General features: G+C 37.8%; 1 protein-coding gene across 4 annotated transcripts; it reads right to left on the reverse strand.

The window, feature by feature from the left end:
- Positions 1-5,876: 5,876 nt before the first annotated feature.
- CEP350 (centrosomal protein 350) lies at positions 5,877-120,767 on the reverse strand. Of its 4 annotated transcripts, none has more exons than XM_039337144.1 (39): positions 120,654-120,767; positions 104,777-104,862; positions 103,161-103,204; positions 102,263-102,374; positions 78,425-78,548; positions 76,896-77,488; positions 76,150-76,263; positions 75,768-75,881; positions 74,547-74,693; positions 72,790-73,436; positions 71,906-72,027; positions 67,642-68,630; positions 67,081-67,234; positions 64,452-64,606; positions 62,502-62,691; positions 60,610-60,815; positions 60,330-60,493; positions 59,447-59,557; positions 58,774-58,914; positions 58,408-58,541; positions 57,623-57,742; positions 55,552-55,706; positions 53,348-53,541; positions 51,903-52,087; positions 51,235-51,322; positions 40,882-41,025; positions 39,745-39,896; positions 37,728-37,850; positions 33,641-33,840; positions 26,970-27,181; positions 24,334-24,478; positions 23,946-24,106; positions 23,496-23,632; positions 22,088-22,170; positions 19,169-21,159; positions 17,788-18,189; positions 17,250-17,396; positions 16,146-16,268; positions 5,877-10,406 (listed from the first exon to the last, which is right to left on the reverse strand). In XM_039337144.1, exons 2-39 carry the CDS (start codon positions 104,847-104,849, stop codon positions 10,245-10,247), a joined length of 9,258 nt encoding a protein of 3,085 aa, XP_039193078.1. In that variant the 5' UTR covers positions 104,850-104,862; positions 120,654-120,767; the 3' UTR covers positions 5,877-10,244. The 4 variants fall into 4 exon arrangements, with proteins under 4 accessions (XP_039193078.1, XP_039193077.1, XP_039193079.1 ...); XM_039337143.1 differs by lacking the exon at positions 120,654-120,767 and adding an exon at positions 113,997-114,206; XM_039337145.1 differs by lacking the exons at positions 57,623-57,742; positions 120,654-120,767 and adding an exon at positions 113,997-114,206.
- Positions 120,768-144,179: the final 23,412 nt, after the last annotated feature.

Consider the following 144,179-nt stretch of genomic DNA (forward strand, 5'->3'; position numbering starts at 1 on the left):
AAGGCTTTTTTGGTCCTGGATCTGAGGAATTCAAAATATCTCTTTTGTTGCCTGTAGAGATAAGGGATAGAAACTGAAAACAAGTATCTATGACTTCATGATACTTTCTCTTGCTAGAATACTATGCTGGGGTGAAGGCAAAAGTATATAAAAAATGGGCATCTGCGCCAGAGTGGGGAGGGGGCTGTGAGGGAGGAAAGGGAGAAGCATGCATTGCAACATTGTGGCATAAACTCTGTTCCTTTGGTATGTGTATCTTGACATGACATGAGTGTACAATAGAGGCAGAGCTTGTCATTCTGATTAACCCTCTGGTTTGAAAGGGCATTTCTGTTCTTCCACAAAAATAAATTCATCTGATTTACTATTAATAACCATTGTTCTCTGGGTAGTGTTTATATAAAAATCCTTCAGCAGCAGCCAGGTAGCTTCCTTGGAAACTTCAGAAATATAGTATGAAGTAGCACATCAAGTGGTTGTCTTTTAATATCTGATTTTCAGGATACTTCTTATCGTAGTTTCATTTAACTTTCACCATAACTAATCAGCTAATTCTACCACATTTGTACCTCTATAACTGCCTGATTTGGCCCAGCAACCAAACAGGATAGATACAGACTTCAATAGTTAGTACTGCAGAAAAAATAATTGCAACCAGCCTGCCTTCCACTGAGGACCTGTATACGGCACGTGCAAGAAAGAGAACTGTGAAAATATCTACATACCCCTCACATCCTGGACATAAATCTATTTCAACTTGTCCCTTCGGGACACCACTATAGAGCATTGCACACCAAAACATCTAGATACAGAAATAGTTTCTTTCCCCGTGCCATCACTATGCTGAACACTTAACTCCCACAGCACGGATATTTACCCATGTAGTAGGGCTATATTGCTATTATCCATGTCATCTTCTCATCTTTCTCATCTTCTCATCTTTCTCACCTCTCATCTTTCCTACTACCTTCTCCTATTGGTATATTATAATTTATCAATTGATGTTTGTATCTTATGATTTATGATCTATGACTTATCACTTTGTTGCACGTATGTACACTGAGAGCTTATGCACCGGAGACAAATTCCTTGTGTGTCCAATCGCACTTGGCCAATAAAGAATTCTATTCTACCTAAAAAAAAAAAACAATTTTAAAGCTACTTGGAGGTCAACCTCTCATTAGAAAGAAGTACATAAAGAAGCTTTCATTTGTTTGATTTGTAGAAAAGGGAAAGATTCAACGCATCCTGAGGCCCATCTCTTTAGTGAATATAGATTATACATTTTTAACAGTAATTCTTACTAAGATACTAGGTGGCTTTTTAACTGAAATGACACATCCTGAACAGATGGCCTTTATTTCAAAGAATTATAGAAGATATAATATTAGATTTCTTTTGTATCTCTTTGAAATATATTTGTTGTTGATAAGGTAAATCCGAAAAATAAAAAAGTGGCTATGATTTTTCTTGATGCTGAAAAAAGCCTTTGGTAATTTGGAATCACCTTTTTATTTTGTAGTTTTGGGAAAAAAATGGATTGTGACCGTAATTTTTGTCCATGGGTACAGAGCATTTATAAAGAAAAAAGACAACATTTTTGTTAATAGTCTTATTACATAGCAATGTGCAGAATCCAAGGGGACAAGACAAGGGAGTTCCCTTTCTTGTTTTGTTTTTACTGCCACTGGAACCACTGGAAATTCAGCTACACCAAAATAACAGAATTTGGTGCAGAAATAACTGCACAAGAACATAAAATGAATTTATTTGCTGATGATACTGTAATTATAATTGGTCAGCCTAAAGAGAATTTAACATGGCGGATGGAGCATGCATAGCAACATGGTTCAATGTCAGGTTATTGGAATAATGAAGAAAAAAATTTAGATTTTTTTTTAATAGAAAAAAATAAAGATTTATTTAAAAATATTTATCTGCTATCTTGGAAAAACAACAAATGTTCTACCAAGGTTTAATTTCTTTTCACATGATTTCAGTCTTTATTGAGAATAAGTTACTAAATAACTGGCATAGACAAATAATATATTCTAACAAAAGGACAAGAATTAAACTCAGGAACCTGAGTTAAGAGAACAAGGTTGCCTATAGCCTCTGAAGTTCAGACTGTATTATCTTACGAATGAAGGCAAATATACTTGTCCCAGGATAATGTTGCAGGATCCAATCTGGGTCAGACAGCGGGACCAGAGGTTTTGCCTTCCGAGCTTTCAGACTTGCCCTGGAACCCTCCTTCAGGGAACTCTCTAGCAGAGTGTGTGCTGTACTGTGTGTGATATTTATAGTGCGTGTTGTATGTGGCTTTTTAGATGTTGGGGTCTATGGATGGTTGGCATTTAAGACAAAAATGCATTACAGGGACAATTTGGTCAGAGACTTTGCTTTTATCTTTGATCTATTAAAAATAAAGTCTAAACAGATTGCCTTTCCACTGAATAAATGTCTTAATATTGTTATCTTCATAAAAACCAACTTTGAATAACAAAGTGGTAGCGGGGAAAACCTGGCCTTAATGTTTTATTTTATTTATCTCAGATGTCCATAATAATAATTTGTTGAATTTACAGTATATACATCCCAACTCTCAGAATCTCTTAATAGATCACTTAGTATTAAGTGGTCTTTTGTGAATTGTTTATTTTTATCTTATAATAATAATAATAATAATAATAATAATAATAATAATAATAATAATAATAGTAAAGTTGGAAGGGACCTTGGAAGTCATCGAGTGCTCCGGCAGGAAACCCTACACCATTTCGGACAAATGGCTGTCCAGTCTCAAGAACTTCCAGTGTTGGAGCATTCACCACTTCTGGAGGCAGGTTGTTCCATTGGTTAATTGTTCTAACTGTCAGGAAGTTTTTCCTTAGTTCTAGGTTGCTTCTCTCCTTGATCAGTTTCCATCCGTTGCTTCTTGTCACCTTGAAGATATTTAAGCCCTTCCACTTCTTTTGGCGCCAATCTGGGCTATAGGGAGGGTGATCAAAAACACCCCAACAGAACTGCTTCAAAAATTCTTGGGTGCATCTAGTGGTGTGCAGGCGAACATTATCATGAACCAACACCACACCGGGAGTCAGCATGCCCTGATGCTTGTTATGGACGGCGTGTCTGAGTTTTTGTAACATTTCACAGTAGATTTCTGAATTGATGGTTGAACTACGCTCCATGAACCTCACTAGCAGTACTACTTTGGCATCTTCACATTTGACAGGATTTTCTATGGCACCGCTTCCAGTGTGGTGTTGATTTACGATAATGCTCACCCGCACACCGCTAGGCACACCCAAGAACTTTTGAAGCAGTTCTGTTGGGATGTTTTTGATCACTTCCCCCTCCTTAGCCCAGATTTGGCACTGAGCTAAGGAATTTCAAACTTCGTAAGACGTTATGACAAGTGCCTCAATTTGAATGGCGATTATGTCAAAAAGTAATGTTATAGTTGTATATCTAAGGGTAAGCTTTTGCATAACTTATGCTTAAGGATGGTAATTTTTGATTTTATGTATTGGAGTTAAAGTGTTTAAAATTTTGCTTTTTGGATGTATGTATAATTGTTTGACGTTTATTTAAGTTGTATGTTTTTTGTTGTTTTTAATCCTGTATTCAGCTCTGGGAAGTAGGGGGGAGGGGGTTGGGGGGGAGTATTTTATTGTAAAATTTTATAAACTTTCAATAAAAAAAAGTAATGTTATAGTTTTCTAATGCATATAATAAAAGTTCTGTATCTGCAAGTGTCATTGATAACCAAATGGAGGTTTATTTCCGAATTGCTCTCGTACATTTATTAATATTTTCCTTGGTTTCCATCAGTATTAGAGTGATTCATGGGATCTGCATTCAACTCAGTCCTAAGTTCTTCTTTCTAACTAATATCTGGATATGTACCCAACATAGTATTTCTTAACACTTATTTTCTATTGTAAATGAGAAAACACCTTTCTGACTAAGGGACTATTTTAATATATTCTTAGAGACACATAGTTGTTTGAAGGAGTTCACTTTTGGTGATAGCCTTCCCCTCTTACCTAATCACATAAACAGTACCGTAGTATGCTATATTCAGCGTTATGGGATAAGAATATGAATATGGATAAAAAGAGTAGAAGATATGATAGTTATGAGTGCATAGAAATCATATTTCAGTACATAAAGTAGTAATGGGGGGAAAAAGCTGGAGGTGAAAAATATTTTATTTCGCTACTGTGAAACTAATCCAAATCTGGCAGTCCTGCATGCTCAGAGATTGGACCACTGTTTTATAAACTGTGGATTTGCTTAACTCCTTTTTTTTCTTTTTATTTCTTCATAATTCTAGAATTAAAGGCCATCCAAGCAGCCTAACTGGGAGAGTTTTCAGACCCAAGAAGAGAAAATAACTTCATATACTGTAATAAGAAGGTACTGGCTGCTACAAGATATGGCCATTTAATATATTGTGGAAATAAGAAACTTATCAATAAAGGAAAATATCTGTAGCTGAGGGTTGAAATGAGGAGTCCTTGATGTTCTCTAAGCCTGGTGGTTTTCTTGCAGACATTTCATTACCCAAATTAGATAACATTACCTAGTTTGGGTAATGAAATGTCTGCAAGAAAACAACCCAGCTCAGAGAGCACTAAGGACCCCTCAATAACAAACTTCTAAGGTATGAGGGAAAATGCAAGTTTGCCCCATCCTAGTAACATTTTCTTCAAACACGGTCTAATAATAATAATAATAATAATAATAATAATAATAATAATAATAATAATAATAATAATAAAGTTGGAAGGGACCTTGGAGGTCATCGAGTCCAACCCCCTGCTCAGGCAGGAACCCTACACCGTTTCAGACAAATGGCTGTCCAGTCTCTTCTTAAAAACTTCCAGTGTTGGAGCATTCACCGCTTCTGGAGGCAGATTGTTCCACTGGTTAATTGTTCTGTCAGGAAGTTTCTCCTTAGTTCTAGGTTGCTTCTCTCCTTGATTAGTTTCCATCCGTTGCTTCTTGTCTTGTCTTCTGAGTCTGTTCCTTCAGCTATGTGCTGGCTTAATTGTATCAGATACTGTACTAGGAATGTGTATGAAGACTCGCATCCTTTGCCCCCATGGACTTCCCCATATGACTGCTCTAAGTAGGCTAACCTCTCATCTGGGCAGGTGAATGCAGTCTCTAACTGGCCTGAATAACATGAAGATAAAATTTAAAATCAAATAAGAAATATTTATATTTTTTAAAAAATTAACAATACTCTTCTACCCTTCAGCCCTTCTTCCATGATTCCTCTACTTGCTGCTTTGACTGGAACCAAGTAATCTCTTATTGAAATACTCTGAACAAAATTTGTACTGTGTGATTTTGTGACTGTATCACAATGTACTACAAACAACGATACATCCCATTACCTTTTCTCATTTTATATACTGTCTGCTGCTTCTTACAGTAAACAAGTTTGTTTTAGTAAGAGTTTTGTCTGTATCTATTAATTTAAGCCATGATTAGTAAAGAAAACTCAGAATATTGACTCAGAACATTGATTATGAAGACCAATGTGGCCTTTTACCTTAGAGCTATTCTCTCTGTTTCTTTTCTAGGCTTAAAGAACCTTAAGTGGCAACTGAGAAGAAATAATCCTTGCTAATATTAGTAAACATACTTTCTACATACAGGAGAATCCATTATTAAAGGAAGAATCAAATATCTTCATGTTGGAATGTCCAGAGGCCTTTCTTTGATCTTGGAAACATGATACTAGATTAATTAGACATTAGTTTGATCAAGAAAACAATCTGTGTAATTAAAGCACACTTGTCACTGGTGAATATTTTTTGAAAGGAATCGGGACCTAGATTTACCCAGAACAAACAGCATATGAACAAATGTATTTTATTTTAAAGACCGATAAACTATTTGTATAATTTATAAACCATTTACAGACTTTATTCTCTTAAAGTACATCTCAAAATAACAAAGGTATTTACACTGGTGTACACAAGAGACTATTCTGGTTTATTTTACATTTCAAAATTACATGAACCTTAACACCCTGTATTCTACCAAGCCGTACTACACAAAGTGTGTACATTGGCTGAAATTGGCCTGGAAACCTATGAATAAGTTACTTACATAAACACATAGGCAGGAACAGTATTTGCACAGCACAGTATGCAAGGAAGAATACTTTCTCCAAGACAACTCTGAAAATGTAACCAAAGGCTCTCTCAAAACTTTTATTTACTCCAACGTGTTATAATGTATAGTTTTTCACTCTATCCATGAGATTTTAAATTAGTTGAGTTTTCCGTTTATATTGACAATGTACAATTTACAAAGAATTACTTTACAACCGTCAAAACTATTTTTGCTGCTGGAACGTAAGTCAGTCAATTCTGATTAACAAACTTGCTTGAAAAAAAAGGCTTTACTGTGCAGTGACTTCAAAGGTCTCTGAATGCTGTGCTATGGTATTTCTTTAGTGAATACACACTTTTATTCAAGTATTGCAAAAATGCTAAGGCCACGTTTTTTTTTGAAGATCATCCATTTATCCTCCTCCTCCCCCTTGCCAAACAGGCCATAAAACCTTGTTGTTAAATTTTCTGAAATACTGGAGCACTGAAAAGGCGGCAGGTTACAATCCATGGAACCACTTTCCTATTCAAGCCTCCCTTTGAAGTAATTGGTGATTATACAACAGCACATAGTCTTCTTGATGATGGTTTCACATTTAAATTGAGCTTTAATATGACATCTTGAGGATTTTATCTTAAATCTATAGGTCAGGAACAGATTGTTGCTCTTTATATTTGCCTACATTTTGAGGTATGCAATTTTCCTCAAAAATCATTCAATACAGAATAAAACAGCACTCGCCATCCATATTTTCTAGCTGTGCTATATATATATACTATTGTCAGCGTTTTTCTCCAAAGTGAATTCTGATGTCTGGGCATAATATAATTTAATATATTCAGGATATACTCTCCAAGACAATTAGTGATTCTTTGTCATAATTAACTCCTCTATGTTGCTTAAGTCAATTCTGAACTCTGATGGAAAAAGAACAAGCTTCTAAAGGATTCACTGGGCACTGTGATAAATTTCACTTTACACTAAATTACATTTAGTATACATAATGATCATGCCTGTATTCGCATGGGAATAAAAAAAATGGGAAATGATACTCGGGTATATGAATACATGAATCTGCGGGTGACAACAGCATGTATTACATATTTATACACACATAGGTTTTCTAAAAGTGAGCTGGAGGTATTATAGCAAATCCTAAAAAATATTTTCAGGTGTGTTTTCCAGAGTAGCTACATGGCCCTCCAATCTCACTTGCAGGAATAATTAAGCACTGTAGAAAACTATATTGTAATAGTAAATAGGTTGTTTCTGCAAGATGGTACAAAGGTTGAATCTGGTAGACATAATCACTGAAATCAACAGGTATTTGAGTGCAAGTCTCCAGCCCTTTTTTATAAGAGAACCTCAGTATAACCTCTCCCTAGCAGGGGAAAAAAAAACAAAGAAACATCAATATTTGTGGTCATCTGGAGGCAGCAGAAAGGGGGTTTGGGGAAGAACGCATCCTTAATATGTCAGTGCAATGAGCAAAAGAGGGTTGCCCAGAACATCTATTTAAGGCAAGTAGTTATTCACTCTTTCCCCGTTACTCAGTTTCTCATTTTGCAGACACCCTCTTCACCCAGTCTATTCAACTGCAAGATGTGATTAGGTAATTGCACTTGAGCCAAAAGGGAATTTCCTTCTCAAGAATCCCAGTGTTGACAGCCCTTAAAGGCCTACACTATACCAGCCAGATACCATACTAGAAATTGTACAACTTTGGTAACATGCAGTTTAGCTGTTAGATCGATTTAGCTGAAATTTAGTTGGATGTATGATATCGGTAATGATCAGTCAGAAGTATCTTTAAAGATAAAATGAATTCCCAGAATTTGCCACATACAATTGTGGGACAGAAGAAAAATGCCATACCAGGCCTGAATGGATTGCTCTTTCTGGTATACATGGAGCTGATGAGGCAATATTGAAGACCATTCCTTAACAGCCAAAGTTGTTGCTAGACTGTTCCTGGATTCATGCTCAAGTAGTTGTTGCTTTGAAAAAAAAATGCTATAATAGCCACAGTTCTCTGAGTTTAAATCTGTACCATATGTTGGCCCTGGTTCTCTAGATTTGGTTGCAGTGAAACTTTTCCACCACAATGGATCACAGCAATAACTCTGAGATAAGCAATATATCACCTTTAATCACCTTGGGCATGTCAATATTCTGTTTGATCAATATAGCTACCAATTTGGCTGGTGACTTCCCCAATCCTCTTTACTTGGATATTCCCTAGATTCTCATAATTTAGTTATATGTGTAGGGAAAAAGACATGGATGATCCCAAAATGGCAAAACCTAAAACTGTTAGAAAATGGCCTCATTTGTTCCAAAACAGAGAAAAAAACTCAGCAACTTTGCTTAGATATTAAATATGCATTAAAAACATTCTGAGGTTCAGTATGAAAAGTACTTAACTCATAGCAGCTTGCTCCACCAGATTTGTTTAAAGTTGGCATTTACGTACTAGTAAAGTCTATGTGCTAGTTATTCTGTCTTTTGTTCCTTTAGCCCATTTAGGTATAATTAATCACCCAAGTTTACAAATGTGATTCTGCCAATCTACCTATGAGCATTTCTGATTGTATGCCAATAACTATTTTTTGTATATTTTCTGGTTAAAAGGAGCTATCTTGGTTGTGTGTTACTGTGCAAACAGCAAAAAAATAAAAAAAAGTTTCAAAAGACAGTACTGGCAGACATATACTAACTGGAAGACCAAGAAACTAAAGATGAAAGGAAAAAGGGCATAAATAGGTGCATAAAAGTCTTTGGAATGCCTCCTCCTATGCTTTGGAATGCTGTTTCTGCTGGGATAGATTAATAGATTTTGAATCCACTCTGATTCAATGTTTCCTCAAGTAATCCAGATTTCAAATTAAGGCATCAGTAGTCAAGCCTAGATTATTTTGTGTTCCCTGGAGAAAACTGTGGGGGTGGGGGAGGAGGAATGGAGGCAATATGAGCCACACTGTGTTTGACAGTGGCCTATTCTAACAGTCATGTAAATCTTGGCAAAAGGGCTTTTGACATCCTATTTCCCTTTCCAAGTACATTAGTTTGATGTAACATGTGCCTCTTCACAATCCGTTTCTACCCCATAATAGAAAAAAAACCCATGCATTTGGATCTTTGTAGATTCTCGTCTCTGATGCATTTCTTGCACATAGTATGATACCTCATTTTTATGAGACAGATGCATTCCCAATGTACAGATGTTCTGACGTTTTAAATCCCGTAACAGTGCATTCATAGAGCACTCAATAATTATTTTTTATGAGTTATAAAATAAGTTATAAGAAATGTCACAAGCATAAAAAAATCAGGTCCAGAGTCAAGCACTGAGTATCACTCTCTTTGGTACATACACTCCTAACCCTAGCTAGTTCAAGTAATGGTTTCACCAGTACATTATAGTAAGGTGGTAAGCAAGGGAGGAATAAAAGGGATCAATGGCCCACATTACGTAAGCATTTTTTCCTATCTCTCACATATTAAAATCCTGAGAGAATCCTGAGTACCATTTACTTAGGAGCAGCTGGTGGTTTACTGAGGAAAAACAAATATAGTGGAAAAGTAGAAAAAGTATCCTAGATTAATCATTTAAGAAATGGAAATAAAAACTTAGCTGAAAAAAGGGAGCATGACTCCTCAGATCTGCATGCATTAATCCAATGACAGATCCATAATGAGACAAAAAGATTAAAATTACATAAGAGCGAGGAATAGATACTTGATTGGACTGACATATACACTGTTAAGTCGGAAAACGGAGTTATAAATTACATATAAAACAAAGTAGAGCAGTTATTAAAATGAAGAATGTTTACTAGTAACTTGAGTTTCCATCGTTGGGTATTTGGTGCTCCATCCCAACCATTTAAAAACTGCCAATATTGAAAGAACAAGTGCCAAGTATTATTGTACATACTGAATTGGCAAAAGCGTGTTGGGGAAGGGGGAGCCTTTTTGGAACAAATCCAGTGTAGGAGATCCAAAGGCAGCACAGGAAGAGGAGACGTTGTGTCACTTCTTAGCCAATCTCAAGATCATACTGCACTCCGGGAAAATCATTTTGAAAAAAAATATATGGTTTGATGTTAGACAAGCAACAATTTCTGTTTTTCAGTGATCTGATTGAGGAGATCAATAGTCTCTCTAATTAAGGCCTCAAAAATGCCATCTGCTAGTTGCATTTTCACATACAACTCATCTTCATCATAGTTCACCCATTGAGCCTCTTCTTCATGCAATTCTTGAACCTTAGAATTAGAAAGGGGAGAGAGAAAAGTCACCACTATTAATATACTACTCTGTAAACATATATAATAAAAATATTATTGTAAATCTATACAACCATCATTATATAAAAGCTACAGGGATCCTTTAGTTTTTCAATGACTCATAGGAAAGAAAAGAAAATGAATAATAATTCCTAGATATAATACTGTTAAAACAAAAATATAAAAATAGGACTTTATCACTATTTATGAGGTCACTAAGAGTCAACATTAACTTGCTGGCAATCAATCAATCAATCAACCAACCAACCAATCAATCCATCACCATCCCTTATTAATGACTCTAGCCACTCCAGTAAGCCAGGCTTTGGTGTGATTCGTATTCCACTGAAATGTTACTTCTGAAGTGTTAGTATCTTTAAGCCTATGCATGTTTTGCAACAGTGTCAGCGTTATTAAATAGTTCCATATCCAATTAAGGTTATGGAGTAAAAATTTCCCTATGCTCAAGATATCTCTAAAAGTAGCCAATTTGCTATAAAATATTCTTGAAAAAAGTTTTATCTAGCTTTAGATGGTTTTATATATCTATCACTCAATTCACTTATGGGTAAGTAATGTTATTCAGAGTGCAGAAAAGGAATAAAAAACAGTAAGCTAAAGGAATTAAAAACATGAGATACAAAAAAGGAAAGCTATTAAAGCTCATTTATATCAACACCATTCACTATCTCTCCAAACCTTCCTTGTTTCTACTATGTCTGTATACTGCCTTTTATTCTTTAAACTTTTTGCCTCTGTTTTTCAGGAACTCATCAACTCCAGGCAACTGTTAGTTTCTCACTCCTCTCCTCTCAGCTCATTAATTTTTCCTTCAAATATTTATTTTGCAATCTGATTTTCATTCTCAATATACTGATCACTCATTTTTGTTTTCAGTCTACACTTCCCGGACAGCTATATATTTTTAACCTTATATTTTGCTTTTATCATGCATATTTAAATACCCAATTCCTAAGAAATTAAATATACTTTTGCCTTTTTTATTTAGTCAACTCTTATTTTCACTTTAGAAAATGATTAGAAGCACTTTTCCACTGACATTTATTCTTCACAATAGACCAAATACTACTCATTACTTTTCTACCAGCAGTTGCACATCTTGAACTTTCTCCATCAATTTTCCCATCTGTAATAAACATTTTCCGAACAAACATGCCTTCATCTCTTTGCACTATTTTTTTTGCCATTTATGTATAATTTGCAATCATTCACTCAAATCATATTCCGTGTTTCATCTGCTAAAAATCATTTGGGTTCTCAACCAACAACAAGGCATCATTTTTTCCCCAGAAGTATACAGATACTTAGGTTATCAAACAACATGTCTCTTACATCACAAGCATATTTCTGTATCTATAAATACATTAAACAATCAAACAGTCTTGTCTTATTCCTTGCTCAGTGTTGAATTTATTTTCCCACATTTTACCGCTATCATATTCTGCTTTTACCACATCCAGCAACAACCTTTTAATTGGACATAGGTATAAAACATAATTCAAATCTTTTCACATTGTTGCATTTTTCTTTAAATCAGCACACATACAATAAAGCTTTTTCATATTAATTTTTTTTATGTGCTAAAACCTGGTTGGCATATCTACTGCCTGACATAAAACCAGGATAATTTAAATAATTAAACATTAAAGAGACTATGGAATCAGTTTGGCAAACATGACAAGCCTCTCCACAACTGTTGCATGACAATTCTTTTAAAAATATATTTTTGTCCTGCTTTTTATATAAGTACCTCAAGGCAGCAAACATACCTAATCCTCTTGCTCCCTATTTTCCCCATAGCAACAATCCTGTGAGGTGGGCTGGGCTAAGACAGAGAGAGAGAGAGAGAGCAACTGGTCCATGCCTAAGGCAGTCCTAGAACTCACAATCTCCTGCTTCCTAGGCTAGTGCCTTTAGCCCTTCATGGCACAAGTTCTTGGAGCAGTAGTTTTGAAGGCATGGAAGCTGGCTGGGTGACTTACGACCAATTACTCTCTCATTTTTAATCCTTCGGACAAGAACTGATGATGGACACTTTGGGGCTTGCTAACTACCAAGGGGACTGTCAATGCTTCCATCAAACATCATCTGCAACCAGTATGTTTCCAATCTTTCTTTCCCGTAAGAGAGAAACAAAAGAAAAGGCTTTTTTTTTTCTTGATTGTTTCAATCAAAGCAACTTGTCTTCATCAAATCAGAAGAAATGAGAAAGCAGCAGTATGTTTTGTCTGATCTAGCCAAACCGCCATGTTCTATAAAGCCTCATTCCTTTACATACATTAAATTTTAAAGAAATCCAGTGTACAGATACTATTAAATGTCTTTCATTCTTGACTCTGACACAAGGGACTTCATTATTATGTTACATGATGAGATTGTATTCTTTTGTATTTTTTTTTACCTTGATTTATGGATAGGAAATTGCAGTGAGTTTGGTTCTGATTGAAGTAGTCTATATACCCTTGTAAATAATAATAATACAAATCTACATATATATATATATATATATATATATATATATATATATATATATATATATATATATATATATAATATTCTGATAAAAGATCTAAATTTGAAAATGCCTAATTTTAGTTGACATTTACCCATAGTTTATATCAGGGATGACAAACTCAGTTTCACTGAGGGCCGCATCAGCATCGTGGTTGTCATTGGGGGGCCAGGTGGGTGTGGCTGGTATGGGCGTGGCCTACTAGGTGGGCATGGCCAGCTCCATGTCACTCATGTAAGGGGCACCTGTGCGGGCCTGGGCAGGACTGGGACGCATCTGAGATGGGGAAGGGTGGGTGGGACAGGGGGCGAGCACCAGGGAATTGTCCACTGGAGGAGCCTCATTGAACCTCAGGCTGTGCACGGGGCCCCTGGACAGTGGTATGGATTGCCCAGAGCCCTGGGTAGAGGAGGTCAAGCGCCCAGCCCGGCCCTTGAGCTCCCACGGCACCAGGATCCCACAGTCCTGCCTAGCCTAGCCGCACTTCCCCGAGGGGGCACCCAGCTGCACTTACCTCCTCCTCAATGCTGCTGCTGCTGCTGTGCTCACTCTCCTTGGCCAGGTTGCTCATGATGGGTGCAGGAGGACAAAGTGCGTGGGTCAGAAGGAGGCCCACTTCATCTCCATGCGAGGAAACCTGGCTTTGTAACCAAAGCATCCTCAGCAATAGGATGGGAGACCATGAGGGGAAGCCAAAGGGGCAACAGGGCTGCTGGTGGCCAAGTGCTAAAACAGGACTTCCCTCAGACTCTCTCTCCTTCCCTCTTATTCTAATCTCTTTCCTTCCTTCCTTCCTTCCTTCCTTCCTTCCTTCCTTCCTTCCTTCCTTCCTTCCTTCCTTCCTTCCTTCCTTTCTTTCCTCCCTCCCTCCTTTTCATTCCTATCTCCTTCCTTCCTTCCCTTCCTTTTTCCTGTTTCCCTCCCCTCCTTCTCTCTGTACCCAGTAAGGGACAAGGGGAGGGGGGAGGTTGGCAGCACTTCTCTCAAAGAATAAGAGTTGGAAGAGACCTTTGAGGTCTTTAGTCCAAGCTCCTGTTCAAGCAGGGGACACATACCATTCCAGACAATGGAATATCCAATCTCTACTAAAAGCCTCCAGTGATGGAGCATCTACAACTTCTGAAGGCAAGCCTTTTCACTGGTTAGTTGTTTTCACAAGTCCTTAGTTCTAGGCTGGTTTTCTTCTTGATTAGTTTCCATCTATTATTTGCCTTCTGATGCTTTGGAAAATAGGTTGACCCCTTCTTCTCTGTGGCAGCCCATCAAATATTGGAACACTGTTATCATGTCACCACCCCTAGTCCTTTTCACTAAGCTAGACATACCCAATTCCCACAAACATTTGTCATATGTTTTAGCCTCCAGCCCCCTAATGGATGTTTACCATCCATTTGGACCAGATGGTCCGCCTGGTTTGGTTAATAGAACAGTGGCCACAAGCAGAGCCTTCTCAGAGACAGCACCCCCATTATAGAACTTTCTCCCAAGGAAAATATGAACAGTGCAACCCTCACCCATTTAGAGGCAACTCCAAACACACTGTTCAACCAGGCATATGTAAAACAACAACGCATTTTATGGTCAAACAGCACTAAGTAAATTACTACTACTATTTTTCTTTCTTAAAATACACATTTTTAATATTGTTTTAAGCAGTGCTGTCTTTGAGAGTTTTCTTGTAAACCACCCTGGATTTCTCAGAAACTTTTAATTTTAAATTAGTTGTTGATTTAATAAATTAGGCAGAAGAAACAAATGTTTAAATACATCTAAATCCCACAGACCCACTGCCTCCTAGGCGCATCCTGCAGAGAAAATAAGGCATTGCATTTCTAGCCAACATAGCCACAGGATGATGGGAACTGTGGTTCATGACACCCAAAATATATTAGTTTGGATAAGGCTGGATTAAATTATAAAAGAGCAGATGAAGGGAAGTATTTTTGTCTCCAACAAAATAATTGGGCGGGGGGGGGGAGTTGACTCGGCCTTTTAATTTCAACTCACACCAATTCCAAAGAGTTTTATTATTGCCTGGATTTTAGGGAGGGGAGGAGGCAAGAATAGACCACAAAGCTAATCTGCAAGTTTGCTTTCTCGCCTGCTTGTACACCACCTTCCCATGTACGTGTGTATGTGTAGGAGAGATAGAGATCCCCTTTTTGTAAGTCTGCTTACTCTGCAACTCCCTGCTGTCTGTCTGTCTGTCTCTGTCTGTCTCTCTCTCTCTCTCTCACACACACACACACACACAGAGGTTAATAAAAAAGAGAAGGAGGGGGGAGAAAGGTGGAAGCTCTCCTTTTTTGTAAAACCTTGGCTTCCTCCTTCTCTTCCCCTCCTGGCTCTCTCTCTCTCTCTCTCTGTCTGTCTCTCTCTCTCTCTCTCTCTCTCTCTCTCACACACACACACATACTTCCTGTTTTCTCCTCCTTGTCCTTTTCCTCAGCTGTACCTGAATGGAGTGGGAGGAAGTTAAAAAAAAAGAGAGAAGGGGTGGAAAAATGGGGGAAGCTCTCCGTTTTTGTAACACCTTGGCTTCTTCCTCCTCCTCCTCTTCCACTCCTGGTTCTCTCTCTCTCTCCCCCCCCCCTCTCCCTCACATACACATATACACACACACACACACAGAAACCCTTCCTGCTTTCTCTTCCTTCTCACCCTTTCTGGCCTGGCAAAGAAAGCAGAGCCACATGAGGAGAAGCCCAGCAAAGTGAAGCATGGCCAGGCGTGACGGGGTTAAGCTGAAGGGGAGGGGCGGGCTAAGGCAAATGAGCTGCTGCTGCACACCACCAGCCCCTGAGCGCTTGCTTTGTTCCAAGGCGCTCAGCTGGGTTGCAGTAGGCCAGGGCTGGGGCAGTGGGGGCTGGTCCCTTGCCATTTCTGGGACAGCGGGGGGGGGGACCAAATCTAGGCCCTCCCCGGCCGCATCTGGCCCGCGGGCCTTGTGTTTGACATGTCTGGTTTATATGGATGAGCACACATAAGGAAAAATATGGTTTGCCGTGGAATGGAGTTCTCCCCATATCTACAATCCTTCTGCTTAGGAGGGCTGAAAGCAAATCTGGGAGAGAAGAACAAGCTAATAGCAAGCAACATTAGATCTAACCCATTTTTTCAAACCATGCAGGTTGCTAGGTATTTATGCCTGACTACAATGCATAATTGAAAAAATAATTACTAACCAATATGTGATCCACTCTATCCTTTTTTTTCCGTCCGAATTTCATCATTTTCTGCCAGTCTGTTTTATTATTTGATTCCTTTCTCAAATTTAAGAGCTTTAGAACTTCAGTTGTTATAAACACCTTGGATAAAGGAGAAATAAAAGAATAATGAATGCTAACTGAATACATTCTCTCTAGTTGCAACATCATCTCTACAAGCAGCTTTCAGGGAGATGATTTCTAGTGAGGACATAAACATGGCATATATGCAACTGAAAACATATTGTATTGCTAGGCAACTACAACTACAGTAAAGCAACCTGGTAGCTAACTCTAGAAATATCCATGAAATTCATTATGCATTATGACACTGATTCAACTCTTGTACATTCCAAAATATGGATAAATGCAGCATCAGGCACTTTTTGGAACTATCCCCACCCCCAGACCCATTAATCCAGGGATAGCTATCATTACTTGCTGTATTGGAAGAATTTTAATTCATTATATACTGGTTACCATTCATTGTATTTTTTTTTTAAAAATTACATGTTAGATGTAGGCCATCTTGGATGGATCTGTAACTGGAACAGTGTTAAATATTAGTGACAATTAAAGCCTTTATTAGTTTTAAGAAATAGAAGCATCATCCATATCCTATTTCAAACTAATACTTAAGTGAAATCAGCAGTAAGAAGAAACTGTAGTAGAAAAATGAGAGATAGTATCATACGTACACTCATCTTGGAATATGACTGATGGTGTAAGAAAATTAGTTTTCAAATAAAAATGCATAATAAAACTCCACCAGACTTCACATTCTACCTTACGTTCTAGATCAGTAGTTGTCAGTGTGGTCTAGGGACTCCTGGGAGTGCCCAAGAACCTTTCAGAAGGTCCATGAAGACAAATAAAGCTTTTAAAATTTCTCAATCTTAAACCTTAATACAGTAAATGTCAATAAATATAACCCATGTAAACCAAAGCTCTTTGGGGTCCTCAATAATTTTTAAGAATTTAAAGACGTCCTGAGACCACAACATCTGAGAATTGCTATCTAGGTGAACTGTACTCTATTTCTATAAATATATTTAAAGTTCAAGCAATTAATCTTATTCCTACTTTTATTTCTTCAAGATCACTTGGATCTTTTACTCGTCGAAAGTATCCAGAAATTATTCTGCTGGGTTTCATCCATAACGGCTGATTCAAATTTGGATCTTCTGCAAAGATTTCTTCAAAAATCTCTCTTGTTAAATCAAACACAGCCTTGATAAAAATAAAAGAAACATTGTATTACCATTATATATTCTTATAATACTATATCATTTTTCAAAGAACCAAACAAAAATATTTATGAAAATATTTATGCTGAATACTAGCTATGCAGCAAGTGGAATGTAATTTTGTTTCACTATTGCATTCTTTGGGCCAATAGTTTTTAACCCTTTTGAAAAATGCTTCCATACCCCCTTTTCTCTTTCACACTTCACTGTATCTGTCTTCCACAAGCACACCATACCTTGTTTTATACTGCATTCTATCACTAATCATGCCAGAGTCCAAAATAGCATTCCTTCTTTTTTTTTTTTAAAAAAAAGATTGGGTACATTTCCTTTATTTTCATACATTTCACAATAATCTGAGATAACTGCCATACCTGTTTGTAGGTTTCTTTACTAATGGTTTCAATGTCATCATTTTGGGGGGATTCATTCATGTCTCTGGGGTTGCTGAGGGCCTGAATATCACGCCCCAACTCTTTGCATTTCCATAGCTTCTCAGCTGCTGCATGCACCAACTCCTCCACCTCTTCTGCAACATATGGCACAGCCAAAGGTTCTTCATATGGCTTTGGGGACACTTTTGGCAGTTTTATTTTAGGTAACATTGCTGATTCTTCAGCTTGGTTTTGAGGGAGCATGTGTGAACTCAAGCCAAAATCCTCATCAAACCAATCTTGGTCATCTCCTAACACATTCAGAAACTCACGGCTAAGTTCCAGTTCTGCCAGCCTCTTGGCAAGTTCTTCCTGTCCACTCGCACCAAATACAGGACTTTCCTAAACAACAAGAAAGTAATTATTACCTAGAATCTTAAACATTCCCTGCCGTATGTTCCTGATTTTGATATGTATTATCCATGAACGCTTTAATATTTAATGACATATAATCATATTTTCGGTTGTTAGACTCTTTTTTGTTAGAGTGCAAGAAAGTGAGATATAGAGAAAGTCTAATGGCTTTTACTAGGAGACCTCCTGAAGTATGCCCTTGGTAGGCGACCATATAGACCAAGTCACATGTGGAAGCCCCAGTTAGATAAATGGAAATGGTACAACAGCAGTTAACTCATGAATTGCATCCCTAACAGAGAAACAACAATATTCAAGAATACAATTCTATACCCAGAAAACTAAAACATAGAACATAGAAAAGTATATTGACTAGAATTACAATGACCCACATTAAATTCATTATTATCCTACTTTGGAATGGTCATTATCTTCATTGTATTCTTGTGAGGATATAACTAGATGGAAATATAGGAATGGGAGCTCAGTTGTTAGGATCCCAAATTGAAAAAAAGTAAAGCAAATATTCTAAACCCAAAGGTCAAGCCAAACCTACTATAAAATATTTCATCATTATATTTCTTTATATTTCATTTTCTCAGAGACTCTTTTTGCCTTTTAATAAATTGCCTCTGAAACACTAGAGTTCCAAAAGCAGTTTGTGGCATGTATAATTTGTTTAAAACAGTGAGTTCAATTTATTGTCATATCTTCTTTTACAAAAAATATATAATTGCCCAAAGAAAATTTGTTGATATTTATACATTGATACACTTTGTCATCTCCCATATTGTCTTTTGATGGGTTTCTGATACTCCAGAAAGGAGATAGTTGCAACATTGGGATCCTTGTAGACTCATGCCTACTGTTATATAGGCAGGTGGAGCCCCTAGCTCAAAGCCTGCCAAACTTCATAACTGAAGTATTACTCTTAGTCTTACTTATCTTAATTATGAACTATACTTACTGGTCTGGGACACATATCTGGGGAAGACACTTCTTCTCCATCATCCAATTCATATACGACTAAAAACTTCTGCTGTTCATTAGTTGCCAACTTCTTTTCTTGGACAGCACCGAGTTCTTGATTGCTAAAATGGATTTTCTCATTCCTTGCCTTTTTGATTTGCTGAAATTGACTGACTGTGTCTTTCACAAAACCTTGCAAGAGACTGTCAGCCAACAAACCAACTCTTTCCTGTCGATCTAGTAGATCTTCCTTTTCTTGGGATGGGACTTTGAGTTGGGCTTCCAGTTGGCTTCTTTCTTTTGTCAACAAGTCCAGAAGTGGCGTTGCAGATTTCTCCAGATTAGTGGGAGAAAATCTGTTTTCTGTTTGCTCTTGCCAAACAGAGTGCTGCTTCCATTTCTCAGGAAAGCTGCTATCCAAAATCTCTCCTACTTCAATAGCAGAATCTTCTTTGTGGATATTAGAAATGGCAGAAGGTAACATACCATTATCATTTTTAGAGGATTTGGGAGAGTCAAAGTCACCAGTTTCCTGATCAAACTCATCAACAGTATTAATAACTGCCACATAGCCGCTTGATTTATTGAATTTTACATAATCTCCAGCGCCAATTAAGCCTTTTAAGGCAGATGATTCTCTTGGAGATTTTTCATTTGAATTTCTTTTATTCTTTTCTTCTTCAAGACATTCTAAGCCTTTCTGATTTGTTTTGTGCTGATTATCTAGTTCACGATTAAAGAAAGAATTTTCATTTGAATCTAACTCGTTACCAAAACTTTCTGGAAAATGAGAGATTTTTTGTGAGGGGGCAAAAATACCATGTTTTTCTTTACAATCAAAATATTGAATACCATTGTAAGAGCCATTATTATTTCCTTCAGGTTCATCCAGTTCTACACCAGCCCAAAAACCTTTAGCAAAATTTGTCCGACCCTTAAATTTCAGTGTTCCAGGCTGGACATTACTCACAAGAACTCTGTCACCAATGCTGAAACCTAGCAAAAGATCTTCTTCTTGTTTTTCTAATGATGCTTTGAAACTAGAAGCCTGAGATGATGAATCATCACCATCATCAGCAGAAACTTTCTCCACATTGCCACATTCTTTATTTTTCACAAATTCTGTTGGTGATTTGAGTTCTAACAATCTTTCAGAATGAATGCTATCAGCTACAGACAAAGAGTTTTCACTGAGACATTCACTTATTTCATCATCACTTCCAAAACTAGGGGATTCACTCCCAGGAGGTCTTGCGAACAAAGACTTCTCTCCCTGTGATCTTGTATCTTGTTTGAAAGATAATGTAGAAGCATAAAAAGTATCTCTTTGATATTCAGTAAGAACTATCTCACTTTTTGATACATCTGTTCTTAAGAAAGACTCTTCAAAATCATTAGAATATGATGGCTCTTCGCAAATGGAAATCTGTTCTGAAATCAGGGAATCACCTTTCAGTATATCTTTTCCCAGCCTATCAGAGGATTTAACTGATGTAACACTTTCATCATCCTTGAACCTTTTACTTGGCATTTCTTTGATTTCCTGCACACTTATGCATTCCAAGACAAACGGATCCTTTTCCAACAGCTCAGTCTCTGGAGGGACCTCTGTCTTTAAAGAAATTGAATTGTTTTGATTTAAGTCAAAAACTGAGGCATCAGATATTTCAGAAGCTCGGGAAGCTATTTCAACCTCTAATTCTTTTGATTCTGCTGTCTCTTGTACTATAGATCTGGTAGCTTGAGGGTCATAACTCACTGCATCTTCAGTCTTATTCAGTGATGTGGGAGATATTTTGCTTGTGTCTCCTAAGTCTTTGAGAATAGCTGACGAGAGTAAACTATCCAAATCATCAGATTCTGCTGTAGATTTTCGTAGGGTTTTGAGGACTGCAGATGCCGTATGAGATTGCTTCTCTGACTGAATCTCTGCTCCTGTGAATTTCATGATGTTTACAGACACAGATTGTTCAGAAGATGGCACAACATCTTAAGAGAATAAAAAAAAATCAAACACATTTACTTAAAACAATTGTGCACTATTATTTAGCATTATTAAAGAAGTAAAAAAATCTGGGTGTTATAAGAAACTGAAATTCTTACTAGAAAATGCTAACCTGTGCCATCAAATAGCATGAATATTCCATTGTTTACATATAAATGGCTGAAGTATAACTCAAATGCAATACCCCAATCAAATTTATAATCAATAAAACTTCATAAATACTTTAATGCTACTATGCACTGGAATTAACACGGATCACAAAATATATCCAAAGATTATAAAATTGTATAAATGTCCCCAATAAACAAGGTTCTGAGATTTTGATTTTTTTCTTCCATGTCTGATACTTTACTAAACTTAAATGTTTATTAAAAGAATTCTGGAATGAAGTGTGAGTAGAGAGACACTTAGTGAGCACAAGTAAATTATCTAGTGTTACTTTGAATCTAAATCCCACCTTGTTTCTTTCTAAAAAGCTATCAACTCCAGTTCAGGCATAGGGCAAACCAAACTCAATAGAGTGTAAGAAGAGATATGTACACTTATTTAGCCACTCTGAACCAAAAGCACCTGGTAGCAAGCATTAGCATTCTTGTTTGAAATTTTTTTTTTGAAGAAGTATTATAAATAAAATTGAAAATAGAAAATAAAATAATTTTTTAGAATTTATATTGAATATGAAATAATTCAACAGGTTCCTACTTATTGCAAAACTATGGAAAAAAGTTCCCATTTTTTTTAAAAAAGTGTTAATTAAAAAATTAATAAAATCTACTAAATTCACGTGCTTGTTTTTCAATTATATTTTTTTAAAATCCCATACTTTTAGTTGAAATTATTTTAACGATATTAGGTATATGAAAATAACTTGTATAATTTTAATATTAAACAAACAACTTCCAAGATACATACCAATATGTTCCGCAATAGATTCCAAAGATCCTCTAGAACGTTCAGAATCAGTGAGTGATTTCCAACTTTTAGATGTTTCAGACCTAAAAAGAATTAACAAAATAAAACAAAGAGAAAACATAATACAATACAATACAATATTATAATAAATATATATATATAAAAATAAAAATACATCTGATATTTAACCCAGAGATTTGAATATTGCAATCCACCCAAAATCCATAGCTAAATTAGGATTTGAGATCAGATTCAAATCTCACTGTTCTAGAACACACAAGTCTATTCAGTAGCCCACAAGGTTTCTAAGTTTTAGGTATAGTTGCGTGTCTATTACAAAGTATGTCAGGAGAAGGTTGTAATTTCCACATCTGTTAGCTTTTACTTTTTGTTTAGTTGCTAGGGAGTGGGATAATAGTTATATCTGCCACTCCAGAGGAAGCTATGGCCTTGGGAACCAGAGATAATAGGATTTTGCTTACAGTTCTTTCTCAGTCTGAGATTGGTTACCATATCAGAAAACTAATTAAAGTCCTACAAGTGACGCCAGGGCAGTGAATAGAAAAAATATCTGTCAATGACAATGTGGTCCTGGCCTTCTCCTCAAGGAACCTGGAGCCATGCCATGAAGGGCTTTAAAGGTGATCACCAACATCTTGAATTGCACCCGGAAGCAGAGCAGCAGCCAATGCAACTCGCAGAGCAATGTTGTCCCAGAGACCATTCTTGGGGCCCCCAAACTGCCTACGCTGCTTCACTCTGCACCATTTGTAGCCTCTGGATGCTCTTCAAGGGTAGCGTCATGTAGAGTGCATGGCAATATTCTGACCATGAGATGAAAGATAATGATCTATACTTAACAGATTCTTGTACAATAATACCTGGCATTACCCTCTTAAATAAATTGGTGGCAGCAGTGATATTAAAATAGTGACAGATAGTGGTAACATCATCATATAGATATTGCTTTTACATAGTTGCATCTCAGTGTCTAACACATCATTTTTTTTAGCATGGGTTTTGGGCATGACTTTATGCTTTTGAGTACTACAGTTTAGTACATGATTTTGTTCATTAAACTGCAGTGTTAAAATATTCATTTTGATACATTTTCTTTATAGTAATGAAGTATTAAGTATTATTAACAACAATAATTTAATTAAACCACTACTAATTTATAATAACTTATACTACCTATATTTCCTCTTTATACAAACATTATATACCAAAAAATTACTTGGTCAGACTCTCTTTAACATGAATTCATCCAAGTATTTCTTTTGACCAATGTCTCTTAAATATACATGCATATGCTTTCTCCCTTTGAAAGAGATGCAAACCCTTTCTAGGCTATTAAAGATGTACATTTAGAAAGGCCACCATGCAATATTAAATTTAAGCAGTTTACCTATGGAGTGGTGGGGGTTTGATCTTTGGTTTCTCAGTAGCTGTGGATGGAGTTTTGATTTGAGGTTTAGCTGTTGGGGTTGTCTCCAAATCCCGATTCAATTCTTCCTCTGTTTTCTTGATGAATTCATCATAAGTCTGATGATGTAAAAATAAGATATTAGGAAGATCTGAACATTATCTTATTCTTTATTAAATTTGTTTTCAAGTATTAAACTTGCTGAATATTGAAATTTGGAATTGTGTGCGTGTAAGTACGTAAATTATATAATTTAATCTATGAAGATATTTGTATTTTCTTTTTTTCTTTTGGTCAATATTATTATATTCCCATCAGTATCAAAGCAAAAGGAAAAAAAATATTCAGAGAAAATAAGAAAAAAGAAACATGGGAATATCAATATGTAACAGATACACAATTTCTATTTTAGCATTTCTTTCAAATTCTTACCTCTAACTGCTTGATCAAACTTGCCTCTTGAGCCTTAAGTTTCTCTTTGAGCCTCTTCTTCTGTTCTTTTTTCAACCTATAAACAACAGATTTTTTTTTCCGTACTTCATCTTTCAGAGCCCAGATTCGGCTTTCAATGTCACTTTGATCAGATGTAGTTTCTAAAAAAGATAAAAACATATTATTTAGAAAATAATATTTTATATTGATAAGGGGTCTTGCCTTTTTCATTTCCAAAATTGAAGACTGGTGGAAAATTGCAAATATGTTACATTTAATGCTATAATTACATGGCATTCAAGCCCCATCAATTCCAATGGAAAACCGAGACTCATTAAAAAATAATTTAAAAATTATAAAAAAAGGAAGTTGAAGCTCTAATACTTACCGGATTGGGTCATGGATAAAGACTCATCAGACCAACTATATGAGATATCCTGAGATTTTATAGATGACAGTTGTTTACCTCCAGACTTCTGTGTTTGTTTGTTTGATTCTTGCTTTGATAGAGATCCACTGCTTTTGCAAGGAGACTATGTCAAGATGAAAAAGAGTAAATAAGGAATATATATTACACACACACACAAACACACACACACACCCCTCACACTAATTACAAGCATGGAAATAGAAATCTTTCACTTATTTGGAATCCTGTCTCTCTTAAGCAGGAGAGGCCAGCTAGTTAGGGAAATCTTGCTACTGGACAAAAAATGGCAAGGCCTCTGATGCCCTCTCAGATACCAAGCGAAGATTTCAAACAGATGCTTGCCTATGACATATACTGCTAAAAGGAGAGACTTTCTGGATTTCTGGTTTTTCAAGGTATCAGTTTAATCCTATTACGTCTAAGACCTAACATATGTCTGTGTTCTTTCTTTCTTTTAAAAGTTGTACAGAATGACAAGAATCATTCCTGGAGACTCTTTTGTAAGGTTGGAAGCTGAAGTAGGTAATAAATATCTGATATTTTCCATATTCTAATCATACGCTTGCAGCTTTGAAGTGGAAAGAATTTCTCCTCTAGAACTGTTCCAAAATCAAAGTTATGGCCCCTTTTCTCCAGTACTCTTTTGATTGGGGGCACAATGGCTCAGTAGTTAAAGATGCTGAGCTTGTCAGTTGGAGCTGACAGCCCGGTTAGAGACCCAAGCACCTTGCAATGGGTCTTACCTTACCCAGCTCCTACCCACCTAGCAGTTTGAAAGCATGCAAATACGATTAGATTAATAGGTACCACTTTTGTGGGAAGGGTAAGAGTGTTCTGTGCACCTTTGACATATAGCCATGCTGACCACATGAACACAGAAAATGTCTTTGGATAATGCTGGCTCCCTCGGCCAAGAAACAGAGATAAGCACTGCACTTTAGAGTCGGACACGACCAGACAGGGGAACTTTTCCCTTTCCCTTTGATCTGAAAAGGACCTTGACTACATGAAACATTCATTTAGTGACTGTTCAAAGATACAATAGGACTGAAAAAAATGACTTACGACCGCTGCAGCATCTCCATGGACAAATGATCAAAATTTATGTTTTGGCAGGTATTTATGACAGATTCTCTGTCCCAGGATCATGTCATTACCATCTGTAATCATTCTAGATGGCTTCTGACAAGCAAAGTCTATGGGGGAGGTCAAATTCACTTAACAACTGCATGATTCATTTAATTGACTCCAGCACTTTTTTTCCTAACAGTACTCAAAGCACTTCAGGTATGTAGTCCTGAAATCTGAAGTCAAACTATGGTAATATTTTTTTTTTGTAAAAAAGCAGTAAATAGTATTATGTTTCTGATAGCAATAGCACTAAGATTTATATACCATTCCATAGTGTTTTACAGTACTTTCTGAGTGGTTTACAAATGTCGGCACATGTCCCCCAATAATCTGGGTCTTCATTTTGCTGATCTCAGAAGAATGGAAGGCTGAATCAACCTTGAGCCGCTCAGGATTGAGCTCCTGGCAGTGGGCAGAGTCAGCCTGCAATACTGCATTCTAACCACTGCACCAGATGTATTAACCCTATTTTACTAAAAAGAAAAAAAGGAAAGGGAAAAAAAGGGGAAAGAAAACTTTCCCGAAATATAAAAAAAGTGCTAAAAGCTAGCTTTTCAGAGATGTTATTAAGGGTAGTTCTCAACTAATGACTATTTGTTTGACTGTGTTAAAAAAGTGACTTATGACCTGTCCTTACAACCAGTTGCAGCATCTCTATTGCCACTTGTTCATGATTCGAGCGTTTGACGACTGACATGTATTTACGACAGTTTTAGTGTGGTCACCATTTACAACCTTTACAGGCAAAGTCAATGGGGGAATCCAGATTCATTTAGTGACTGAATGATTTGCTTAATTACTTGGCATTGTGACTCATTTAACAGCATTGTCGCTTGATGTTGGAAATTCTGGTGCCGAGTTTGGCCATAAGGCAAAGACCATCTCTATGTCACTTCAACAGGGTTTTAGAGGCTGAAAAAATAGTTAATGTGATCCCACTCACAAAATGTTGCCTATTCCTGCTAGTGACAAAAGTCACCACCTTTTCACCCTTTTAGTCAGGTTTAGTATTGTATAAAAAAAAATCACTTCATCTCCTTTATCCACCCAGTCTTTAAATAACACAGATTATGTCACAATGGTATTTGGAGATTAGGACCTTTCCTAATCAACAATTCAACAGACAAAACTACAGTTTAGCCCTCATTCAGTGAAGCTGAGAAGTAAACTAAAAAAAAGTGTGAATTGTGAGTGCATCTCTTCCACCTTTTAATAGTATTTTTTTTTTTACATTTTTAACAAAATTAGCATGTTGTATTACAATAAATACACCTTGGACATTACTTTTATATTGTGTGTTCTAGAAGTAGCTGGTATTAAGAGTGAATGCTTTTTTTCTTTTTTTAAAGAAAGTGTATGTTCAGACATTTTATCTGACTTATTTACTAATGTTAATATAATATCTAAATTAAGCCTTTAATTTAATTTCAAAGAATGGCAAATGGATTCTCAAATTCACTTACCGGTTTTCCAGGAGAAACAGCAGATTCCAGTTCTTGTGTATAAACTATTTCTTCAGTTATTGTGTGATCTAGGCTTCCAGGTTTGCCTTGAATCTCAGAAACCTTTGATGGAGCCGACTCAACAACTAGATTGCTCAATTCTTCTGGGACCGAGCTTTCGCTATTTAGACAAGAACAAGGTGGCATTGAAGAGTCTTCTTCACTGGCTGTCTCTGAGAGAGAAAAAAATGGAAAAGGATCAATTCCTCAAAAATTCCCAGTACTTCACTGACAGGCTTTTAAAAATATTTTGATGCATGCTTACAGTCATACTAAAAATTAAATACATCCCACTGAAGTTTTTAGCTTTTTAAATATATTTCTACATACAGTATTTTTTATAATATTTTATTAGTTTTCTAATTTTACAATTAAGTATTTAAAAAGCAATGTGGTGACTAGGTTAATCAGTAGTTCAATAACATACATAAATATTTAGTATAAATCTCAAGTTACAACATCAGATATTTCCTCTCTTTTTCCCTTAATATCTACTATCTCATATTAGGCTAATACAGTTCTTATTATTAACTAAATAAAAACATCTTTGTTACATTTATCAATAATTTTTAGCTTATACATAACTTAATTGTGTTTGCATTCAATCCTTAAATACAATCAATGCCCTGTTATTGCTTTTTTCCCAAGCTTTCCCATCAACATTCAAATTAACATTTGGTATTTATAATTTCCAAGCTTTAGGTAACCAAAGTTTCCTTTATCTCAACTTCTTCCTTTTTCCCTTTTCATAACAAAATCTAATATTCCAAGTACATATCTTATCTATTTGAATATAATCTTGTTCTGTTTTCTAAAAGTTATCTATTTGCCAGCATATTAAACCATCTAATTAATAACACAGTATCCCCTCTAATAAATCAAAACCATTATATATATTGTCTGGGTTAACCAATAAATCAGTAATATACATACATTTTTCGTTTAGGTCTAATTTTTAAAAGCTCAAATACTCCCTTCTCTTTTTCTGGTAATATCTATTATCTGATAATGGGCAAACAGAATTCTTATTTTTAACTGATTTCCAAATATTTTATATTAGGTGACCAAAATTTCCCTTATTATTCAATTGTAATGTTATTTTATTTTCTAAAAATTATCTATTTTCCACCATATTCAACCCTCTAATTAGTAATATGAAATCCCCTCTAATGAATCAAAATCCTTATTTTTTTCAGCCTTACTCTGGCTTTCTTCCTTTGCCAACTAAACTTCCATGTTAGTGCTTTTGAATCATCAAATAGTTTTCCCTCTATTATTATATATATTATTTGGAATAAGAAAGATCATTTGGTTGCAGTTCTTTTGAAGAAGTAGCCTATTTATATTTATTAGATCACCTCCCTATTACTCCAATTTCCCACAATTGTCCTGATAGGTTTATCTTCCCTTCAATCTGTTCTTCCTTTCCCTCAAATTTCTTCTGATTTTTGTAAAAAGTCTTTTCCATTTTCAGTACTGTCACTCCCTGTTCTGATTTTTCCGTTGGCTGGATCTGTTGGTCAACTGAGTCCTCTGTCTTAGAGTTTAGTTGTTCCACTTCTCCTGTTATTTTCTGCATTGTTAGTTCTTTGGTTGTAGTCAACATCTGGGTTTGTATATTTATATTGCATCTTATTTTGTCACAAGCTGAAAGAATGGTTTCATGTATTGATTTCAACATGGAAAGGATTTTTTCCTGATCTTCATCCATATTCTCTTAAAAGTATGTTAAATTGAAGACTTTAGAATCAAACATTAAAAATATGTTTTGTTTTTTTAAAGCTAAGTATGGGACATCTATTTCATGTGTTATAGGTGGTCTTTATAGTAGAAATTGTTTGTGAAGTAAGAGTTTATAGTCCAAGGTGTTCCATCATCTCGTATAATAACATATGCTTCTCATGTAAGGAAATGGGAAAGCAATTCCCCACGTATAGCTGTGAAAGTCAGTAAAAGTTTACATTCATAGTTCGAACAGGCCAGATATGCCACCCAGAATTTCCTTCTTTGCAGCTGAGTTTTTCACAGGTGGTAGCTGTCAAGGTCAAAGAAGTTTTTTCTGGAGTCTGGGCTTCAAGCCAAGTCTCTTTTAGGCAATAACAAGTTCTAATACCATACTTCGCCGTTTAAAGCTTTTTAAGTCCAAAGTTTTTATGATAGTTTTTCAAGTCTTCTTTTTTTAGATAAAAACAAACATCTCCAGTAAGAATAGGAACACTTTTAGACCCCAAGTTTCAAAAGCATATACATCCAATTAGATTAAAATTGTTCTTATAGATGCTCTGTTTCCCCTGGGTAGTTGTTGTTGTTAACTGTTAATTGCGAAGTCGTGTCCGACCCGTCGCGACCCCATGGACAATGTTCCTCCAGGTCTTCCTGTCCTCTACCATCTTCTGGAGTCCATTTAAATTCACACCTACTGCTTCAGTGACTCCATCCAGCCATCTCATTCTCTGTCGTCCCGTTCTTCTATTGCCCTCAATCTTTCCCAGCATTAGGCCCTTCTCCAGTGAGTCCTTCCTTCTCATTAGGTGGCCAAAGTATTTGAGTTTCAACTTCATGATCTGGCCTTCTAAAGAGCAGTCGGGGTTGATCTCTTCTAGGACTGACCGGTTTGAACGCCTTGCAGTCCAAGGGACTCGCAGGAGTCTTCTCCAGCACCATAGTTCAAAAGCCTCAGTTCTTTTGCGCTCAGCCTTTCTTATGGTCCAACTTTCACAGCTATACATTGCAACTGGGAAAACCATGGCCTGGACTATACGCACTTTTGTTGGCAGGGTGATGTCTCTGCTTTTTAGTATGCTGTCTAGATTTGCCATAGCTTTTCTCCCCAGGAGCAAGCGTCTTTTAATTTCTTGGCTGCAGTCCCCATCTGAGGTGATTTTGGAGCCCAGAAAAATAAAATCTGTCACTACCTCCATTTCTTCCCCATCTATTTGCCAGGAATTGAGAAGGCCGGATGCCATGATTTTGGTTTTCTTAATGTTGAGTTTCAAGCCAACTTTTGCACTCTCCTTCTTCACCCGCATCAAGAGGCTCTTTAGTTCCTCCTCACTTTCTGCCATTAGAGTGGTATCATCTGCATATCTTAGGTTGTTGATATTTCTCCCGGCAATCTTAATTCCAACTTTTGATTCATCTAGCCCTGCCTTTCTCATGATGTGCTCTGAATATAAGTTAAATAGGCAGGGCGACAGTATACAGCCTTGCCGGACTCCTTTTCCAATTTTGAACCAATCAGTGGTTCCGTGTTCGGTTCTCACTGTTGCTTCTTGACCCGCATATAGGTTTCTCAGGAGACAAATGAGATGGTCTGATACTCCCATCTCTTTAAGAACTTGCCACAATTTGTTGTGATCCACACAATCAAAGGCTTTTGCATAGTCAATGAAGCAGAAGTAGATGTTTTCTGGAACTCCCTAGCTTTCTCCATGATCCAGCGTATGTTGGCAATTTGATCTCTAGTTCCTCTGCCTCTTCGAAATCCTGCCTGTACTTCTGGTAGTTCTCGATCTACATACTGCTGGAGTCTAGCTTGTAGGATTTTAAGCATAACTTTACTAGCATGTGAAATGAGTGCAATGGTACGATAGTTTGAACATTCTTTGGCATTGCCTTTCTTTGGAATTGGAATGTAAACTGACCTTTTCCAATCCTGTGGCCACTGTTGAGTTTTCCAAATTTGCTGGCAAATTGAGTTTAGCACTTTTACTGCATCGTCTTTTAAGATTTTGAATAGCTCAGCGGGAATACTGTCACCTCCACTAGCTTTGTTGTTGCTCAGATTTTCTAAGGCCCATTTCACTTCACATTCTAGGATGTCTGGTTCGAGGTCAGTGACCATCTCATTGTGGTTATCTGGGATGTTAAGCTCATTCTTGTATAGTTCTTCTGTGTAGTTTTGCCATCTCTTCTTAATCTCTTCTGCTCTGTTAGGTCCCTGCCATTTTGGTCCTTTATCATGCCATCTTTGCATGAAACGTTCCCTTCATATCTCAATTGTATTTCAATTGGGTGTATCTTTCTCTTTCTCCTTTGCCTTTCGCTTCCCTTCTTTCCTCAGCTATTTGCAAAGCTTCCTCAGACAGCCATTTTGCTTTCTTGCATTTCTTTTTCTTTGGGATGGTTTTAGTTGCTACCTCTTGTACAATGTTGCGAACTTCCATCCATAGTTCTTCAGGCACTCTGTCTATCAGATCTAATTCCTTAAATCTATTTGTCACCTCTACTGTATATTCATCAGGAATATGATTTAGTTCATACCTGAGTGGCCTAGTGCTTTTCCCTACTTTTTTCAATTTAAGCCTAAATTTTGCAACGAGAAGCTCATGATCTGAGCCACAGTCAGCTCCTGGTCTTGTTTTTACTGACTGTATAGAGCTTCTCCATCTTTGGCTGCAGAGCACATAGTCAATCTGATTTCTATGTTGACCGTCTGGTGATGTCCATGTGTAGAGCCGTCTCTTGGGTTGTTGGAAAAGAGTGTTTGTTATGACCATCGTATTCTCTTGACAAAATTCTATTAGCCTGTGCCCTGCTTCATTTTGTACTCCAAGGCCAAACTTGCCTGTTATTCCGGTTATCTTTTGGCTTCCTACCTTAGCATTCCAATCCCCCATGATGATAAGGACATCATTTTTTGGTGTTAATTCTATAAGGTGCTGTAGGGCTTCATAGAACCGGTCAATTTCATCCTCTTCAGCACCAGTGGTTGGGGCATAGATTTGGACTATTGTGATATTGAATGGTTTGCCTTGGATTCGAATTGAGATCATTCTGTCATTTTGGGGATTGTATCCCAGTATTGCTTTTCCTATTCTTTTATTGACTATGAAGGCTACTCCATTTCTTCTGAGTGATTCTTGCCCACAGTAGTATACCTGATGGTCATCTGAGTTAAATTCACCCATTCCTGTCCATTTTAGTTCGCTGATTCCTAAGATGTCGATGTTCAGTCTTGTCATCTCTTTTTTGACTACGTCTAGCTTGCCTTGATTCATGGATCTTACATTCCAGGTTCCTATGGAGAAAAAATCTTTACAGCATCGGACTTTCCTTTCACCACCAGATATATCCACAGCTGAGCGTCCTTTCGGCTTTGGCCCAGTCGCTTCATTCTTTCTGGCGCTACTAGTACTAGCCCTCTGCTCTTCCCCAGTAGCATATTGGACACCTTCCGACCTGAGGGGCTCATCTTCCAGCGTCATATCTTTTTCCTTTTAGTACTGTCCATGGGGTTTTCATGGCAAAGATACTGGAGTGGTTTGCCATTTCCTTCTCCAGTGGATCACATTTTGTCAGAACTCTCTGCTATAACCTGTCCGTCTTGGGTGGCCCTGCACGGCATAGCTTATAGCTTCATTGAGTTACGCAAGCCCCTTCGTCACGACAAAGCAGTAATCCATAAAAGGGGCTGGGTAGTTAGTCGCCACTTTTCTTAGAGGATGGAGTAGAAATTCCCTTCCCTCTCTCCTCACAGGGGGAAAAATACTTTGTGCAGCTTTTACAGGAAAAATACTTAAAATCTTTCTTAAAGAGAAGATCAGATCTCACCCAATTTCATCCACATTGCTTTAAAGGTGCTTGGTGGTGATTTTGACTTCGGATGTCAGCAGCTTAGTGATGAGCCATATTGCTATGGCCGGTCTTTCCCTGCTGCCCTCCCGCGATCAAATGGGGGTCCCCTCCTTGCTCGTCACCTCTACAGGGCGACTTTTGACCCTTTCCAGGGTCCCCCAGTGGGACGAAATCGGACGCGAAAGACGGAGCTCGTCTTCAGCATCCGTGGCACTGCGATGGCAAACCGGAAATCCAACATACAGTATTTAATCTTAATTTCCACAATACTGATAAAGGGGATATTACAAATATAATACACTGTTTATATTTGTAGTCCATACTATAAACAAACACAAAAGCAAATTTCACATCTGGAAAAAATAGATATACCCCTACATTTATCACTATTTCAAATATTTAAATTAGAGATGTGCAGATAATTAGAACATTGTTAGATAAGAATTGGGAAGAATCTGTCTTATTTAAACCTCAGATATTTAGTTTGATTTGCTGTTTTTTTTTTGGTGAAGCTTGTGTTTAGATTGAAAGAACTCTCTGAGGCCTACAAAAAGACTTCAGAAAGGAGGTTACAGAAGCCCATGAGATTAGGTAAGAATTTTAAAATATCTCCAAACAACTGGAGATCAATCATTACACTGTCCAAAAGATCATCTACCAGTTGAGAAGTTGTTACAAAACAAAAACTCTTTACAACAGGTGTACTTACTTTTTCACATGATCATGTAGGAAAATATATTGAAAAGTTTAGAGAAATACATTTCTATATTATTATTTTACCTATTATTCATTTCCTTTTAATATTGAATATTTATCTCTCCTTTAAGTAGAATTGTTTGACACAAATACTAAGCCAAAACCAATCAAAAATTTGGAATATGTATGTCTGAATGCAGCTTTTGGAACATAATCGGGTTCTGAATACATGAAAGCTGTTTTCCAATGGCTGCTCTGCCCATGAAGGCAGAGGTAGGGGAAGGGAATCTAGCTCTTTAAAGAAAAAGTTTGCCAATTTTTAATTAGAGCCCCAATAAGATAAATGTCATAGTTTCTACCTTTTTGATCAGATTTCTGATCTCCTGCTCCTTTTTTATTTGCTTTGGTTTTATGCAGCTCTTTTTCCCAAGCAGCTAGCGCTTGTTTTTCTATCTGACGTATCTCTGCTTCTTCTGCATCTAAACGTTGCTTCCACTGCAGCAGCTCCTCTGCATGCTGACGCCGCTGCATCAGTTTTTGCTCTCGCTTGGTCAAGAACCTGATGAAGAAACAGGGGAAACTGTTCACTATTGTCCTGAGATATAAATATTTGAACTTCCATTATCCTATTCGGTAAAAGTATTTACTTGTATTTTACTCGTGCTGTGAATAAGAATGTGAGCCTGAATTTTTTTGTTAAAAACCCCAACTCTGAACAACACACACACACACACACACACACACACACACACACACACACTAACTATAAACACAGTTCTTAAACTGTCTTTCCTCTTCAAGAAAAAACAGTTTTTTTTGTTCTATTTAGACTAACATTTAAGCAGCATCACTAGATAGCAGCATTAAGAAGAGCAGAATTCTGAAAAACAGTTCTAGGTCAATTTAGAAAGAAAGTTTCAGGGGTTATCATTTAGCAATGGAGAGTTATTCATCCTCAAGACTGAATGCTTTTTAAACCACTGTAAAAATCAGGACATACTTCTTATTAAAAACTGCAAATTAGAAACTGCACATCAGGCTCTCTTTCTAGATACTATCTCCATTATACCCATTATATTGGTTTCCCTTCTCCTAAGCTGTACTGAACTGATTTTCATCCACCTACAACAATGCCTTCCACTGTTCCATATGACTTAAGCAATAAAATAATTATTCTAAAATAGCAAATTATGAACAAGGTATTAAAAATGCAAGTTAATAACAATATAAATATAATCAAAAACTACTGGCAAAACATAGTAAGTTAATATATTACAAATGAATATAACACATTAATAATAAATAAATAGCCTGAATCTTTAAGAGTCAAGTGAAAAAAATCCCAAAGTATCTCCCTTTGGTATTTTAATTAATTTGAAATAGTATCTTATAACTTGCCATCAGAGAAAGTCACATTATGGAATGCTATGGTCTCTGATAACGGTAACAAACAAGAGATTGCAAAAGGAGAATTAAGTGAATTTAAATACATATGTGTAAACTAATGAATACTGAGATTTTCTACCAAACTTTCTGGATCACCTAACCCTACATCATTATCCTTAACCTTCAAAGGACTGTCCAAAGAAGTCAGTTGGGGGCTAAGACCCTTATGAAGTAAAAGCGATGAACAGTCACTATCCATCTATATCCAACTTTAAATGAAACTACCAGTATAATAAGGTTATATGAGATTAAGATATAGTCGAGTGTACTAGGCCTTGTGCTCCCTAACAGAGGTGCTCTCTGTTAAAGTCACTATCTGCTACCTTATTTAGTATACCTAACAAGCTGCCCATTATGGTCATAAGTTGTAAAACAGATCATCATATGACTGGATTCATTTTATATCCTTTTTCAGTTGTAAAGTGAATGCTGTGCTCATTAAGAAAACCCATTATTTGCTATGGAGTGTTTTTGACGAAAACTGGAAGTAAATGCCAAGTTTAGCAAAAATATTGCAAATCACGGTCACATGACTATAGGATGTTATAAACAGCCGAAATTACAGGCTGGTTGCGGACTGCCTGAAATGTATTCATGTGGCTATGGTATGGGGGCTGTTGAGATTTTGGAACCTTCTGCGTGGTCCATTTGCTAAGTGACTGGTTGTAATTTGAGAGCTATGTGTAAACCACTATTCACATCCTGATTCTAAAAACACCAGGGTTTCTGCCTAAAACAGAAAGGTTTGCTCATGCAACGATGATGTTAAGTTGAAAGTGATTTCTGAGACTGAATAACAGAGTATTTTATATGAAGTTAAAATTTCTGCAGAGTCTAAGCTCTCCATCAGGACTTTCATAATTCAAGGGACTGGTTTGAGACCAATAAATACTGAAATATTCTAATGAACCATAGCACAATCTGAAATCAACCTCATCTCCAATGCTTTTTAAAAACTCACATCACTTACAATCAGTGAAAGACAACAAACAGACAATTGAGGATACAATTTAGTGTCAAATTATACTACCAAATGTAAGTGTACATTTCTGCTATTTGCTGGCTAGATTTGGATGCTTCAGTGTGGTCAGATAACTGGAAGCCAATATTTCAAACTCTAAACTTCAAGTACACAGATAACATAAACAAGACAGAGACAAGTATGTTTTATAAGTGATAACTTTCTACTAGCTTTCCATGTCTGCTGGGCAAGAAATTTCATGGGATCTGATAGAAAGGAACTTTCACATAATTATCACTATTTTTCATTCTTTTTTCAAAGAGATACAATTCTTTGCCAATTTTGTCTGATGATATTGATTTAAGACTTCATTTAGTTATGTGTAGCAAGGTGAATACAAGCATGCTTTTCTTGGCTACTTAGAACTCTTTTTTCTATATAAGAATTTGTCTACAAATAAACTATTAGGCTGAAGTCACTGACCAAATTTATGGGGTCTACTATGGGACCAGAAATATTCTTGCAAAAAATAAAACAACCTCTCCAACAATGTACATAATGTCAGATGCTTTTCTTTGTAATATTTTTTATTGCAGTAAGTCTGTTTAGAGTTGGGGCAGGCAGCAACAAGATATTTATTAGCACGTGGACACTTCATCTTGGCACATTTAGGATTCAAAACCTAAAGCAGCTTATTAAATATAGAGCTATATTTTATTATTCTATAGTAATCATTCCCAAATGAGAAATGATCCCAATATTTACTCTCTTCATTTATTTATTATGAAGTGCCCCAAACTTCCTTCCTCTCCTTTCCAAATACAAATACAAATAAAAACCAAAAACTTTTACTACTGGTTAGCCACTACAATATATATTTCCATTACAAATACAAGACATATTTCTGCAAGTTCTTATAGAAAAATGCTTAAAACATTCCTGTAGTTGGTGCAGTTTACCACTAGTTTTTAAAGAAAAATGAAACCAGTGCCTCAGATTCTCCATATTCACTAAAAATAGAAAGCCTGATATGCCAGAGATGTGTGTTATAGAGTCTCAAAAATTGCTGAAGTAATGGTCAATTAGCTATCAAGAACAAAGGAAATAAGTTCAAAATCTATGTAATTCTATCCTTTTCTTCCATATTAGCTAACAGTTTTCTCTCTATTCTCTTCTCTATTTCTTACATCATACGAACTCATGAAAAAACTCCCAAGTTATTTCAGGAAAGATGAAATTACTGAAAACAACAACAACAAAAAATATTCTGAAGAGCTCACCTATACGGATTTGAATTTTTTCTTGGAAATAAGAATTTCTACTGTTATGACCTCATACAAAGCCAATTTTAAAAAATTAATTTAAAAGAGATAAAAGATGCAGTTGAATAATTTTGTGCTGCACATAGTTAAAGCATTCAGAACAGATTTTCCTAACAAATATGACACTAAAAGACAAATTAAATTCCAAATCCTTTCCAAAACTGTTAGATTGGAAGAAACTTTGAAGGTTTTCAAGTGCAACCTTCGGCCCAGGACAGAAGGAGTCTTTATAATATTCTGGACAAATGGTTGTCTAATCCTTTCTTGAAAACCTCCAGTGACATAGCACCCACAACTCCTGGAGGCAAGCTATTACTATCAAGAAATTCCTCCTCATTTCCAGGTTGAACCTTACTCTGATGAGCATCCACCCATTGCTTCTTGTCCTGCCCTCAGGTACTATAGAGAATAAATTGATGCCCTCTCACATGTGATAGCACTTCAAGTATTAGAAGACTGCTATCATGTCTCCCTGGAGCTTTCTCTTCATTGGGCTAAACATACCTAGTTCTTTTAGCTGTTCATTGTATGATTTAGCCTCCAAACCCATTATCATCTTTGTTGCTCTGGTTAACTGGTTAGAAATTGTCAGCTATCTAGCAGGAATGCCTGTCTTTATACCGGGGGAGAAAGAGTTCTAAAAGAACTCCTAATCATTTAAAATTGAACAGGCATGCTCAATCAAAGAATCTACCACTGAAAAAGGTAGAAAGTTACCTGACCAACTGGTTGTAGATATACAGCTGGAATTTGGGATGGAGGTTGGGAAAACAGACACTGAGAGAAGCCCAGTGGTGAGACGTAAAGACAGAGAAGAAGTAGTGAACAGGAGAGCAGTGTCTACAAAATAAGGAGGAAGAGTTTTAAGCCGATAGCAAGAAACAGACAGAAAGCAAGAGCAGGAAAAGGTCTAGCAGAGTTTTAAATGAACCTCAAGTGTCAAACAGTTATCATCCATCAACAAGTAGAATTTTTCAAACGCAACAGAAGATAAGCATTACTTAAAATTCTTTATTCCTTGTCAATTGGTCCCCGTTTCTTACACTAGTAACTTTACCTTATTATGGTATAATGCTATAGATAATTCTCCAGTTGTTTAAAGAACTACATTTAAGGGCAATTCCAATTATTCATTTAATATTGCATTTTAAAAAGCTTATTACACTATTTTAATTAATTACTCCAAGGTTTCAAGTTGTGTTGCATTTATTATATTTCAATTGTATTTATATCAATGCTCAACTACTGTAAGCTAAATGAATAAGCTCCAAAAATCAAACAAAAGCAGTTTTAGCTCATAAGATCGCTTAGTTTAAAAATGACTCAAATATTTATGTAAACTTAAGAGTTTATAGGCTGTCATTTTAAGAGAAAATTAAGGGGAAAAAATAGGTGAGAAAGCTTTTAGAACATAGAAGCCACTACTAGTGAAAGATAGTTAAAAATGTACAAACATAACATTAAAACTAATATCAAGAGAGATTAATTCTTTGACAGAGCATGCTCCTATTCACATGCAAACCATTCAATAGCCTTTTTTATCTTTGTTATCCAAAGATCAATTATGATACTCCCGAGAATATGTATTAACCAAAATCTTATTGGAGGCATCATTATCCAATTCATCACCATTTAATATTTTTAAAAAACTATGCTATTTTTTTTATATTCTTCCCAAACTAATATAATATCCTACCTGATTCTGCATTATTCAGCATTTATATCTGCATCTTGCTTTCTATCCTCACTCTAAATACATGTTCAAAAGCTTTACTAAATTGAAATATTGGTGATACATTTCTTTTAACAAAGCAGAGGGTAACTGTTGTTCCTCCATAATCTTAAAAACTAGAGAAAGAGATTGCTTTTTACCACCATATAATTTTTCTTCTATTATAGACTGAGTTCCTTAAAAAAATGTGACTAGAAGTCCCAGGCTCTTAAGATATTCCGAAAGTCATAGAATTTTCACATTTTCAGTTTCTCGAAGGGCTGTGAAAAATTGACAAAGATCCAATTCTACTACTGAAACCCAGGAATATAACCAATGTCCTATATGCATTCCGAAATGCCATGCAATAAATAAAAACATTTTATGACTGAATTTTTCACTACTACATTTAGAAGCTATTTCACATAATGGTACATCTTTCTTTTGTTGTGAAGGAAATATTAGTTGCACATTTTTTTACTATAGAGATGCATAATATTACAAAACCCAACTTTTTCCCACACAAAAATTGTGAAAATTTAGCTCAGTATATGGTTTCAAATTCCAATCTTCTACACTAGGAATCCATTTTTCTCCTGATGAAGTCAAATTTTCAGGCACGAGAATATATTCTGATTGAAGATAATTCAAAAAGAAAACCAACTTTGTAAAAAGCTATATACAAACACTACATTACAGCAAGCATTCTGCATTAAAGTAATATATACTTGTGTATATAAAACTCTGGTCTGTAGTTGTTGTACCAATTACAAGAAAGGGTTCCTACATAGATGCAATAATAGAACATATGCTTTGCATGTAGAAAGCCCCAGGTTCATTTACCAGTTAAACATTATGTCAGGAACATTAGCTTTTCATGCCTATTCATGATGGAAAGGCAGTCCTATATGTAAATATTTATTAATATATTCAAGCTACCAAACCATCATCAAAACTAAACTGAAATTCCACAATAGCTATTGGAAGCCATTTCTATTAGGAATAAAACAAAATACAAATTACTTCTCATCCATACGTCTCCTCATTTTCTTTAGTTTCTGCATGATACTACTTGTGTCAGAGCTGGAAATGGAGGAAGGGCTATAGGCTTCTGCATCAGTTGGCTGAGGGCTTGAGGAATGTGTTTGTTTTTTATCATCTTCACTGCGGTGTTCCTAAAACGAATAAACAAACAGAAATCACTTAAGAAGTCAGATGAATACAATACTAGGTTTTAGATTTGCTCAAATGAGTCAATGAACATTTTATTCAAATTTCTGCAGAAGAGTTATTCCTAATGCTAATAAAAAGGTTGAGAGTTATCAAGACAGGCAACCGAGAACTCTCTGTGAATTTACAAGCCCTCTGGACAGAAATAATAGGCTAGAAGGAAATGGACAAGAGTTTTGTCTCTCTAAAATTGCCTATTTATAGGTTTCTAATTTGTAATTAAAGCTGGAAATGTTGCAGTATATTTTTTATAAATATTATTAAACCAGAGATTTTTGATTCTTGTTCCCTAGATTAAATGTTTTCAATCCAAACTCCGTGGAACAAAGTCTGAGTTTTCAAACCTACTATATAGATAGTCTTCACTTAACCACAGTAATTGGGACTGAAGTTTTCTATTGCCAGGCAATGTGATCATAAAGTACAATATCACATGATCAGGCTGCTTAGCAACAACAGTTCTGGAACTCTCTTTTATCATTGTTTAAGGACCATATGCATCACTAAATGAGAACCTCGTATAACTGCAAGCTCTGACTCCCCACTAATTTTGCCAGTGGGAAGCGGGCAGGAAATGTCATGATCATATGAGCACAGGGACATGCAATGGTCGGAAATCTGGGCCAGCTCATTGCAATCGTGTGACGGCAGAGACACTGTGACAGTTGAAACTTCAAACACCAGTCATAAGTACTACTTCTGCAGAAGTATTGCAAATCTGAACAGTCACACAATATAACCAACATTAAGGTTAGCCCCAAATCTAAGATTATTGCAGCTACAATTACTACATTAAGAACATTAAAGTTCATTTCTTCTTTGTATCTTAAGAATGTCACAAATTTTATTCTTCAAATGAAATGCTGTTTCATTTGACAATATCAACTGGATAAATAAAATAAGCAGATTAGTTGCATTGTAACTTATCACCTTGTTTTCTCCTGAAGATTTGAGTTTTTCCTGCAATTTCATAGTGGTTTGGCGTATCCGCTCAATTTCTTCCTGCTGTTTAAGAATCAGTTGCCTTTCTTTCCGAGCTGCCTTATTAGCTTCCTGAAGGCGCTTAATTTCTGCCTTTATGGGTAAATAGGATAAAAAAAAAACAAACTGTTATTTCCTCATTAGCTTACCTCTTTTTTTTTTATTGAAAATTTTTAAGTTTTACAAAAAAAAATTCCCTTCCCCAAACCCTCCCAACCCTCCCCTACCCTCCCCCGACCTTCCCAGAGCTGAATACAGGCTTAATTAAAAAAAAATTTTTTTAAAGAATCTTAAAACACATATAAACCATAAGCAAATCTAAGTGCATTAATTAAACAACTTATAAAATAGTTAACAACAATATATAAAAAGAGTACAAGAAGAAAGAAAAGAAACAGAGAAGAAAAATTCAAATAAAAAAAAGAAAAAGAAAAAGTTAAAAAAAAATCTATGAAATATCTTAAAGTTTAAATATAAATTATTCAAAAACTAAATAATATTTTTTTATATCCAACTTATATTGTATAAAATCTATCCATTTTTTCCATACCAGGAGGTACTCCTCTTGCGATTGATCTTTCAAGAAAGCCGAAATCTTTGCCATTTCCACCAAATAAGAAACTTTAAGAAACCACTCTTGCAAAGTAGGCAAAGATTCCTTCTTCCAACATAGCCCTACTAACAACCTGGCCGCTGTAATTAAATTTAACATCAATATAGTCTCTTTACTATCACAATCAGAAACAATACCTAACAAGAATTGTGGGGTAAATTTTATCCTAAAAATTCTTTGAATATTCCACCATATCTTAATCCAGAAAGCTTTTATATTTTTACATGACCACCAGATATGATAATAAGTAGCATCCAAACATCCACATCTCCAACATTTAGGCTGCAAGTCAGGATACATACGAGACATTTTTTGTGGATCAAGGTGCCATCTATAAAACATTTTATAAAAATTTTCCCTTAAATTTTGGGCTTGTGTAAATTTAACATTCCTTACCCAAATAAGCTCCCAAGTATCTAATAGAACCGGTTCTTCAAAATTTTGTGCCCATTTAACCATACATTCTTTCACTAATTCTGCTTCTGAATCCAATTCTACCAACACCCCATAAATTCTCTTAATATGAGTTCGTCTTTGATCTTTTATTTGTTTTAACAAATTCTCATCTTCTCTAAGCAAACCCACATTACGATCTATCTTCCACCTCTCCACTATTTGTCTATACTGAAACCATGAATAAATAATATTTTCTTGTATTAAATCTTCCAAAGATTTTAATTGCCAGTTTTTACCATCCCATCTAAGTAATTGTACATAAGAAACACTATCCATCTTGACTCCTCTCCTTATCCCTTCTATCGCATGCCACGGTATAGCCCATAATGGAATTTTAGAATCACTTCTATAATATTTCTTCCAAACCCGAAGTAAAGAAGTCCTTATAATATGAAATTTAAAAACCCTATCAACCTTTTTATTAAAAATTAAATAGGCATGCCATCCATAAAGTAAATCCCAACCCTCCAAGAGGAGTACTTCTACATTTGTTAAATTAACCCAATCACTAATTAATGTTAAAACCGCAGCATCGTAATACAATTTCAAATTCGGTACCCTGAGTCCACCTCTCTCACGAATATCTTGTATAATTTTAAGTTTAACTCTAGGTTTTTTCCCTGCCCAAATAAATTTATTGATACCTTTCTGCCATTCATTTAAATTAATCTCATTCTTTAAAATGGGTAACATTTGAAATAAAAAAAGAAACTTTGGCAGAACATTCATTTTAATCGCTGCAATTCTCCCCAAAAGACACAATTGCAGCTTCTCCCAATTTTCCAAATCTCTTTGTATTTTGACCTACAGCCTTTCATAATTATTTTTATACAATTTTACATTAGAAACGGATAAGATAACCCCCAGATATTTTACCTTATTGACAACCTCAAAATCTGTCAACCTAAGCAGGATCTCCTTGTCCAGATTGGTCATATTTTTAGGCAATATTTTCGTCTTATTATTATTAATTTTAAAACCCGAAACCTGTCCATACTGATATATCAATTGTAATAACTCTATTACAGAATCAGTTGGTTGAGATAAAGTAACAACCAAGTCATCTGCAAAAGCCCTTAATTTATATTCTTTTTTATTAACTTCTATTCCTTTTATTTGCTGTGATTCTCGAATTTTGATCAACAAGATTTCCAAAGTTAAAACAAACAACAATGGTGACAATGGACAGCCCTGTCTAGTCCCCTTCTCAATTGAAAACACCTCTGACAAACCCCCATTAACTATAAGTTGTGCCGTTTGCTTTTGATAAATAACATGAAGAGCTTGTAAAAATTTTTCTCCAAAATTCATTTTCTCAATTAATCTTACAATAATTGCCAATTCAACTGATCAAAAGCTTTTTCAGCATCTAAAAATATCAATCCTGCAGAAACTTGATTGTTTTTATCTAAATATTCTAATAAGTTAATAATTTGTCTAACATTGTTCTTCATATACCTTCCAGTTATAAAACCCGTTTGATCCATATGTATTACATGATGCAAGACCCTCATAAGTCTATTAGCTAAAATTTTCGAAAAAATCTTATAGTCTACATTTAAAAGAGATATAGGTCTATAATTCTTTGGTAAAGTAAGATCTTGGTCTTCTTTTGGAATCAAAGATATAAAAGCTCTACCCCATGACAAGGGGGTCTCTGAACCCTGTAATATATTATTAAAAAGCTCCCTTAAAGGTTGAATCAACTCTTGTACCAAAGTTTTATAATAAATAGATGTCAATCCATCAGTACCTGGTGCTTTACCTAATTTTAATTCTTTAATTACTAACTCAATTTCTTCACTAGTAATCAGACCGTTAATTTCTTGTTTCTGGTCTTCTGTTAGTTTAGGAAAGTTAGCATCTTTTAAATAATTATCTATATCTAAAATCTGTACTTTAGTACTCATATATAATAATCTAAAAAGGATTTCTTAATCAACTCCTTCTGATATACCAATTTACCATTATAATTTATTTTATCTATAATTCTCTGTTTCTGCTTCTTTCTCAGTTGATAAGCCAACCATCTCCCTGGTTTATTGGCATTACAAAATGTATTTTGTTTCACATACAGTAAATTAGTTGCAATTTGATCAGCCATCAACATATTAAATTGTGATTTAAGCAATTTTATAGATTCCTTAATCTTCTCATCTGTGGAATTTAAAATCAAAGCTTTTTCTTTTAATTTAATCTCATCTTCCAACCCCTTACGTTTCTGCATCTGCTTCTGTCTATAGACCTTATTCATTTGTATCAAAATTCTCCGCATATAAGCTTTACCTGCATCCCAGACCATTGACATTGAAGTTCCCTTATACATATTTAAAACAAAATAATCCTTTAATTGCTCCTTTAATTTTTGAACATTCTTTTCTTGTCTAAATAAATTTTCATTCATCCTCCAAGATCTCCTCTCCTCTTTTTCATTAACCAATTCCATCCAAACTGGGCTATGATCCGTCAATGTCTTAGGGAAGATCTTAACATTCTTTACCCTAAAATATAGATCCGTTGTAATAAAAAAAAGTCAATTCTTGAAAAAGATTGATGTCTGTCCGAAAAGAAAGTAAAGTCTCTCTCCTCCAAGTTATGTTCACGCCAATAATCTCGCAACTCCCAGTCCTCTTTCAAATCAAAAAAAGCTTTAGGTAATTTGGCCTGTTTACAAGAAATAGAGGATCCTTTTTTGTCTCTTTGTGTATCTAAAACACCATTCCAGTCTCTCATTAATATAACAGATCTACAATCCAACAGAATTAGTTTTTGATGTAACAATCTATAAAATTGTTCCTGTTGTTGATTTGGTGCATACAATCCCACTATAAGTACTTTCTTGCCATACAGACCCACTTCAATCATAACATATCTCCCTTGGAGATCAGATTCTACTAAACAGGCTGATAAATTTTGCTTAACATAAATAACTACTCCCCCTTTTTTCCCGGGAGCAGAAGATACAAAATGAGATCCCAAACGAGCATTAACTAAATATTTTTGATCTTTAGAAATAATGTGTGTTTCCTGCAGACAAATAATATCATTGTTATGTTGCTTTAAGTAATGAAATATTTTCTTTCTCTTTTGGGGGGAATTGAGACCATTAGCATTCCATGTCAGGAGCTTTACCATCTCCCTTGACCAAAAGCCTGGAGAAGACTGCTTGAAGATCTGCCATTGAGGAATGTACCACAGAGCTCTTGGGTCTTGCTCCTCCCACAGGCACCGAAGCAAATTCTTGTAAAACTTCTTTAACTTCTTTCTTCTGTTGTTCCTTTTCCTTACGTCTATGGGCTGCCCGAGCCATTCTTTGCTCTTTCATCTCTGCTTGTTGCGACCACTCAGCCTGTGATTTTCCAACATCCATCAATACTACTTCTTCAGACTGCTGTTCCACCTCCTTGCCATCCAAGACTTTCTGCATCATAGATGGTGATGAGCATGCTCCCAGAACCGACTTATAAAACTCCTTTGCTTTAGAAACAGTGTTAAGTCTATAACGCGTCCCCGCATGACTCACCACGATACCCATCGGACTCTCCCATCTGAATGGCATCAATCTTTTTTTAAGTTCATTAGCTAAGAAAGCAAACTCTTTTCTTCTTCTTAAAATTTTAGATGGAATCTCCTTTAAAATAATGACATCTTGAGCAGCAATCTGAAACCTCTTATTATAAAAAGCTTGTATAATTTCATTGCGCAGAGATCTCTTCCCAGAATAGATTACCACATCTCTTGGCATTAGCTTACCTCTTAAATAACCTTAGCTTTTCATTTTTATTCTATGCTCTGCCACAATTGACAATTTTCTGCTTGTTCTTTTATCCAAAGTTTATTAGAAGTTTATTCCAATCCCTAAAGAACTCTCCACTGTCTCCTTCTTCTAATTTTATACTGTCATTTTATTAATTTTTTTACTACTGTATCTAATTTTCTTTCTAAAAATATAAATGTTCTCTCTTCTTTCCCATACCAATTTTCTCTTACATACTAGTTAGAAGTTACTATGAAATTCGGTTTCTCCCTTTTTATTCTATCTTTTTCTGAATTTTGTGTATCACTATCTTTTATTTTTTGTTATTTTTAAAACAATTTTCCTAGGAAAAGTTATGGCAATAGAAATTTATAATAAATCTCTTAAAACTAAAATTAAAATGTAGAATCCCCAGCTTTCAATTTTCTTTACTCTGTGCTCTTCAATTTCCTTCTTGTTTGGTGACTTCAGATCCAAAGCTTGTGAGCAAGGACAACATCTACTGAAGTCTGTTTGCCCCCAAATAGCGCTCATAGGTAGCAGTTTGCTTCAGGAAATTTCCATTGCAAATGGCAATTTTCCTAGTCTATGACTTTTTTTTTTTTTTAAAAAATAAAAGGTTAATTGAGAACTTTTCTTCATATCCCTGTGATAGTTATAATTAATGTTGGGCGGGGAATAGTATTCCCTGTATTTTCTCTGTATTTGAGTTTATTATCTGTTTATTATCTTTCCAGGGAAAGATTGAAGGCAAACGAGGTCCAGGCAGAAGAAGAACATTGTGGCTTCAAAATCTAAGGGACTGGTTTGGACAAAACTCAGCAGCACTTTTTCTTGCGGCTGCTGATAAAAACAGGATCGCCAACATGATCGCCAACATCCGATAACGGATATGGCACAACAAGAAGAAGAAGATCTGTTTGCTTTCTACAAAATAATTTGTCCTGCTTTGTGGATCCAAATGTGTGATTTGGCACAAAGACTGAAATCTTCCCTACCCTTTGCACTAAAATTCTTGGACAAGTGACTTTTCTTTTAGCCACAAATGACTCTAAGTGGGAATTTCCATCACTAAGCAAAGCCATCATTAGGTGGAAGATCATGTATCTGCACCACTTAGGAATGACAGTATCAATATTCCTGTGTGATCAGGACCACAGTCATTAGATGAGTACCTCATACTTCCCCTGCACAGCCACTTTACCTCTACTTCAGTTCCCACCTCTCTTTCTCCCATCTCTGCCCTTTTGGTCTTCTTGCACTCTGTAACCACTTACCAGTGCTGTCCTCCCACTCCCCACAGTTGACCTTTGTCATCTTCTCCCTCTCGCTGCTGCTGAGATTTACTTGCTTGAGGCAGCTGCTGGCCCTTGAAGGTTACATGAAGGCCGTACATGAAAAATGGGCAGCAGCCTCAGCCTGGGTGCACTTCATCAGCAGCAGGAGGAAAAAGATGTAAAAAATCAACTGGGAACAGCAGGGGTATGTACCAAAGGGCAGGGCAGCCAAAAGGAAAGAAGAGAGAGCTGGGGAGAACTGAAGTGCATGCTATGTCATAAATACAGGTGGATTGCCAAACTCCAAACATTTTGATCACATGGCCGTGAGAGTGCTGCAACAACTGTAACTTTAAGGATACAGATAACTTTAAGTAGTCTAGATAGCCATCAACTTATGACTATTATGGAGCCTGTCCATTACAGTCACAAGTCATGATGGTTGTTATGTCCACATGATTGCCTTGCTTAACAACCCTCATCCCTCTTCTCCCTAGTGTGGTTGTTAAGCAACTGCATGGGCCATTAAGCAGAGCACAGGGTACCTCATGTGCGGGAGAGGCCCTTGAAATCCTAGTGCAGGGCTAAACCTGCTTGCCCTGGGCTTCCCAAGGCCTCCCCTGTGCTCGGCTTCTGCTTCTTAGCGCTAATTAACTACTGCGAGAAGATCACCGAGACTGACTACAAACAATAGCATGATGAAGCAGAAAGAATGGAAGATGCACTGAAATATCTGTAAGAAATACAATTTGCCTACAAGCAAGAACTGATGGACTAAGTAATAGAAAATGAAGAAGCTAAAGTACTCTGGGATTTCAGAATTCAAACAGACAAGCACCTGCCACATAACATCCAGACGTAACAATTTCAATAAGACAGACAAAAAAAGTCTGGATAGTGGATGAGTACTTGGAGACAGCAGAACAGAAGAAAAAGAACTGGAGAAAATCACAAAGTATGAAACCTGCAAATAGAAGTAGAAGAACTGTGGCAACAGAAAGCAAAGATAGTACCAATAAGTGCCTTAGGTGCAATCCCAGGACATCTGGAGCATCATTTGAACACCACTGATATAATCACCATCAGTCAATTGCAAAAGGCAGTATTACTGGGAATAGCTTACATCCTGCGACCATACTTTTAACACCATCAAAGAACAAAATCTGCTTAATTCAGGTCCTTGGAAAGGAATCGGTAAGTGGATAAAAATGCCAAAGCCAATCTAAACATCAGACTGACTACGGAACTAATCATAATAATAGTAATATAAGCAGCCTACAAGCATCTGGGCATTTTAAAGTTGGATAACTTGAAGTATGGATAAGTTAAAAATGTGATTAGTAAAGAATATATCCAAAGAGTGAGAAAATTGCTAAATATGAATGGTTGAAACACCACCAAAGCCATCAATACCTGTGATATGATACCTGTTGGAATTATTAATTGGATATAAGCTCATCTGAACATTTTGGATTGAGAAAAAAATACATCACTATGCATGACATCCCTCTAGTGATATTGATAGATTATACCTGCCTTATAGAAATGGAGGCAGAGGTTCCCTTCAAGTCAAATAAACTGTCAAAGAAGAAAATCTTGCATTGGCTGATTAAGTAAAACACAACCAAGAACAAGGATTGATGCAAATAAAAATTACAACTTACTGAATGGACAGGAAACAAAATGTGAATGTTGAAATAATGTAATAAAAAACACAAACCGAATGCTGGAAGGGGAAAGGATTATATGGTCAATTTCTACGAAGATTTGAGGGCAAAGTGGATAAAGATAAAACCTGGCAATGGCTCATAACTGAAACATTAAAAAATGAAATTGAACTCTTGATTTTGAATGCTCAAGAATAAACTAATGCAATCAAAGGCACAAATGAAAAATCATCAAATGATTCAAAGTGCAAATTGTCTGAAATGATATAGAGTTTCCTGCCTGAGCAGGGGGTTGGACTAAAAGACGTCCAAGGTCTCTTCCAACTCTGTTATTCTGTTAAAAAAGAGTAGATCATATATCCAGTTTATGTGCAAGATCACGTAAACTGATTACAAACAAAGACATAACACAGTCGCTAAAATGATTCACTGGATCATCTGTAAAAATGAAAAACTGGTTGGAATATATAGTTAAAATAGCAGTTGAAAACAAGTAGGTTAAAATATTGTGGGATTTCCAAATACAAACTGATAAAGTCTTGATGCATAACACACCAAATTTAACTGTGGTTGAAAAGAATAAAATATGGGTAATTGATATGGCAATACCAGGGGATATAGAACAGAAGACAAAGAACTGGAGAAGATCACAAAGATCCTTGAAGTTGAAAGATTATGGCAAAAACCACCCGATGGCCCCAATGGTTGCTAAGTGTCACTTAGAAAATCTATACATTGACAACACTTCCATCTGCAGTTACAAAAGGCCACACTAGTTGAATCTGCACATACTCTACGCCAGTGGTTCTCAACCTTTTTAATGCCGCGACCACCAACCGGTCGTAAGTTGAGGACTACTCAACTGGTGCAGCACCATTTGCAGAATGGGACTTTTGGCGGGCTCAGCAGGGCAGAGACAGCCTGTACAATTGCTATTGGCTTTTGAAAGCCAATAGAATTAGACTCTATTCAAGAGTCTATTCTATTGGCTTTCAAAAGCCAATAGAATAAAAGGGAGTAGCATAGCTAAGGAAAAGGGGAAAAAAATGGCGGACTGCGTTGTTTGGCGACCCCCGTGAAATGGTCGTTCAACCCCAAATGGTGTCCCGACCCACAGGTTGAGAACCACTGCTCTACGCTGATACATTATGATATCCTAGGTTCTTGGGAAGAATTCAGTGCACACGAAGATCAATACCAGCTAAACAATGGACAGCTGTGATTTCACATGGTTGTGCACATAATAATTTACAGTTGTTAATTTTGGGTTGCCACAGTGCATAGTCTTCACTTTTAGAATAATATGTGCTGAAGTACTGTATCAAAACTGTCACTTTACAGGTCAAAGTTGACATTTCTCACCATTTATTTTACAATAAATTTTTAGACATGGCCAGTACTGTATACCATCCTACACAGTAAATTTAATTGAGAAAATATGTTCTGTATTCACATAAATGTCAATTCGAATTATTAATATGATACTACAGTCTATTAAAATATGTATTTCTTTAAATAAATACATATGACATTAATACAAACTATTACAAGATCTAGTTTCTCCAGTATCCCAGAACCAGCCTCTTGACAATAATTGTTATATATGTGGATACACTAAATAAAACGCAAGATAAGGTAGTATTTTGGATCAACATTAATTAACCTCTCCCCCAATAAATCTGTCAGAATCCAATTATACTTCATCTCCAGTTATCAAATATAGAAAACCCCAATTCTGCCTTCTCTGGATTCTGCCATAAGAGGGAGAGAAGGGGGAGAACAAAGGGGCTTTATGGCCCTCACTTCCTTCAGTATACTTCTAAGGAACTGAATGTGTGTATTGCAAAAGAACTAACCATAAGAATGGGGCCGTTTTCCTTTCATGTAGTTTCTTTGAAGTCTCCATCCAGCCAGGCAATAATGAAAAAGGGGGTGGAAGTGTAATGCCTGAGACTGTCGCTGTAAGAAGGGGTTGATTGGGTGGGGCTACTGGGGAAACCCTTAAAACCTTGAATTGGAGAGCTTGGACCCCAAGTCCTGTCTAGCACGCCTGCAACCACTTCTTCTTAATAAAGGATTCCTGTTGGAAGAATTATTCCAAGAGTTCTGTCTTCTTAAGATGCAAAGTGGGGTGGGTCCTTACAAAATCTTAATAAATCTGTCATTTGTACTGATAGTTGTACTAATTATGACTTTAAATATTTGCATATTTAATATGATTTTCAGAATTTTTCTATAGCCAATTAACAATCTGTTTGAGAATTAACTGAGTCAGAACTATGGTACCTCAAACTACTCCAGCTTTTGGTGAGAGCATCCATTCTAGTTTCTTGACAGGATAAAAGAAGTGCTTTGAGGGGGTTTGTTTGTTTCCTACCCAATCCAGTCTACATCCCTGGAATTCTTGGGAGATCCTCTGTCCAAATTCTAACAATGGCCAGTCTTGTTTACATTCTGAGAATAGCCAAGGTTAGCCAGATACCCCTACATATGAGGCAGCTCAAAGCAATCAAATGTAAAAGTAGTGTTCACCTTCTCCTGCTGAAGTTTAAGAAGCAGGCCACGTTGTTTTTTCCGGATGGGTGGCATTTTATCATCTTCTCCTTTATCTCGTAAATGTCTAAAAATAAGTAGCAGAAAAATTAAATTTCTTCCACTTTGGCACTGAATTACTTGCCGTCTATTTTCTTTTCTTTGGGGGGAGGGGTTGCCTTTTATTCTTTTTTTACACTTGATGAAACATAGGAGTTTTATTTCAATGTCAGCAAATGCATAAAGGAAATTTGGAAGCTAGTCAACATTTATTTAAAAACCTTGGATGTGAAATGGGTGAGATAATTAAATATATGATATTATATATAATTGTAGGAAAAGTATAACAAATCAAAGAAGCAAAACTGCATTTGAATCTTTTTTTTTAAAAAGGCTTCATTTGAGAAAATAGCCTCATTATGATGTAATGTGTAAAGTCATAAGTACAAAACTGGAGTGGCTGGGTGAGAATACAAACAAAACAAAATTATATTAAAGACTTTATGATCATATTAAAATGGCAAAGAACTCTCCTTTTCTTGCTATCTCTTTCATGATATTCATGAAACATTCGCAATAAGAACGTAACATAAATCAAAAAAGTCTGATATCCTTAGGATGGGTAAAACTCTTGGCTATGTTATACATCGTGTGGTTTCCAGCTTTACCTTTTCTGGTGTTCTAGCCAAGCTAGTTCAGCCTTAGTCTTCTCTTTAAGTGCCTTTTCGCGTAATCGGAGCAGTGAGGACTGGTGAGCTGCTCGCATTTCTTCTTCTCTCATGTACTGCCGTACCATTTCCATTGTAAATTTAGAAAAACTGTCCTGTCCTCCTGAAAATGGCAGGTTTAGCTCCTGATGAAAAAATAAAATAATAATAATAATTAAAAAAACAGTTTCCCCAGAATTCACAATCTCTTTACTGGGCAAAATGTTTGCAAACTATTGATGCACTTTTACATTAATCATTACTAGATTTCCGTTGTTTTTATATAAAAATACTGTTTTCTACAGTGGACATTTTATGTATAAAGTATGTTCATTTATTCATTTAACACATTTATATGTGAGAATATGAAAATCAGTAACTTGAGACACGCAGCAACAGAATAACAGACAACAAGAGCATTAACAGAGTTACAGTTGAGGTAGAAGAGGACAGGAAAATATATGTTTTTCTAGGTACAAAGGTATTCCAGCATCTATTATCCTTCTCAGTGCACCTGAGAAGAATCCGGCTATTAACTCATCTGTGTTGCATATTTACAATAACATCTGAAACATGCTTTCTAGGAAGGCCACAAGCAGAAGCTGGCCTCTTGTACTTCTGTCCTAAAAAATATGTTACTAAAATTATTAATTCAGCAAATGATATCTGGCGAAATGGTGCATCTAAAAAAGGTTTTAATACAGATATTCCCATTTCCAGAGATTTCTATAAATCCAATATCACCCACCGATATTCATATTTTTAAAACTATCTTCATGAATTATGCCTATTATTTATTGAATTATTCACACTACATCGAATGAGATTATTCTTTTTATTCTCCATGATAAGACTTATGGGAAGAAAACCACAACTTGTGCAAAATGTTGAATTTTTAGCAGTCAACATAATGATGAACCTCTGCAGATATTCACCGCCCAACAGTCAGATTAGTGCAAAGACTGTCAGATAAGGTTACCTTCAGTGAGCAACATATTTATTTCTGCTGATTATGATGAATGTTATTCTAAGAGCAATTACACATATACTGCATAATCTATAACAAATTTAAAACAGCTAAAACAACTACCATATATGCCGGCGTATTAGGCGACTTGGCGTATAAGACGACCCCCATTCTTATCGCCAAGTCGCCTTCCTAGAACGTCGTCTTATACGTCGGAAGCTACCAGTATTTCCAGCGTATAAGACAACTCGGCGTATAAGACGACCCCCGTCTTTGGCGCCGAGTTTAGCGCTTCCGGAAGTCGTCTTATACGCTGGCATATACGGTAAAACATATGCATTAACAAAATTCCCCACATAATCAATTGGAATTGGAAAACAGGCCAATAAAAATTCTGAGACTCCACAAAATGAACAGCAACAGCCTATTGAAATCTTGCCTTAATAGGTGACAGGGTAGGCTTTTCAGGAGAAGGTTCCTCATCAGAATAAACTTGGTGACTTCGTTTCTTCAGATTGATCCGGCGGTGGCTCTCAGAAGGCAACAAAGACCGAAATGATTGCTCTTCAATCTCATCTTCTGTCATAGACTCATCAAATTTCAGGGAATATTCTGTGGCAATAGAGGTGGAATCTGAAAAGATACAATACAAGAAGGAGAAAAAATATGGAATTCATTAGAGAACAGAAAACACTATAAAATAAGATTATGTGGCAAAAATAGAATGAGTAAGTATTGACTGAATGGACAGAAATATAAATAGGCCTAACTATCAAAATTCCTGACCTTATTATGAAAACAATAAATATATACATGGACTCTTTGGATAACTATTACAATAGAGCGGTGCAAACTGTTTGAAAGACATGTTTCGGGAAGATGCAAGAGCATATATGTACAAGTAGTCTTTAGATTGCAACCTTAACTGGAATCAGACTTTCCATCCCTAAGCGATAAGGATCGTAAAGTGTGACATCACTTAACCTCATTGCTTAGCAACAACAATCCCAGCAGATCAGGTTGTTGTAACCCAGAGACCACCTGAGTTGTTGAAAGAGGACCTCATATGTCCTGAGCCCTAGGCAAGCAAGCTGATGGGTGAGAGCTGCTGGAAGGTGAGTGGGTGCTGTGGGTGGGTGCTACTGGCCAGTGGGAGCCACAGGGTGCCACAGGGGCTATAAATGGGCACTATTGAGTATGGGCAGGTAGGTCGGTGAGAGGTGGTCCTTGGGATCTCGTACTTTGTAGTGGGGCACCTCAGGAAAAAAAGTGGGGAGAAAAACTTTTGGGAGCAACTTGCAACCTTTCAGCTGGCCTCTCCACTGACTTTGCTTGTTGATCACGTGACCACAACTTTCAACAACATTGTAATTGCAAATCGCCAGCCCGGGTACCCAGAGTGCGATAACACAATTGTGGGGACACGGCTGGAACTCCAATAACCAATTCTAAGTCCCTCTTGTTCAGCACCCTCATAACTTTGAATGCTCACTGAACAAGTGGTTGTAACGCAAGGATTACCCATAGTAGCTCTTTTCGAACAATCAAAGCTACTGCAAATGTTTCCTGGCTCTCTAGCAGCTACTCTGCACGTACACTGCTTGTGTCTACAGAAGCCTTTGCAGATATTAGAACAACTTTCATAGCATCTGAACAGACCAGAAAAAGTTGTAGCTTTTTAAAAAGACATTGTGTACACACATTTATGTTTTGAAACATTTTCTCCTAAAGGATTCCTTCAAATCTAATACATAAATTATATAAATGTCCTGCCAAAAGGAGTCAGAACATTCAATGTTAGGAAAGCTATTTCCAAAATACTTTTTTCTCCTTTGAAGGGACGGCAGAAAAAAAATCAGGCTGCGAACTAATCTTGGCTTCTATCAGCTTGTATATCTTGGGATAAAGAAATAAACTTTACTATTCTCTAATAATAGCTCTCCGTGGAATCTACTGAAAACTAAGGCTACAGTGATTGTAATGTACATCCTTCCCTACCCCACCTTATTTCCAAGAATTCCATTTCTTGGAAATACCAGAGAAAGCAACCAAAATAATTCTGAACATTTGTTTCATAATATTCATACATGTATGCATGCTTGTAGAGATTAAGTTTACCATTTTTTTTCTTAAAAATGATAACTAGCACACCAAGAAGAGGAACAGTTATCCAGCCAGTAGTTCCAAGAATAAAGAGGACGAAAGGAACAGCAAGGCAGGGACAATCTGGCAGTGGATACTGTCAGACTGCAAGTTCTCCAGAGTCCAACAGATGGTTACTCAAAAACAAACAAAGAAAGCAGAATGGTGAGTATTGGTAGGGAATTATTTTTATATTATTACCATGTAATCCATCAGCAAAATCATTGGCACAGCAATGGAAAGAACACAGATAATTATGAAACAAAAACTGAATGAGCATTGTTTTAATTACCATATTTTCCGGCGTATAAGATGACTTGGCGTATAAGACGAGCCCCGACTTCGGAGCTGATTTGCATGCTTAGAAAGTCATCTTATACACCGGAAACTACCGTAATTTCCAGCGTATAAGACTACCCCCGACTTTGGAGCCGATTTGCATGCTTTAGAAAGTCGTCTTATACGCCAGAAAATACGGTAAATACTGATCTGAAAACTAACCTCTCTCATCAGGAACGGATGGGATACTGTTATTCTGCAATGAATCATTCATTGCTGTAGCAGCTTTCTCCTCAATGGAGCTGCTTGGTTTTTCATGATGAGAAAGTTTCTTGGCTTCCTTTGAAGATGGACTTTCCTGCCGACTGCTGCTACTACTGCATTATAAAAAGACATACAGGAGTCCTGAATTAATACGGATGTAATGCACAAAATGAATTTGTGCAGCTTCGTGTTGTGTGCCAGTTGTACCCGTTCCTGGATCTATGGGCTCTACTCACAGTCCCTCATACGCTAGTCACCTCTGCTTTGGGCTTCTGCAATGTATTCTATATGGGTCTATCCTTGAAAAGTATCTAGAAACTTCAACTGGTGGAGAATGCAGCAGCATGGGCAGTTGTGTGCGTGCCCCTAGAGTGGTATGCATTACATCTGTGCTCCACAAGCTGTACTGGTTGCCAGTTTGCTTCTGGCTCCAATTCAAGGTACTGTTTTTTTACCTTTAAAATTCTTCATGGCATGGGACCAGGTTATATGAGGGGACATCTCTCCACAATTATTATCTGCACATTCTATAGGATCTGCAGAGAAGGCATGCTATGATCCCAACTGCTACGGAATTATATTTGGCAGGTCCCAAGAAAAAAGATCTTCTCCGCTATGGTACGCCCATTATGGAATCTATTCCCTCTGGAAATGACATCAGCTACATCCTTTTCAACATTTTGCAAGTCCTTCACTGTGTTATTAGGCCTGCAGGTTCCAGGGGACGGGGGAGATTTTGTGATGGCTCCCTTACTGTGGTTAATATCATCCTCGCCTGCTTTGTATTTTTAGTATAGTATTTTTAAATTGTGATTCTTTTATATATACTTATTGATTTCTAATTCAGTGTTATATACTGCCCCAAATCACTTTCTTGTGAGATTGGCAGCTACACAAATATGATAAAATAATGAATTCTAAAATATGTACTTGCATTGTGTACTCTTTACACTCTTTTCCCCCTAGGAATTCACTTTCACATCACAGAGTATAACATTAAAATTAAATCTTTTAAAATCCAGGAACCCAAAAATTTTACAAGAAGCGGAATCAAGGTCTTCGATAACCTAGTGATGGCAAATGTTTTCAGTCCTGGAGAGCTAGCTATAAAGGCTAACATATACAGCTGATAGAATATGTTCACACTGGTGGCTCAAACTATTTTAAGAAGAACTGTAAAGTCCATTGAGAAACAAAGTTCCTCAAGCATATAGTTTTGCTTTTGCATAATTTCCATTTGCTCCTGATACTTCATGCCTGAAAATTCAGAATCAGGAGTTTCCATAATTTTAGAGCTTCTAAGTGTATTAGGAATTTTGAAAAAAAAAAAATCAATATCTGCTATCAAAGGAGCCCATAAGGGGAGCAAGCAGCAAAAATAATCATCTCCCAGAAGTGAAAACTGATATTTGTCTTTCTTAAAAGTATTTATCCAAAAAGATTAATTTCAGCTGGTGAGAGCATGAAGAGTCACAGAGATGTACTAGGAATTCAGAACTCTCGCTCATTTTCAAGATGATCCTCCTCAAATTACGTCATTTGTAAATCTCACCATTCAAAATTCAAACAAACTCATTTTAACTCAAAACAGGTGTCAAGAGTTTGTAACTGTTTCATTCAAGACCAGATACGGGGTGTTTCAAGTCCAAAATATTTCATATTCAAAAATTTCTGCATACTACTTTTTAGAAACTTATTCCCCCAATTAGCTAGCATTTCTAGTTACGTATTATTATTAAAACTGTATACTGCCTCGAATCCTTCGATTTGACAACCCTATAAATTTAATGAATTGTTTACTAACTCAAAGTATTAAACCAATTGCTATATTTATAAATAATAAATTTATAAATATAGCAATTGGTTTAAGAATACTTTGAGCTAGTTTTAATACACAAAAAGAGATATAGGTTACTGAAAATACTATTTGAGATAAATACTAGCTATCAATACCTGCATTAAGTAAACCAGATCATTTTACTTGGTTGAATTTGTACTTAATATAGGGATTATAAATTTTGTGTCTCACCTCTGATAATGTGCCTTTGATCTTGATGATTCTGAATAGCTATCAAATGCATGCAAATCATGATGTTTTGAATCATTTGTCTCCTCTTTATCTGGTGGGGTAGTGATTGAATCTGCTTTTCTATTAAATAACTGAATTATGTTAAAATCACAGCAGTGTTTGCAACTGACTGACAAATAATTGAATACAAAAGCAATGTTTTAAAGTTAAATAAAAGTTACTGTCCAATGCAGTATATTTGTACAAGAATCAGCTTTTATTGTTCCTCTTTCTATCAAGTATAGGTGAAAAAGAGAGGATATTTGAACTAGGCAAAACTCTAAGCACATTGTTCTGTGCTGCTTCTTTCTCACAACAGATGAGATACTTGGTAGGAAAAGGAGGTTTCATGCCAGAGAGCCTGTGAAACTGGATCCAAATTGGTTGGAAAAACTAAAAGACTTTTTCTTTCAAAACCAGCAATTTGGAAAAAAAAAGAAGGGGGGGGGCTGGGGGTGGAGGCAAGTATGTCCCTATAAAGCAAACCGCTTTAGTACCATGTACATATTGACAAAGCTTCATCCGTAGTTATCCCTTCCCTACACACTCGAGGCAAATTTATGAAAACAAAATTACATAGAGAAGTGGCAATTTTCTATGACTGAGCTCTTCCTCCAGGCCTATAATAAGTCAGTCAATGGAATTAGCAAGGAAATCTACTATTTACAGATGCTTTGATGAATCATCCTTATTGAACTACCTTCATTAAAAATATTAGTCCCAAATTAAATTTCTTTATAAAATACCTGTTCATATTGCGCAGCTTTAATTGCTTTATGAATGCTGAATTGTGCTTCTGTTCTTGGTCAAATAATGTAGTAACTGGAGCTGCAGTATTACCAACTGCATCAGAGATCTGGAAACGTGCAAGTTCTGTCATCTAATAAAAAGCACAGCAAAATACAGGTTTCAAATGCATAAATTAACTTCTTATGGGTTAAGGCAGGAGTGTCAAACTGCTGGCCCGCGGGCCAGTAGCATCATGCGGAGGCTGCCCCTACTCCAGCTCCGGCAATGCAAAAAAAAGTCACAATACGCCGCGACACGTCACGTGACAAGGTGAGTTTGACACCCGTGGGTTAAGGTATAAAGATCCGCAGACAATAACTCACTTCACATATCTGACGAGCAGTATCTGCAGTCAACAGGGCTGTCTCCAGCTGATGAGTTGCAATCTTAGATGTGGTCTCCTGTAGAGTCTCAGCTGCTTCCTGATGTGAATGTGCCAAGTGATGTAATGATTCAGCATGGGCCTGTACATGGTGACACAAGTTTGCTTTTGAAATCAATTTACTTTCACTAAAAGTGTAGCTGTGCTTTGACCTTAATCTGAACATGAAATTCATCCTCTTTGCTTTAGGGGAGGGATTCTTACCTTAATAACAAAACTTATTTCAATGTTATTGATAAGAAATATAATTTTAAATCCCAGTTTTATAAATGAAAAATATGAATTCTCATGTGGAAGGAAGCTGTTCTTTAAGTATGTTGGTTCTAAGCTGATAGGTAGTTCAAAAAGAAATAAACATCATCAAGCTGAAACCCTGATTCTTGAACAAGGGAAGTTCTAATAATTTAAAGAAATACTGGCAAAATATACCACTTTGTGAAGAAATGTTTTTGCTAATCACTAATGCTATGCATCACTAACACAATGTTCCAATATATCCAATATACTGCCTATCATTTTAAATTACCATCCATTGCCATTGTCAGCCATTTCCTTACAGAAAAGGATTCTACTCTGGATTTTTATTTTCATGCTATTTAAAAATGCTACATTACCTGAGCTGCTTTTTGTTTTGCCTCTTCCAGATTCCTTTGATTTTCCAATAACTCTTGCTCTGCCTTGAGCTTTAGAAGAGTCAAGTCCCTCTCATGCCTCTGCTGCTGGGACTAAAGGTGAAAATTTAGTTATTGTTTATTCAGTTTATTACATTTTTCCTTTTTATAGAATTATGCAAAAGGTCATACAATTTTTCCTCATTTAAAAACAGTAATGGCTCATTACCAAAATTAAATGATTTTAATTAAGTAGCTTTAATATTTCAGATATTTAATTATAATTATAAAATATAATGAAATAATTATAAAATAATTTGCTTTAATACTTCAGCATCTGCATTTAATACATTTTACTACCAATTTCATAGTGAATAACCTATGTAATTAATTGGATTTATATAGCTGCCCATCTCAAAATAGTAATTCTGAATGGTTGTACAAGTATTAAAATACAAAAACCACAGTATACGACCCCTGATATTTAAGGATAAAACACAAAATATAATTAACATATTGTTTTAAGTAGAATGCCAGGCATTTCTGAAAATTATAGCTATATCTTTTTTTAGGAAAATTAGATTTCAAAAATACACAATTACTGGAATAAAAATCCCAAACTTTTTGTTGCTTTAGAGAGTTCCAATGTCAACCTTGGATACTCCCAAAATAAAATTCTCCCAGCCTTATTATAATCCTCTGCTTAGATACTTTGCAGTGGGTGCCAAAACCAATAAAAGCAAAAAGAACAACTTTTGGTTACTGTTACAATTATTAATAGAAACTTTTTGTACATGGAGTGAAAGGTTTGAGAACTGAAATTTCCAAGAGATAAAAAAATGAAAATGCTAAGTATTTTAAGGAATTTCAGATTCATTAATCTTACCTTTAATATTAGAGCGAGAGAAACACTTTCCTGCTGTGCAAGTGATATTCCTCGCACACGTTCTATATCAGAGATTTGATGTACCGACTCTTCAATAGTGCTTAGGTAGTTAAGTTCTGCAGACATACGATGCTGGAGACCAGCAGGTGAGAAGCGCATGGAACCTGTAAAATCAGTACACAAATCAGTACACAACTATATGTATATGCTCAAATTACCCTATATAAACTATATCAAATATAGCATATTCTACACATTTTTCCATTCTTTGCCAGCTCACCATTCAGAATATTGGTTCCAGTCCTGTTGTTTCCAATACTTAAGTCAGAGAAGGCAGGATTTAGCATAGATCCTGAAGCTATGTTTCTGGGACAATTTAAAGATCTATGTTTTTCTGCTGTATTTCCTACAGGATCCATTTTTTTCTGTATATTTGGAGACTGAGCAGAGCTTATCGTTCTTGGTGATCTAACTTTATCTGGGAGACTAAACAAACAAAAAGTATTTAGAAAAAGTATTTATGCTCAAAAACATAAAGCGGCAGTTTAAAATTATAATTTAAAAGTATTTACCATTTAGAGAAGAACTACTGATATAAAAATTACAAACTAAATTTGTGCTTTTTCATCAGTTGGATATATTTTCATACACTAGACAGAATGAGAAAACGTATTTCAAATAAACGCAAGGCAAAAGAATGTCTAGATTCCTTGTTCATGCTGTGTATTTATCTATTTTTCTCAATGTTCTACATCAAGGGTCCCCAACCCCCTGTCTGTAGACCAGTACCAGGCTGTGGCATGCCAGCAACTGGTCCGCACAAACAAGGAAAGCCCCATCCACAGGATGCATGTAGCACACAAAACCATGCCCCCCCCTCCGGTCCACGGAAAAACTTCTCTCCACGGAACTGGTCCCTGGTGCCCAAAAGGTTGGGGACCTCTATTCTGTATGCTATTCTGACCATAATAATAACCTAAGCCAGATTTCTTTTTTATAGCATAAGCAAATCAGTAAATTAACCATAGTTTCTTTCATTTTAAATGAGCCAAAATATTTTAAAATTATGACATCTTGATTTCTGAAACTGATTTTAATCAGTTAACTAAATGTTTCTATCTTGGGCAAAACGGTGAAGTATGGCTTTCTGAAACAATAAAAACCTGAAATATTTTACCTTGTGTCTTACGTTTGGCCATTGTTTCCAGCTCTACAACCAATATGTTTTATATTAAAAAGAATAAAAACTTTGAAAATACATTAGTTGAATTTCAGGAGAATTGAACAAATGAAAGGACAAAGACACCTCTTTTCACATTATATGGCTTTAAAGAATATACCTAAAATAAACTACAAATATCAACATCTGTACAATTAATATGCATTTATTAGAATAGGGACTTATTATGGCTCACTGTTGAGTATAGATTGTTAAATCTAAATTTGCTTCTGACCCAACTAGACCAATTTTAGCAAATGAGTTTTGCTCTTAGCATGCATGCTGTGCATATAAATAAAAGAAGGAGGGGATAGTTATGATTTGATATTGACAATTGTTTTGTCTGTCATATCACTCAACAGAAGTTAGGATGAGGGTTTATTTTCAGTAATGATTTTAAAGAAATCAAACTAACTCAAAATTCAGAATTTTGGGATATTTGAGATAGCTTTATTCTCTTCGAAATTCAGTTTGCCATATCTTGTGCGCTTCTGTAAGCTATTAAAACTGAACCATTTTCATAAAGTCTTTGATATATGAGCTGACATTATCTTTTAAGCATTGGGTATGTTAGATCTATTTTATTATTTTATGATTTTATAGTGGATGTTTTATCGTTCGTATTGATGGATGTTGTAAACTGCAAAAATGTTTTTGATTACAAAGGGGTAAATCCGGATCAATCAACCAAATGCAAAATTCTACACTCAGAATTTTGCCACTCACTGCTTTCATGAATATCAGTGGAAGCTGTATTAAACTTACGTGACTATTTTGAAAACTTATATAAGGAAAGGAAATGTAGATTATGTCTAATGTTCCAAGAACACTAGCTCCTACTCCCTAAATATATCAATATAAGAGTAGTATGCTGTTGTACTACTACAGTACTTTGCCTGAATTATAAACTATGTTATACAATTTAAAGTCAGATTGTAGTGATAGTATTTTACCTCATTAATGAGTGACCAGATAGTTCCTCTAAACTATTGTCAGAATCTGGGTTCACTTCTTGTTCTCTGCTGGACACTGTGTTACTAGATATTAAGTGCTTTGCTTGTTCCAAACCATAGTCTGATCCTGGGGATACTTTGCTTTCTTCCCGGAGAGAGGCATTTGGAAATCCATTTAATGATTCTGTCTCTGTAATGTATTTTAGAAAAGCATGTTTAAAAGCGAATACAAAAAAATAAGAATTCTACCACCAACTGATAAACACAGTGAATGTTTTTAGATTTAAAAATCATGAGATTCTAAGCCAGAACTAGAGAGGTGCAGTATATAGTTGTATCTGAAGTTATGCCACTCTCCCATTAAATCCCATTCATAAAACTTCCTTGACTATCTTGAACTAATCATTCTCCGTCTAACCTATTTTATTCAGCGCGAAAATAAAAATTAAGCAGAGAGAGGAAGAGATTAGATTTTAATAATAGCTAAAGAACAGTAATATTTGGCAAGAAAGAGAAAGTCTGAAAGAAATAATGTCACAGTCTACATTAACAGGTAGTCCTTGACTTACGACAGTTGAGCCTGGAATTTTAATTGCTAAGGAATGCAGTCGTAAAGCAAGATACCACAGGAACACATTGCTTAGTGGCCACTATCACAGCAATCCCTGTGGCCATCATTGAACAAACTTTACCAGTCATTAGCCAAAGATCTACCCCAATCCAAGCCATTCTGAGCTTGATCCCTCCCAACCCTGAGCCTCAGTAAGGTAAGGAACTCCCCCCACCTATCTCCTCCGGCCTTTTGGCCATCCTACACCCTGCCTTATAGTGCCGAACAACCCCAGAACCACGTGCCTCTGGGGCTTCTTGCCATGCCCTGGGAATCTGCAACCGTAACAGACCCAGTTGCTTTTGCCACCCTGCTCTCCAAGACCTCTGCTGCCTTATGCTCTGCTACCATCTTCTTGCTCCTGCTGCTGGTGGTGTGTGCCAGCCTAGATGTTGCACCATATGGGGGTGATTTGTGCAATGGGGAAAAAACCCCCACAAAGCAGCTTTAAGGAGCCAGAGCGTGCCAAAATATCCTTTTTTTTGTTTTTTGGTTTTTTTGCATCATAAAGCCAGTCCCATAAGGCACAGGAAGAGGCACAAAGGAATGACACATTCTGCCTCAGGGAGGGGCTGTTCTATGCTTTCCCCCCCCCCATTTTTTGCAGCCCAAAGTCAGCCTCATATGGCCTGGCAACCAGACCAGGCATGCTTTGTTAGAAGCAGAAACAAGAAGATGGCAGAAAAGGTCAGCTGGGGCTGTGAAGTACAGGATGGCAGGGAGCCAAAAAAGCATAAGTGGAGGGAGATAGGTGAGTCGGGGGAACTGCAACACCCTTGCAGTTGTAAATGCAGGTGGGCTGTCAAGTGCCTGAATTTTGATCATGTGGCTGCTACAACAGCCATAACTTTGGGCATGGATCATAGGACCCTTGGTTCAGCACTATGATCATTTGAAAGACTGCTGAACAAATTGTCCTATGCTGAAGCCTACCTGTATTTGTCCTGGATTATGGTTCAAATCATGATAAAAATCTTCATACAACAGCAAACAAAAAGTGAAATTTAACAATGCATTTGATCAAACCCCTGATATTATACAATGGTAGTTAACATTAGAAACAAAAAAATAGTAACTGCATAATGTTCCTCTGATTCCTTATGGTGATTTTAATAACCGTTCCAAATTTTATTCAAAATCTGTGACGCTGGATGTCTGGAATGTGGTTAGGATTCTCAAAAAAAAAAATACTAAAATTACCTTAAGGGTCCCTTAATATTTGACTTAAATTAATCTTTGTAATTGGTGCTGGCCTGAAAGTTTTTTTTATGTATGTGTATTGTGATGAACTGGGCAGCAAACTGATCTCTGTAATAAACAAACAGCTGAAAAGCTCTTACTTTCTTTTCTTCCTCTTCTTTTAGAAGATGTGGATGCACGAGAAGAACCTGAAGATGGCGATCTTGAGGAATGATGGGTTAATTCCACAGTTTGATGTTCATAAGGCAATTTTTTACTGGCAAGCTCTCCTTTCAGGCTGGTACTACTTGTGCCGCTGCCAATACAAGCACAGAATTACATATTGTTAATATTTTTATCTCCATGGTGAAATCCATCTAGACTTTGTGAATAAATATAATTATGGCTAATTAATTTCTTTATATAGGGAATTTTCAAACTCTTTGATACTGTAACCCCCCTAAAATGGAAAATAATTTATGGAACCCCCACCATAAATAAAACAAATGATTTAATTGGAGTTAGAGTTTAATAAGAAATAAATGTACCAGTTACTTTTATCTGTTAAATTTAACTTATATATAAAATGAACTTTACAATAAAATGTATAAAAAAGAATTGTATACGATGGAAATTTACAATAAAATTTAAAACCGGTATTTCAATATGAAGAATGACCTTGCTTACTTTTCCTGACATCTTACAAAACAGTAGCAGGCTGTAAATTGCTTTTGGAGCTCCTTCTCCCAGCATAGCTATATTGGAATAGCAATCACAGTCCATCGTCTCTTTTCCTTCTAGCCTGTTGCTTTATGTTTATAAAAGCCCTTCCTTACAATATTGTCCTAACCATAGCCTCACAGTCCTGCATTTGTCTCTGCATATTTATTAGAGTTAAGGGTCAGGTCAGATGATCTGTTTTGTAGAGAAGCTTTGTATTTTCTAAACATGATCGTTCCTTTTTTGAAAGGCAAACCCAATATGATAAAAAACAAAAGAATACTCAGGGGTCTGGAACCTAGAGGTTGCTTTGCCCTCAGTATAATTTTCAAACTAATAAGCCTGCTTAGAAAGCACTTTGGATTTATTTATGTAGCGTATGGCATATCATATACGGACTAACAATATATATTAACATTTCATCTAGATTAGTAAAATGCAATAAAATATAAATGTTAAAAAGATCTATGTTCAAATACCAATGTCTAGGTTATTTAACCACTGAAGCGCATCGTTTATATTAAAAAATATCAGATAATGGACTGGTATATGCCCTCAGCTTACAGATAGTCATGATGTGATCTACAATTTGATGTGGAACCCCCACGGTCATATTGAGGGAAGAATTCTGTGCCCCAGTTCTGCAGAGAGTCCTGGCAGATGCCATTTACACACTTCAGAGAAAAGTGCTCTCTGGTGATCTGCCATTCATTATCTTGTAGCCTCCAGGTTTTTATAAATCTATATTAATAATCTCTTATAATATCATGCCAAATCTTTTAACTGCTTTGAAAATATAAAAATTCTGAATTTTATACCATTTCAGGAACTGTTCAAGATAAAAAAAATACTGCATACTTTAATCTGGTAGAAAGCATGCACTGGTTTCTATTTCTTTAAGTGTGAGTTCTCATGCTCCAGAATCCTCAAAAAGATTTTTATACTGGAATTTCATTATGCCATATTTATATAAATTGTATACAAATAGGCTTCCATTTACCACCACAATTGGGCCTGGAATCTCGGTTGTTGAGTGAAATGGTTATTAAATATGACCGCTTTGCTCAATGACTGCAATTTCAGCTTTCTCAGTTGTGATCATTAAAGGATGATTTCGGTTGTTAAGAGAGCATCAGGGAGAGGGCTGCGGCCTCCAGGGCATGATAAGGCAGTGAGACGGCCCAGGCCTCCCACCTTATCCAGGAGGTCTGGGCCCCCTCCTCACCCCATCAGCAAGAACAATCATGAGACAGCTGTGTTTACTACCTATCCTTCCATCCCTCCATCATCACAACTGACAAAGCTTCTTGGATGAGAAGTGAAACGTTTTCTTCTTCTTCCTCAAGGGGGGAAAAAACAGTCCAATTGCCTTTTGATAAAAACACCTTCGAGACAACTATGACCTGGATGACTGAGAATCTGCACAGGCGTTCGCTGTGTTCACTACCATTCCCACTGGATTTGAGCTCCATTCCTCCAGTGTGCAGGAAGATTTCCTCTCCTTGCACGGAAAAGAGGAGAAATCCCTTGGTGCACTAGGGGAACTGATCTCAAATCCTACGTCCCCTCAGCTTGAAGTCTCCCCAGTTTGCTTCTCCACTGGCTTTCTCCGGAAGCCGACAGAGAAGATTGCAAATGATGATCACATGATTCGCCAGGCACTCAGCAACTTATTACCAACAGCCCAAAATGTGATCATGTGACCCAAGGGCCGGGAGGGGGGGGGAGTGCAATGTTTTACGATGGCCAGAAGTGCTTTATGAGTCATAAGGCATCCATTCCAAGGCAGTCATTATTGTGGAATGGTTGTTAAAAAGCTGGCTGTAAGTAAAGGTCTATCTTTAGCAGTCCCAATTTAAAACATCCTAACAAAAATATTGAAATATCAAAATTTTAAAGCTAAGAATTCAGAATTTTCAGATAGCAATTTGTATCATTAAAGAATACTACACTAAGACTATTGAGACATTAGCTATTATACACTTATATATAAAACCACATTATTATTCAATGAAAATAACTTTTCACCGCTTATTTTATAGCTTCATTACCCATTTGAAAAATATATACCTGTGCTCAGGTGTAGACTTTTTGTCCATTGATGTACCACTTCCTTGTGATGAGATGAACTCATCCTCATAGGAAGCAATACTATCTGGAGGGCTCATGGCAGGAAGTAAAGGTCGATGTGTTGATGGTCCCTGCCCTGCATGTTCTTCAGATTCTAGCAGAAGGAGGAAAATGAAATACAATCAATATTTCAGAAGAATTTACATTTCAACAAAAAGATTAACACAGAGTATGCAAATAGTTAAAATGATCATGACCCAAAGACCAATCATACAAAACAACTCGGAAAATTCTAAACGGCCATACGTAGAACTAAGAAAGATTCTTTCTCTAGCAATGCAAAGAGGTGGAACTTTTTAACAAATGATTGACTTCATTCCCAAAAAGTATAGCAGCCAACATTTCCAAAACAAATTAAAAATGTTGTACATATCAGCAGGTACTGATATCAGTAAAACTAGGCTCAGGTATTACATATAGAACACAGGATTTCAACACATATTCATTTAATTGTTTACCTAACAAAAGATCAGAGATATCAAAAAGTTTGCATTTGCTCACCTTTCCCACACAACTGATACGATTTTGTAAAGATATTGATGACACTATGTGGGCTTCCCTTGACAAGTTCTTCCCATGGTTTTGGACCATTCCTAATCTGTGTGAAAATAGGTAAATAATTTTCTGCTTCCTTTTGAAATTCTTTTATGGGTTCATAACCAGTTTTATCTGCAACACAGAACTCTTTTTCATTGAATGCTTCAGCAATCTTCAAAGACGGATTATTAGATTTTTCACCTTCTTCCTCAGAGAGAAAGCCAGTGCTGAGTAGACCTTCACTTAAGGAACTCCCGCTATCATTCAGAACTGCAGGTTTGTTTTCAGACCCAGCAGGGCATGCTTGCTTTTGAGACGGGTTTCCTAATATTCCTTCAGATGTATTATTGCCTGGAAGACCAAGAGCACCTGTATGAGGACTAATAGTCTCTGGGAGCTTTTTAAACTCATTAAGATTTCCCATTCCAGGAAGGTTATCATCAAAAGTTGTATATGAATTGCAGGTTGCCAACATTTTCTGAAGCCTAGCTGAAAAGACATCATCTTCTCTCACAGGAGGGCTGCTGGCTTTTGCCCAGCAGGTATCACCTTGATCTCTTTGCAACAAGTCATGTTCGGTATCCCATGCTGCTTCATAGTTAATGTCAGCCCCAGCTAATTTTTTGGCTTCACTTTCGATTCTGTTTGAAAGAGAGGCTGCAGTTGCCTTTAGGGCTTCAATACGGTCCAATTTATGTTTATAATGATTAATGGTGGGTTGTACAGTAGATGACATAAATGGCTGAGGAGTCGAAAACATGGATCCCATAGCTGTGTTATGGCTCCTCCTGCTTGATGTTACGGATTCAAAATCCTTTTGCAAGATACCCATGTTATCCAAAGATAAAAGCTGAGAGAAAAGAGCTCCATTCAAAACAGATTTTGAGCAAGGAACCTGTGCTACTGAATTCAGCTTCTCTGGATGAATCCTTAAAGGCTCCAGTGTATTATCCCTGTAAATAATCCATTGAATTGTCATCAGTTTACAGAAATAAAGTTTAGACATTTAATTATAAAATAGTCACCTGTAGTAAGAATTAATGGTGGCCAAGGGTATAAGTATTTTGGAGGAATGGCTTCAGTGAAGAGGGCAATGAAAATTATGTGGATTGCTGATTAGTTGTTCTTTTGGGGAGGAAGTTCCTTAATTTTTTAAAACTGGATTTGGTTTTTATTGACACTCTATTTTTCACTTATCTAAAAATGATGGGAAATTGATCTTTGGCACTATAGTTTAAGGGGTCTTTAGAAAAGTGTTTTGAGACACACAAATAGCCCACCCCAAGTGTAAAGACTCTCAGATAGATTTGTGGATTATTGGGTTCTTGTTTTCCTCCAATTCTCTTCAGCGTTCCTGCCCAACTAACTAAACACTCCATCCACTATCAAGACCACTAACAGCCGATACATGAATTTAACATTTAAATAAGGTTTAACAAGAGTAGAGTATAAAAAGACAAAAAAATGATAAGATACCAGGCCTAGACTGGCTACCAGCACAATTCTACAAATATTTACAAGATACATTAATTTTACCAATGCAAAAAGTGTGTAATGAGGTATTACTAAAAGCCAAATTGCCAAATACATGGATAGATGCCAATATTATACTAATACCCAAAGAAGACTCAGACTTGACCCTGATAAAGAACTACAGACCAAAATCTATACTAAATGTGGGTGAGAAAATCTTTGCTTCAATAATAGCAAAAGACTAAAGAGATTCTTGATTGAATTTATACATTCAAACCAAAATGAATTTTACCAAAGAGACAAATAAAGAATAATTTAAGAAAGATTTTAGACACACTAGAATATTACAAAATGCACCCAGGAAAACAAATTTTGATTTTTTTAGACACACAGGAAGCCTTTGATAATGTCAATTGGCAATTATGGTTCAACAACTATATGGACTTTGGAGAAAATTTTATGAATATAATCCAAACAATTTATCATAGACAAATGGCCAAAATAATTGTGAATGGAGATTTCACGGAGAGTTTCAATATTAAAAAAGGCACAAGACAAGGGTGTACATTATCCCCACTATTATTTATCTTAACTCTGGAAGCGTTGAACAGGAATGTTAGACAAGATCCAGAAATCAAAGAAATGGAGATAAAAGATGAAAAGTACAAACTACAAGTATTTGCAGTTTATATTGGAGGATCCGTTAAGAGACAAATCCTAATATTAGCAAAGATTGAAGAATTTGGAGAATTAGCAGGACTGAAAATCAATAGAGAAAAGACTAAAGTTATAGTTAAAAACCTCACAGATAAATAAAAAAAATTATCAGAAAAAACAGACCTTCAGGTAGTTAAGAAAGTTAAATACCTGGGGATATATCTAACAGCAAGGTGTGCAACAATAAAAAAAGATAATTATGTAAAATTATTAAAACAAATAAAACTAGACTTGAAAAAATGGAAAAATATACAACTATCAATCTTGGGAAGAATAGTGACTGTGAAAATGAACATCTTACCAAAACTACTTTTTTATTTCAAACAATACTGATAAAAATTGACAAGAAGAATTTCGATATTGAATCAGACTGAAAATGTTACAAGAAGCAAAAGAAAATGGAGTCTTTGGGCTACCAGACTGGGTCTTGTATTATCAAGCAACCCCACTAACATGGTTAAAAGAATGGATAACTCTTAGAAATAAAAGTCTATTATACCTAGAAGGGCATGACCTATAACTTGGATGGCAGGCTTTTCTATGGTATGGGAAGAACAAAATTCACAAATACTTTCAAGACCACTATGTAAGAAATGCACTGCTCTTGACATGGGAAAAGGTAAAATCAAGAACTTACATGAAAATACCAGGATGGATTTCGACAATGGAGGCGTTCATACACCCAAACTTAATTAATTATGAGAAACGTGTGACTTATAAAGATATCTTGAGTACTGATGGGAAACTACAAACTAAACGAGAATTGGAAGAACAGGGCATTGAGCTAGCAAGGTGGCCACATCTGCAAATGCAAATGAGATATGATGCAAAAATATATGGTTTTTACAAAGACCAGACAGCGTTAGACCAGATACTATTGTCATCAGATGACAAATTGATTAAGAAACTGTACAGCTTTCTGTTAAATTTAAAGATGGAAGATGAACAAGCTAAAGAAGCAATGATAACTTGGGCAAAAAACTTTGGGCATAATGTAGAGTTAGAAAAAAGGCAAAACTTATGGGAAAGAAACTACAAAATAACAAGGGCAGCTACTTATAAAGAAAATTTATATAAAATGTTCTATAGATGGCATTTACCACCTACAAGACTAGCAAAAATGTTTAAAAATATATCTAGCAATAGTTGAAAATGCAGACAAAATCTAGGCACGTATTATCATCTTTGGTGGACATGCCCTAAAGCAAAAAACTATTGGTCAAAAATACATAGGTGGCTAGAAAAGATGATAGGAGCACATGTAGACTATAAACCAGAATAATTTCTTTTAGATATAATCTCATAGAATTATGATAAAAATGTGTATACTTAATATTACATATATTAACAGCAGCGTGAATTACATTTGCTCAATACTGGAAAAATGAAGAAATACCATCTGGAGAAGACATAATAAAGAAAATTTGGGACTGTGCAGAAATGGATAGGCTCACATTGAAAATGAAGGAGAAGCAAGATTCAGAATACTTTCAAACATGGGAAATTTTTTTATAAGTGGTTAGAAAAATGGAATAAAGGGTAGGAATGGATACTGTATTACTATTAATGTCAAACACATAAACCCAGATGTGTTGCTTACTAAATACTAAAGATTGTTACTGTAAAAATTAATAAAATATACATAAAGTTAACTAAAATCTGAAAAAACCCCAGTATAAACATCAAACATATTACCAGCCCCAAATTTGAATGTTTTAAAGTGAATCTGAATTCTTTATACAATATAATCTTGTACTATTCATTTGCATTCCTGCAGAATCTTGGTACGGACATAGCCTTGAATATACAGAAGGAATTATCCTTGTCTTGTAATGATCCATGAAGAGGCATCTTACTTTTCATGACATATTTAAGAATTTTACAACCATTGAATTTTAATAAATATATTTTCAAAAGCTTTGGAAAAATATTTCAAAATTCTCAGCTGCTACAAAAGTTGTACAGCTAAATCATATGTAAAATCATATGTCTAGTGTGTTCCACTTTCCTAGCCCTGAATGCCTTCTTACTTTCTTACCTTATAAGAGGATGAGGAGGCTCAGAGAGAGACATATCGCTACTGGATGATGCACTAATAGGACGCTCCTGAGCCTTGTTCTCTTTATCAGATTCTCCAGACGGTTGATATTCAGGTTTGGACTGGGAAGAAAAATTGACATGTATAAAACACAATAAGGGCAAATTGAATCAATAACGTACTGGACTATGAACTATACAATCCCATGACTTTCATGACTGAGGATTTGAACATGAATCTTTTCAATATAATTAAATAAAGCAACAACTATATAATGACTCGAATAAATAGCCAAGGCTTATACTCCATGAGTATTACAGTTGTATAATCAAGGCTTCCGGCGACATGATGGTTTCTGAATATGTGCAACTAAACATATCTAGAATGAATCTTCAGACATTTCCTTAATGTAGAAGGAGCAGGAGCAGCTAGGATTAACACATATTGACAACCAGGAAAGAATACAGAGCCCTTATTTATTTTGTGCCTATCTATGCTAAAAACTGTATATAATACTACAGTTGCAGACTACAAGAGCTGTTGGCAATTCTTATACATCGTGCTAATGCTATTCTTACTTACCCTGTTCCTGATTCAGTTTTTAGGCAACCATGGAATTTAATAGATAACTCTGACTAGTCTCTTTTAGCTTGAATTACCTCAACAAGTTTAATAGTATTAAGGGGATAAAACCTAAACTCTAGCTAATGTGATATATCTCACCTTCAGATCTCAGAAAAAATACCCAGGTGTTAATATCAAGGAAATGGCATGCTATAAATGCAACAAATGAATAAATAACAGCTATTTCTGCTTATTGTGTGCATTTTTTAAAAAGTAACATGGAAAAAATACAGAAACTATTCCAACTCTTATCAAGATACCTGAACTTCTTGCACAGAGAGTGCTGGATTCTCCAGCAATGTTTGTTCCAAGAACAATTTAGAATAAGTTTCTTGTAATTGTTTAGTGACCGTTTCAGATGTTGATGTTGTCTTTGTTTTACTGGCAACAGCTTCTTTTTGTTTCTTGTAAAGTTCCTTGAGTCTTTTATTTTTTTGCTCTGTTGCCTCTTTTTGTGCTTTCTTTTCTTCACTTTGTCTCTTCTTCCTTTCCTCTTGCTGTCTCATAATATACTGGCGAACTTCATCTGTATCATAGTGGCGTTTCTTTAAGATAAACTGAGTATCTTCACTGATGGGAACTTTGTCTGATTTTTTTTTGCTTGGACTGTGACTTCTAGAAAAGGGAAATGGTTCTGATTCCTGATTCTGACATTCTTCATTCCTCCTCTCTGAATCCTGAACTACAGAATCCAGTTGCAGATCATCAAGAATTCCACGGATTTCTACTGGCAAGAAATCCTTATTTACACGATGATTTCCTAGTCCCCCATTGTGAGGAGCAGCATCTTTTCTCTTCAGGTTATTCTTTGCTCTTATTTTGCTCCATGAACGCTCAGGACATTTTGTGAGGGGTTTTACAGCCACGGGCATATTGCAGTCGGTTTCTGTTATTTGAGCTGAAGATACTAGAGGGAAGCGGAGGGAGAAGATCAGAATTTAGCATTAGCAAGTAACTAAGATTCAAATTATCATATTCATCTCAATATCCAGTATGAGGGGACATTATTTGATGGGCATTATTTTTTAATCTATCTTATTTTATGAGATTTGAACACTATATCCAGAAACTACATTCTTTAATATAGAAAGAAAAATTATTTTTAAAAGATTGGAATGAATGTTAGGTAATAAAATAATATGCAACTGCAATGTAATTTTTTTAACCATTATCTGAAAAAGAACATATAGAACTTTGAAACTGGTACTGAGAGAATTAGTTATAGCTATAATTTTCATGTTCTCAGATTTTCAACTGGAACATCCATGAGAGTTTGCTACATGAAAGAAATTATTTATAGCATAATCAGACTGTATATAGGCTCTAGAATATAGCTTCTATTACAAAATTGCAATTTTGCAAAACTGGGTGTGATCAGCAATGGAATAATTTATTTTAAGAACAGAAAAAATACTTTAAAATCTCACTGCCTTCATCTAAAAATGATAAAAATTCTTACATTTTTTTCCTTGAAGATTCTTTTACTGGTAGCAAAATATTTCATGAAATATTGCTGGGTGATCAAGCACAATGAATCTTAAGTTTTATTTACATCTACCATTTTGTGTCTTTTAAAAAGGAATGAATGAGTAATTCTGTGCTGTACAACAACAGACCCCAATCTTTCTGGCTCCAGGGAGAGGGGATGGTTTCGCATGCACTGCTTGCGCAAATGCAGCTGCATGCACTTGCATGCCATTTGTCTGGCCCAGTTCCCAACGGGCTGCGGCCCGGGGGTTGGGGACCCCTGCGGTACTCTATTCATTCAGCCTTTAAAGTGAAGCTACTATTTTTTTTATTTTGTGATTTAAAGAATTCTGTGTGCAATGTGATCTAAATAATAATTGCTCAGAATTAAGTTCCATTTTGTTCACTGTATTCACTGGCATGAAAAATGCTCTCTCTCTCTCTCTCTCTCTCTCTCTCTCTCTCTCTCTCTCTCTCTCTCTCTCACACACACACACACACACACACACACACACACACACACACAAACACAAAAATATATTTAACTTACCAGATTTAATAGATTTATCTTTTTCACTCCTGTCACTAGACAATATCTGAGTGTTTGACTGCTCTAGTTTAGGCACTGGACCCAGTATTTTCTTTGCTAGTCTTTGTCCATCCCGCCAGGATGTTGTACTTATTGTGTTGGCACCATCTAAACCAAGAAAAAAAGACACAAAACATCTTTAACATTTCTTATTGAAAAGCACACCAGTGCTCTATACATTTTAAGGCAAATACATGGATAGAAGTGGCAAGAAAAGGAAACGCACTGCTGTCTCATCATTTCATAGAATGACATCACCACCTGAAATTACTTGGTTAGTAGCACTCTTTTACTATTCTCCCAGACTTCCTTCTTCATGGGTTTTTACTGAACTAATGTTATAGACTTCCGGGGAAGCAGTAGTGGATGGAATATGGCTCCACAGAGCAGAGCTGATGACCATGGCAGAAAGAGGAGCCAGTGAATGGATCAGCTCCTCAAACCCCTCTCTAGAACAAGTGCTCCTTACAGTGGGCCCCATGAGGAGACCATCTAACAAGGGTTTATTAGCAAGTAATAGATAAAAGATGAGATATTGGATGAACAGATTTTTGGCTGAAATTGTTTGCAAGTATTTGGCTGAAAGGTGGTAACTTGCTGAAATTGTTTGTACTTGTCTTGATGAAGGGAGAAATATTTTCTTGTGTAACTTTTTTACTTTCTCCCTTTTTTTCTTTGCATTTTTTTGTTAGCATTAATTTTTTATCTTTGTTTTTTAAATTTAATAATAACAATAATAATTTCTTGCATTCTTAAATTAAAGCTAGCTATCCTTGCCTTTAAACTTTGCTTACTTTGCTTAGTCTCTCTTTATATCCTTCAATGTGTTCTACAGACAGCAATACTGAGAAAATCTACAGAACTCTTGCAGTGAAACTTAAGATCTTCACCTTAGCATAGGGTCATGTACCTGCAATGCTTGGTTAACAAGACACATGCTATTAATATATCATATTTGAGGAAACAGTAAGCAAGTATGAGGATAGTGAAAGAATATGACTGTAGTCCTCAGACACATGGAAGCAGCTCTCATGTACGTTATTTGATAAGTATAAGCCAACACTGATGATTATCAGTCAGTCAGTCAGTCATGAATGAATGATAAAACTTATATGCCACCTGACTGTCAATGACCTCTTGGTGGCTCACAATATTTAAACAAAAAATTACAATAAAATGCACCTGATTTAAAATAAGGACTTGAGAGTTGTGCAATCTTCTGGGTTTTCCGCACTGTTTTGTGTCCTTTTTTCTCTTTTCTTTCAGTAGGTATCTTTATTGCAGGCAAATCCTCTTCTGAAAAATGTGTTGAAAAACCATTAGTGCATCAAGGAAATTCCCATCAAAACTACAGGAGAATATTATAGCAACTATTATTAATTTTCAAATCAGAACCCATTGAAACAAGGTATGAATTAAGTTAAAGAATTTTTTTCTTTAAATTTATAGGAATTCTGAGAAACAGGGCTTCAAAGTATTAATTACAGGCTCATGGGTTAAGTAGTTTATATATAATATTACTGCTTTTCATGTAAATACTCACAAAATTACTCTGGCTATTTACCTGCCAACTGGAATTCTAAATCTCGACATAACTCTCTACTGAGGTTCAGAAATTCCTCTTCACACCATACCTTTCCATCAGGAGTACGAATCTTGGCTTCTGATGGATTGAAACCTAAAAAAACAGTACACTTAACTTTAGCAGATTAAAATACTCATGACGTTCTATTGAGAAAGTTAGTTTTATCTTGGGATATATTGGTTATCAAAAACAAAGCTATTTAGATTTCAAGTCTCTATTACATGAAAGCAGCTGAGAAGTTTTTATCTAAACACATTCAATATTAAAAACAAAGGTAAAAGACAAAATGAAGTAAAAAATTCCCAATACTTATGCACACAATTAACAAATCTTTACAAAACCATTAGAATACAACCACTATATTATACATCTGTGGTCCATTTGTAGCCAATTATTTGTTACCAGTTCCATGTTCAGCTACAATTCCGAAAAAAGTTTTCTAGGTGAAATAGTGCACATAAAAAACCCTACATATAATTCAACAACAAATACTATTCACAAAGAGTTTGTCACAATATACTATTGACAAAAAAGAGGAGAAAATATATGATGATAGAAAACAGATTAAAGTTTGGAATTGAAAAAAAAAATAAAAACTTTAATTTTGAAATAATGTTAGGTGGGTATTTAATCGATTCCAAGAAAGGAACAGTGGAAATCTTAGTCTTTATTACACAACCCAGAGATTTTCCCCCACATATATATTTTATTTAGAAACTATGTACCTTTATAGGAGGGAGCCATTGGTGCTGTTGCCACTTTTCTGACTTTAGGAGTCACTATATTTTCAGGAGCTGCAACAGTTATAGGATGATCAGAATACTCAGGATCATGTCTTCTGGTAGTCAGTTCTTCTGGACACTCCCATTGCTTTCTAATTCGTTCTTTCAGTTTTTCCAGTTTATCATCATGCTGATGCTGCTTTAAAATATCTAATCTATGGGCACTTGAGGTACTGGCAGAAGAAGTAGAAGATTCTACCAATTGTAATTCTTTTAGTTCATTTTGGATTATTGAACTTGGAGATATTTTTGTATACTCATCTCCTCTGGATTCTTCACTTTTTTCTTCTTCTAATTTTGTAGGATTCACCACATCTGAACTTTGCAAAGCATTAATTGCTGGATGGTCATTCAAATAGCGAACAACAGTTTCATCTGTAGAAGATGAGCTTTTCAAATCTCTGCCATGCAAATCTGGTTCTCCTTTATCATAGATCATACCAATTTCTTCTGCTTTATTCCCTGCTTCTTTATACTTCAGACGTTTGGCCTCCAATTGGCAAGAGGTTTTGCAAGATGGTGACCACTGAGATTCTCTAACAGAAGCATATTAAACGTTAAAGTAAAAACAAGAACTCTAATAAACCTATGTTTGTCATAAAACAAAAACAACTTTGAACTTGAGAAAAAGAAATAAGCAATTTGAAAATCTTTTTCCTCCTGTCATTGAGAATGTCCTGTCATCCAGGCCTTTTTATTTTGAAACTATAATTCTAAGCAAGATAATAATTCCTTTTTCCTCTCCGGTTCCAAGATTTCACGAACACAGAAACATGGACTGGCATTTTCACTTTCAGGTATCCAAAGCATCTTGGCTATAAAAAGCCAAACCAAAAAGTCCCCTACAGTAACCTTTCTAGGTCCATAGCATGAAACAGCATAGTAACTTCCTTAATAGTCAGGATATTGCAGTTCATGTAGACCTACTAAGCACATCTCTTTTCCCAAATAATGAGATAAAACAAGAATGCTCCCTCTCTTTTCCATAAGAACATAGAGGGAATGTGATACATGGTACTTGCTTCCACCAAACCAGAAGAGAGGGGAAAGCACTCTAGTCTTTCCTATAGAAAGGCAGGGGATATGATACGGTGGGGGGGGGGACCTTATTTCATGAACTGTATTCTTCTCCAGGATAAAATAGCATCAAAAAGGTCAAGTAGGATAATTTCCTCACTTAGTATATTTTTCCTTTCCCAAGAACCATTAACGCCTTTCCCTCACTCTTAGAATAGAGGTGATTACTGTCTTTAGAATGCAACTAGTATCATGGTAACTTGGTAAAAACATTGTCTTCCCTCCTAAACTGCAATCAATAACACAAACAAGAGCTCTATTTCATGAAATCTCTTAAAGGTGAAACAGAAATCATATCAATGTATGTTAAGTTCTTCAAAAACAGTAAATAATTATGCTTACATTTACTTCTATAATCCCTGCAATAGTAAAATGACAAAACTAATCAAACTCACCTGAAAGAAGCCAGGGGCTGACGAAATTCAACATGTCCATTTTTACTCACATTGCTATCCAAAGTGGTAACATGAAGAGGCTTGCGGAAACAACTTTCCTTGTTTTGACTGGAAGACCTGTAATCTGAAACAAAAATCAAGACGTCTTTCATGCATCTCTAGGGATTCAATAAGAAGTCAAGAACTGTGATAAAAATTAACATTAGATATCCTTTCAACATAATTTCAAGCTTGCAAATACCCACTGAAAAGTAATAGATAAAAGCTGCATTAATTATACACAAACACATGTACAAATTTGAGACTTTTCATGAAATTACAAACAAGACAGTTACACAATAAAGGATAAGTTATTATGCTATATAAATTGTGACTACTAGAAGTTTGTGGTAGGGGAACACTGTCTCTAGTGTGCAAAACACTGCTTTCAAATTTAACAGTGTCTGGAACTTAAAAGAGAGATTTAAATTTAAAATGCTGCTCTATGCTTTACTCTACCTTTGTCCAGAAGTTTGGACTCAGCTTCAATTGTTTTGCACTTCCATACTCTACCTCATAGCAATGAGACACTATATAACCCAAAGTACAGGTAGTCCTTTCTTACTTACCACTTAGTTAGACCTATTCAAAGTTCTGATGTTTCTGAAAAAATAACTTTACAACTAATTTACAACCATTTACAACTTCAGTCATATGATGATCACTATTACAGTCAGTACATGTTGTCCTGTGCCTATGGATGACCTATGGTTTTTTTCTATTCCCCCCCCCCCCTTCTACAGCTATTGGAGAGGAAGGGATTGCAAGAGATATGTTTGCTCTTCTACATATCAAAAGCAATGCAATCAAGGGGCTTCCGGTTCTGGATCGTGGCGCCAACGGACGCACAGGGAGCTTGCTCTCTCTGCCATCCGGTTTCCCTTCGTCGGAAGACCCTGGAAAGGGTAGAAAGTCGCCCTAGAGGGGCAACCACCACTGAGGAGGACCCTTGCTAGATTGCGGAAGGGCAGTAGCCCTTCCATTTGATCCGAGGCAGTTCCTTTGGACCAACGAAGAAAAGATTGGCTATTAACATGGCCGATCACTAAGCTGTACCAGCCAAAAGCACTACCAAGCACAACGAAACCAACGCGGAGGAATTGGGTGAGATCTTACCTTACCTTTCTTACACCCCAACTACCTTCCTGTAAAAACCTGTGGAAATTTTTTTCCCCTTTCTAACTTGGCAGCTTCTGCCTACTCTGGGAACATAAAGCTATGGGAAAAAATAGAACAACTAATCTAAATGACTAAATAATTGGACTTGTAATTTTTGGATATTTGGTGCCCCAAAAGGTTCCTATTCTTACAGGGACTTATCTGTTAAGCTGGGAAAACTGGATAAAAGCCTAACTTGAGTTTGAGAAAGATTTTACATGTTACTGGGGACATCTTTTGGCGAAATTTGGTAGAGCAAGTGAATTTCTTTTTGACTGGGAGACTTGTGAGACTAAGATTTGGCTTTGGCACTATCAAAAAAGATAAGAACTTGAAACAGCTGGGTGGTGAAAACAACTCTCTATAGTGGAGGTGCACACTATTGACTTTTATCAAAAAAGCCTCCACCAAAGGACTATCTGTAAAGTCCATAGAAATGGAAGAATACTACCCACAACTTAACTATAAACTGATACTTGAAAAAAATCCTTGAGGCTACTGAGCTAATGAATTCCAGACTGAAAAATAAAGGCACAACTTCAAAGCTACAAAATACAGCCCAGAGTCCAACTGATGAACCTACAATCCAAAAGCCAACAGAAGAGGAATGAATTAACATATACCAGCTACAACCTACTGAGAACCCTGATACCCAAACCTGTAATTCTAACAGCATCAGAAATTGAAGAAAGAAACATTAAGACGGAAGGTGCTGAAGATTTACATGTACAGCACATTGAGAACCCAGATAAACCAGACCAGGGTTAGGCAACCCAAAACACTCAAAGAGCCAGCTGGACCCATTTCCCACTGAAAACAAAACACTGGGAGCCGCAAAAACCTTTTGATATCTAAAATGATTATCAATGTCGAGCCCTCCCAGGCTCGACATACAAGAGGGGGGAAGGTGAAGGACAGCATAGTGGGGGAAGAGGACAACCAGCACTGGTCCCCATGCAGCTCACCATCTCGACGAGGAAGCTTGAGCCATGATATTCTGGCAGGGCGTTTGACCGCCAAACAGCTGACAGACAGTTGCCAGATGGCGTAGGAAGCTGCGCCCACGTGGAACAGCTGACAGACAGTTGCTGGAAGGCATAGGGAGCCACCCCATGTGGAGGGAGTTTGAGCCGCCAAACAGCTGAGGGGCGGTCACTGGACCGCTGGCAAACCGAGAGTATGCTATCGGGGCGGGGCGTCCCAGAAGAAACAACGATCATGTGGATGAACACAAGGGAGGGGGTTAAGCTGATCAGTTGCTGCGTTTTGGTTTAATTACGGCCGGGTGCTGGTTGGGTGATAGGAGGGTGGGGTTGTGAGATGATTGAAGGGTGGGGTTGTGGCTTGTTGGGCAGGGGTGCGATTGCTAGCTAATTGGATGGAGGGTGGGGTAGCACTAACACAAGTGTATTTAAACCGCGCTGGGAGGCGGCTGCTCCCAGCGTGAACTTTGTTTAGCAAAGAGCCTTGATGCTGTAGGTCTCTGCTGATGCCAACGTTGCCTTAAAGTAAACCGCTACTGCCTGAGTCGAGTGGTCTTCGTGGGACGGCCCAGGGAGCGATGCCCCCGGTGGCCACCGTCCCAGCTGGGATTGCTGTCCCGCCTGGCCCAGCCTGGCGAGACGTGTGGCCAGCTCAGCTGCCCGGGGACGGCCCAGGGAGCGATGCCCCTGCTGGCCGCCGGCCCAGCCAGGACTGCCATCCGGCCTGGCCCAGGGAGACGCGTGGCTGGCTCAGCTGCTCAGGGAGTAGCCTGGGAACGGTCCAGGGATCGATGCCCCAGCTGGAACTGCTGCCTGGTACAGGTAAGCCAGGGGTACCACCTGCCCCACAGCCGCTTCATGGTGGCACTCCATGGACTGGGAGCCCCTCCCTCCCCCCACCACTGACCCTCCATCTCCAGTGTTGCTTGGCCAACGGTCGCCCCGGCTGGGCATCGCAGGGGCTGCTCTCCCTCGGGACTGTGGCTTGCGGGAGGACTGGCCCACTCAATGGAGGCTCCAGCAGACCGCTCCCAGTGGGGGTCCTGGGGCTTCCCTGCGTGGCTCCCCAGCTATGTGCACCTCGGAGCGGGCCAGCCCGGGAAAGGGACTTCCTGGCTGCCCTTCTACCAGGGGGCAGGGCACCCGGGTGCAGGGCCAATCAGGAGCCCTGCGAGGGGGCAAGTCCGCATGAGAGAGAGAAAGAAAAGGGAAACACAAGTGCTTCTCTCTCTCTCCTTGTCTCTCTCTGCAAATGGCGGAGGAGGCTCCAGAGCCACAGGGGATGGCTCAAAGAGCTGCATGCGGTTCCGGAGCTTGAGGTTTCCGACCCATGAACCAGACAAGCAAACAACAACTATAACACTGAACATGACTTTCTACTTAAACCAGTTGAAACCAGAAGAAGAGGACCAGACTGAACTGACAACAGATGTACTGAGCCAAATATGGAGACCTGAATTATTGGATCAACAATCTAATGACTATGAAGGGGCCAGCTCCTTTGAAAAATTGATAATTGGATGGTCTCCCCTGACCAAATGACATGTGTAGGGATGAAGGGAGATCCACCTGAGGAGTTAGAGGCACTGCTATGGAAGCCTGCTTGGCGCAAAAAGAAAACTAGAGTTAGACTTTAAAATGGCTTTTTTTATGTGACCTATAATGGAAGAGTTTAAAATCTCTTTAAAATCTCACTCAATTGCCTAAGGAGAACTTAAAAGATACTAATTGATTTAATATTTAGGATTTAGATTTATAAGGAAAATAAAAAGTAGTTACTAGAATAATAGTCTTGGATTATAATACAGAAGTTGGATTGATTATTAGTAAGGGATGAAATATTAGGAGGAGAAATAGAATATGTTGTGAAATAAAATAAACTATCTGAGTAAATAATAAACGTATTTTAGATATGACAATTATTTTGTAATGAACTAAGGGAACTTTGGGTCACCTGAAATCTAAAGACTATGGATATTAAGTTAACTGGAATACTGTAACTGAAATTAGGTAAAACTCAAAACAGGATATGAAGGCATATAAGACAAAATACATTGATAAATGTCTTAACTGACTGAGTTATAACTAGCAATGCATTAATTTGAATGTGATACAATAATTAAGGGAAATAGAGAGGAAATTTTTGATGATTTAACCTGACATATGTATGAAAGAGCTTGTTATTTGATTATGGACTACCCAATCACCATATTGCTTCCTTAATACTTAGAGCTTTGTAAAATTGGAAAATTAATAAAATGTATTATTAAAAAAAGCAATGCAATCATGCCAGAAGCAATGGTCTTCAATCTTTCTGGGTGAAGGGGAGAGGGGATGGTTTCATGAAGCAGCTGGTGTGCATAGCTCCATTTGCGCAAGTACTCTCTAATCTTTCTGCTGTGTGTCCGTGTGTAGGGAGAAATAAGTTATTTCTATAGGCAATCTCTTCTTTGTCGGACAACAGAGTAAGTTGTTTATTTTCCTAAACATCAAAAGTTTTGTCTCTTTCTAGTTGGAAAGCATACTTAGTGACCATTTTGCTTAGCACTGCAGCAGCCAATCTCAATTATGTTCATTAAATGAGGACTATCTGTAATGACAAAGTATGGGGCTATTCCTTCTTCCTATTTATTTTTAATAATGCATCAATAAAACACATAGAAACACAAATCAGTGCTAGCAATATTATAATAGCGAAAAGTAAAATTTCAAAAATGAAAGAACTTGGGGGACGGTCTAGTGGAATTTCATTTATTTCCAACTACAATTAAAGTTTTTGAAACAATGGTAGGAAACATCTGAACCAAACACTTAAGAGACCTAGTCAGTTTCAACTGAGGCTTGAATGTGGTTTTCTATTTTTAATTTTTATTTGCAATGAATTTTGCTGTGATAGAGTAGCTTTGTTAATCATGGTAGATAATTATAAATTATTCTGAGGAGGGCTCCAGTAGAAAATTTCTAGTCTTATGATTTTCTCTCAAATTCATTTCTGGGTTAAAAAAAACAACAACAAGATGACATGACAAGTTTGGGATAAGTTCACTTATACAGAATTGGGAGCAGTAGAGAAACTTCCTAGCCACATAGGCCCAGTTTAATTAGCCTGGTAACTGAAAGAGCCTCGGACTGAATATTATTGATACTCTTTATATTAAAAAATTAAATTTGTTTTAATTATTTTTGTTTTTAAAACCTTAGATTTAAGAATGAAACTACGGTAAAAGATAGTAATATATTTGTGAACCACTAACCACTAAGCTTTACATTATGTCAAATTTATAAGCTCATTTTTTCTTCCCATTTTTATAATTTATATATTTTAGTAAGTATTTTAGAAATAATAAAGAAAACAGAAGAAAATAAAGCTCAGTAAGTGAAAAAAGTAAAGCCAAAGTGATAATAGGTTTTCAGTACATAATTAATTATAAATCATGAAATATAATACATTGCTTTAAGAAACTAAAGATTAAAGTTCTAATTAAGGATAAATATCAAGAACTATGGTTAACACAGTATGAAGCTAATGATAACTCAAATAGCAAGACAACTATAATATTATTATTACCCTGCAACTTCTTCCTGTTAATGTCAACGTAGTTCAGGGGCAAAAGTGGCTTTAATATATGACACAACATTTTAGGCAGAAAGTAAGAACAGAAAACAACTGATGCTGCTCATTTTCTGTTTCTCGACAGTTAATATGGAACAAAGAATTTTATCACACAATAGCAGTGATGTCAGCATGACCTATTTCAACTGCACCAATCCATTCCATGAGAGAGCCTTCGTGGTCTCTGAGCTTGGTTGTTTTCTTGCAGATATTTCATTACCAAAACTAGGTAACATCATCACTGATGAATGAAACATCTGCAAGAAAACAACCAAGCTCAGAGAACACCAAGTACTTCTCATTTCAGCTCTGAGCTATAAATATTCTCCTTTATTAATCTATTCTGTTTATAGAAGTGTTTACTTACAGAAGTGTTTACTTACCTTAGTAATAGTTATTAACATGTATAACCATAACCTATCTCCCGACTTCTAATGTCAGAAGTGCCACATTGCAACATGATTACTCAAGGGACCACTTTTGTATTCATACCTAAGCATTATGTGTTTGGGCAAATTTATTTAGAATTGGTCTAAACCTAAGAACCTCTGTAAATTGTATATAATCAATTCCCATCTTTCCTCTCAGTTCCCACTACTAAAGTGTCCCTTATAAAGCCTTAATAGAGAGGGGACGGAGAGTATATGGACCGCTCAAAAAAACCATAATTAAAGGTAAAGAGTTGATCTATTTTACAGTCTCTGTAATAACATAGACAGATACTAAGTTCAATTACTGATCATTAAACAGTTTAAAAATTAATTATACACTGACTAACTTTTAATGACTATTATTATTTCTTAAATTTAAAAGCTACCTGGCTTCAAAGCAACTCTGGGCAGTTTACACTTTTAAAAGAATAGGAAATGAAAGAAAAAAAAAGAACACCTACATCCACACAGACCACACTACATATACTACACACACATACATACAAACTCCAACCAAAAGGAGCTCCACACCACCCTACCCCAAGGATTGGGAGAGCAGCCATATTTTTGAAGTCTTCCAGAATACCCTCAGAGTGGGAGCCACACAAAACTCTGGGGGGAATACCATTCCAGAGGGTAGGCACTGCAATAGAGAAAGGATATTTCCTATGTTTGGATAGACAGCAGTGTTTGATCAAAGACACCCAAAGCACATCAATTTTGTCTGATCTTACTGGTCAGAAAGAAACCATGGAGGACAGGTGATCCTCCAAAGAACCTGGCCCTATGCCATGAAGAGCTTTACAGATAATAACCAACACCTTGAACTTTACCTAGAACAGTGGTTCTCAACCTTTTTAATGCCGCGACCCCCAACCGGTCGTAAGTCGAAAACTACTCAACCAGTGTAAGTTGAGGACTACTCAACTGGTGTAGCACCGTTTGCAGAATGGGACTTTTGGCGGGCTCAGCAGGGCAGAGACAACCTGGACAATTCCTGTTGGCTTTTGAAAGCCAATAGAATTAGACTCTATTCAAGAGAGTCTATTCTATTGGCTTTCAAAAGCCAATAGAATAAAAGGGAGTAGTACAACTAAGGAAAAGGGGGAAAAAATGGTGGACTGCATTGTCTGGCGACCCCCGTGAAATGGTCGTTCGACCGCAAATGGGGTCCCGACCCACAGGTTGAGAACCACTGACCTAGAAGATAAGTAAATGTATAGATATAAATATGTATAGATGAATATTTAAATTTGCAGTAGGCTATCTAAAAAAACAATGTATTGAATAAATATAACATGAGCAACTGTTTACTCATGTAATTGGATTTTATATTTCTTCCAACAATAAGCAAGAGGGATCAAGAAATGTTCCTTATTCCATCAACAGTTACTGGGAAAGAAATTTAATTCTATAAAGTCAAATGATTGAAGACGCATAAAACACTTATAATAAATACATTGTGCATAACTATGTACTTTTGTTTTTACATTTAGGTCAGTTAACTTAAATAAGACAACCAATTAGCCAGCCTTATAAGCAATGGTAAGACTTACCATGACAGACTTTTTTCTACATGGAGACAACCCATCCTGCAGTTAGTATTTCCCACTTTGGAAGTAGGACTAGAAAAAGCTTCCAGCAATGATTCTGATGGGAGAAAACTGTTCCTTTAATTTTGCAATGAAAAGCAGGGAAAAGAGGGCTTAAAGATAAAGAACTTTATAAACATAGGGGGAGAAGTAAAAAAAAAGATTTTGCCTTTTGGTTGCAAATATTGATAATGTCAATTTCCCTCTCACTTTTTCTTTTTAATGCCTGATAGGGCTACTTGCTCTGTCTCTACTTTACAAAAAGAAAATTTGTAAATATTAAGTTCAATGTACTATTCTCCTCTAGCAGACTCAGGATATTCTATACACGGCCTTATCACAGCTATCCATGAGAAGGGTCTTATAAATGTCAAACATTTTCTAAGAAAGGGGAGGCAGTGCAATGCAATTAGACTCGCAAGATTCTTTTATAATAGCCAATCACAATAGTAAAAATCATCTGGTCCTTAGCAGTTCTTAAAAGTAGGTAAATACAAACTCAGATCAACAACACACGACATATTACACCATGTCATCATTTATTTTACAAAAAGAAAGCTAAAATGGAAAAGCCATATGCAAAAAAATAAGTACACCCTATGATTCAAGAGCTTGTAGAACCATTTTTCACTTAAAGTAATTGTTTTCTGTATGACTTTATCAGTCTCTCACATTGTTCTGGAGGAATTTTGGCCCACTCTTCTTTACAACATTGCTTCAGTTCATTGAGGTTTGTTGGTATTTGTTTATGCACAGCTCTCTTGAGGTCCCACCATAGAATTTCAATCAGGTTGAGATCTGGACTTTGACTGGCTATTGCAACACATTGATACTTTTCTTTTTCAGCCATTCCATTACAGATTTGCTGGTGTGCCTGGGATCATTGTTGTATTGCATGACCCAATGTCAGCCAAGCTTTAGCTGTCAGACATGGGCTCACATTTGACTCTAATAGAATACTTTGGTATACAGAGGAGTTCACAGTTGACTCAATGATTGCAAGTTGCCCAGATACTGTGTCTAAAAAATAAGCCCAAATCATCACTCCCTCCACCACCATGCTCGATGATTGCTATGAGATGTTTCTGCTGATATGCTGTGTTTGGTTTTTGCCAAAAGTGACACTGTGCATTATGGCCAAGTATCTCCACACTGGTCTGTCCAAAGGATAGTCTTGCGATATGTCATGTTTTGTTGTTCATCTGAGCTTGTATCTACCTACTTTTAAGAAATGCTAAGGATCAGATGATTTTTATAATGTCCTGATACATAAAACCAGGTGTACTTACTTTTTCACTTGACTTCCTGTGGAATTGATTTTTTGGTCTGTAGAGCTGACAATAATCTTGCAAATCTGATTGTGTTGTATCTCCTTCCCTTTCTTACACTCCAGTGAATTAAGAAAGCACCTGTCTGAAAGATCTCCAAACATTATCCGGATGTTGTGGACTTAGAAAATATTTTACCTTTTGTTGCTTTGGCACAGAGGTTACATGCCTCCATCAAAGTCATCTTCCTCACCCTCTACAAGTATGGGGCAGAGGTGAGGTAGAATTCTAACTGCTCTGTATGGCCAGTCGAGAGTATCCAGACTAGGTATATAACCCATTCCACTCTTATTGACAACTATGGCCTTGTGTCAATGGTTTCAACCACAAGAGAGATATGACTGGGCAATGAGGAATACAATGAGTCTCTAGTACAATTTAGTCATTGAAATTGCTGATTGCTCCTAAATCAATCATGGCCACAAACCTGCAGTCATACTTACTACAAGGTCTTGGCTTGGAAACTAATCTATAGCTTGGGCTTGCTGGTCACTATGCCCTTTTCTAGCATGGAAAATTCATCTAGACTGGTTAGTGCTGCTTTCCAGGCAAGAGAAATGGCAATATTGCTTCAATGAATATGTAGAGGCAAGAGACCTAGCCTCTGAGGTAGAGGCATAGGACAACCTGTCTGTGGTGTAGCTTTCTTCAGAGACAAATGAAATCAGGCTCTCCCAATCTGCATGGGTTCTTCATAAATCAATAATGTTTCTCTTCCAGGGGCTCACAAAGGCAACATTCTTGGCCTAAAAGTTCTTGATGGAACAAAGCAGGACTTTATCACCATTCCAGGCTCCTATCAATCCAGAGGCAAAGTTGGATCAGATCTTGCAGCACAGATGGACAATAGCTGTAGGCAAATCATCTGGTATTTCAGATGAATTAAGCCTTCCTGAAATTAACCTTACCGATATGGCTCCATTCCATTCTGAATTTTGAGCAACAGCCTGAAGTCATTCACGTACACAGCTGGAGGTGACATCCCTGCTCTAAATGTCAGATGCAAGGGTTGTTGGTTGCTGATTTGGTAGGATCCTCAAACATTATTTTTAACTATAACTTATGAATTCATCAAAATGAGCCAGCCAAGGGTTTTGTAGCAGGGGCAACGAAGCAGCCCATTTCATTACTGGGCCAGTTACTAGATTAATAACAAAACCTCATGGCACTGAAGTTGTACATTCTAAGGTTTTTGTGGCTTGGAAACAATTTGTCCTATGTAAGGTAGGTAGAGAGAAAACAGAACAATAACTCTAAGAGTCTTTATTGCCATCTTGTAAAGATAACAATTGGTGATAAGGCAACTATTTTAATAGAGGATAATTAAAACGGAGTTAGAAAAGTTTTTAGCTATCTTTTACTTGAGTAGTTTGAAATCTGACAGCAGGAGTCATTTAGAGGTCCAAGCAATCAAAAAGTCTAAAACAAGAGAGTTCCTAACATATTTCCATGAGTCAAGGTGGTGGTCTGAATGCAGGGCAATGAGTGGCAAGGACCTGAAACAGGATGTCACAATCCAAAACTTAAGAGTTGTTTTGAATAAAGGAGAAAGAGCCTGGAATATATTCTTATGTAACCCAGTTACTGATGTGGCTCAATCAGGTGAACTGTCACCATCACCTCTTGAGAAGTGACCAATTCTATTCTGCTATTTATAATTGCTGTCATGTTCTATTAGAATTTGGGGGGGGTCTAACAGCCCCCACGTTCTCAAGTAGTCTTTAGGAACTGCCTCAGCTATCTGAATGACTGCTAGATTCTCCAGGCTGACAATATGATCCACATCTTCAGCCTCATACTTATGCCAAAGCTATGGACTCATGAGTTCCGTACTAAACTGTTCTTGTCTGATTTGTTTTTATTATGCTCTCCAAAACCAGTGCTATTGAGGTAGGCTGCCCACTACAAGTGGCTGAGATAATCTAGGACAGTGTGAGTTAAAATATGACAACTGATAGTAAGAGAGGGACTCTGTCCTATTCCATTGGGTAAATCTATAAAGATTTCCCTGCTCCTCTTGCAGGAGAAATGTGAGCTGATCGGAGAAATTAGCTCCACCCGAACTGAGGAGATCAGAACTTGACACAGGGTGGAAAGGAAAACAGAGAACCTGGAACTACTAAACCGATCCTTTGTGATGCTTGGCCATCTAGGTCCCTAAGGGAATAGCAATAGGACTTCTAGTAGTTCTAAGAATTGTGCAGCTTACAACCATTAGCTTAGTAGCCACAGTATTGTCTATTCTGAGGTTAACATGTTAAGTAAAAAAAAAAAAAGCACTCTAGAGCCCAATAGAGCTAGACTTCAGCCCCAGATATTGGAGCGGTCTTCTGATATACCAACTGGACAGCAAAATGCTCCTTATTTGCTTGGTGGCCATGGCAAGACTGAAAGGAGTGGGGAGAAAAACAGAAGAGAGAATATTGACTGTTAATTCTAGGTAGAGCAAGTGTGTACTCTGCAGCAAGGCAGGGCCAAAATTCTGAAAGGAAATGTTTTTTTTCCCCAACTCGAAGCACTGTCAAAACTTTTTCCAGTTAGCCTCTATACTGATTAGGATCACTGCAGGATGTCCTGATCCCATGCAGGAAAATTGTGGAGCAAACAAGCAAAAATAAGTATCTTGGCATTTATTTATAGAGAATTAAATAAATGTATTTTTTAATGTTAATAGATACATTTCAGTAGATTTTTAAACCAGTATTTGTTTGTATATTATTTCAATTTATATAACTGCCTATCTCAAAGTCCTTGACTTACAAATGGGACATCCCTCGCTAAATGATGCAGTCATTAAGAGAGTTGCACTTAGTTTTACAACTTTTTGCTGAGATTGTTAAGTCACTCATTGCAGTTGTTAAGCAAATCTGCCTTTCCCCCACTGACTTTCCTTGTCGGAAATCCCTTGGGAAGGATTATGTGATCCTGGGACACTGCAACTGTTATAAATACATGCTGGTTGCAAGGTGCTCAGATTTTTCTCTTATGACCATGGGGATGCTGCAACTGTCATACGTGTGAGAATAGGTTGTAGGTCAGCTTTTTCAGTGCCGTTGTAACCATTAAATGAATGGCTGTAAGAACTATCTGTATATGGCTCTGGGCTGCTTACAACAATTAAAAGTAATATTAATACAATATAAAAAGCATATAAAACCATATAAGAAAACAATATAACACAATCCCCAGCCAAGTTATAAAATCAAAGAACAATCAACATAACCACTGTACAGGCTCTACTGCACACTGTTTTCCAAGCCCAGTCAGAAAGCCACATGTTTTTTTTTTTAATTTATTTTTCCAAACTTTCCCCCCTACATCATGAAATTTATCAAGTATAACATACATACATTCTTTTAACATTCATATATAAAATATATAAAATAAAATGAATACATACACATGACTTTTGGAGTTGCTCGCTCATTTCTCCCCTCGCTGCATCCGCACTCCATCATCCTTCTCTTCCCTATTTCCCTCTTTTTCCTCTTCTCTCTTTTTCCTTCACCACTCTCCTCCCCTTTCTCCTCTTCTTTCCTACTTCCCTCTCCCCTCCTCCACTCTTCCCTCTCATCCCTCTCCAGATGCAGTTCAGGGGTAACGCCTGAGCAACTCCTCTCTCCAAATTTCTCTATCTATATTCTATATAATGAAATTATTTTCTCTTACATTAATACCCCTTAATTAAAAATTAAACCCCTCCTCCCCCACTTCCCAGAGCTGAATACAGGGTAACAAATAAACAAACATAATCTACTAACGTTAATCAACTATACTAAATTATAAACTAAGATAACAATATTATCAAAGCTATTAATAATAATTATCTAAAATCTACTCATATGCAAGATAATACTTTTCTATTTCATATCTCTTTTGAATATAATCAATCCATCTTCTCCAAACCATAATATATTTTTAAACTTATCCAACTATACAAATAAGAAAATCAATAATATACTTTAACTCAAATACCAAACAAATTTAAGCAAATTGAAAATAATAAAAAAAAATAGCAATAACAATATAAGCAATTCCAATTTAAAATAAAAATTATTCATAATCTAAATAATACTTTTTAATCCCATATCAACTCTAACCCATATTTACTCTACATTTAATTTATCCATCTTCTCCACGCTGAGGTATATATTTCTTTTAAACAACCATTCATCCATAAAAAACACGAAGTTTTCCCTCCAATATAACCCAACCAACAAACTTACATTCATCTTAATCACTAAAATTCTCACCAACAGAGATCATTAGAATTTAAATTCTTTTACACATTTACCCATAATGTCTCATAATTATTTTTATACACTTTAAATTAAAAAAAATTATAATATATATACTCCCATATATTTGAATTCCCACTAAATCAACACCTTCTATTATTCTTTTTCTTTACATCTACATACTACATAAATCCTTCACTATTCCTAAACATAGTAAGTCAAACCACCAGCTAAACTAACATTTATTATTCTTTTTCTTTACGTTTGCATATTATACAAAAGTTCATCATTTCCTCTTCTTTATTCCAACATCTTTAATTTACGTCTATAGGCTGCACGAATCATATTCGATTTCTTTAAAAAAATCTTCTGTCACAAAAGACTGCTGCAGAGGTTCAGCCTGTATGTCTCCTTCAACCGGCTGCCCTTCCAACTTTTCTTCTATTATCTCAGGTCGTAAAGATGATAAAGAGTCCGCCTTCAAAACGGAAGTGTAAAAATCTTTCGCCTTTAAAATTGTATTAAGTCTATAATATATCCCCACATAGTTCACCACTATTCCAACTGGTATCTCCCATCTGAACCGGACCTGTCGTTTTTTGAGTTCATCAGCCAAAAAAGCAAAATCCTTTCTTTTTCTAAGAATTTTTGAAGGTATTTCTTTTAAAATTATAACATCTTGAGCTGCAATTTGAAATCTCTGCTTATAAAAAACCTGCAAAATTTCATTGCGAAGTGATCTCCTAGAAAAATAAATAACCATGTCTCGTGGCAAATTCCTCTGCTTTGCAACCCTTGAATTAACTCTAAAAACTTTTTCCGTCTCTCTCAGTATTTCTTCAGGCTCAGCCCCCAAAATAAAAGCTATATCTTTTACCACCACTTGTCTCAAATCCTCTTGCATATTTTCCTTAATTCCCCTTATTCTTAAAGCAAATTCCATGTCTCTATATTGTAACATAGTGATTTCATCCTGTATTATTTCCATCTTATTTTCTACTTTATCAACTCGATCTTCCAGTTTTTCAAAATTTTCCACAACATCGTCAATACGATCATCCAGACGATCTAGATGGCCAGCAAACTTTAGAAACACAAAAACAATGTCCTCTCTCAATTCCCTAGTTTTATTTTCAAAAAGTTCGTCCATCTCTTCTTTAATCTGTTGTGCCATATTTCCCAAGGTATCCTGTAAATCTTTAAGTATACATGCTGATGACGATAGAGAAGGTGGTGGTAACTTAAACTTGACTTGCTGAGCTGAGGCTTTAGAAACAACAGAAGCTCCGAGACGCTTTGAAGCCATTTTATTTTTAAGACCACTTGTTAAAAAGTCTACTAAAATCTTATAAAATCAGCCAAAACCAAAAAAAAGGAAAAAAAAGGGAGAGAAAAAAAAACAAAAGCCCCCTTTAAAAAAAAGAAAATTCTTACATTTTATATAAACACAAAATCTGTTACATTGTTTCAAAAAGAAGTTCCGGTCCTTTCACTCGAAGAATCAACATCTCAGCGCCATTTTCACCACTCTTAATTGAAAAGAAGAGAAGATAAATTCTTTTCCTGAGTTAAAGTCTCAAAATAATCACCATTTTTAATCTCTCCTGGTCAGTTCTGTCTGCTTTGAATTTTACTCACAAATCATTTTAAGCGCAGATGTGGAAGCAGCGTCTAGCTTTGCCCTGGAAAAAATCCGGGCAAAGGCATCCTGGAATGTGGAGAACACCTCAGACTCCGTGGGAGCTCTCACCCTCCGACCACCCAAAAAAAACTTTGGGGTCTCGGGGAGCTCTACCACTATCTGAGGAAAGCTCACCTCCTCCCCTTCGCCCAGGGAGAGAGGTTCCAAGCCGCGAGACAGCTGTTGTTCGCTGTCTCAGCTGGCTTTGACACATCCCAGAGCAGACAGCTGAAAAAAGCCGCCATCGGTGCAGCCGTCGCCACCAGAAGTCAGAAAGCCACATGTTTAAGGCCTTGCAAAAGGCCAATAGTGTTGGGGCCCATCTGATCTCTTGAGGGAATGATATTCCAAAGGACAGGTGCCACAACAGAAAAGGCGTTTTTCCTGAACCTAGCAATAAATATTTCCTAGTAGACAAGACCTAAATTATATCTCTCCTGCTGGATAAATGCAACTGAGGAGGGGCAATCATTCAAATAACCCAGTCCCGTGCTATGAAAGGTTCTATAGGCTCTATCACTACTACCTTGAAGTGAACCTGGAAATATTCTGGTAGCCAATGCAACTCACATAGTAGAGATGGAATGTGTGTTGATAGAAGGAGCCCCTATAACATGCCTGCACAGCCACCATTCTGAAACCAGCTTAACTTCTGGGTGCTGTTTAAGGGCAGTCCTATGTAGAGTGCATGACAGTGATCCATTTGGGAGGTGACGAGGGTATCAGTGATTATGAGCTGAGTCTCTTCGTCCATAACTGCTGAGTCTCTTCGTGCATAACTGGTGCACAACAAGAAGTTGCAGAAAGGCCCTCCTACAACTAATATTGTTTTGGTCCCATATCAAAGCCTGAAACCAGGCTGAAAGAGTCTAGATAATCTGTTTCTTCTGGACATCTCTGAAATCTTTTTAACTACATTCCCTAAAAAGGTAAAAGCTGTTCAGTTTGGTTCGGTCTAGCGATAGCTACTTGAGGAGAGGGTGAACCACCACCTCTTTAAGGGATGGTGGGATGACCCTCTCTCAAGAAAAAATATACTTCTGTGAAAACTCAACCACATATCACCTCCCTGGAGGCCTTAGTCAGCCAGAAGGTATTGATCTAGTACACAGATAACCAAGTTCACAGTTGTGAGAACTGGCCACTTCATCAGATTCAACAGGTTCAAACTTCTTCCAAATAACTAAGCAAGAGTATACTCTAGTCATCCTATAGGTCCTGCCCCACAACTGGTATTCAACTGGGAGCAGATGTGAGCAATTCTGTCTGATTGATGTCCATCGTATTTATCTGAGCAGCCTTGCAAATAAACCTCCAAGCCTGATCTGTCCAGGAGAGCCCGGGTCACTTTAAACAATGCCACTAGGCATGCAATAAGGATGGAGAAACACTTTACAAAGTAATTCTTAATAGCAGCTCTAACGTATGCTCCAGAGTTTGCTCTATATCATTTTTCAGCAGTGCCCTAGGTTTCTCTTCAATAATGGACAGTATCTTAAGTCATCTCTTTCTCTCTTGGGACCTCCAACAGCCTCCAGCAACTGAGTTTCACACCTGAGCAAATAGCACTTGCCTGGAGAAAATGCCCGTCTGTACTTTGGAAGGCTGCTCCTTGAGAAAAGGCTAGCAGCATCCAAAGGAATGCTTCCAGTACCTCTCATACATAGCACCAGGAGTTGCAAACCTCAGTTGGAGATTTTAAAAGACATTTGGACTCACCAAGTCTATTTAAGCACTTTTTGTGTTTTGCCACCTATTGGCAAAAGAGTCCTTTGATTCGACAGAAAGGCTAATCCCAGTCTTTAGCCCAACAAAAGAAATAAAAGTGAAGAGCTAAAAGTAGTAAGAAATAAATTGTAAATCAAAAAACTGTCTGAGACTGTGGATGAAGCAAGTTAAAAACAAGACTAATTTACCAGCTGAATTTGAGACTTCTGCTAATTAAACAAGTAAAAGGAGTCACAGTAAATAAACAGACATACCTTTGGGAGAAAAAATGTTGCTTTGGATTGTTGAGAAAAAAGGATTGACTGATTGATTGATAGAAAAATGAAACAGGAAATTACAAAATGTTTTGGAATACCATAAATATATAACATTTGAGAATAAAATTGCTAATTGTGACTCTTTTTACAATTTCTCCTTTCACCAAAAACTACAGAAGTGATTACATCAGGAATGGAAACTTTAACAGAACATCAATAGACGGAACAATGAATTATTCAAGACACTTTACAAAAATGTTGGAGGAATTGGGAAAGTTTATCTGCTAAAGGGGTAAAAGATCTGAAAAACTACAATTACAATGAGGAGTTGTGGCAACAGAAAGATCAAGAGACAAGTCCAGCAAGGATTAGATGCCACAGGACTAGAGTCATCCAAATCTAGAATGCAGATAGAGTAGTGATCCTAAGAGAGCCTGCCCACCATGGTAGTAACTCATGCTGATCATCAATCGGATCACCCACCTGATTGACCAGATTAAATAATTATTTTGGGGGAGGTTGTAAAGCAACCGCCATCATTGTAACGTGATCACCGCTGTCATTAAGCATGGACTGCTATGGGTATAGTTTTGCTGAACCCTCCCCCAAAAAATGCCAGTTTTCAACAAAACCATAGTAAAAATAAATGACCATGACCATGGGATGCTGCAAAGAGCCCTAAATGCTGCTGAGTGGCAAAAAGGGCAGTTAAGTGATTGTGCCTATTTGGAGATCGGTAAACAGAAATTCCAGGAAATATACAAGTAGTCTTAATTTACAACAGTTCATTTAGTGACCATTCAAAGTTACCATGGCACTGAAAAATGTGACTTAGGACCATTTTTCACAGTTACCTTTGTAGCATCCCCATGTGATCAAAATTCAGACCATGTTTCACACTTACAACTATTGCAGCATGTCAGAATCCAATTATATTTCATCTTTAAATTATCAAATATAGAAACTCCCAATTCTGCCTTCTCTGGATTCTGCCATAAGAGGGAGAGAAGGGGGAGAGCAAAGGGGCTTTATGGCCCTCACTTCCTTCTTTACACTTCAAAGAGCTGAATGTGTGTTTATTGTAACCTCTAAGCGTTAACATATCAAAGAAGGGTAATTGCCTTTCATGTAGTATCTGAAGTCTCCATCCAGACGGAAGAAAGAAGAAAGGAGGTGGAATTGTGATACTTGAAACTATCACTGGAAGGGGGGTTGATTGGGTGGGACTACTGGGGAACCCCTTAAAACCTTGAATGGGAGAGCTTGGACCCCAAGTCCTGTCTAGCATGCCTGCAACCATTTTCTCTTAATAAAGGATTCCTGTTGGAAGAACTATTCCAAGAGTTCTGTCTTCTTAAGATGCAAAGTGGGGTGGGTCCTTACATTAGACAGGACTTGCAAAATTAATCCACCTGGAAGGTAGACCCTTGCCGGGGGATTTTGCAAAAATTTACCATGTCAGACAACGAAGCAAGAGAGGGAGAAAACTCCCTGGAAAGAGAGCCGCTGACCCAGTTGGAACCTTGCCAGATGTTGGGATCCGAGAGGCCAGATTTCTCAGAAGAAGAAGTGGTGGAGACACAGGACCACAAGCCTCGCTGGTCGATGGGCGTTGGAAAGAAAAGCGAGTGGGGAAAGGAATCAAGAAAAGTGACCCTGAGACGAGGGACCAAGCAACCAGAATGGAAGCAGGAGATGGAGAAATCCCTGCACGCAAGTGAAGAGGGAGGAAGCTGTATGCCGTACTCAGACTGGATCCTAGAGAGAGCTATTGACCTGATGAAGAGAACTCTCAGCTCCCTAGGAGAGGAGATTCCTGAGCCCTACGCCCGCCCCAGTTCCTGGAGCCACAAAGGGAGAGACACCGAGGGGGACGTGGAACCTGCAACCCCAGGGACATTTACTGATCCAGGAGCTCCCACCCCCTACCGGACCACAGATGGAAATCTGGACGGAAGACACTACCACCCACAATGGAGGCACCGATCCATTCCAAGACGTCCACCGTTGGAGGTGAAATTCAAAGGGGAGCCAACACGCTTGGGGTTTTTCCTAACCCAAGTCCTCAGCTACATGGAGGAATATGGGCAGGACATCCCCAGCGACAAAGCCCGCATCCGGATCGTGCAATCTGCCCTGGATGGACCAGCTGCAGATTGGGTGGTGAACCTGCATGACTCCAATGCCCCAGAACTCAGTAACTTCAACCGTTTCATGTCCTCGTTGAGAAGACGATTTGAAGACCCCCTGGCTGATCGCAAAGCCCGTGAAAGAATAACAACGATGAGGCAGGGCAAACGCCCAGTGGCTGAGTATACACAAGAATTCCGAGCCATTGCCAGCAAACTGAATTGGCCAGAAGACATCCTCCTTGGCCGTTTCAAAGACGGACTAAACTATGATCTATATGATGCTTGCCTGCCCCGAGGAGACCCACATCGACTTGAGGAATGGTACGTCTTGGCAGAGGAAGCAGAGATCGACATATTGAAGAGGCATCGCCGAGGAAAACAATGGAGCCGCCCCCCGCCTGAGCTGACACACCAACCGGTGAAATCATCGGATACAGCCAAGAAGCAGATGGGGTGTTTCAAGTGCGGAAGAGAAGGGCATCGAGCTGTAGAATGCCGCTCAAAGGCCCCCCAGCACAACCCAGACAGATCCCCAATCAACAAACCCAGAGGGTATTCAGCTAAGCCAAAAGAAACAGCCATGAAAATGATGGAAATTGCAGAAACCCCCACCTCTGCTCACTTACAACTATTGCAGCATCCCCATGCTCATATGATCAAAATTCAGATGCTTGGCAAGTGATTCATATTTATGACCGTTGCTGTGTCCCAAGGTCATGTGGCCACCTTTTATGACTTTCTCACAGGCAAAGTCAATGGGGAAGCCAGATTCACTTAACAGCTGGGTTATTAACTTACAAACTTCAGTGATTCACTTAACAATTGTGGCAAGAAAGGTCATAAAATGGGGCAAAACTCACTTAACAAATGTTTCACTTAACAACAGAAATTTCGGGCTCAATTGTTGTTGTAAGTTGAGGACTATCTGTACACGTATACTTTTCTGAAAGACATAGTTCTTTTTTTAGATATGTTATAGATCTCAAAGAAGCAATCTACATATACTAGCCAAGCAGAAATATTATAAAAACATGCTCAGATCGTTATCCAGTGACTATGATATGCTAGAAAAAAATAAAAAACATATAAAGAAAACTATATTACAGAAAAATCAATTACTAAGAACTGTAAAAATAAATGAAGAAATTCTTCAAAAACAATCCAAGTAAAGAAACAAAAATAAGGTTAGTTTAGGATGCAAGTAATCTATTTTGAGAACTCAATTTATATTATAGAATTCCAAACTAAAAAAAAAACCAGAGACGGCAAAACATGCAAAAAAACCCATCAGAAACACAGATCAAGGGAGACAAATTAAAATGTTACCCGGAAAGAAAAACAACAAATTAAGCTTCTACAAAGCTGCATTTAAAATTAATGAGAAAAATAAACTGTTAACAAAATTATGAGTACATAAGATCAAACAGAATCGACTGGGAATATTGGTTAATAGATTGAAAAAATAGTTAAATATTTGGACACTACTATACTGAATAGGAACTATACGTTATTTCAGAATAATTATGTAAGGGTATGGAATTTACATAATTAAAATGTATTAAGATTGGGGAAAATGCAATATCATTACTTGGTAGAATTTCTGTCATAAAAATGAATGTATTGCCTAGAATGATGTGTTTTTATTTCAAACAATATCAGTTTTTAAAAGTGAGGCAATATTTAAACAATGGCAAAAAATTTATTTGTGTGATAAGGGAAAAAAACCCCAATGTTTCAATATAAAATACTGCAGGATGCAAAAGATAGAGGAGAACTAGGCTTACCTGACTTTAAACTGTATTTTGTAGTCAACTGTTTAGTTTGGATGAAAGATTGGGTATTGCTGAGAAATAGAAGAATGCTAGAATTGAAAGGATGTAACCTGAGGTTTAATTGGCATGGATGTTTATGGCACAATAAAGTAAAATTTAAGGTGGATTTTAAAAATCATTATGTGAGAAGTGCCCTACAAATACAAATCCAGGCTGTGCCTGAAAATACTTTTATTGATCTTACCACTGGAAGTATTTTAAAAACGAGGAACCGGAGAGAGAAAGAGAGAGAAATGAAGACATATCAGGATTTACTAATACAGAAAGATGGAGAACTTAAATTTAAGTCAAGAGAACAATTGACTGTAGAGGGATATTGTTTTCAATGGTTCTCATATACATAATTACAAGAATGATTTAATATATACATGTAACTGAATTGAAAACCTACAATGGTACAATTACTACAATTGTATAAGCTTTTATTTATTTTTGAAACTGAAGAAGAACAAGTTAAATAGTTATAAAATGGGCTAGCAATTTTGGCTATAGTATGTAGAAGGATACACAGCAAAAATGTGGATAAATACAATTTACATTGAGTTATATTTTATGAGAATATTTTACATAAAATGTATCACTGGTACATGATGTCAGAAAAATGATCAAAAATGTATAAAGGTAGGTTAAGTCAGTGCGGGAAATGTGAAAAACATAGATATTTTACAATGCATTGTGGACTTGTGAAAAAGCTATGAAATGTTGGATACAAATACATACAGCGACCCAAAGAATTTTAAAGATTAATAATGCCAAAAACCCATACATTTTTATTGAGATTTATGGATCCCAAATCAGATAAGACTCATGGAAGACTAAGTTTGTATATATCAGTGGTTCTCAACCTTTTTAATGCCGCGACCCCCAACCGATCGTAAGTCGAGGACTACTCAACTGGTTGTAAGTCGAGGACTACTCAACTGGTGCAGCACCATTTGCAGAATGGGACTTTTGGCGGGCTCAGCAGGGCAGAGACAGCCTGGACAATTCCTATTGGCTTTTGAAAGCAACAGAATTAGACTTTATTCAAGAGAGTCTATTCTATTGGCTTTCAAAAGCCAATAGAATAAAAGGGAGTAGCACAGCTAAGGAAAAGGGAAAAAAATGGCGGACTGCGTTGTTTGGCGACCCCCGTGAAATGGTCGTTCGACCCCAAATGGGGTCCCAACCCACAGGTTGAGAACCACTGGTATATATTAATAATTACAAGATTATTATATGTACAAAAATGGAAGACTACTGAAATTTCTACAGTGGAAGAATGGATCATAAAAATGTCAGAACTCATGGAAATGGCAAAAGGAGAGAAAAAAATATTTTTAAAAGAATGGAAATCTTCTATAAACGTTTTGCTAAAAGAAGAAAACAACAAAATGATGTATATATCTAATGATTCAAACAGATGAGAATTAAATAAGGGGATGAAGAGATTTCTGGAAGAATTAAGAGGGAGGAGAAATGATAGGTTTGTTAATACCAGTATCTACTGAAGAGGTTGGAAGTCATTATATTTCATAACTTTGCTTTTCCCAAAGATACTTTTTTCACGAGGTAACTGGACTTTCTTGTTTTTCTTTGAAGACGTTTCGCTTCTCATCCAAGAAGCTTCTTCAGCTCTGACTCGATGGTGGAGAGCTGAAGAAGCATCTTGGATGAGAAGCGAAATGTCTTCAAAGAAAAACAAAAAAAAATCCAGTTGCCTCATGGAAAAGCATATTTGGGTAACTATGACCTGGATGTCTGAGAATCTCCAAAGATATTTAACTTTGCTTTTCTTTCTTAATTTTTGTCTGGCACATTTTTGTCTTTTTGTTTAGATTTTTTTACTTTATGTAAAATCTTCAATATAAATTAAGTCATCTCTCTCTCTGATCAGTTTTTAACAACTATGTTACTCAAATTGTTTTCTTCTATAATATTAGTCTGTTTTAGTGACTTATTTCTTTTGGTCTGTTTTGTAAATCCCTACAAAATAAACTAAATTTTGCAATATGTCACCACCAGAAAATTTGATTTATAGACAAAAACTTATAATAGAAAGACACTCAGAGTATTAATTTGGGGGGGGGAAATCACAAAAGGCATCCTTATTCCTGAAATATCTAAAATGACAAAATGAAGAAACAAAAAATGAGAGGAAGCGAAAAGGAGAATTTAAAAAAGCAATTTCATTAAGAAGAACAAAAACAGTTCTGACAGTTCCTGAGAGATACCATCATGGTGTAACAACAATAACAATCCTGAGGATATCTGGCCTAAAGTAATTGCTGCCCAAAAGCTTAGGTCTATAAAACAAAGACAATTTTGTCACAGCCAAGGATTATATTTAATGGGGGGTCGAGAGCACACCCAGGGCTGCAGTAGAAGGGTTAATGATGCAGAGTGGAAAGGATGGTGATGGAATGGAGAGGATGATGATGGGATGTTTATGTAGCACTGCTGGAATAAATTTACGACTATGTACTGTACCCAAAGCACTTTGTTCTAAATTAAAATGATACACCGCATAAAACTAATAACAAAATGCAACACCACTGGAAATATGAAGGCAAACTTCTGGTTACAAAAACAAGAAATCAACTCTTCTTATTCTTCACACGCATATCAGCAATAGCAGCATCCGTAATTATTTTCAATACAGAACTTTTTCACTGCTAGAACTTAAGATACTCCACAAGCCATCACGCAGGAATTCTGTTTCCCAAACAAAACTTTCAAGTTTTGCCATTTGTAATTTACTGATTTTGCTGGTTGCAGACCAAAAATGCTCCATTTAAAAATGCTAAGCAACTGAAAGCTCATTTTTGAAAAGGCCTTAATACATACCTTTCCTGCTTATTTTCCTGGTAGTGCTAATTGATGGCTTTTTTTCCATGACAGAATCCAATCCGGCTATGCTAATAGGAGCTACTTCCAATTTGTTCTCAATATGCTGCAACTAGATAGATTGAATGGGATAGGAAAGGTATCAACATTTTAAATTTGTTATACCGCCACTTAAAAAAACAAAAAGTTAAAAAAAGTCTTACAAAAATTGGATGAAACATTCCCTAACCCAAGTAAAATGAGCTCAGATTTTAATTTCAAAAATAGTTTCACACAATACAACTTTCCACATTAATGCAACAGTTTTCAGTGCAGGAAATAATTTATATTACATTTTTCAATCCCGAAAAAAAAGAAAATGAATGAAAAACAGAATGATAAATGAAAATTTGATGTAGCAGACCAAACACATCAAATTCATTATATTGGAAAACTCTGGGCAAATTCCTTAACAGTAATTTTTTTGTAAACGCAAACTGCATATTAGGAACTGAGAAGAGTTGCCTTAGCTTAGCAGATCAATTGCATTTTCAGAGAACTAGCATTAAAATCTGGGTGATTGACAGAAACAAGGAAGGAAGAAAAAGGAAAACACTTCAGCAACTGTATACACAAGAGGAGAGAGTGTCTGTTGGAATTAAGACAGTAGCTTCCTGATTTTGGAAATCCTAGGACCATAAGAAACAGCTCAGTATCTAGACAGGACAAACTAGTGAGTGGCTGACTCCTATGTGCATTTTAGGAGGATAGTGATAGTATTTTACTGAAAAAGGATCTTAATCTTTTACTGTCCTATAACATTTCCAAGATAAGCATAACAGTTAATATTTTTCATTTTTAAATACAGTCTCCTGTATGGCTTCTTTTCAATTTAACTCAATACTAAAATACTACTTACTGCTGCCTTTGTTTGAGAAAATGCATCCCATTCTGTTGTTAAATCTGTACAAAAAAATGAAAAGAAGCACTTATTAAATAAATTCGAGGAACCCCCTCTGTGATAAACATATTACAAGGTTCAGTAATAGTTTTAAATACTGTTTAAAACAATATATTTACAATATTTTTTCTCTCAATATACTTACTTGACTGTACCCAGATTTACACATCACAGTAAGCCATAATGTAAATTTATCTGGTTTGGGGTTACTATGTTGTATGAACCCAATCTAGGGCAAAACAAAATGGTTCACACACAAAATGATTTTGTATATAGAACAGCTTGTTTCAGGTGGTTTACATCAAAACTGAGATATATATGTTTCAGAAGAATTGATTCAGATACAAAACAAAATATGGTTGTCCCAAGGTGAAGTGTTTTTGTGATGATGGGCAAGAAAATGCCAAGATTGAGTAGGAAAAATAGATGGATAACCACTTCCCATGGCAATTGTGATATAAGGGAGGGCCTGCTTACTGCCTGTACGGGCCACAAAAGTCTCTTTCCTGTTTTGTTTTGCAAATATTGGTAGTAACAGCAGTGGCTAAGTGGAGCTGGAGAAGTAAAAAAAATGAAAAACATTGGGAAGATTGGGAGTCAATGGGCAAGATGACAAAATATAGTATTCTTCATTTTATTATGCTTTAGTTTATTGCACTTCACAAATATTTTAGCTTTTTTTTTAACAAGACCATCCACCAGAAAAAAAATTACAACTCACTGAAGACTCTGATGCTGATTAACATTTTTTAGCATTAAGGCATCATTTAATTAAGATATAATATTTTTAGACATATTATTGCAGACAATAGATCACAATATAGTGTAAATGTAACTTAAATATTCACTGAGAAATCAAAACATTCACATGGCTCACTTTATTGAGATATTGGCTTCATTGCAGTGATCTGGAACTAAATCCACAGTATCTCCAAGGTATGCCTATATACCACACTGGCAACCCCTGGTAGCAAGAGGTACACCAATCAAACAGGAGACGTTAGAACAATACCGGGTTTCCCCGAAAGTAAGACCTACCCCGAAAATAAGCCATAGCCTGATTTTTGGTGGTGGGCCTCATATAAGTCCTACCTCCAAAATAAGCCCTACTTAAGACCTCGCCCACTCCATCCCACTGTGTTTTTGGCAGGCAGGATTGCGTGCCTCTTCCCCCCTTCTGCCTCTGCCTTCTGCCTCTGCCACTGCTATGATGTGCCTAAGTAGCCACTGATGCACGCAAACATAAACTCGTTGCAATGTTGGGCAGGAGAACGACTGCAAAGTGCGCATGCGGATTCCTACCAGCCTGCATTGCACCACTGTTGTCAGATTTTGGTCTGTGATTCAGGTTGATTATTATTTTTTATTATTTAGCTTTCATTAACAAATTTGCAAATAGAAATCAGAATGTTTGTTAGCAGAAGTTAAGGAATAAGGAAAGCAGATCTTGTTATCTGATCATTCTTCCCAACAGATATCATTTCAGTTTAACACAAATTTCTGTTCTGTTAAAATTTAGAAAGTCAGATAAAATTCTTTGCACCCAGTGAGATAAAAATTAAATAAATGTGTACCTCTGGTGGAATTCCTGTTTTGGGGGAACTTTGGATTGTGTAAGGGAAACTCATTTGCTTTGTTGCTCCACATTCTATTACTTCACCTATAACATAAAGATAAATGTTCACTGAAATGTCTAACAGAAATACATATGCATACCTTGTAAGTTATCAGTATTATTTTGAACTTCATTAGCATAGAAAGCTAAATCTGAAAGTGCAAAATATTTTACTTCAATATTTTACTTCAAGTCAAATTCAACAGATTAATTATTCAGTGTACACACTAATCAAATTATATTTACTGTTCAATTTTTACCCAGCATTCAAAATTATGTTGCTTATCTGAAGTCTCACTTATAATAATCCTGCCATTAACCAACCTTTTAAAAATAATTTTAATATAATACTCTATATAATCATTTTAAACTACTTTATACATTTATATAATAAACTAGTAAATACAATAGTATACTAACTTACAAATTTATATACTTTAGAAGAAAAATACTACCTTCTTATATAATGAACTATTTGCTTAAAAAAGGGAAGGGTATATCACTTCAACGGTCATTTGTCACTTTTTTTGGTGCCGCTGTAACTTCGAACAGTCATTAAACAAATGATTGTAAGTCAAGGACGACCTGTAACCTGAAACTTGGATGGATATGGAAGTGTGCCCATCTGAGCTTTAGATACACCATCAGCCACAAACTAGGGCAGAGTTGCGGAGTGCCACTACCATTCAGCAGACTTTTGTGCTGTTTATAAGTGATGCTCCAATTACTGATTGTATGAAAAGCTGGACTCTAATAAACAAATGGGACTGGTGGTTCTCAACCTTTTTAATGCCGTGACCCCCCCAACCAGTCGTAAGTGGAGGACTACTCAACCGGTCGTAAGTCGAGGACTACTCAACTGGTGCAGCACCGTTTGCAGAATGGGACTTTTGGTGGGCTCAGCAGGGCAGAGACAGCCTGGACAATTCCTATTGGCTTTTGAAGCCAATAGAATTAGACTCTATTCAAGAGAGTCTATTCTATTGGCTTTCAAAAGCCAATAGAATAAAAGGGAGTAGCACAGCTAAGGAAAAGGGGGGGAAAATGGCGGACTGCATTGTTTGGCAACCCACGTGAAACGGTCGTTCGACCCCAAATGGGGTCCCGACCCACAGGTTGAGAACCACTGGTTTAAGGTGACCTGGTCTCTCTTCTCAATGAAGAATAAGGCAGATAATTTTACAATTGAGGTAGTGAAAGAAAGAATGGAACACAAACTTCAAGAGCTGAAATCACTTCTTGGAGGAGGTCACAGAATTTACAAAGAAGGGACAACTAGCACAACATAACAAGGGCAAAGAAAGACAAAGGCAAATTTTCTACCCTGCATTTTAGACAAGGTAAAGCACACAAAACAGAAGAATCAATCCAGATGAAAGAGGACAGTGACGTGTCTCAGAGAACTGATGAGTGAGAAATCTTCCTGACAGAGAGCTTACTCAAACAAGGAAGGGAAATCTATGTATACTGGGATATCCAGTGTGAAACTGCCAACAGACCTAGCCTACATAAAACTTGACTCTTTCATAATAAAAAAACATACTATTTTTTCTATGTTTTGGGGTGTTTTTTTTCTTACCATTCTTTTACTAAAAAAATTTCTGGATATGTTTATAAAGTCATCTGGAGTATTTCACTCATTGAAGATTTTTTAAGATTTGCCTGGAAACAATAAAATTTGTTGCATAATCTCTAAAATTCTCAGGATGCAAAGGAGATTTTTGTATTTCTGCCGTCAAAAATCAGGAGGTTGGTAGCATCTTTTCCAACTAGCAAATGTTATTAAAAGATATAAGCGTTCATGAGCTGCAGCTCACTTCATCAGATGTATAGCATGGCTGTAAAAGCAAATATATGACACATGTGTCAAAGCTGACACATCACTATTTATGGCAGTGTTCACTAACTTCTGACAATTTTCATCCTCACATAATTTTCAAAGACTGTGCAGCCCCTGGAGCCTCAGACAATTGTACAAGAATGGGGTGTCCTTTCACATAATTTTTGAAAGCTGCAGAAGCCACAGGAGAGCATTCTCCAAAGTCGCTTCAAGAAAAAGGACTTGTATGACAAAGGCTGTAGGGACCTGTTAACAGAAAGATCATCACCTAAAGGTAAGCAGTGTGGTAGATCCTGGGGAGTGCTGGGCCACTGGACAATCATACCATTCCCCCAAAGTTCATGCACCTTTTTGAGTAGCAGTGATGACGCTAGGGCTGAAATCAAGGTCCTTCAAGCCAAGCCTCAGAGCTGCTGCTGAGTGGCACTGTTAAGGGTGGCCTAGATGGAGGGAGACAGAGAATTTTTTTCTCTTTTGCTGTCGTGGGTGTGTGTGTGTGACATGCTAGCAGAGTCAAGTTAGGCTTTTTCCAAATGTGTGATATGCCAAGCCCAAAAGGGTCATCATCACTGGGGAGACTCATGTATGATTTAGACCAGGGATGTCAAACTCAATTTCATTGAGGGCCGCATCAGCATTGTGGTTGCCCTCAGGGGGGTGACCTACTGGGTGGGCATGGTTTCAGCAGGCAGCGGGGCGCTCTCCTCACAGTGCCGAGAGGTTGAGCCGGGCGTGCGAAGCTCGCCAACTTTGCACCTTGCTGCCTGCTGAAACTGGGCAAGCTGGGGGCTAGGCAGCATTGCACTTCTCATCAGAGTCGCGCCATCCAGCTCAGCTCTTGGCACTGTAAGGAAAGCACCCTGCTGCCTGCTGAAACCGGGCAGGCTGGGAGCTAGGCAGCCTCATGTTTCTTTTTGGATTTGCGCTGCCCAGCTCAGCCTCTCGGCACTGTGAGGAGAGCGCCCCGCTGCCTGCCAAAATCCCTCCCCCAGAGCCCATCAAGCCGGATATGTGAATTGGCGAGGGCCATTTGCTGGCCACTTCCAGGCGATGGTGCATTTCTTCATTCCTCACAAAGGGTAACACCTCCCCAGCATGCACCCAGGGGGTGGGGCCGACGCGGCAGGAGCTGGTTCCTCACTGTTTCTAGATGGCCTTGTGGAGCTAAGACTGAATGCGTTTCAGCATAGATGGCCACCACAAAATTGTATATTGGCTCCCGGCCGGCTTGGGCCAGGGCCAAGGCAGTGGGGGCCGTTCCCTCACTGTTTCCAGGATGGCTTCACGGGCCACATGAAACCACTTTGCAGGCCGCATCCAATCCCCGGGCCTTGTGTTTGACATGTCTGATTTAGACTAAGATGGGGAAGAGGAAAGATGGAGGGAAGGAAGAGGAAGACAGTTTGCAAATGCAAACTGCAGTATGCAAAAAAACAAAGTACTTATAGGCACATTCATTAAGTATAATGTGCTGAAAAATATTGTGCTTGTTGAGATCTTTTAAAATTGCCTGAAACTTTTTGATGTAGTTTTTTCCCCAAAACAGTTTTTTTCCCCGCTTGATGATCCTAACTGCACTGGCATCTCCATTGTTAAGTAAAGTAGTCACTAAGAGGGAAATCACATGAGCTCCAGTATGTTTTCTGGTTGGAAAGAGACAGCAATAGTTTCACATTTATCACTTTTGTTTGTCTCCTAACCATTTCCCTCCCTTTAGAGTGCTCATGTCTGCTTACTGTCTTGTCCACATCAAAAACAATGCTGTGGAATACATGCTGTGCAATTTCAAAGGAACTCTGGAAAGTTCAGTAAGGCAAATCTGGTACCTGCCTGCAACAGTTTAAAGTAGCCAGGCTTTGTTCTAAGATCCCATATTTATTTTGATATGCCAAACTCTCACTTCCATAAAAAATGGGCAGAAGCACTCTTACACACAGCTAGGATGAGCTGTGTATAATAAGCTATTTCGCTTATTTTAATAAACATTACTTGCAACAGATAACATAGTACTCATACATTTTCATCAGTATTTGCATATCTCAAAATGTCTTCATCTATTTTTCCATCTTTAGTAAACATACAGCAAAGTACACAAATTAACCTATTTATTCATTTGGCAATCATTTACTCCACTGTTCCTGCTGGAGTATCTTGGTCTTCAAAACATCAATGTTTAAATCCATCTTGATATATCATATAATCTAGCTAACATTTGCTGAAAAGCATTAGGGTCAACACAGCCTCATCCACATACAAAAGCATGTACATACCCATATTCCCTAGCAACATACTTCTATTATCACCACAAGAATTCCCTATTTATTAAGGAGCCATGGTGACTCAGTGGTTCGAATGCAGTATTGCAGGACAATTCTGCTCACAGCCTGAGTTTGATCCTGACCAGCTCAAAGTTGATTCAGCCTTCTATCCTTCAGAGGTCCAATCAACAATCCATAATTCAAGCCTATCACTTTCATTTTCCCCCAAGATCTACTAAACAATAATCTGTCCCACATTTAGAAACCCTCACCCTTGTATCTCTCAGAAATTATATAGTCCTTGCTTAACAAGCCCAAGTGGGATCAACAATTCCATTACTAAGTGACATGGTTGTTAAGTGAAACATCACATGATCGTGACTTGCAATTTTACATCTGGATTCTCCATTGACTCTTCTTCTTGGAAGTTGGCTATAAAATACGCGGATACTGATCGTATAACTATGGGACACTACAATGGTGCAAGTGTGAGGACCAGTCCTAAATTTACTTTTTTAGCGTCGTTATAATTAGAAATGGTTGCTAAACAGGGCCATTGTTAACTGAGGACTATATATATTCTAATCTTTCATTATAAACAATCAAATTAATTTTAGAATTATTACTTTGCCATGTGTAATATAAGACTAAGTTTAAAACAGACTTTTTTCCTAAGCAGATCCTCATTGAACTATCACCATTGTCATTCATCCTTAGGTCTCTAAATAGTCCAGACATTTTCTGTATTCTATAATCTTGTTCAAACCCATCTATTCAAGTTATCTAACATTTTTTTTCAATATTCCATACCAATTCGTGTTTTTATGTTAGTCCTTTTAGCCTTAACCAAACCTGAATCTTCACTTCCTTATGTATATTAATAAGACAGAAATGTTAGATTAGATCTTAAGAAACCAACCCGTCTTCACAGAATACTGTGGATAATCTGCATACCAGTCAAGCAGCAAATTTCCTGAATCATTTAAATCTGGGTTTAAATCTGCATAAAAGTGGCAAAAGCATGCTCTGATTTATTTATGAGGGTAGATTACTCACAATCCTTTTGTTTGTGGTAAGAAGGAAAACAGATTTTAAAACAAAAAAGCAGAAATTGCTAGAAGAGAGGAAAGAAGGACTAGGCTTTAAAATTTGCCCTTGATTAAAAAAAATAATTAAAATTACAAGTTTTCTATGTTTTTTAAATAATTTTATTTTTTTTTTCAGATTATCTCTCTCCAAAGTAATATAAACATGATACAGATTTGAGAAATGACTACTGTACAATGTTTACTTAATTTTTATTGGCCAGTAAGCGTACAGGCTGCCAAATACTTATCTATCTCAAATACTTGCTATATGCAACATTACTTGCTAGAGTACCAATCAGTTTTGGCACATTTTGGACTTACTTGCAAGCAAAGTCCAGTTTTACCCCATGTATGCTAAAGCCATACTATCAACCATACTATGTTTCTGAGTTTGCAAGCATTGTACTATTTGCTCACATCAACTCAGAAATATATGAAGTATGTGTACTTAGGGTGCATAGTAGAGAAGATATGCTAAATAAAAATACAGATAGAAATATGTTAGGAAATAATGTATAGATTGTCCAGAAAATATAGCTTTGGCTTATGAAAGAAGGAATACTTATAAAAAAATGAGACAATGAAAAAAGAAAGCTGCCAGGGATAATCAATACGTACAAGTAAATAAAATCTTTCCAGCAAGTTCAGTTAGATTGTTCATTACAAATCCAGGAAGAGTCCAACAAATATGGTTTATGTGTTTGATATATTTCTTGCTTAACAGTGCTTTTTAAAAGTTCTATTTTTCTGAAACAAGTCAGTCTGAGATCTGCAAAAGGGTGTACTGGGATATTGAAATGTGCTGATTTTACTTTGTCCCTGTTTTGAGTCATGATATAAAACCTGAGTGATGATGTCAAACTTATTTTTTTTCCCCAAAGTTTGTTCCATATTTCTTTCACAGAATCAAGAGAAGTACTTCTAGCAGATTGCATCTATCACATCAAAGAAATAATCAATGAATCTAAGGCTGTGTTCATATCATACATAACCAAAAATGGCTATGTGGGAAATACTGTATGCTATATAAAAACATTACAGATCATTTTTCAGCTCTTGAATCCAGATCACTGTCCAGATCATCCCCATATGTTCTCCAACTGTTAAACAGCGAGAAAATTAGATAACTAAGATTGGTGAATGATACAATATTTCCTTGGCACTGACCAAGTTCCAATTTTTCATTTTCAAAGAAATCCCTGGTTAACTTAACAGCAGAAATTTAACTCAAAATGCTAAGGTGATATTTGAACAATACAACTAGCTCCCATCATCAAAAGCAATAAAAACTAACATGAAGTAAAAATAGTGATAGACAAGAATTTTCAAAAAGTCACAATTCATTTTATAAATGTAGAATTTGTTAATACTGTCTCTGCTGAACTTATTTTCTTTCCTCAAAGTGTGGACTGTTTATAAAAATCAACTTGATTTTAACTTATTTTTTAGACAGAAATATTTTCAATCATTAAAGAAAAGCCAATCATAAAGCCAGGAGTTCATAATTTTTTTAAAAAAAGAAAACCTTGTCCCTTTCAAAACTTGAAAAATTATTCAATATTAATGTGGGGCATTATACTGATACTATAGGAGAATGAGGAAATAATGATTGACAGTGCCTTATGACAGTCCTACAATGTCATCTAATTGTTGACATTGCAAATTAGAGATGAGACTGATTTGTACCACAAAATCCTCTCTACAACACACCTTTTAATTTCAGTAAACCCAGAGCCATAGCCACATTTTTGGCTTTTATTAATGATTCCTATGTTTGGTTAGTTTACAGCTTTCTGCAAATTAACAATACGCATCCAGTGTAACATTTCTCATTATATGCTATAACATCAATTCTATGGGATACTTTCTCCCCAACTATTTAGAATTTTCAAAGAGAAATAAAGGTATCCTGGTAGCATGATACAACAGATAATATTGATTAGCAAATAGCTTTTGACACAATCACCACCCAATGAAAAATATATTAGTCAAATGAACACATACAAATGGATAACTCTTTGTACCACATGATTTATGAAATTCACTGCTCCAAAATATGGTATGAATTAGATAAACATGGAAAATAGGTCTACAGCTATTAGGTGAGACAATTACAAATAATCCCCATGTTCAAACATAGCATGCAACAACACATGTCACCTGCTACCTCCCAACAGGGCTGCCAGTCCTATGGGGCATGGGGAAATATCCTGCTTTCTTTCTGTGAGTAGGCTGCCCATAATGTATTTCTACTTTCCCTATGAGCTGAGTACAGAGTCCTTAATCTATGACCACAATTGAGCCCAAAATCTCTGTTGCTAAACAAAACATTTGTTACAAGTAAGTTTTGCATCATTTTACAACCATTCTTGCCATGGTTAACTGAATCACTGCAGTTGTTAAGTTAGTAACATGGCTGTTAAGTGAGTCTGGCTTCCCCATTGACCTTGTTTGTCAGAAGGTCGCAAAATTGATACATGACAAGGAACGCAGCAACTATCATAAATACATGCCAGTTGCTAAGCATCTGAATTTTGATCTTGTGACGATGGGAAAGCTGCTACAGTTCCAAGTGTGAAAAGCTGTCAAAAAGTATTTAAAGCCCAGTGTTCTGACAGATGAGCACAATTCAAAGTGCACTGTGATGTCTCCTCGAATGGTGATGAAACATTTGTAACCAAATTGCCAAGCTCAGAGCCCAAACCACCACAACCAGCCCAACTACCAACCTGAGCTACTAATATTCAAACACATTTCAAACTGTCATATGTCATTTTCCCACTGCCATTGTAACTTCAAACAGTCACTGAACAAACTGTTGTGAATCAAAGATTACCTGTATTGGTGGGCAATATGATTCTCACTACCATGTTAATGTGTTCACAAGGATAAAGAAGAAAATCCCATGCCATTTTTCAAGAACTTAAGAACTTACTTCAGTTGTATTTTCTTTGTATCGTTTTGGAGACTGAAAGACAGAGGTTGTTAAACTCTACAGATAGTACTCAACTAACAATTCATTTAGTGACCATTTGAAGTTACAACAGCACTGAAAAGAGTGACTTATACCATTTTCACATTTACGACAGTTGCAGCATCCCCATAGTCAGATGACCAAAATTCTGACACTTGGCAACTGATTCATATCTATGACAGTTACAGTGTCCCAGTGTTATGTGATCACATTTTGCAATCTTCTGACAAGCAAAGGCAATGGGGAAGTCAGATTCATTTAACAACTGAAGTGATTCACTTAACTGTGGCAAAACAGGTCATAAAACAGAGCAAAACTCAACTGTGTCACTTAGTAACAGGAATTTTGGGCTCATTTGTGGTTGTAAATTGAAGACTGCCAGTATTAACTCTGAGCCTGTAATATGTCTCTTTTGCTGAAACAGACTAAAATGTAATAGGGCTAAAAAGTAAATTCCTTGGAGAGAAAACCTTATTCCTTATGTTGGTTTGCAGAAGTGCATATGAGTTTGTGCCACTAGCACTTATGGGAATGTATAAAAATAAGTATATTCAGTATCTGTATTTCAAGCTAATTCCTGTAAATAATTATCACAACCACTCCCCTCTGAATAACTTTTTTCCCATCTCTTTATATCTCATACAATTTAAACTCATAACTCTTCTGGAAGTCAAATAAATTTAGCTAATTCTGGATTCTTGCAGTATAATGGCCTTAAAATAGAGGTTCAGGAATCTAAGTCATAACCGAGCTTCCTCCCTTTAAACCAGGAAGAAGCTGTGACAATCCAGGCCGAACTGTAGCGGAATGGAGTGCGGAAAGGGGGGGGGGGCGATAGAACGAAAAAAGTGGTACAAAATCCGAAACGGGCTAGTAGAAAACAGCCTCCCAGCGCGTCACCCCCTTCTGAATCCCAGGAACCGAAAGCCGGAAATCCTGTCAAGTTTCTCTCGCTTTCCCTATAAGCCCCCAATTGGGTTTCAGCTGGAGGGCTCCCCACAATTGGAGAGCCGCCTCACCTGCTCTTAACGCCGCTTCCATTCCTTCCTCCTCCTTCCTGGCGGCGACCGAGGTCGTTGGCTCATCCCGCAAATCTTCGGGATTGAGCGCTGCGGCGAAGCGGAGCCCCCCCCCCCCAAGTCGTTTTAACGGCAAAACCGCCCACAACCCGGCGCCATTACCGCTCGCCAACTGACACACACAAGCGCCGGGCCTCAAGCTTCAGAGTACCAGCGGCGCGCGATAGGGCGGGAGCTGCGTTTGGAAATCTCGCGATATATCCTAAGAGAAGTCATAGACCTCCCAAATATGGCTATCGACGAGTCGGTCTCTGTGCGTTCCGGTCATCTTAAGTGTGGTAGAGTTAAATACACTCCGCCCATCTCTCTCTCCCTCCCCCCCGTCCCTCCCCGCTAAATAGACATGAAATGCGGGAAAAACCTATACGTTGGTTTGTGGTTGAAAGTAGGGGAATATTAAAGATTCACTGAAAAAAGAAACGCCTGGTTCCATCAAAATGTATTTTGACCTTCATTTTGATGCCATTGTCCCTACCGGCCAGGGTTTCTTTAAAAAAAAAAATGAAACAGTAAAGGAAAGTGTCAAAGAGAGATCGGTGGAGTGCATATGATATATGGATTACTATAAAGGGTACAACATGATAATCAACTCTTCGATTAAAAAAAATTCTATTGAATCTTTTGAAACTTTGTTTTCTGTAAAAAGTAATTAGGATTTATTTTTAAATTAGAATTGTAATTAAGTCAATGTATGCCTTTAAAGCCCTTTATGAATTACTGCCTTGTCATGGCGAAGGGGCTTGCGTAACTCAATGAAGCTATAAGCTATGCCATGCGGGGGCCACCCAAGATGGACAGGTTATAGCAGAGAGTTCTGACAAAATGTGATCCACTGGAGAAGGAAATGGCAAACCACTCCAGTATCTTTGCCATGAAAACCCCATGGACAGTACTAAAAGGCAAAAAGATATGACTCTGGAAGATGAGCCCCTCAGGTCGGAAGGTGTCCAATATGCTACTGGGGAAGAGCAGAGGGCTAGTACTCGTAGCGCCAGAAAGAATGAAGCGACTGGGCCAAAGCCGAAAGGATGCTCAGCTGTGGATATATCTGGTGGTGAAAGGAAAGTCCGATGCTGTAAAGATTTTTTCTCCATAGGAACTTGGAATGTAAGATCCATGAATCAAGGCAAGCTAGACGTAGTCAAAAAAGAGATGACAAGACTGAACATCGACATCTTAGGAATCAGCGAACTAAAATGGACAGGAATGGGTGAATTTAACTCAGATGACCATCAGGTATACTACTGTGGGCAAGAATCCCTCAGAAGAAATGGAGTAGCCTTCTTAGTCAATAAAAGAATAGGAAAAGCAATACTGGGATACAATCCCCAAAATGACAGAATGATCTCAATTCGAATCCAAGGCAAACCATTCAATATCACAATAGTCCAAATCTATGCCCCAACCACTGGTGCTGAAGAGGATGAAATTGACCAGTTTTATGAAGCCCTACAGCACCTTATAGAATTAACACCCAAAAATTATGTCCTTATCATCATGGGGGATTGGAATGCTAAGGTAGGAAGCCAAAAGATAACTGGAATAACAGGCAAGTTTGGCCTTGGAGAACAAAATGAAGCAGGGCACAGGCTAATAGAATTTTGTCAAGAGAATACGATGGTCATAACAAACACTCTTTTCCAACAACCCAAGAGACGGCTCTACACATGGACATCACCAGACGGTCAACATAGAAATCAGATTGACTATGTGCTCTGCAGCCAAAGATGGAGAAGCTCTATACAGTCAGTAAAAACAATACCAGGAGCTGACTGTGGCTCAGATCATGAGCTTCTCGTTGCAAAATTTAGGCTTAAATTGAAAAAGTAGGGAAAAGCACTAGGCCACTCAGGTATGAACTAAATCATATTCCTGATGAATATACAGTAGAGGTGACAAATAGATTTAAGGAACTGGATCTGATAGACAGAGTGCCTGAAGAACTATGGATGGAAGTTCGCAACATTGTACAAGAGGTAGCAACTAAAACCATCCCAAAGAAAAAGAAATGCAAGAAAGCAAAATGGCTTTCTGAGGAAGCTTTGCAAATAGCTGAGGAAAGAAGGGAAGCGAAAGGCAAGGGAGAAAGAGAAAGATACACCCAATTGAATGCAGAATTCCAGAGAGTAACTAGAAGAGATAAGAATGCCTTCTTAAATGAACAGTGCAAAGAAATAGAAGAAAACAACAGAACAGGGAGGACCAGAGATCTCTTCAAGAAAATTGGAGATATGAAGGGAACGTTTCATGCAAAGATGGGCATGAGAAAGGACCAAAATGGCAGAGACCTAACAGAGGCAGAAGAGATTAAGAAGAGATGGCAAAACTACACAGAAGAACTATACAAGAATGAGCTTAACATCCCAGATAACCACAGTGAGATGGTCACTGACCTCGAACCAGACATCCTAGAATGTGAAGTGAAATGGGCCTTAGAAAATCTGAGCAACAACACAGCTAGTGGAGGTGACAGTATTCCAGCTGAGCTATTTAAAATCTTAAAAGACGATGCAATAAAAGTGCTACACTCAATTTGCCAGCAAATTTGGAAAACTCAACAGTGGCCACAGGATTGGAAAAGGTCAGTTTACATTCCAATTCCAAAGAAAGGCAATGCCGAAGAATGTTCAAACTATCGCACCATTGCACTCATTTCACATGCTAGTAAAGTTATGCTTAAAATCCTACAAGCTAGACTCCAGCAGTATGTGGATCGAGAACTACCAGACGTACAGGCAGGATTTCGAAGAGGCAGAGGAACTAGAGATCAAATTGCCAACATACACTGGATCATGGAGAAAGCTAGGGAGTTCCAGAAAAACATCTACTTTTGCTTCATTGACTATGCAAAAGCCTTTGATTGTGTGGATCACAACAAATTGTGGCAAGTTCTTAAAGAGATGGGAGTACCAGACCATCTCATTTGTCTCTTGAGAAACCTTTATGCGGGTCAAGAAGCAACAGTGAGAACCGAACACGGAACCACTGATTGGTTCAAAATTGGGAAAGGAGTCCGGCAAGGCTGTATACTGTCGCCCTGCCTATTTAACTTATATGCAGAGCACATCATGAGAAAGGCAGGGCTAGATGAAACAAAAGTTGGAATTAAGATTGCCGGGAGAAATATCAACAACCTAATATATGCAGATGATACCACTCTAATGGCAGAAAGTGAAGAGGAACTAAAGAGCCTCTTGATGCAGGTGAAGAAGGAGAGTGCAAAAGTTGGCTTGAAACTCAACATTAAGAAAACCAAAATCATGGCATCCGGCCCTCTCAATTCCTGGCAAATAGATGGGGAAGAAATGGAGGTAGTGACAGATTTTATTTTTCTGGGCTCAAAGATCCCCTCAGATGGGGACTGCAGCCAAGAAATTAAAAGATGCTTGCTCCTGGGGAGGAAAGCTATGGCAAATCTAGACAGCATTCTAAAAAGCAGAGACATCACCCTGCCAACAAAAGTGCGTATAGTCCAGGCCATGGTTTTCCCAGTTGCAATGTATGGCTGTGAAAGTTTGACCATAAGAAAGGCTGAGCACCAAAGAATTGAGGCCTTTGAACTATGGTGCTGGAGAAGACTCCTGCGAGTCCCTTGGACTGCAAGGCGTTCAAACCGTTCAGTCCTAGAAGACATCAACCCCGACTGCTCTTTAGAAGGCCAGATCCTGAAGTTGAAACTCAAATACTTTGGCCACCTAATGAGAAGGAAGGACTCACTGGAGAAGGGCCTAATGCTGGGAAAGATTGAGGGCAATAGAAGAAGGGGACGACAGAGAATGCGATGGCTGGATGGAGTCACTGAAGCAGTAGGTGTGAACTTAAATGGACTCCAGAAGATGGTAGAGGACAGGAAGACCTGGAGGAACGTTGTCCATGGGGTCGCGATGGGTCGGACACGACTTCGCAATTAACAACAACAACATGCCTTTAAAATATCACCGAATTCAGAGATTTATGCTAGTAATGAGCATGGGTAAATTGCCTCTGAGTTAAATTGTGGTACAGTTATAGTCAATGTAATCCTATTAATATTTATTCAGTAATAAGCAACATGAAATTCCATTAAAGCAAACACCTAGCTTTCAGATCTCAGGCTGAATTTACATGCCAGGCTAACCATAATAAAGTTGTTTTGGCTGAATATTCTGCAAACACACACACACACACACACACCATATGATGGCTTGATACTGGGGATTAATCCAAACATGACCAATTGTATTTTATTTAAAGAGCCATGGTGAAAAAAACCTTGGCTAGAAGATAGGTGAACTAGATAATTGACCAGCCTAAAATAGCTTGATGGGAAAACATTGAGATGAACATCAATGCCTTGGTCTTGAGATCCCTTATACTGCAACCTCCTGGATTTTATTCTTCATTTATATTTAAACTAGAGATGCATGAGCACTCTATTTCTCTTCAAAAGAAAATGGTTTAGTAGCAAGCCAGGTGGAAACCAGTGATTTTCCAGTTTCTATGCCTTGCAGTTAAAGTTATTCCATCAGCATTCCATAGTTCTCCTTGTTGTCTATGTCCTCTACATTGCTGTGTCCCTCAGTAAAAAAATATTGAGAAGTAAAAGCTATAGATAGTGGCATGCAGAAGTTAAACTGCTGTATGCTGAAGTATCTGAATACATACTTTACACTAAGTTATAAGCCATAGTTTATAAAACAAAAACAAAAACTGAGTTCATACAATGCACAAAGCAAAAACAAAACATATTGCACATGACTTTATTTGTTTCTATAGCCAAGTAAATCTCAACCAAGCAACTCTGGGCAGCTTACAATTCTAAGATTATAAAACAAATTAAAAAACAGTAAAATACCTACAAAATGACTTATATACTATATCTAGAATGAAACATAAAATTGAGACAATTCCCATTAATATTGCGTCCTTTCTAACATTTTACTATATAAGTCTAATGTAATTTAAGTTATAATCTTGAACTGGTGTTTGAAAACTTTTTAAACAAGGCATAAGTGAAAACTGGATATACAATGACATTTGTGTACAACAGGGCTGTACACCACCTGAGATTCTAATATAAAAATGTTCTTTGAGATGTACAGTTTGTAGCTGGTCACCTAGAACCAGCCTTCAGTTCCTTAAACAGATATGTCCTTTACCAGAAACATTCTGTGGTGGGCCACCATCTGAATCCAGAGTAAGAAGATCTAGTCAGGTGCTAAACATGAATGCTTTTGCATGCTCTAACATCCCTTCATACCATTAAATCTGAAGGAGTCTATGTCACAATGCACAATTATCAATATTCACTTATAAACAGAACAAAACATTTGGGGTCATCCTCAGTGTTTTTTGAGAGTGCCAGCATGCACCAAATTTTGGATACTCACTGTACTAAAGTTATACTAAAGATGCTTTTTCAAGAGGCAACTGGACTTTTTTCAAGAGGCAACGAAAAATCCAGTTGCCTCTTGAAAAAGCATCTTTAGTATAACTATAATACTTAGTACAAAAGTACTAAGTTATACTTAGTGAGTAACCAAAATTTGGTATATGCTGGCACTCCCCCCCCCCCAAAAGAAAACGCTTTGGGGAGAACCATGACCTGGATAACTGAAAATTTCCATATACATTTACTAAAGTTATAATTTAAATTCTGCAGAAAAAAAGCTAGTTTCTGAAGAACTGCACACATTTGCATTGCACAATTTGTTCTGCTTCTTAACTTAAATACTGACAAAATCCATTGTGCAATGCCTTAAAGTTGCTTTCTCTGATTACTTGGAATGATGTTTTCCTTCTTTTAGTAGATGAGACTTCAATTTCAAACCATACTTAAAGGCTTAAACATTTGTATTTTATTTAAAATTTGAGCCAAGTTATTTATGCCTTGGGTGAGAACTTTGGATTGCTTTGTTTGGGATTTCCCCCCCCCCCCATGGCTTTCCATGGTATTCTCTGGAGTCTTTTCCAACACCAAAGCTCCAAAGCCTCAGTATTGTTCGTATCAAAATTTTCACTTCCACAGAGTATCACAGTAAATACAGTTGCTTTCACTATTCCAATCTTTGTAGGCATGGACCCATTATGGAATTTGAATATTGTTTACAATGGCTTCATGGCTGCTCTATCAAGTGCTGTATAATTTGCTCTGCCACAAAATATATATTGGATTTTAATAAAATTACATCAAAATAATATTTATTAAAAAAGAACAAGTGGTACTCTACACAAAAATCATATGCATATATATACCACTATTGAAAGCATATACATTCTAAATTCCTACTTACTATTATTATTATCAAATATTCCATGTCCAGATATAATTTGTATTCTTGGTTTTAACATCTTCACTAGAAGCAGTTTTAAACAACATACCTAAAATCACCATAATTTTCTCTCCAGTTTCCCTCTTTGAAGCCTCTCCATGAGGTAGCCATATAATTCCTTTTATTAATATTTTACGTTTTTTTAATTAATGCATGAAACCAAGGCATAAATATTAAGAAAAAAAGATCATAGAACACTTAGCAAGGAAAAACAAAGCAATTTCTTTTTGCAATCATCTTTTTAAAATATAAAAGATACTGTAGTAAAACACATTAAAACTTTTACCTGCTGGAAACAATCTGAGATGGTAAGGAAGATAACCAAATGACCTCTCATTTTAAATCTGTTTTAATGAGCTATTACCAGGCTTACATACAAGTGACTCATAGCCAGGAAAATTGAAATAACATGTACCAGAGAGTACTGTTAGTGAGGGAGAGAAGGATGATATGTAAAGAAACATGCTATCATTTTACATGAGTCAGATTTATTACAACTTAAGAGAGGGGCAGTGGAAAATTTTCCACTCCATGGTACTCTTGCACACTTCTCCTAAAAATAGATCAGGCAGCTGGTACTTATAGCTGAAACCAAAGAAGATAGAAGAGCAGCATAAAAGGAAGTCTAATGGTATTTTGGGAAAGTATGCCTCCACCTGTTGAGGCCAGACTAAGGATCATCCACAAATACATAGAGCCACAGATCCGCCTAGTGTTATTATGATTTGAAATTGGATACGACTAATGGAAACTGCAAAAGGAAAGCCAGGAATATAAAATCAAAATTCCTACAGCTATACATATTCCCTAATCAGTATTGTTCGTGTTTGAATTATTAGCAAATTGGTTTGAAATCAGTGATAATTTTGAGATCATTTTCAGAAATACTCTTATCATCCCCCATCCTTCTTCCCTTGCATCTCCTTTTCCTTCTTCTAAATGAATAACTTTCTACTTGCCTATCTGTAAATTCCATACAGGTTTTTTTCAGCCCATTTTGGTAAATTATCAAGTTATACATAAGAAAAAGTGCAAATGAAATCTTAATGAAAGTTTTACATCATAGCTGCCAACCTTTTTTTTCTTTCTTATAAAAGATGTCATAGTTTGTTATGTTCTATTACTAAAAATTGCATATTTTTCTACTGGGTTTTACTTAAGCACCTCTAACTATTAGGAAATAATAAATATTGTTATGGAACCTGGTTATTTTTAAAATAACACCAAAATAGGTTTGTTGAAGAATTGGTATAAATGTTGCATCAAGAAATCATATTTTATCAATTAATTAATTAGATTAATTATTAGGAAGTACTTTGTTAATACTTTGCTGAAATCAGGTTATACCACCAGCATTCCCACAATCTAGTAAGGAAGTGTAGTGATATGTGCAAATATGGTATGGTACCATGTTAAAAAGCAGAAGATGGTGAGTCCTACCTTAGCCATCAAATCTGGCTGGGTGACTTTGGGCCACTCACTCTGTCTCAGCCCAACCCATCTCACAGGGCTGTTATTGTGGGGAAAATAGGAGGAGGAAATGTATTAGATATCTTCACTGCCTTGTGTTATTTATAAAAATAATAAAGGTGAGATACAAATAAATAATCAATAAATGATGTTGGGGGTTGGGGGAGGAGATGCTCCCTAGAGCAGGGGTCTTCAAACTTGGCCCTTTTATGACTTGTGGACTTCAACTCACAGAATTCCTCAGCCAGCGTGCCTGGCTGAGGAATTCTGGGAGTTGAAGTCCACAAGTCATAAAAGGACCAAGTTTGAAGACCCCTGCCCTAGAGAATCAACTGATGGGGGGGAGAAGCACAGCTGCGTAACTGGAAGAGAAAGAAAATCAGAAAGTATCTTCACTGACTTTTCAGGCATTAAAAAGAATTGGTGGGAGATTTGTACTTTCAGACTTGCAAGATTCTCTTGATGCATTTTTCTAATAAAGTAGAGTTAGCTCATGTGGTCATGTTTCCTATCTTGTGTTTTTGGGAGAAGATTAGCCTGGCAACTGTCTTCTTGACAAATCCATGCTTTTTGGTAATCACCCTGTTCTTTTCCAAGGAGTTCATACATAATCTCTTTGTTTCTTTGTTCAATTTATTTGTAATCTGTTCTAAAACTCTGCAAGGAACAAACTATTCATGTTAAATTTTATAATAAAATTCATTAAATTTTTATTCTATTATTTTTATTAAATTACTATAAAACTGTGAAGAAGAAAAAAACCTCTGGGCTGTAGGATCTCCAAACATTTCTTCCAAACTACATAAATAAGGTGACCAACCGTCCTCCTTTAGAGAGGACAGTCCTCCTTTTGTAAGTTCTGTCCTCCTTCGAAAAGTGTCCTCCTACATGTCCTCCTTTTTGATATTTGAAGACTAATCTGCAGGGTTTTTTTTTTTCTCATAGAACGCTCAGAACGGCATTCCGGCACCTTTTTTTTAATGGGTTTTTTTTTCAACTTTTGTGTGAGCTGTACTACTCCCCCTCTTGGCTTTCGAAAGCCAATAGGAGTTGCTGCTGAGCGCGCCAAAACACCCGGCTGGCAAACTTTGCACATGCAAGTTGTCTGTATTATTGTTGCAATGAATAAAATGTTTCTTTTATTTATGATATTTTTTTCTTCAATTTATTTGTGTCCTCCTTTTCATTGTAAAAAAAGTTGGTCACCTTAACATAAAACGTTCTAAAGCTCCTCCCCTTTGAAAGTGGTCCAAAACAATCTTGCAGTTAATATAACAAGGAAAAATTCCTTATAAATTAGGATTGTTAGCTTTAAAGGAGATGTTCTTTTTTATTTGTGTTTTTTTTCTTCTATTCATATGGCTGTCATTTTGGTGAAGGGAAACTAAAGCTGACTGCTTAGTTTCTAGAAAAAGTGTGAAATGAGATGAAGGTGTTGGGAGAAACTTCCCCATTCAGACTCTTCCAGATGGGATTTTCGCAAGTGGCACAGATAGGAACAAATCCCAAGACGAATAGTGAGTTTCCACAATTGATTTTACAGGTGTTATTGCCGATTGGGGGTCAGATTGGAAAGTAGGAATGTCCTTTTTCCAAACAACCAAGTCAGATGGGGAGAAGGGGGTGTGGATTAAAATATGTTCAGCCTGGTCTCTCAGTCGCATGGGTACAGGCCTGTTCAGTACGGGGGCCATGATTTTTGGGTCTGGGTCGTCTAAGGGAAGCTGTAGTTTGAACTCAATTTGAGCCTGACTTTTTAATCTGGACAGTTCAGCCCAGCAATACCAATAGGGTAGCTGGGCTGGTTCTATTCTGGATCTAAGTGTTTTCAGTGTTTTGAATTTGAATGTGCCACCTTCTGGCCAAATCTGTTTTCCGCACTCATCTTTAAGCAAAGCCCATTTTTCACATAATTTCTTTAACTGTTTCTTTTTCATACAGTACGTGCCTGGATGGGTAGCTGATTCCCGTCCCAGGCTTCAAGCAAGCTTTTCATTGGGGAGCCTTTCTTGACCCTTGAATTGAAACATCCCATGATTCCCCTATTTCCAATGTAGTCATTCACTTCAGCTCAGTCGTGTCTGGTGCACTTGAAGTCTCCTTGTGAGACTGCCACCTACAACCACAGTTTTGGGGCCAAAAAGGGGCCGTGGAGCACTCTGGAATCCCTAACAGAGTATGTGTCGCTCCTTCAGGGATTCTCTACCATAATTTAAGACCATAAAGGGGTCTTTGAGGATTCATTTGCTCCCCTAGAGAGTATGGGTCACTCAATTACCAGCTTTACCTACACAACCACAGTTTTCGGACTTCAAATGTCCGGGAGGACCTCTGCTTGCTTTCAGAGGTCTGAGTTGCTTTGCTTATAAATTACTGGCGGATGGGGTCTGGTCTACCAATATAAAAAGAAATTTTCTGAAAGGGGTCTGATCTACCAATACAACAGTGTTGAGTCCTTGGCGGGAAGCAGACACGAGAAGCAGTTGAAGTTCTCAGTTTCCTTTATTCAGCGTTCAGCTTACAAGTAGATGGCTTCAGCAGCTCCCAAAACCTCCCAGCTTCTTATCTAGACGCTTCCCGGGTAAATGTGATACTTTTCCCGCGCCAGCACCCGCGCATGCGCACGGCGCTGGCGACAGCCTGTCTGGTCCCGGGCAGCTTTGCACCTGCCCGGGACTGCCTGCAAACGCCCGAGCCGTTTGGAAGGCTCGGGACATAACATCCCTTTCCCCCGGGCTAAAACTACTACCAACATATAATCATTTATTTTATGCAGTGTTCTGCTTCTCAGTGCTCCTATCGTTACCTGGCTTTTGTTTAGCCATCAATGTTATGTAATCCTCTAAGTATTTAGTAGACTTCTTTGCTCTCTGTGACCTTCTCAGCTCTGGGTTACTAGCATGAGTTCCCTGACTGGAGGGAGATGTGAGCCTGTTCTCCTTATTTTGCCTTGGTGCCTTCCAAGGACTGTGCCCCGCTGCCTGTCCTGCTTGCTCGCCCACCGGGCTCGTCAGGCCAGGGCTTCTGTCACTTTGTGACCTGGTTGACCTGCCTAGCTGTAGACCCTCGGGCCCCTTGACGTGATAGCCACTGCTGGGCGTCTCTGTTGAACCTCCTAGGTCCGTCCAAGACCTGTCAGGAGGCTGACCAGTCCCTGAACCCCGTTCTGTGTCCGGGCTTGTGTGGGTTCCTGTACTTTCCCAAAACTCAGTTACTCCCTGATTTGGGCTAGAGGTGTTGTAGTCGGGAATTGGTTCCTCGACCACCTCCCTGTATGTTTGACCCCCTGTAGAATTTGGGGTAAGGTCAGGCCAACCTTGGGGATTGTGTGCCAGCTCTCTTGCGGGGAATGATTTGTTGGGATGCCCCCGGGTAGCCTCCGTGACTGGAGTGCTGTGTGATGTGTGTGGAAGGTGAGTATGCCCCCGGGGTGACTCCCTGGCTGGAGTAGGCGTGGATGCCTGGTAGTTAGGTAGGCTCATAGAATTCTTGTTCGGAGCTCTCGCGGAACCCTGGGATGGGCCGTTTGTGGCTCCATCAGTGGAGATGGGCAGCAGCTCGTGCCTTTCCCTTTGCTCCAAAGGGTCCCCCTCCCCCCCTGGAAAAGACCCAGGAGTCTCATCTGAAAAGTCCCGCCTAGGGCGGAGTTGGTCGATGTGCCAACGCAGGACACGACCGTTGTCCAGGGCAACCTCGTAGGAGAGAGGACCTGTGACCCTGGAAATAGAAGCGGGGACCCAGGTATGACCAGGCCCGTAATTGCGAGCCCAAACCGGGGCACCCACAAGTAGTTGTCTAGGTGCCCTAGGATGTGAGGTAGATGAAGGCAGTCTGTCCGGATGCAACCGGTCAAGTTTAGTAGTAAGTTGACGCCCCCAGCGAAGTTCAGCTGGGCTTCTCCCTGTAGAAGTGGACGGTGTGGTGCGATAAGAAAGGAGAAAGTCAGCCAACCTGTGATGCCAGTCCCCGTAGGTGAGTCTTTTCAAGGCGTCCTTTGTGATGCGCACCATACGTTCAGCCATACCGTTGGTGGACGGGTGGAAGGGTGCAGACGTGGCATGACGAATCATGTTAGCCTGTAAGAAAGCTTGGAATTCGGAGGAAGTGAATTGAGGGCCGTTGTCAGACACAATGACATCTGGAAGCCCGTGTGCAGCAAAAATCCCCCTCAGTACCTGAAGAGTCTTTGCAGTGGTGGTGGATGAGACAGGTACAACCTCAAGCCATTTTGAATGGCTGTCAACAAGGACCAAGAAGAACTGGCCCTGAAAGGGCCCAGCGTAGTCAATGTGCACCCTAGACCATGGGGACTGCGTTTCCTCCCATTTATGCACGGGAGCTTGGGGCATCTCTGGGCGAGATCGTTGGCACAGGTGGCATGCATGCACCTTCGCCTCAATATCCTTATCTAAAACAGGCCACCACAAGTGGCTGCGTGCAAGAGCCTTCATACGAACAATGCCAGGATGACCCTCGTGGAGGGATTCTAAGACCCTAGTCCTCATTGAGGAGGGAATGACAACTCTGTTTCCCCAAAGCAGACAACCCTGAGAAAGGGACAACTCGTTTCTTTTGGACCAGAAACTCTGAAACTCAGGACTAGGGCAGTGCTCAGGCCAACCGGACAAAACCCAGGAACGGACACGTGAAAGTGTGTGATCTGTACCTGTTTCAGCGGCAACATTCCTGGCACTCAGAGGGAGCTCGGGCAAGGCTTGGATTGATAGAATGTTGACAGCTGGCACAGGGTCAGCTTCTACTACTGGCAGAGGCAATCTACTGAGGCCATCAGCATGGCCCATTTCTTTCCCAGGCTTGTGGAGTAAAGAAAAATCATATGCAGACAGAAAAATAGACCACCTAAGCATTCTAGGGGAAATGATTTGGGGAGTCTGCTTACGTGTGGTAAACAGTCCCAGCAGAGGCTTATGGTCAGTAAAGACCGTGAAATGCCTGCCATATAGAAAATCGTGGAATTTTTTAATTCCAGCGACAACAGCCAGAGCCTCCCTGTCTATCTGAGCGTAGTTGCGCTCAGCAGAAGACAATGTTCTGGAGTAATATGCAACAGGAACCTGAGTTCCATCAGACCTGAGGTGGCTCAGGACAGCTCCTACCCCGTAAGGGGACGCATCACATGCGATGCACACAGGAAGAGATTCGTTGAAATGTGCAAGTACACTGTTAGAAGTGAGCAAGGCCTTGACTTTGTTAAAGCAAGCCTCATGTGTTTGTGACCACTGCCACACTGCTTGTTTGTCTAGTAGCCTGTGAAGAGGCTCAGCTACACTAGCTTTATGTGGAAGAAAAGAATTGTAGAAATTCAGGAGGCCCAGGAAGGCCTGAAGTTCGGCCTTGGACTTTGGCCTAGGTGCTTCTAAAATAGCTGTTAGTTTGGATTCAGCAGGGTGAATCCCAGCAGCATCAATTTTGAACCCCAGAAATTCAGTAGAAGGCACCCCAATCTTGCATTTGTCTTTTTTGAGCTTGAGGCCTGACTTCCTGAATCTTAACAGAACAGCCCTTAGCCTTTCAGCTAGAATGTGTGTGGAGTCTCCTGCAATTAAGACATCATCAAAGTAGGGGCAAACCCCTGGTATACCCCGTAGTGTGTTTTCCATTACGCTTTGGAAAATCCCAGGAGCGACATTCACTCCAAACTGCAGCCTTTTTACCTTAAAGGCTCCCCTGTGGGTCACAATAGTCTGAGCTATAGCAGCATCATCATCAACAGGCAGCTGTTGATACGCTTGAGCTAGGTCAAGCTTTGCAAAAACGCGCCCCCCCTTGAGGGAGGCCAGAATATGACTGACCACAGGAACAGGATAGGCATGTTGCTGCAATGCCTTATTCAGAGTGCATTTGTAGTCAGCACAAATGCGAATGTCCCCATTTGCCTTTAGAGGCGTGACAATGGGGGTCTCCCAAGGACTGGAATCAACAGGTTCTAGGATTCCCTGTTGAATCAGTTTATCTAACTCAGTGTCCTGTGACGTGTATCCCCAGGGCCTCAAACCAATCGAGTCCTATGAGACTCGTTCGTTCACCCCCTACTACTAATAAGTCTAGTGGACCTTCAAAACTCTTGTATTGCACGTTAAGGGTGGCCTCCCCCTTAACACACACTCTTGAATTTTGAAAATCTGTTAACACAATGTCAGAAGGCCTTAACTTGGCCTGAGTTCCACTACCGGAACAAATCTTCCTAAATGTATGCAAGGAGATAATTGAAAAGGCAGACCCTGTGTCTAGTTCCATAGATAATGGAACCCCTTGTAGCTTCACCTTGAGTGACAGCTTTTTCTTAATGGGCTTGTGTGTGCCTGTCCTAAGGATGCTTCTTCGCGAAGCGCAAAAACCTACCCTATTCTGGCTGGGGAATCTGGTACCTTTCAGGCGCAGTTCTTCCTGAGGTTGTACCTTTCGTCGGCCCAGACACACAGCTGCAATGTGTCCTTGTTTGCCGCATGCCCGGCAGGTAGCGGAGCGGAACTTGCAGTCGGTTCTCCTGTGGCGACCTCCACAGCCGATGCACTTGAGCGGAGCTGAAGAGCTTCCCTTCTGTTTTTCTTCCGTCGTGGGGTGGAGACGGTCGACTTCCTCGTCCGGATCCTCCTCGGAGTTTCTTTGGGCGTCTTCCTGGTGCACGGATGCAACCTCTGGACTGTTTCTGATCGGCCGCATGTTCTTGACAGCGCCGCCTGCTGCTTCTTCTGCGGTGACTTCCCTTAAGGCATCTTGGTAGGACAATTCTTCTTTAGCGAAAAGTCTTTGTTGTAGATCTCGATGCCTTAACCCGCACACGAATCGGTCCCTCAGTCGTTCTTCGAGGTCTTTGAACTCGCAGTGCTTGGCGGCCTTCCGTAATGCGGCGATGAATTCTTTGGCCGACTCACCGGGCCGTTGATCCCTCTGCTCGAAGGTGTGGCGCCATGCGATGACGGACATCTTGGGGTGGAAGTGCTCCTTCAGTAGCTTCTTCAGATCTGCGTAGCTGACAGACTCTACTGGAACAGGTGCTGCAAGGTTTTCTGCGATGTCGAAGGCGTCTTGACCGCAAACACAAAGCAGGGTGGCAGCCTTCAAGCTCTCTTCCCTCACTTGGTTTGCCTTGAAGTAGTTCTCCACCCTGGCTACGTATGACTCCCACCGCTCTGGATGTGAGACGTCGAATTCCGAAAGCCTTCCGATTTTCGCCATCTTCAGAAGACGGGTCTATCAGCCAGCCTACCCCCGAATGCGCACTGGATTGGCGGGTAGCTGCCGAGTCGACGCCGTTCCGCCGCTCAGGACTCACTTGGGTAAGCTTACACTTCTTCCTTTCCAGGCGGTGTAAGGCATCCCACCTTCGTCGCCAGTGTTGAGTCCTTGGCGGGAAGCAGACATGAGAAGCAGTTAAGTTCTCAGTTTCCTTTATTCAGCGTTCAGCTTACAAGTAGATGGCTTCAGCAGCTCCCAAAACCTCCCAGCTTCTTATATAGACGCTTCCCGGGTAAATGTGATACTTTTCCCGCGCCAGCACCCGCGCATGCGCACGGCGCTGGCGACAGCCTGTCTGGTCCCGGGCAGCTTTGCACCTGCCCGGGACTGCCTGCAAACGCCCGAGCCGTTTGCAAGGCTCGGGACATAACAGAAAGATTTTACAACACTTTTACTGCCTGCTCAGCTCTCCCTTTCTCAGAAGGTCTCACACTCCCCTTGCTTTCCCGGGCCCTGCTGGTCACAGCTCCAGGGGAGCTAGCAGCAGGCCAGGATGAGGCTGGAGGGCATACAGAGGGAGTGAGATTCAGCTGATTGTCAGAGGAGGGTGCCCCAAACATACATCCACACACTCTTCCTTTCGTTCTTCAGACCTTTTGAATCCAGAAATTTAAATTTGGTGGCACTTACCCTCTTTCCAGGTAGCTGTTTGAGCACCAGACTCAAAGACTCCCTTTAATACCTGTTGCTGACTGGGCAGGGTCCGTGGAGACTTCCCTGCAGAACAAGGCGTCCTTTGCCAGCTGGGTGATGGCTCTTCTGGGCCCAGTCCGGTGGCCGGGTGAGCTGGAAATCCCATCTGGGTCACCAGGTAATTGTTGGGAAGAACTCCCCCATTCAGGCTCTTCCAGCCAGGATTTTCACAAGCGGTGCAGAGAAGAACAAATAGAATGTGAAGCCAGCTACCAGAAAGATAGGTTTAATCACGGAGATTAAGGTTGAGTGACAATTCAGCATGAATCTCCGGCTAGCTAGACAGAATGGTCCCCAAAGGTGAGTTCTTATACCCTTTCATGGCTTTCAAAATTGTCTTTTCTGATTCGTTGATCAGTGTCTATTGATGGGTTAATTTTTTTATCAATTCTGTCTAGGAAAATGTTAATCTTTGCCCCAGGAGGGATCCGGTATGATTTATTTTATTATTATAAACCTTTTAGTGTTTCTATTTTAATCCTGTCAGTCCTAATTGCTGTTACCCGGTTCTGCATTCTTGCGGTTTAGACTTGATACTTTGTAGCCAGTGTGTGTTAAATGTTTGTTTATTTAGCCTCAGGCTGCCGCTGAGTCAGACTAGTTTGTATTGGGTTCTTCCTGTATTTGCCAAGGTTTTCCTTTGGGGTGAAGAGGGGGGTGTCCTTCTCTCATCAGAGACGAGGTCATGAGAATGTGCCCCTCAGACAAAAATCTTTTACTGCAGATGAGGGGACATGAGAGTGAATCCTGTGTCAGAAATTGATATTTTGCAACCAGCTTGTTTTTCAAGATAAGCCAATCTCATGCCCCTGCCCAAAAAATGGGGCTGCATTTGAATAGCTCTGCAAGGACCTGTGGCCTTCCCCAACATGAGGTCAGAGAGCTTCCAAAGGTAAGTTTGGGGTGTGATGGGCATGTGGAGATAACCATAAAATATGTTAATAATGACAATCATCCCTAATTTCTTTAAAAAGTAGTTTTGAAAACCAAATTAAAAAAAATATGTGTGGACATCTGTAAATATTGTGGACATCCTCAACTTACGACCACAATTGAGCCCAAAATTTATGTTGCTAAGTGAAACATTTGTTAAGTGACCTTTGTTGCCAGAGTTGTTAAGTGAATCACTGCAGTTGTTAAGTTAGTAACACGGTTGTTAAGTGAATCTGGCTTCCCCACTGGCTTTGCTTGTCAGAAGGTTGCAAAAGGTGATCACATAACCCAGGAACACTGCAACCGTCATAAATATGAATCAGTTGCAAAGTGTCATGTGATCCCGGAGTAAAATGATCAAAGGTGATCATGTGACCTTGGGACACTGCAACTGTTATAAATATGAGTCAGTTGCCAAGCATCTGAATTTTGATCATATGAGCATGGGGATGCTGCAATAGTTGTAAGTGTGAAACATGGTCATAAGTCACTTTTTTTAGTACCATTGTAACTATGAACAGTCACAAAATGAACTGTTGTAAGTCGAGGACTACCTGTAAAATAGAGCTAAGGAAATCACTGCAATTGCTAAGGATGTGTGATTCATAGTTTAAAAGTAACCCCATCTTAAATTTGACAAATCCTGAGATACTCCATCTAGAGGGATGGGATCTACTTTTTGGGTGGCATGCCTATTTAATATTTAATAAAAAAATGGATTGGGTCTTTAAAGCTCATATTTTAAGAATTTCTTTACTTAGGACTTGGAGAAAATATTATAAAAGTGATTTTAAAGTACCATTATGGGCTATACCTTGGCATGCGATAGAAGGAATAAAAAGAGGTCTAAAATGGATATGGTGTCTTATAGACAGCTACTTAGATGGGATGGACAAAACTGGCAGTTAAAATCACGGGAAGAGTTAGCACAAGAAAATATTATTTATTCTTGGTTCCAATGTAGGCAATTAGTAGATAGATGGAAGGTGGATTGTAAGGTGGGTTTTCTTAGAGAAGATGAAAATTTTATTAAGCAAGTGAAGGATCAAAGACAAACCCACATTAAGAGGATTTATGGGGTTTTAGTTGAATTGGATTCAGAAACGGAACTAATTAAAGATTGTATGATTAGATGGGCGCAGAACTTTGGTGAGCCAGTTCCATTGGACACCTGGGAAACCATCTGGGTGAGAAATGTCAAATTTACACAAGCACAGAACTTAAGGGAGAATTTTTATAAAATGTTTTATAGATGGCACCTTGATCCACAAAAAATGTCTCTTATGTACCCTGACTTACAACCTAAATGTTGGAGATGTGGTTGTATGGACGCTACTTATTATCATATTTGGTGGTCGTGCAGAGAGATAAAAGCATTTTGGATTAAGATATGGTGGAATATCCAGAGAATTTTTAGAAGGAGGGTAAAATTTACTCCGCAATTATTTTTGTTGGGTATAGTTACTGATTGTGATACAAAGGAGGTTATATTGATGTTAAATTTGATTACAGCCGCGAGGCTGTTAGTAGGACAATATTGGAAGAAGGAATCTTTGCCTACATTGCAGGAATGGTTTCTTAAAGTGTCTTATTTGGTGGAAATGGCAAAGATTTCGGCTTTTTTAAAGGAACAAACGCAAGAGAAATTTCTTGCTGTTTGGGATAAGTGGATAAAATTTATACAATTTAAACTGGATATAAAAAAATATTATATAGCCTTTTCATAATTTTTATTTTTATATATATACATATATATCTTAATGTTATATTTTCTTTTTTTTTATAAACATAATTTTTAATTGTTTTTTAATTAAGCCTATATTCTGCTCTGGGAAGCTCAGGGGAGGGAAGGGGGGGGTGTTTGGGCGGGGGTTGGGGAAGGGGGGTTTTGTTGTGTAATGTTTAGTTTTTTCTTTGTATATGTTGTTTTTTGTTTTTGTATTGTTTTGTTCTTTTTGTAAAACTTATAAAACTTTTTAATAAAAAAAAAAAAAGTAACCCCATCTAAGTTTTTTTCCCTTCTTGTCTTTAATACAGAACTTCTCCAAGTGGCGATATAACAAAACAAAAAAACAAAAAAAATTAACTGAAGGTCTTGGGAATTGAATGGCTTCCTCAAGAGAGAAACAATCCATGGACTCCATAAATTTTGAATCCAAAACCTCAAATTGAGCTTTCCAAATTGTTTGCAGCTAGCGCAGGTGTTTCAATAGTTTGTCGTATCAAAGGTATCCACAGAGGGGATCAAAAAATGGCACCCCCACCTGCCCAATCACAATCCTCCCTCTACACGCCTTGCACATCCAAAAAACTGAGACTCTGAATATGAGGAGATTGCATGGGTGCTATCCTGACTTTTCTTTTTTTTTTTAAAAAAAAAAAGTTTTTTATTTATAATACAATAAAAAAGAAAGAAAACATTGGACATGATGTAACATTCCAGTTTGAACATTTCTGTCAAATTATCTCTCCTCTTACATTCAATTCTTTTTTTTAATTGAAAAGTTTTATACAAATTTATTATTACAATACAATAACCCTCCCTCCTTCTCCCCACCCCAACCCTCCCCCCCTCACTTCCCAGAGCTGATTACAGGGTTAAAAATAAGCAAACAAATTCTAAATAAGCTTATCCAACTATACCAATAACCAAATCCCTAAAATACTTTAACTCAAATACAAACAACTCCCAATTTAAACTATAAGTTAATCAAAAACTAAATGATACTTTCTAATCCCATATTTATTCTGTACAAAATTTATCCATCTTCTCCACACCGAGATGTATCTTTCTTGTGAATGATCCTTCAAATAGGCAGAAATTTTGGCCATTTCTGCTAAATTAGCAACTTTAAACGACCATTCTTCTATGGTAGGCAAAGAATCTTTCCTCCAATATTGCCCAACCAATAGCCTTGCCGCCGTAATAAGATTCAACATTAAAATAGTTTCTTTAACATCACAATCTTCAATAATACCTAACAAAAACAATTGTGGTGTAAACTTTATCTTTCTATTAAAAATCTTCTGAATGTTCCACCAAATCTTGATCCAAAAAGCTTTTATATTTCTACACGTCCACCAAATATGATAATAGGTTGCATCTAAGCAACCACATCTCCAACACTTAGGCTGTAAATTAGGATACATGCGAGACAATTTTTATGGATCCAAATGCCATTTACATTCAATTCTTTATCTCTATAAATATATATAAACTTTTTATACAATACTTAGTACATTTTCTCTATTTGCTAACCTAAGAATATATATATTTCCATCTTATCACTAATCTATAACCCCAGCGGTCCTCCTCGATTCCCACCAATGGTACAATTTATCCCAGATTTCAAACTATTCTGATCCGCTTTTATCTTTCAATTCCATCGTAAGCCTGTCCATTTCAGCACAAGATAATATTTTGTGCAGTATCTCTTCATCTGTGGGAGTTTCTTTGTTCTTCCATTTTTGTGCAAACGCCAGTCTAGCAGCAGTTAAGATAATGCAACATCAAATAGACTATTCCCTTATCATATTTATCTGTGGTTATACCCAATAAAAAGAATTCAGGTTTTAGCTCTGTCTCCAACATTAATATTTCTTTCAACCATTTTCTTATCCTATTCCAATAATCACAGGCTTTAGGACATTTCCACCACATGTGGTAATAGGTTCCTATTGCTATTTTATATTTCCAACATATAGGTGAAAGATTTGGGCCCATTTTGGCTAATCTCGTGGGTGGGAAATGCCGTCTGTAAAATAGCTTATAAAGATTTTCCTTATAAGAAGTAGCTAAAGTGATTTTCCTGTTTCTTTCCCACAATTCTTACCAGATATGCAGATCAATATTAAAGCCAAAATCCCTACTCCACATTAACATAGTTTCCTTGACCTGCTCTTCATACATTGCCTGGTCTAGAAGGTAGTGATATATTCTTTTAATCATTTTGTCTTCGGTTCCTAATAATATTTTATCTAACTCTGTATTCTGACTTTTCTTGACCACCTCTTCCAGATCCTCCTATTTTAATATCATTTGTTGCAAGTGGAAACCAAAGGAGAGTTCTCAGCCTCCAGGTTTCAAATTTTAAAAACTCCTAGTTCAGCCTCTCCCTTCCCAATCCCTGAATCTTCTTCCAGACCTGATAGGCCACCAGTGGAACTGGGAAATCAGAATTGGAGCTGGGACGGTCTTTGAGTTCTAGATAATGTCTCCAGACTTCTTGACTTCACACCACCCACAACTTGTACTGGACTGCCTTCCTGGCATGTCAGTAGCCAATGTTTGTGTGTGTATCTGTGTGTATTTGTGTGCATTCATATAGTATATGCTGGCTTACCTCTCCTGTGATGACTCCCAGATAAGAGAGCATCTTCTTCTCTCTCATATGAATGACTCGGGGAGAGCAGAAGGAAGGAGGTGCAAATTTACAAAATGCATCAAAATGTATCTAGCATCATTGGATTGGTTAACATAACAATCATTCATGAATTGCCATATGCATTTGATGTTCAAACAGGGCATGGCAGCATGATGTCAGCAGGAGGACCTGTCTTCAATCCCTGGGATTCGCTCTGCGTTGATTTTGGGGTGGAACGATATCACTTCAATTGTGACTATCTCAGCCCCATAAATGACTCTTCACAAATAAGATTGCACTCTATGTATAAATCCATGCGTGTGATAGGATTTGTGTGCTTCCAGTAAGCCATATTTATTTATTGGATTTATAGAGAGTTCCAACTCATAGACAGCACAAAACAATTAAAACTCACAGGAATAAAACACAATAAAAATATAAAGAAATGCACAAATGTATAACCATATTAAAAGCACCTTTAAAAGGTCAATTCAAGACAAAATATAATGGCAGCCAGCAGGTGAACACAACCAGATACCCCATTGAGTACAAGACTTGAAAAGGCTCCCTTCTACTCCCGGACCCCCAGGCACAATGAAATAGCCATAGCCCAGGCCCCAGAAGCCTGGGGCTGGATTGCCAAGGGTCAGAGCAGTAACTGGCTGTCCAGGAAATGGGTCCTTTTGGATTCCGACACAAGAAGCATATCAGCGAATAGAGACCTTAAGCGTTAGTATTTATTCAAGGAAATTAAACAAAAATGTAAAAGGACAGCCCAAAAAGAATACATCTCAAACAAGATGACCCCAATCTCCCACAAACTGCCCCAAGCTCCTTAATAAGGACAACAGAGAGACCTGAAGGGCGGCCAATCCCTCAGGGCAGAAGCTCCCAGGTCAAAGGCAATTTTAGGGTTTTAATCCCAGTCTGGACTCAGGATCTCATGCCTGTTTCCAGGGCACTTCAACTGGGGGAGCCAAGCTTGGCTGCATGGGGCCCCTGATTATGACATAATCACAAATGCCTGGGAAAGTATAGAGAAGCTTATGATAATGTTCAACAATCTTAGGATTTTCTCTCCTCCCGCACTTCCAAGTAAAAGTGAAAAGCAAGTTGTTTAGCTCAAAAGGAGCTCTAAACCTCTACAATTGTCTTTGTATGCAGAAGAAAACAGAACAGGTCATTAAATTCCTTGAACTAAGAACAATCGTGCACAATTGTTATTATAGGGGCCAATTTAAGATCTGGGGGGATGAGTTCCAAAGGGTCACAGTGTGTGTTGAAGTCTATTGGAGTGAACGGGAAAGTCTGCAGGGCCCATAGGCCCACTAAGGAATGCCCCTCCCGCCATCCCTGGCCCTCTTTCCATATTCCTTCCTTCTTCCCATGAGTTGGGCATTTTTGGTGAAAAAGAGTTTCTGCTTCTGGACCAAAAACATTTTGGAATCTGATCTTTCAAATTATGTAGCAGACAGTTATCTCTCCTTCCCAGATATCCCATCTCCCAAACTTCCACCTCACAAAATAAATCTCAAAGGAAGTGAAGCAAATCAGTTATATGAAAGAAGTGGGCTAGAGGATCCAGGATAAAGAACAGACAGAGGGGAGATGGTGGATTGAGAGGGAGTTGAGTGATCCACTTGATTCTTTTAACTTTGGACAGAGATATTCAAAGATAATCTCTAGTGCCTGCAATAAACTCCTGCAGTCTTCATAGTTCTAGGATAGGAAGCCAGTTAAGCATCCCTTCTCTTCTATTGGTTTTCTCTTCCCACCTTCTCTCCAGTCCTCTCTTTCGTTCTTTTCTTCCCTCCTTCCCTCTCTCTTTCTCTCTCTCTTTTTCCATCCCTCTTTCTCTTCCCCCCCTCCCTAGGTCATTTAGCAGATTGAGGACATTTTGTGTGTTCAGTTCTCATGGGAACATTGGAGGGTCTTCTCTACATCTGACACCTCCCAATTTTTCATCTTTTATTCAACAGACTTTGCCAGAGACATCTGAGATCTCTCAGGATCTCTCTTTTATCTGGTTACCTTTATATGCAAAGATTCACAGTTGCTGTAGGGCATAAGAGGGTGCACTCCTAGCATCTATCCACAGCTAGGGGAAAGATTATGACAGAATACAAAATGTCAGGAACCATTTTCTGTGCTGATTATGGACTGTGCTATAAAGTATACATATCCTCAACAGGGGTATCTCTGAGTGTATGCCCAGTTGTTCCAAGTGAAGGAATCACATTAGGAGCTCCCTCCTTGTTGAAGGTGCTGAGGATCTTGGTAAGGAAACACCTCTGAAAGAATGACCCAGCGGTCATCCACTAGATCGGGGGTAGGCAACCTCGGCTCTTTTATGACTCATGGACTTCAACTCCCAGAATTCCTGAGTTAGCTATGCTGACTCAGGAATTCTGGAGTTGAAGTCCATGTCATAAAAGAGCTGAAGTTGCCTATCCCTGCACTAGATATTTCAAAATAAGATGAACAACAGCAGAGATCCATCTTTACTTGCTCAGAATGTCTTCTCGTATATCATTGGCCTTTGTCTTTTTTGAGAGGGAGGAGGGAGGGCAGCAGGAAATCTCACTTCTAGAGAAAATACTGAGAAGTCATCACCTACCTCATATTTTCTAAAAATATTCCTGCATGCCATAGAAGCATTCATGGAAATAAAGGTGACAGAGATTGGCACTCTGCTTTGCAGTCTTTATTACATTTTTGCTTTTGGTATTTAGTTTTTAGTTCCAAATCGGGACTTGATGGATGTCTGTAAAACTCTGGTTGCCAATCTCCATTTCAAACACAGATAAATTGTAGGATGAATGTAGAACACTAAGAAAACCACAGTTGTTCATTAATCTCTATTCTGATAAAACTTTGGGGGAAATAGCTGGGAAAAGCAATAAGTTTGTTTGGATTTTAACTGACCAATCACATTTTTCATTATTGTGACTATTTATTTGCTTCTTTTTTAATGTTACTTTAAATTATAATTTGTCCTGACTGTTTCTTGATTAACCGAACTCTTTCTTCCTCTTGTTGCTTTAGCACTTCTGGGATCATGTGAGGCCAAGAATCAGGATCCAAGCCCTTTTCTGAGTCTTCCAACCTCCCTTTGACTTCCTATCAGGCAGAGACCAACCAAGTAGCAGCCTCGGCATCCACAGGTGATAGCTCCACCTTCAGTCTCTCCCACCTCTGATTGCCCAGGAGAAGCTCAAGCAGCAAGTGAAGTTAGGCAAAATCACATCAGATACCTGTACAGTTAGCACAGCCCCCCCTCCCCAAGCTGTGTGCCCTCTCCACTTCTCTCTATATACCAATGACTGCATCTTAAAAGATCCCTCTGTTAAAGTACTGAAGTTTGCAGATGATACAACAATGATTGGTCTCATTCGAGACATCAATGAATTGGCATACAGACGGGAGGTTGAACAACTAGCCTTGTGATGCAGCCAGAACAATTTTGAACTGAACACACTCAAAACTGTAGAAATGATAATAGAATTTAGGAGAAACCCTACTATTCTACAACCTCTTACAATACTAGACAACACAGTATCAACAGTAGAAACCTTCAAGTTCCTAGATTCTATAGTATCTCAAGATTTAAAATGGACACCTAACATCAAAAATGTTATCAAAAAAAGCACAACAAAGAATGTTCTTCCTGTGTCAACTCAGAAAGCTCAGACTGCCCAGGGAGCTAAGCTGATGTAGTTCTACAAAGGCATCATTGAGTCTGTCATTTGCACCTCTATAAATGTCTGGTTTGGAACTGCAACCAAACAAGACAGACAAAAACTTCAAATAGAACTGCAGAAAGATCAGTTGCTACCAGCCTGCCTTCCACTGAGGACCTGCATGCTGCACGAGCCAGAAAGAGGGCTGTGAAAATATCTACAGGCCCTTCGCATCCTGGACATAAACTATTTCAACTTCTACCCTCAAAACGACGCTATAAGGCACTGCACACCAGAACGACTAGACATAAAGACAGTTTTTCCCCCCATGCCATCACTCTGCTTAACAATTAATTCCTACAATATTATCAAACTACTTAGTAAAGCTGCATTACTGATATTCATCTTTCCTATTACCTATCATCTTATGTCTGTAACTTTGTTGCTTGCATCTTACAATTTATATTGTTTTTAGTATCCTAGTATGATTTATGTTGTTTGCTTAGCTAGTATTCTATGACTATCACTAAGTGCTGCATCTTATAATTTATGATGAAGTGTTGTGTTTTATGATTTATGATGAATGTATTTTCATGTTGTTTATGATCATGATTATCACTGTGTATTATTGCTATATGTACACTGAGAGTTTAGCACTGGAGTCAAATTCCTTGTGTGTCCAACCACACTGGTTCAATAAAGAATTCTATTCTATTCTATTCTATTCTATTCTATTCTATTTCTGAGACCAGTGCCTGGAGGGGATGAGATCTCCCTGGACCAAATTCTCTTCCTCTAATAGCCAATTCTCTTTTCCTTTTCACTGAGAGCACTTAGATGTCTCCTGGAGTCTCTGGCAATCCCATCTCTGCCATATTTTTTCTTTTTTGAACCACCAAAGACCAAATTGACCTAGATTGCATTCTTCGCAAGGCACCAGAAACTTGAACTTGTTTTCCATTTTTTATTTCTCCCTTCAGTGGCTGAGGCCAGATCTTCATTTCACAAAAAAAGATTACATTTTAAAAAAGTAGGAATTGTAAATTATAAAGCTTGTCAATTAATGCAGAAAGTAATATTAACACTGAGGAATAATAATTCAACTCCAAGGGTGTTGGAAAACAAAGCAAGTTTTATTAAAGCTTTTGCAAAAAACTGGTGGAACTCTTGGTAATGGCAAATTGCAGAGTCCACACTTGAATCAATTTTTGCATAGGTTTTTATACTGTCCCGTGCATCATGCCACATCCTTTCAAAGTGAGCCCAGTTGATAGGCCCACCTGGTCACATGCTTTTTGACCACCTAAAAACCATTACAATTACCAAACCCTCCAATTATTAGATAAAAAGTCCCTTTTGTTCCTGTCTTATCTTCACTCCCTTTTCTGTGGCATGATTTGTAACATCCTGCTAACTAAGGGTATAGTTCTACAAGATGAACTGTTACCCAAGCTGGATAATTGCAATTATAAAAGATTTATGTCTTTCCTTGTTTATCTATAACCATGGTGGCGAACCTATGCCACAGGTGGCACACAGAACCCTGTCTATGAGCACGCGCACTGTCTTAGGCCTTCAGCTGGATTTTATAAAACCTTTTCGCTTTAGGCCTGCGCCGCTGTGTGCAAAAAAAAAGGTTCAATCAATCAATCAATTTCAACTTCTCAAGGGAAAAAAAAAGATCTCGCAAAGTTGGAATTGATTGATTGAACTTTTTAGTCCCACCCAGTCTGCCATTACCACCGAAGCCATGCCCACCCAATGGGCCACGTCCACCCAATGGGCCACGCTCACCCAGCACCCAACAATACATAAGTGGGTTTTGGGTTGCAGTTTGGGCACTCGGTGTTTAAAAGTTTCGCCATCACTGATCTATAAGAATGCCTGCTTTGCATCTAGAAGCTATGTGTGTAACAGAGTTCATGCTTCAGTTAAACATACTGTAGCTGCACTTTGGTTCATAGTTATACTTGAAAATATTAACTCTAGGCAGTTTTTATAAAGAATAAACCTTATATAAATGAATAATATATTTATAAGCTATATGCTATTCTACAATAGTGTGCACTATTCTAAAAGTATACTTTTTAAGTCAATGTATATAGTTTCTATTCCTTCAGCTTATTATATCTCCTTTCCTAAAAGTACCTTAGCTAAGTGCCTCTATTTGCCTATTCCTTTAACAGAAATGGTAAATTACAATATGTACCCTTCTTGTGTACCTCACAACACTATTTTAGTTATACTCTATAACAGTGATGGTGAACCTTTTAGAGACTGAGTGCCCAAAAACTGCCCTGTCCCTCCACTCTGCCTCCTGCCCTCGCCTGCCCGCAGGGCCACCCACTGCCTCCACAGCCCGTCGCATGATGGCGGCCACCGTCTCAGCTCGCACCCCGCAGCATCATCTGCATGCGACAGAGCATGAGGGCGGAGTCTTGTCCCCGCTGCCCAGCTGCCATGTCCTTGGCTGCGCTGCTCCGTGCGGGCTGTGCCAAGGGTGACTCTCTGGGGGGCTGTTGGTGAGGAGGGGGCCGTGGGGGGCTGGGGCTACGGTGCACGTGCCCACAGAAAGGAGTCTGAGCACCGCCTCTGGCACGCATGCCATAGGTTTGCCACCACTGTTCTATAAGCTCTTTCATGGGTCTGACATCAGCTTGATGGGCGGATGGGCAGTATCCACCACCACTAGGAGGAGCACACCTCACTATCTATATTCTATAAGCTCTTTGTCTACACTAATTTCTTGAACCTCCAATTTAATTGCATTTTCTTCTTTCTATTCTGTATATCCAATAGATTAGCTTCAGGCTGTTTTTGGATTTATTTATTTATATTTCATATTTCTTTTTAAATCGCTATTATGTGTCAATGTTCATTCTCTATAGAGCTAAACTCCTTTTTCTATAGAGTTTGATCTTTGATCTTTTTCTAGTTTCTGTTTTATTTCTGTCAAAGTCTTTAATTTTTCCTTCATTTTTAATATATCTTTTAAACATTCCTTCATTTTCTTCAACTCTTGTCTCATTTTCATTCTGGGCTGCATCTGAGCAGGATTTCCTAAAAGAAAGCAGGTTTCACATTGAAATCATCCAGTTCTAAGGGAAGACAAAAATCCTGCCCCCCCCCCCACATGACTTTCTATTCTGGCCCACTCTCATCATCATGACAACTCAGCAACCAATCAAATGGGGAAGAGCTAGTTGCCTGGGAGCTTCCCTGCCAATAACGTCACAGAGAAGAGGCTGAATAAATAAAGGTCAAATAAAAAGCAAAATTAAAAGCTATTCGTGTGATGAGAAAGAGGCAAAAATTTCCAGAACTGCAGAACGATGGGAGATCCTCAGTCCAGGAAAGGCTGCAATGAAGATGGTTTCCTCAGCTGGGGGCTCTGAAGGGTCTGGAAGGACCCTGGGGGACCCTTATCTTCCTCAGAATTATGGAGGGTCCCTTCCAGGTTGATGCTGGTCACCTTTTCCTCCAGGACTATGCCAGATCCTCCTTTGAAGACAAAGCCCTGATTGCTTCTCCTCAAGAGGAGCCTTTCCTGGAAAGACACAAAGGCAAACCAAAGTTTGAGAAACTCCAGTGGCTGTGTCCCCTTAAAAAGTAATCCTAGAACCAATAAACCAGATTACTGTCTTGCCAGGAATCGGGGGTGGGAGGCTTCCTCCAGATCTCCTCCTGCTTTCTGGCCATCCTTGGCCTTTTCTATAGGCAAGGCAGGGAGTCTGGCCTTTGCCCTCCCTGAGCAGCCAGGAAAGGGGAAGCAGTAGAACATAGGACCCAACTCTCCCCTTCCCAGGCCTCAGAAGATGGAACTTGGATGAGGATTTTCACACTTGCTTTCTATCTCTAACACAAGGCTCCTGAGCTCCCCTTCCCTCTCTCCCTTCCTTACATGGGCTGGAAAGCATCTTTTCTCCCACCATCTCTTTTCACTTGGCTTCCTCTAACTTCTCTCTCTGTGCGTGTGTGTGATTTTAACAATGTGAAGTTTTGATAACTAGTTTTTCACTAAATTGATTTTGTTCAGAGAGACTGGCCACACTATTGTATCATTCCTTTTATGGTATTGCCCTTGAGCATTAGCTTTCAAAATAAACTCAGATATTTCAGATCCATGACACGCTTGGGCATTAACTTGGGATTTTCTCTTTAACCACCATGGCATCAAATATCAGATTTCTTTTTCTCCAGTCACAGGTGCCATGTGTTCCCTCTGGAGCCAATTTCAAGGTTCTGAAACCTTTCAATTTTTGATGATCGATTTAATTCGATCTCTGTCCCTATCATTATGAACCTTATGGGGATTATTTCCTTTTCACTTCTCTCCAGAAAATGCCCGATAATCTTTTAAGTCCAAGAACTAGTTGGATTAGTCAGGGATCTCACTTGACAGAGAGAATTATCATAAAAGTTTCAGCTTGGCTATTTGGTAGAATCCTCCAGGGAAGACTTTTGGGAGACACGTGCAGTCAGGCACAGTTAACTTCTCCCACTGATCCGGAAGGCCCAAAATGGGAATATTTTCTGGTTGAGATCTTGGCTTTAGGCAAAAAGTGTCACTGGATAATTTGAGATTTTGGATTTTTCTCTCCACTAAAGATCAGAGCTGTCTAAATTTCTTCACATCAAAGTCTGCTACCCTGGGGAAAATAAGGGCTGAATGCAAATGGAGCCATGTTTCTGCCTCCAAAGAACCCCCTATTCCATCTATTGCTCCAAATGCAATTTCTTTCTTACTAGTGATTCAAGGTGTGCAAAGATCTCCTCGATTCCTTTGTACTCCAACCCCCCCCCCAAGCCACTCTTTATCATATATAAAGGTTGGGGGTCGTGGACCTTTCAGATGTGGTTGTGTACAGGTAGTCCTTGATTTACCAGCACAATTGAGCCCCAAATTTTTGTTGCTAAGAGAGAAGTTTGTCAAGTGAGCTTTGCCCCATTTTATGACTTTTCTTGCTATATTTGTTAAGTTAGTAACAAATGGCTGTTAAGTGAATCTGGCTTCCCCATTGAATTTGCTTGTCAAAAGGTGGCAAAAAGTGAACACATGACCTCAAGCATCATAAATATGAACCAATTGTCAAGCATCCAAATGTAAATCACATGACCATGGGGATGCTGCAATGGTCATAAGTGTGAAAAATGGTCATAAGTCACTTTTTCAGTGCTGTTGTAACTTTGAAACTAAACAAACTGTTGTCACTAAACCAGTGTTTCTCAACCTTGACAATTTTAAGGCATGTGGACTTCAACTCCCAGAATTCCACAGCCAGCAATGCTGGCTGTGGAATTCTGGGAGTTGAAGTCCACATGCCTTAAAATTGTCAAGGTTGAGAAACACTGCACTAAACCAACTGTTATAAATCAAGGACTATCTGTAATAACTTTCACCCTCTTTCCATT

The sequence above is a fragment of the Crotalus tigris genome, unplaced genomic scaffold, assembly GCF_016545835.1.
Source record: "Crotalus tigris isolate CLP2741 ecotype Arizona unplaced genomic scaffold, ASM1654583v1 scf7180000017668.6805642782:7212621, whole genome shotgun sequence".
In the NCBI taxonomy this organism is placed as follows: domain Eukaryota; kingdom Metazoa; phylum Chordata; class Lepidosauria; order Squamata; family Viperidae; genus Crotalus; species Crotalus tigris.

Coding starts and splice junctions, on each gene's coding strand:
- CEP350 (XM_039337144.1), bottom strand. CDS start 104,849: ATGTGGAGCAACAAAGCAAATGAGTTTCCCTTACACAATCCAAAGTTC. Junction 59,558..60,329: donor CTCTCGCTCTAATATTAAAG/GTAAGATTAATG, acceptor TTTCACCTTTAG/TCCCAGCAGCAGAGGCATGA. Junction 53,542..55,551: donor ATCCGTTCCTGATGAGAGAG/GTTAGTTTTCAG, acceptor GTATCTTTTCAG/ATTCCACCTCTATTGCCACA.